At 46.7% G+C, this 142,262-nt stretch overlaps 4 protein-coding genes across 11 annotated transcripts in view; 2 read left to right on the top strand and 2 right to left on the bottom strand.

The window, feature by feature from the left end:
- LOC118076430 (somatomedin-B and thrombospondin type-1 domain-containing protein-like) overlaps positions 1-29,789 on the top strand; it is a 30,824-nt gene extending 1,035 nt beyond the window's left edge. The window contains exons 1-5 of the mRNA XM_060269405.1: positions 1-2,999; positions 15,187-15,372; positions 16,618-16,708; positions 25,873-26,031; positions 27,846-29,789. The exon at positions 1-2,999 is cut by the window's left edge and continues 1,035 nt beyond it. Of these exons, the coding sequence (XP_060125388.1) occupies positions 2,768-2,999; positions 15,187-15,372; positions 16,618-16,708; positions 25,873-26,031; positions 27,846-27,951 (774 nt within the window). The 5' untranslated portion in view covers positions 1-2,767 and the 3' untranslated portion in view covers positions 27,952-29,789. The remainder of the gene's footprint in view (positions 3,000-15,186; positions 15,373-16,617; positions 16,709-25,872; positions 26,032-27,845) is intronic.
- Positions 29,790-34,817: 5,028 nt separating this feature from the next.
- LOC118076431 (uncharacterized) lies at positions 34,818-42,694 on the bottom strand. Of its 2 annotated transcripts, none has more exons than XM_035099189.2 (3): positions 41,820-42,694; positions 37,821-38,768; positions 34,818-36,083 (listed from the first exon to the last, which is right to left on the bottom strand). In XM_035099189.2, the coding sequence occupies exons 2-3, from the start codon at positions 38,758-38,760 to the stop codon at positions 35,878-35,880; spliced, it is 1,146 nt and encodes a 381-aa protein (XP_034955080.2). In that variant the 5' UTR covers positions 38,761-38,768; positions 41,820-42,694; the 3' UTR covers positions 34,818-35,877. The 2 variants fall into 2 exon arrangements, with proteins under 2 accessions (XP_034955080.2, XP_034955081.2); XM_035099190.2 differs by having other exon boundaries at positions 41,566-42,694.
- A 1,983-nt stretch (positions 42,695-44,677) lies between these two features.
- Positions 44,678-108,716, bottom strand: LOC118075975 (tRNA (32-2'-O)-methyltransferase regulator THADA-like). Of its 7 annotated transcripts, XM_060269406.1 has the most exons (31): positions 108,505-108,716; positions 106,956-107,130; positions 105,464-105,553; positions 103,625-103,652; positions 102,571-102,719; positions 99,687-99,809; positions 96,310-96,481; positions 94,824-94,966; positions 93,280-93,355; positions 91,358-91,494; positions 91,032-91,229; positions 89,197-89,905; positions 87,622-87,774; positions 86,609-86,718; positions 85,921-86,081; positions 84,970-85,121; positions 83,755-83,940; positions 80,921-81,069; positions 79,680-79,817; positions 71,711-71,815; positions 69,317-69,517; positions 67,848-67,998; positions 66,011-66,260; positions 63,211-63,450; positions 61,987-62,212; positions 61,189-61,395; positions 59,797-60,038; positions 58,479-58,655; positions 57,896-58,174; positions 46,779-46,984; positions 44,679-46,108 (listed from the first exon to the last, which is right to left on the bottom strand). In XM_060269406.1, exons 1-31 carry the CDS (start codon positions 108,627-108,629, stop codon positions 45,855-45,857), a joined length of 5,712 nt encoding a protein of 1,903 aa, XP_060125389.1. In that variant the 5' UTR covers positions 108,630-108,716; the 3' UTR covers positions 44,679-45,854. The 7 variants fall into 7 exon arrangements, with proteins under 7 accessions (XP_060125390.1, XP_060125391.1, XP_060125393.1 ...); XM_060269407.1 differs by lacking the exon at positions 57,896-58,174 and having other exon boundaries at positions 44,678-46,108; XM_060269409.1 differs by lacking the exon at positions 108,505-108,716 and having other exon boundaries at positions 106,493-107,094.
- Positions 108,717-125,045: 16,329 nt separating this feature from the next.
- Positions 125,046-127,486, top strand: GSC2 (goosecoid homeobox 2). The gene is made up of 2 exons (XM_035097830.1): positions 125,046-125,273; positions 127,239-127,486. Exons 1-2 carry the CDS (start codon positions 125,046-125,048, stop codon positions 127,341-127,343), a joined length of 333 nt encoding a protein of 110 aa, XP_034953721.1. The 3' UTR covers positions 127,344-127,486.
- Positions 127,487-142,262: the final 14,776 nt, after the last annotated feature.

Here is a 142,262-nt window from a genome sequence, read left to right on the forward strand (position 1 = left end):
TAACTACTGTTTCTTGGCAGCTCTTAAGAGCGCTCTTGACTTTTGTTTGCTTCTGGGAGATGTGGGAATGTGTTGTGCTCCAGAGAGTACAGTGGTACCTTGGTTCTCGAACTCGATCCGTTCTGGAACTCCGTTCGAATTCCAAAACATTCGAAAGCCAATTGGCTGATTGACCCCGGAAACAAATGCAGACAGCCGAAACACATGTTCAGCTTCTAAAAAACGTTAGCAAACCGGAACACTTACACTTTGTGGCGTTCGGGAGCCGATTTGTTCGAAAACTAAGCCATTCAGGAACCAAGGTACCTCTGTATCTTCAGTCCAAAGCATAGCTGCCAAGTACCCCGTTTTGCCCGGGAAACCCCCGTATTTTCTTACCGTTTCCCGCTGGTCTCCCGAATGGATTTATCTCCTGTAAATCCCCCGGAAAGCAGCTCCTGCCGGCAGCCATGTTTCTGGTGCTGCTCTGCCCATTTCCAAAATGGCCGTGGCGCCCGAAGTCGCTTCAACGCATGTCCGGAAGTGTGTAGAAGTGACTTCCAGTGCCGCTCTACCCATTTCCATGTTGGAAATGGGCAGAGAGGTGCTGGAAGTCGCTTCTACGCATGTCCGGAAGTCGCGTAGAAGTGACTTCCCGTGCCGCACCGCTGCTGGTCCCGGATTTTTCAATCCGGAACTTGGCAGCTATGGTCCAAAGAGCCTCTCACCAAAATGCTCACCATTGAGGGCAGGGCTGCACAGTCCAACCAAGCCCATAGAATCAGTCTAGGCCTAAATTTGTTCCAGGGGGCAAGGTCAGTCAGTCACCCACAGTCGATCTCGCAAAGGGTTTAGCGAGCAAGGAGAGGACACCAAGACGTGCACGCTAAAGAAGAAGGAAGCGGAAGCCTCTTATGTTCCCAGCCACTGAAACACTCAATAGGGACAGCTCAGCCACATTCACACCATACCGCTTAAAAAGTCATGGCTTCCTCCAAATAAATCTGGGAGCTGTGGTTTATTGAGGGTGCTGAGAGTTGTTAAGAGACCTCCTTCTAGTCCCAGAGCTACAATTCCCAGAGTTCCCTGGGGAGAAGGATCAATTATTAAGCCACTCTGCATATAGTAGCTCTGTTGGGGAGTAGGGGGTCTCCTAACAACTCTCAGCACCTTCGCTAAACCACAGGTCCCAGAATTCTTTGTGGGAAGCCATGACAGTTTAGAGTGGTAGTATAATGCTTTAAATGTTGTTGTTTGTATGCCACCCATCTCCCAACCCATTCTGGGCGGCTCCCAACAGAGTGAAAATCACGATCAAACATCAAACAACAAAAACGTTCTGAAACAGGCCTGCCTTCAGATGTCTTGCTCAGGGGTCGCATAAATATGTGAATGAGACCAAAACAGATAGATAGATCCACCCATTCTAGAGAGTGCACACTTTTTTAAACACACACACACACAGAGAGAGAGAGAGAGAGAGAGAGAGAGAGAGGAGGCGCTACCATTCAATAAATTCCCAGGGAATGAAAGTCGCGTTAAGATTAGACTTTTGTGATATGGTGACGGGGAACTGAAAAGGATGGGATAATGCTAGCTTTGTTGCAGCGTAATTATTATTTCAATTTACTACAGTGGTACCTCGGTTTGCAACCACAATCCGTTCCATGGAGGCGTTCGCTTGCCGAGGCGTTCGCTCACCGATGGCACGATTCTGTGCGTGCACGAAGCGCTGATAGAGCGCTTCTGCGCATGTGCGAGCTGCACAGATCGCTTCTGCGCATCCGATGCCACGGAACCCGGATGTAAACACTTCCGGGTCCGCGGCATTCGCTTGCCAAAGCGTTCGTAAACGGAGGTAGTCGTAAACCAAGGTTCCACTGTAGTCGCTTTTTTCTTGCCACGGCAACTCACAGTGACTTCCAAAAAACACACAAAGCAAACAAGCAAAAACCCCACTTACATTAAAATCGAGACGATAATAACATAACAGCATCTAACCTCCCTGCAAACAAATTGGAAAGAATGCTGATTTGCCCAATGTCATCTAATCGCCCTGCAAAGAAGAAGCGTCAATAAGCAGGTTGTCTGGAATATGCATATATAAATCACCATGAGGGTCTTTTGCCTTTTTAAAAAAAATAATATTTCCAGATTCTTAGAGAATCTGGCTTTAAGACCCAGGAGAAACTTTTGCACATGGAACTGAAAGGAGGGGAATAACTTTTTTGAAGGGGGGGGGATGTCCAGCCAATCCCCTTGTGTGCATTGGGGAACAACACCCATCTGATGTTGTTTCTTGTATAAAAGGCCATCACCGGTTTGAAGCCCAGTTGAGCGGTGACAGCTTTTGCTGCCACCCGCCCATGAAAGGGGGAAAGGCAAAGAGGCTTCTCTTCAAGCAGCAAAAATCTCTCCAGCGACCCACATGCCAATGCTCAGTCACTGAGCACCGCTTGCCAACACCGCCGCATCTCTTAAATAAGAGGCGTCTTTCCTTCCTCTCGCACGCCGCCGGCCGGGTAGATGTTGAAGTTCGAGGCTTCCACCCAGTCGCTTCCGTTGTGGGACATAATGCCACTTTAATCCTTTGCCTGGGGAGCCCATTCCCTCTCTGGAGGGCCTGGCTTTGGAGAGGGAGAGAGTGTGAAAGAGAGAGAGAAACTGGGCAAAACCTCTGGAGAGCTGTTGAAGGCCGTCCAGTGTGACTTGTGGTGACGAAAGGTCATCCACACTCGGTGATTCCTAGCAGCCGGTTTTGTAGGGGAGGCAAGCCAAAGCTGCAGTCATGAGGGAACCGGGAACCGGTGTGGGATACCAGCTAGCCTTCTGCGTGTGGTTTCTGGTGCACGGCCTCGCCGAGGGTGGATGCGGCGACCGAGAGGCCCACAAATGCTGCCCGGGCCGGAATAACGATTGCTCCGATTTCTCTCCGAGGAGAACGCCGTGTTACTGTGATACCTACTGCGAGAAAACCGGGGATTGCTGTGAAGATTATCACTCCGTCTGCCAGATCTCGGGTGAGTTGGCACTTCTGGGTGAGAAGGGATGATGGCTGCAGAGGGATGTCTCTTGGTTGTGCAATGTACGCTTCAACCTTCAGGAAGCTGTGGGTGCTTCTCAGGCAGAACAGATTCCAGAAGGGGGAATCTCCAACATGTCCCCATGCTAGAGATGGGGGAGGCATTCAGTTCAGGACACATTTTAATACGAAGCGTCCAAATTCGCACTCCTGAAACGCAGCCTGAAAGAAATGACAGCTATCTGTCCGAATTCGCATTTGCTTGAATTTTGTAGTGCGGTTCCCCAACCAAACAACATATCCAGAAACATGTATGCTAGAGGAAAGTGTGTGTTGAATAGAATAGAATAGAATAGAATAGAATAGAATAGAATAGAATAGAATAGAAATTTATTCGCCCAAGTACTTGGAATTTGCTTTGGCTAATTTTACAATGTAAATATACTTTATACAAAATATCTGTGTGAGGATCGGAGTGTGCAGAACACTATTTCAAGCAAAGAGGAGCCACTCCGACTGCGCCTGGAGCTGCATCTCTTAGCGGAAACAGATGTATAAAAATGCATTTTGTTGTGGGAACTAGCTTGTAAAAAAAATGGGTTTATTGGGATGAATTCTCACTAAGGTGCTGATATGGAGTTGGGGGGGACTTAATTTATGAGAAACAGAAAACAAATTTGACATATTCATCCACCCCTGCCTGGTTCCCGTGTAGCCATGTGGTGTAGTGGTCACAGCGCCAGGACTAGGACCTTGGGAGACCAGGGTTCGAATCCCCACTTGGCCATGAAGCTCACCTTGGAGGACAGTCGCTGCATCTCAGCCTAGCCTACCTTGCTGGGTTGTAGTATTAAAGGAGGGGGCCTCATTTCATAAACAAACAAGCAAACAAATGATATTTTTAAAGCTCTTCACAGCTTGGGATCAAGGTATCTACTGGATGACTCACAGCTGGGAGCACTTAGATAATTTTAGAATCTGAACTCAATGGGCTGTGGAGATGTCCCTTTATAGACAGTAACACAGATGATTTCATTTACTTCAAAACCAAGTCAGCTAACTCTATCACATTTGGAATTCTCTGCTGACCATAGACATCATCATCATCATCATCATCATCATCATCATCATCATCATCATCTTGTTATTGTTATTATTTCTTTGCCTTCATCTGAGGCTCACAGATTGGTTTACATTATAAAAACACAAAAATACATACCATAGTAACAAAAACAATACCCCCCTCCAAAAAATTAAAAGGCCATGGATCGTTTAAGTTGCCAAAGACCTAAGAGAAGATTAAAACCACCCCTGCTGGGACAAAACATGTTAGTTAAGGCCCTACCGGTACCTACACTTAACACATTCAGAGCAATATCATACCATTTCAAACAGTTGTGGCTTCCCTCAAAGGATCTGGGGAGCTATCCTTTGTTAAGGGCTGTTCAGAAACTGCTATTCTCCTCACAGAACTACAATTCCCAAAGTTCCCCGGGGGGAGGGACTGATGGTTGAACTACTCCGGGAATTGCAGCTCTGTGAGGGGAATAGGGGGGTGGTCTCCTAACTACACTCAGCATTTTTTGTTTGTTTTGTTTTGTTTGTTTTAATTTTTTTTATTTTATTTTGACAAAGTAATAATCATAAATAAATAAGAATAAAAATGTGCACCCCACCACCGAGACCATTCCATTGTAACTACCCAACATAGCTGCCAAGTTTTCCTTTTTCTCGCGAGGAAGCCTATTCAGCATAAGGGGAAATCCCTTAAAAAAAAGGGATAACTTGGCAGCTATGCTACCCAACCTCCCAAAATTTCAACATCTCTGGCGATGGTTGGACCCCTTTACATTTTCACAGTACAAATTCTACAAACACCCTCCATATCTCCTCAAGATCTTTTCTCCTGTATATCCCACACCCCTTTATACCATTCTTCCATTTTATACTCTGCTTGCCCCTTCCACTTCCTAGCTACAATAATTCGTGCAGGTGTCGATAAATTTGCGAGCAAGTCAGCATTTTTAAGAAACTACAGTTCCCAAAATCCTTGGGGTTGGGGGGAAGCCACGGTTGTTTAAAGCGATATGATCTAGCTTCAAATGTGTACTGTGGGTGGGGCCTAAGTTGCACAGTAGACCCACTGAAATTGACAAACAGGGCTTAACTGAAGTCTATAAATTTCACTAAAGTCTTCTCTCTAAGTATATCTTCGTTGGATTCAGTGCTCCAAAGCTTTCAGCACAGAACTGTGGAACAGATGCAATCTGTTTGTAGCGCACCGTTCTCAGCCCAGCGATCGACTCGCCCTAAAACCCAAATCCTCTCCCTCCCATTTACCAGCCCCCTTCCCTGGCCAATCGGAAGCCTCTGGCCAAGCTTGTGAATGGTCCTGAATAGGACTGGCATCTCTGTTCTCACACATGGCTTCCCACATTGATGCGGAGAGTCCAGGTTTACTGTCAACAGAAAGGCAGCGAGGCCAGTTTTGAGCGCACACAGCCTTGCGACATGCGGCAGAAAGAGGATCTGATTGTGTGTGCATGTGTGGAGGTGCCCTACAAAATTTGCAGCGACATCCTTTTAAAATGGGTTGAGGAGAGGTGGATTGTTGGGTTCTTGCTTTTTGCTTTTTGTTTTTGAAATGTTCTTTATTTGGTTTTACAAGTATAAAATTTATAACAATACTCCATACACTTCCACAGTTACAGATTCCTCCGAATCCCTGGACTTCCCATACCCCCTCTATTGATCCTATATAGTGCTTTTTTCCTTGGGGGGGGTACGCAGGGGTACGCATACCCCTAAACATTTTGTGAATCCAAGTTTGGCCTCATTGAGGGGCAGTATTTCAATAGGACTAGCAAAATGAGAGTACCCCCCTAAGCATTTTTTTAAGGAAAGAAAAGACTGGTCCCACTATTGAACCTTTTCTACTGCATCTTTTCCCATAATCTATATTTTATATAATAATAATAATAATAATAATAATAATAATAATAATAATAATTTATTATTTATACCCCGCCCATCTGGCTGGGTTTCCCCAGCCACTCTGGGCGGCTTACAACAGAAAAATGAAATAAAACAATTAAACATTAAAAGCCTCCCTAAACAGGGCTGCCTTCAGATGTCTTCTAAAAATCTGGTAGCTGTTTTTCTCTTTGACATCTGATGGGAGGGCGTTCCACAGGGCAGGCGCCACCACCGAGAAGGCCCTCTGCCTGGTACCCTGCAACTTGGCTTCTCGCAACGAGGGAACTGTCAGAAGGCCCTCGGTACTGGACCTCAGTGTCCGGGCAGAACGATGGGGGTGGAGACGCTCCTTCAGGTATACTGGACCGAGGCCATTTAGGGCTTTAAAGGTCAGCACCAACACTTTGAACTGTGCTCGGAAACGTACTGAGAGCCAATGTAGATCTTTCATATCACTCCAATGTCCCCATAGTACTTGCTACATTACAAGTGTTATTGTAATCCTGCTAATGTTTTCATCTGCTTACAGTAGACTTCAAGATAAATTATAATCCCCCCCCCCCAAAAATTCTTTGTTAAAGTTCTGGTCTTCTTGGTTCCTGAGCTGTCTGGTCAACTTTGCCATTTTGGCATAGTCCAACAATTTGATTTGCCATTCTTATCTGGTAAGGACTTCTTTCCATCTCTGGGCTAATAGCATCCGGGCTGCTGTCGTCACATACATAAAAAGTCTTTTTTGCTCCCGTTCTTGTTTTTGTTTTTATTAGGCATTTTGTGATTTTATGTTGTGAACTGCTGTGAGATCTGCAGGTATAGGATGTTAGACAAATTTTCACAACAACAACAGCAACAATTTGCCTAAAGCAATGATAGCAGACAACATGGGGGCACATTGCTAACAACACAATGGCCTGCTTAAAAAAAATCATTTAGAAACATATCACAGTGTTAAACTATGGAGAGATAACAATGGTCACCAACTTGGATGGCTTTAAAAGAGGCTTAGATAAATTCATGGAATAATAATAATAATAATAATAATAATAATAATAATAATAATAATAATAATACAGTCATACCTCGGTTTAAGTACGCTTCGGTTTGAGTACTTTCAGTTTAAGTACCCCATGGACCCATCTGGAACGGATTAATCAACTTTCAATGGGAAAGTTCACTTCAGGTTAAGTACAGAGTTCCAGAACCAATTACACTCATATTTCGGGTTAAGTACGCTTCAGGTTGAGTACTCCATGGATGGACCGTCTGGAACGGATTAATCCACTTTCCATTTCTTTCAACTAAACTGCTTCTGGCACAATGGGACACCGTGACGGAAACCGGAGTACACAGATACGCCGTTTACCTTCCTGCCACAGTGGTACCTATTTATCTACTTGCACTGGTGTGCTTTTGAACTGCTAGGTGGGCAGGAGCTGGGACAAAGCAACAGGAGCTCACTCCGTCGCGGTGATTCGAACCGCCAACCTTCTGATCGGCGAGCCCAAGAGGCTCAGTGGTTTAGACCCTTTAATTAGGGTAGTAGTAATGACAATGATAATGATAGCAACCAGAACAACAATAACATAAAGCTTCAAGCACGACCCCCCTCAGATATTTATTAGGGGCCCGAAGGGACCTTAGCTCCTGGGAGTTGGCTCCTATTCGCCGCCCCTGCCTTTCGGAGAGTGTCTGTTGCAAAGAAATTTGTCTGCTGTTGATGTTCACACAGCACGGTTGGAATGAGGGATTTGGGGGAGGAGAGGGAACGGCATCCGTAAACCACCCCTGATCTCCAGGGAGATTAGTCCAGTCACAACTCAGCTCGATTACTGAGCAATGGTCTCTGCCAGTGAATAAAAGAGTCAGGAAGCTAGAAACCACGCTAGCAGCACCTTGTTGGTTTAGAAACAGATTCACTCCCGAGAGCATGGACAAACGCAGAGTGAGAGCGACTGAGATGACCGCTGCTTCCCTGTCCTCTTACCGATGACCCAGGGACCCCAGGCAAAAGACAGTTTGATGGGACCCCTAGTATCCTCCCCCTAGTGAGATAGAGTCATACCTCGGTTTAAGTACGCCTCGGTTTGAGTACTTTCAGTTTAAGTACTCCGTGGACCCGTCTGGAACGGATTAATCCACTTTCCATTACTTTCAATGGGAAAGTTCGCTTCAGGTTAAGTATGCTTCAGGTTAAGTACAGACTTCCGGAACTAATTGTGTTTGTAAACCGAGGTACCACTGTAATAATAATAATAATAATAATAATAATAATAATAATAATATTTATAACTTGCCCATCTGGCTGGGTTTCCCCAGCCACACTGAGCAGCTCCCAACAGAACATCAAAAACACGATGAAACATCAAACATTAAAAATGTCCCGAAACAGGGCTGCCTTCAGATGTCTTCTAAAAGTCAGGTAGTTGTTTATTTCCTTGACATCTGGTGGGAGGGCGTTCCACAGGGCGGGTGCCACTACCGAGAAGGCCCTCTGCCTGGTTCCCTGTAAATTGGCTTCTTGCAGTGAGGGAACTGCCAGAAGGCCCTTGGCGCTGGACCTCAGTGTCCGGGCAGAACGATGGGGGTGGAGACGCTCCTTCAGGTATTCTGGGCCGAGGCCATTTAGGGCTTTAAAGGTCAGCACCAACACTTTGAATTGTGCTCGGAAACGTACTGGGAGCCAATGTAGGTCTTTCAGGACCGGTGTTATGTGGTCTCGGCGGCCGCTCCCAGTCACTAGTCTAGCTGCCGCATTCTGGATTAGTTGTAGTTAAGGACACACTTAGATAATAATAACCCCCTCAAGGGAAATAAGGAGGAAATGAAACGGGAAAGAAAGAACTCTGATTGGATCGAAGATTTGGGCAGTTTCAGGAGCGGACAATAATAAGGAATTGACAGATCTTTCAATTTCAGTTTCTCATTCTTCCAATCTTAAATTCAGCATCAGTCTGTGAATGTTTTTTTTTAAGTCCTCATAAATGTTCATCAACATTTTAGTGCGACTTGCTCTAATATTTACGTATCTGTATGAAGTTTTTCCTAAAGCGTTTATGAGCAATTTCCCATAATACCATGCATTTGTATGTAATTTTAACCAATATATGCATTTTAAGGCACATTTCCCCCTGAACATAGGCATTTTATTTGGTTGGAGAACTGCACTGCAAAATTCAGAGAAGGGTGAATTTCAGTGGACAGCTGTGTTTCCGTCTGCATACAGTGGTACCTCAGGTTAAGAACTTAATTCGTTCTGGAGGTCTGTTCTTAATCTGAAATTGTTCTTAACCTGAGGTGCCACTTTAGCTAATGTGGCCTCCCACTGCTGCCGCGCCGCCGCCACACGATTTCTGTTCTCATCCTGAAGCAAAGTTCTTAACCCGAGGTACTATTTCTGGGTTAGTGGAGTCTGTAACCTGAAGTGTCTGTAACCCGAGGTACCGCTGTATTTGAAATGGAAGGGAAGAACTGGAGTCTGAAATCATGTAATACTGTAGGGGGGGCATTGTTTTTGTTTGCTATTACGGTATGTATGTTTGCGTTTTTACATTGTAAACTGCCTTGTGATCTTCGGATGAAGGGTGGTAATGATGATGATGATGATAATAAAAATAATTCGAGAAATGTGAATTGGGTTGTTGTTGTTTAGTTGTTTAGTCGTGTCCGACTCTTCGTGACCCCATGGACCAGAGCACGCCAGGCACTCCTGTCTTCCACTGCCTCCCGCAGTTTGGTCAAACTCATGTTCGTAGCTTCGAGAACACCGTCCAACCATCTCGTTCTCTGTCGTCCCCTTCTCCTTGTGCCTTCAATCTTTCCCAACATCAGGGTCTTTTCCAGGGAGTCTTCTCTTCTCATGAGGTGGCCAAAGTATTGGCGCCTCAGCTTCAGTGTTCCAAATGCATCCCTGTTTCCATCTGTGAACTATAGGAATCAGACTATGAAATTGTGTCCTCAGTTACCCCCCCTAAACAAAATATTTTTGGCAGGCTTCCAAGCTGAGCTCCGCAGTTGATAGGGTAAGGTGAGTATTGTTTAATCTCCTGGAAACTAGGAAGCCAGCAAAGACGTTTTACGTTGTAAACGCTTATTTCTTTTTTGCAAAACAGGGTGGCATTCTGTTTGGAACATAGAGTCTTCCCCCACCCCAAATCATTCAGCTAAATGGAATCGGATGCAGAGAACAGGGCGTTGCAGATTGTTTCTCGGCAAAGGAAAACCCACGTGTGAAACTCTTGGGAGAAGTTGTGGGTCTCTCTCTGGCCAGAGCAAATAAGTGCTGATGGCAGATGAACCACACATGAATGAATGACTGAACAGAGCTGTGGGAGAAAAAGAGAAGGGCGGAATCGTCTGGAGGTTGGGAGCATAGCTGCCAAGTTATCCCTTTTTAAAAGGGATTTTCCCTTATGCTGAATAGGCTTCCTCGCGAGAAAATGGAAAACTTGGCAGCTATGGTTGGGAGGGGAAAAGAATGGGTACCCTTCGTGTTTCGAGGCTTCGCCATGGGAAAGTTTCTGTTGTTAACTAGGGATGGGAAAACCTGTCCATTTCAGTTTCTCTGTGGTTAGTTACTAATGCCATTAAGTTGAGGGCATCAAGAAGGCGTCCAGGCGCAGGGATTGGGGGGGGATTTAGTTCGGTTTGCGCTTCCTGGAAAAAAGATACAAACCAAAATAATGCAAAATAATTCCTTTGGAATTTGCACTTCTCCAAATTTGGGGGTGTCGGTTCTCCAGTTCAAATATGACATTTGAGCTTCATTACACACCTTTAGGTGCCAGGCAGAAACATTCCTTTTAAACCAGGCATCCAACATGCTTTTCGAATGTGGCATTTTTGGGGGGTGTTATTGGGTTTGATTTTATATGTTGTGGTCTTGTGTGTGAACCATCCTGAACACACACACACACACACACACACACACACACAGAGGTATAGGGCGGTATATAAATTCAATAACTAAATAAAATAAATACGTGTGTGTGTGTGTGTGTGTGTGTGAAAATAGCATGCCAAAAATGCATTTCATTGAGGTAGAATAGCTTGGGTTAGGATAATTTAGGACATAGGAAATTATAGGTCCATCTAGCTCAGTACTGACTACACTGACTGGCAGTGACTGGGATTTCAGGTGGGTTTCATTTCCCTACCTGGAAATGACAGGACTCGAACCCGGGACCTTCTGCATGCACTACTGAATGCATTCTAAAGCTGCATTCAAAAGATTGGATAAGTGTCCTCTAAGATGTTGACAACTTTTTGTGACAGCTTCTTAAACAAGAAATCCGCAAACTGATGCAGAAATGTGGAGTAATGCAACTTAAGATGGAAGAACCGAGAAACCCAAACGGACAAATGCGCACTTCTTTGCTTTTGCCCTGCCCAACTCTCCTTAGTTTGCTTAATTTATTTATCCTTACGTTTAAACCCCACAGTTCCTCTGAGGAACTCAAGGCGTCATAAATGGCTCTCCTCGTCCCCATCTAATCCTCACACAGCAACCCTACGAGGTAGGTTGGGCTGAGAGACAGTGACTGGCGCAAAGTCACCTCGTGAGCTTCATGGCTCAGTGAGGATTTGAACCCGTGTCTCCCAGGTCATATAGTAGGACATTCTCACCACTTCACCCCTGTCATCACGATCTAATCCTTTGCGGTGGTTCTCCTTCAAAGGCATCTTTCCCATCTACGAGCCCTTGTGTCTCGAACAAATCCTTATCTGATTCCGTAACCACCACATTCCCTTGGTGTGGAGTCTTCAAGTGCTTAAAAAAGAAATAAATAAAAGTAGATCTCATTACATGGCCTTCAGGAAGGGACCGTTCTAGTGTCAGTGGCCTCAAAGGTTGATGAGGGGGCTGAGGGCAGCTTAATCCCCCTCAGCCCCTAAGAACCACGGCCTTGTATCCTTTGAACTGACCCAACATGGCAATCTTTGACAATTAACTGGCCCCTCTCTGCTTAATTCAGGACAATGGGGGGCCCCGTGCGATGGATAGACAACCTATTCTCAGCCTGGCAAAGGAGAAGCAGATGTCAGCACATCTGGAATTTCTCACGAACGAGGGATTAGGAAGTAGCATAATTTGGGGGTAGTGTTTTATGTTTAGATTGGGCGTGAAAACAGATAAAATATCAACTCAGATGACGGCATTCGGAGGAGAAGAGGGGAAGGAGGAAGAAATACTAAGTCAGGGGTCAGCAAACTTTTTCAGCAGGGGGCCGGTCTACTGTCCCTCAGACCTTGTGGGGGGCTGGACTATATTTTGAAAAAAAATATGAACGAATTCCTATGCCCCACAAATAACCCAGAGATGCATTTTAAATAAAAGGACACATTCTACTCATGTAAAAACATGCTGATTCCTGGGCCATCCGCGGGCCGGATTTAGAAGGCGACTGGGCTGCATCCGGCCCCCGGGCCTTAGTTTGGGGACCCCTGCACTAAGTGATTGATACCACACATACACACGGATCACCATTTTTTTTCTAAATAAACAAGGAACTTAATATATATGTAAGGTTGCAGGCTGAGTGCCAGTTTTAGAAGTCGTCCCCCCCCATCTGCACTCTACATTTAAAGCAGCGTCATCCCGCTTTCAACCCCGAAAGAGGACAATTTTAGCAAACTCGCACTACTAAAATTTTAAGGAGGCATCTCTCTCAGAGGCAAAAAGAGAGACGAGAGGGTGGTACAAAGCGAAGGAAGTGATAGAGGGACCAAGAAGTCACAACTGTCCATGGTAAACCAGTCAAAAATACAAGCAAGGGTGGGATCTTTTGCAAAGATGTGTCTTGCATCTCTGAATCTCTCTGCATCCAGCTCCATTCTTGTCAGCCTCTTGGATGACAGGGATCAAACACAGGACAGTCTGTCCTGGATTGTGAAGTGTCCTGAAAGTCTCTTTGCTTTCAGATGAGATCTCCATTTTGCCCGATGGAATGTTTTTTGAGAGGGAAAGGGGTGGAAGAGATTGTGAGCGTATCGGAGGATTGGTTATGGGGGCTGGGCTGCCAACGGTACCCTCCCCTGCGGGGCGTGGGATTTTGAAGCAAGCAGGCTAGACAGCCACGGGATGAGGCCTCAAGAAGACAACTGGATGCAGTGAGTCAGAAGGAAGGGCAAGCTAACATGTTTTGCCAGTGGAGACAGGGGGCTTATTGCTCGACGGGGATACCCGGGTCTGTTTGGCCTCGGCAAAATCCTCAGGATTCCAAGAGTTGTCTCTTTGAGCGATGCCCATTCGAGTCAGAAATGATGAGCTGAGCAGGGGGTGGGAGGGAGGAAAGGAAAGGTGGGGCTTTCTGTGGCTTCGTCACAGCTAGAGATCATAGCTGTCAACTTTCGGATTTTGAAAATAAGGGATCAGCAGCAGCCTCACCTGTCCCGGGGACAGTCTACGGTATATCTAACAATCCAGGATAGCAGCGGGAAACAGCGCTGGAATAAGGGAATTTCCAGCAAAAAAGGGAAGGCTGGCAGCTGTGGTTTGGAATAAGGGAGTTTCCCACAAAAAAGGGAGGGTTGACAGCTAAGCTAGAGATCTAGGCGAAATTCAACGTTGGTTGCACTTTAACGCTTCCTGATTCGCATTTCTCGAACCAGTATGCCACTATCCTTTGAATTGCCCTTGGAAAGTCACACATGTCTGACTTTCAAGCTGCAGTTTTCTAACCAAACACAATGTACAACAATGCATATGTACAAGGGAAATGTCCGTGCTTATGTCCATGACTGCACCATACCAAATAAATACAGTGGTACCTCGTAAGTCGGACGGAATCCATTCCGGAAGTCCGTTCGCCTTCCAGAACGTTTGGAAACCAAGGCGCGGCTTTCCGAATGGCGGCAGGAAGCTCCTGCAGCCAATCGGAAGCCGCGGAACCCACACCAGACATTTGGGTTCCAAAGAACGTTCGGAAACCGGAACACTCACTTCCGGGTTTGTGGCGTTCGGGAGCCAAAACATTTGACTCGCAAGGCGTTCGGGATCCAAGGTACGACTGTAAATAAAAACCATTGGGTATTAGAGGAAAAGAACCTTTTAATTAAAGAACCTTTTAATGAGGGTGAAAGAGGAGAGCGCAAAATATGGTCTGAAGCTCAACATCAAAAAACCAAGATCATGGCCACTGTTCCCATCACCTCCTGGCAAATAGAAGGGGAAGAAATGGAGGCAGTGAGAGATTTTACCTTCTTGGGCTCCTTGATCACTGCAGATGGTGACAGCAGTCACGAAATTAAAAGACGCCTGCTTCTTGGGAGAAAAGCAATGACAAACCTAGACAGCATCTTAAAAAGCAGAGACATCACCTTGCCGACAAAGGTCCGTATAGTTAAAGCTATGGTTTTCCCAGTAGTGATGTATGGAAGTGAGAGCTGGTCCATAAAGAAGGCTGATCGCCGAAGAATTGATGCTTTTGAATTATGGTGCTGGAGGAGACTCTTGAGCGTCCCATGGACTGCAAGAAGATCAAACCTATCCATTCTTAAGGAAATCAGCCCTGAGTGCTCCCTGGAAGGACAGATCGTGAAGCTGAGGCTCCAATACTTTGGCCACCTCATGAGAAGAGAAGAATCCTTGGAAAAGACCCTGATGTTGGGAAAGGAGAAGGGGACGACAGAGGACGAGATGGTTGGACAGTGTTCTCGAAGCTACGAACATGAGTTTGACCAAACTGCGGGAGGCAGTGGAAGACAGGAGTGCCTGGAGTGCTATGGTCCATGGGGTCACGAAGAGTCGGACACGACTAAACGACTAAACAACAACAACAATTAGAGGAAACCGTTTGCAAAAATGTGTTAGGATAAAGTTGCACTAAAATGTTGAGGAAGTTTGAGTAAGATTATTATTATTATTATTATTATTATTATTATTATTATTATTATTGCTGAGGACAGATAGAGAACTGAATAGAAGTCTGGTAAAATGAGGAACTGAGAAATGGAAATAGATTTGCCTGCCTCTAGTTACAGCTGAGAAATGTTCTGTGCCAACTTTGGTGAATCTACTGATCTGTTTCCCATCTTTCTCTCCCATCCCATCCCCATACTGCTCCTACCCTGATTCATTCTGCTCTTTATCAAACCTTCTCCTATTCCCCCCCCCCTTCTTACTTTGGGATCTCCCTTGGCTGCAACTGTCCTTACCGTCTCCCCCCCCCCCCGGTTTATCGTATTCCACCCCCTTCTTCCCTCATCTCTAGCAGCTGTGGACTGTGTGGTCGGTCCTTGGGGTCCCTGGAGCGAATGCAATGCTCTTTGCGGTACGGGCAGCAAAGACCGGACTCGCCAGGTCACCGTGCCACCTCGGAACGGAGGAACCCCCTGCCCAGACCTAAAGCAGAGGCGGGGGTGCCTTGGGGAGAGCTCGGCCTGCGATTCAGCAAAAGGTACAATCCTGACAGCAGTGACGAGATGCATTTACAATATAATGAAAACACATGTAATATACAACAGGTGCTTATCTAAATGCAATTAAAACAATTGCATAGACAGTGGTACCTCGGATTTTGAATGTCTGGGAAGTCGAACGTTTCTGTTTTCGAATGCTGAAATACCTGGAAGTAAAGGCTTCCGTTTTTGAACGCGCCTCAGAAGTCGAACGGCTTCCGCTGAGTGTTTCTCATTTTTCTCAATTAAATTTGCAGGCCGCCCTTTGAGCCTCGGTTTTCGAACGTTTTGGAAGTAGAATGGTCTTCCGGAACGGATTACGTTCAAAAACTGAGGTACCACTGTATAAAATCAATTTTATATATAGCGATTATTTACCTATTATTCATTTATGGAAGTTATATTCCTCCTTTATCTCCAAGGAGCTCAAGGTGGTGCAAGGGAAAACAGAAGATTGTTGTGCAACAGTCTTAAGATCCTGTTGCCAGACTCATTATCTGTACATGCAAGGAGTAATCACTGTCACCCTGTTATTCATTTCAGGCAGCAAAATTTCCCTGCCTGCATGAGCCTTGGGTTAGCCCGCTCCTCGTCCCGTCTCCTCCTCTTCTGTGAGCGAGAGCAAAATCTCCCAAGCTGACTTTGGAACAAGCCATGGTTTCACAGTATGTCCAAACCCAGGGAACTGTGGTTTGTTCTAAGCAGCATTTGTGAAAACTAACCAAGAATGTGCAGTCGTTTAATCACCTGGCCTGTTAAGTAACTTTGGGTGAGAAATGCACTGATGACATTTGTGTCTACACTGCCCTGCTCTCCTTCCCCAAATCCATTTGCTGTGAACAATTCTTGGGAAGATTTACATAGCGCTACGTTTTATAGCATCAAAGCGGTGCCATTAAGTCACGAATGGAGCATGCTTTGAGATTCGAAGATGGTTGTAATTACAAACAATTTTCAACGAATGGTTATAATTTGACCTGCTCAAATGTGAATGGATTGATTTTGAATAAAGTAAATGCTGGTTAATTTGCAGGTTTTGAAGTACTGAAAGGTCCCTGTATGTAAATTTATGGTGCTCCTCATGAGAATAAGAAATAACTTTGCCCTAGCTATGCTGCCAACATTGTGCCCCTTCGATTAATTTTCAGTTTGTTATTTCCTCTTAAATTCTCTGTGCTAGCCTGACATGATGAGTGCCTTTAATCAGATGATGTCTCCTTTTCTTTCCATGGCTGGTTTGACAGAGGTGGCTAAGATCCTGCCCGATTCTTTTAAAAGGGATTTTAAGGACCCCTGGAGAAGACCTCACATGTTAACGAGGGAGAAGCTGCCAAGGTAGGCATGGCTTGGCCAAGAAACCAAGCTGCGTTAGCCTCCTGGCAAAACGCGGTACATTGTGTTCTGCAGAGGACTGACACTTATGCATGCTAAAAAAAGAGGAGGGTTTAAGAGGACCCTTTATCCCCTTCCCAGAGCTACAATTCCCAAAGTCCCCTGGGTAGAGGGAATGACTGTTATACCACCCAAAATGTTGTATCCTTTTCTCTCGTTAGACCAACAGAGTCTCATCCGTTGCCATGGACAAATTGGCAAGCTGTTTTGGTTCCTTAGCAGATAGCATACCTGCCAAGTCCTGGACTGCAAAATCCGGGATTGGCAGCCGCGTGACACCGGAAGTTGCGTAGACGCAACTTCCAGTATCGCTTTGCCCATCTATGAGCACCGAAAATGGCAGGCGCCGGCAACAGAAGTCGCGTCTACGCATGTCCGGAAGTGCGTAGACGCAACTTCCAGTGTCGCTTTGCCCATCTATGGGCACCAAAAATGGCCGGTGTCAGTGCCGGAAGTTGCGTCTATGCACTTCTGGACATGCGTAGATGCGACTTCTGGCGCTAGCGCCGGCCATTTTCGGTGCCCATAGATGGGCAAAGCAGCAAAAAAAAAAAAAGGCCACCGGCAGGAGCAGAATAAGGGAGAATAACAGGAGAGGAACCAATAAGGGGGACTGCCGGGATATGGTACGAAAAAACAGGGGTTTCCCGGGGGAAACGGGGTACTTGGCAGCTATGGCAGATAGAGAAGGGCACTCAGAACACGAGTTGGTCTACATTGAACTTAATCGATCAAGGGAATGGAGCGGCTCCCCTACAATGAAATTTTGTTGCGTTTGGAGCTTTTTAGCTTAGAGGAAAAGCAAGTAAAAGGCAACATGCTAGAAGTTTACAAAATTAGGCATGGGATGAAGAAGGTGGATAGAGATAAGTTTCCCTCCCTCTCTCTCTCATAACTCAGAGACCCCCAAAGAAGCTGAATGTTAGAAGATTCAGGGACAGATAAAAGACTTGCTGGTATTTTTATTGACCATAGATTGGAAATTATTTGTTGTAATTGTTAAGCGCAAATTCCCGTTCAATTATTATTTGCTGATATTTACTTTTATTGTGTACTATTGCCTTCTAATATTAACTTATTTGATATAAGCTGTTTAAAGCTCAGATTTTTGTACTGGATCAGATTGTTGCAAGGTGTGCAGTCTTTGTTGTTTCTTCAGCTTGCAAATCGCCTTGTGTTATCGCAATGCATAAAGGGGAGGCACTCAGATTAAAAGCGAAGTGAAAGTCCTTCTCGCAGAGCATAGTTTAAACTCTGGAAGTTGCTCCTGCCGGAGGGTGAGATAGCCACCAACTTGGATGGCTTGGGAAGAGGATTCGACAAATTCAAGGAGGAGAGAGGGCTATCAGTGGCTGCTAGCCATGGTGACCATCCTCTGCCTCCACATTTGGAGGGCTTAATGCTTCTGAATCCCAGTTGCTGGAAACCACAGGTGGAGAGAGCGCTCTTGTGCTCGAGTCCTGTTTGCAGGTTGGCCGCTGCGAGAACAGGATTCTGGATTAGATGGCCACTGGCCTGATCCAGCAGGCTCTCCATTGATTGATTGATTGATTGAATGATTGAATTTATATACCACCCAGTGCCAGATTTACGTATAAGCTAAACAAGCTATAGCTTAGGGCCCCACTCTCTTGGGGACTCCCAAAAAAATTTAAAGGAAATAAAACTGGATGTACATTTCCAAAATATAAGATAAAAAATAAAACCTAAATACAGCAACAGTGTTTTGTGTTGTGTAGGCTCCTATGATGTATAAGTAATGGGCCCCGCCTGCTAGCTGCTCCCTAAAATATCACTGGTTTGCTCATTTCTATATATAGGGTGCCTACATTCTGCATGGACTGGATGCATGGAAACATGTGCAAATGGGCTTTAGATACCTATTAGGTCCATAAATTACCATATAGTATATATTCAACACAAAAAAACAGCGACAATTTGTTGTTGACAAAGGACAGCTGGAGATATAAAGGGTCCCATTACCTTCGGTAGCTTAGGGCCTCATCAAACCTAAATCCGGCCCTGACACCACCCTATACCCGGAGGTCTCAGGGTGGTTCACAGAAAATATCACAGTATATAAAATCAAAATAAAAACAACCCATTAACAGCCCCCCCCCCAGAGCCACATTTTAAAAGGGTATAGGATGTCAATCAGGTCAACCAAAGGCCTGGTTAAAAAGGAACGTTTTTGCCTGGCGCCTAAAGGTGTATAATGAAGGCGCCGGGCGTACTTCCCTGGGGAGAGCATTCCACAGGTGGGGAGCCACTGCAGAGAAGGCCCTGTTATCGTGTTGCCACCCTCCGGACCTCTCAAGGAGGAGGCACACAAAGGATCTCAGGGGCTGGGTAGATTCATATGGGAAGAAGCGGTCCTTGAGGTATTGCGGTCCTGAGGCGTTTAAGCTCTTGCATTCTTGTGAACGCCTCTCCTCCTTTCATCTTGAGATCTCCTGTGTGTTGCTCTCCTCCCCTTCTCCCCCTCCCCCTCCCCTCGTTCAGTGACCGGCTTTAGTAAATGCGAGGATGGAATTTCAAGCAGGATCATTAGCAGAATATTATTTGGGAGAGGCCTTTCCGAGTAAAAGCAAGGAAAGAAGAAAAAGTGTGGGGTGGCTGGGTCGCGTATTCTTCTTCGCTGTCTCCCGTGCATAACATGGAACATAGCCAGGTCTCGTTTCTGCGGGGAGGGGTTCCCGGGGGGCTTAGGGTAGCCTAGTTAACTAAGCAGCCAGCCCCAGAGTTCATTGTTTGGCTCCAGTTTGCATCATGTGCTAGGCCACATGTTCAGCATAGCTGGCCGGCTTTGCTAGTGAGGTGGGGCAGGGGGGGGGGGAAGGAGAAATAATTCCCTGCATGCCTTGAACCTCAAATAGAGGTCCTTTTAGTTCAGGATCAGCTAAAAAGAAGGAAGCCAGGAAAGCTGGGGGGCGGGGAGGCTGTGAGAAAGAAAGCATTTGACTCTTCTAGATCAATCAAATTGTGCCCCCCTCCCTAGTTAGGAATGGAAAAGGGATTAGAATCAGTTCACCTACCTAATCCACACTTTCTAAAAATGATAGGTAAGCTGCCCTTCAATATTATCATTTCTCTGATTTTTGCAATTCGGTTCTCCAGCCTAGTAAGTTGTACCAAAATGCATATACAGTACCTGGGTATATGTGAAAACAACGTACAAAAGTGCATTGCATCGAGGGAAACGGTTTTGCAAAAATGTGTGCACTTACGCATTTGTGGTGTAAACCACTTTGAGATTCTCCACACACACCCCTTAAAAATATAAAGTGGTATAGAAATGAAATTAAGAAGAAGAAGAAGAAAAGAAGGAAGTTGTGTCTTCCTTGAAGTTCCATTGTACGTAACAAGGCTTGCACATAATTCTTTTGAAAGTAAAGCACCTTGTGTTTTCCGTTTTCCTCGACACTTACGTTTGGAGGATACAGAACAACTCATCCTTGCTGTTCCGCACTACCTTCTCCAGAATGGCACTGGGAGCCAATCCTCAGCGGCTGACTCATCCCCTTTTACTCTGATTGGGTCCAATCAGCACAAAGTGGGAGAAGACCTCTTCTCAGTGGCTAAAAAGCGCCCCTTCCATGCTGATTGGTTGGTACTGGGATTCTGGTCTTTGACACCCACCCACCCACCCACAAGACCCTGGACCACTGCACCTCTGATCCAGACAGATTGGTGGGGGAGTGCCCCATTTGTCCTAGTGAACCAGTCTTTCATACCCTCCGAGTGTCCCTATTTTGCAAATTTGCAGAAGCTGTCCCAGTTTCTGATATGATCCCAGAATGTCCCGCTTTTCCTTAGGACGTCCCTCTTTTCATTGAGCCAAGGAGATAAGTAACTATACAACCTTCAGAAGACATCTGAAGGCAGCTCTGTATATGGAAGGTTTTTCTTTCAATGTTTAATATTTTATTATTACTTTTAGATCTGTTGGAAGCCACCCAGAGTGGTTGGGACAATCCAGTCAGATGGTAGCAAAAAATAAATGGTGCGTCTCTTTCTCTCTGTGCCGCAACACAGCCCACATTTGCCTGGACACAACTCAGTCTGCTTTGCAAAGTAAGGCTTGCTGTGGCACAGTGAAACCCGATGATATTTGCCAAGCTGGACTCCCCCAAGTTGATGGGCATTGCCAGGTTGTTGTGTTTTTTAAAGCAGGAACTTGGGGTACTTACCATTTTAAAATTGTGGGGGGGGGGAGCTGGAACACATTGCCTGAGCCCCAAATCCACCTGTATCCATAATCAATAAATTTGCAACCATTTCTAATCCAATAATAATAATAATAATAATAATAATAATAATAATAATAATAATAAAAAGATGGTAGGGTATAAATTATAAAATTATAATTATAATCAGGCAGAGGGCCTTCTCGGTAGTTGAGCCCGCCCTGTGGAACATCCTCCCATCAGATGTCAAGGAAATAAACAACTATCTGACTTTTAGAAGACATCTGAAGGCAACCTTGTTTAGGGAAGTTTTTAAGGTTTGATGATTTACAGTGGTCCCTCGGCTTACGAAGTACTCGACTTACGAAATTTCGAGTTACGAGTGGGGGGGGGAAATGGCCGCACGCTTACGTTTTTTCGACATCCGAAAGGAAAACCGTTGCGGTTTAGATGGCTTTTTTTCCAACTTACAAATTTTAGAAGCGGTTTACTCGACTTACGAATTTTTCCGTTTCCAATGCATTCCTATGGGAAACCGCTTTTATCGACTTACAAACTTTTCGACCTACGAATGTGCATTCGGAACGGATTAAATTCGTAAGTCAAGGGACCACTGTATCGTGTTTTTAATATTCTGCTGGGAGCCGCCCAGAGTGGCTGGGGAAACCCAGCCAGATGGGCGGAGTATAAATAATAAATTATTATTATTATTATTATTATTATTATTGAATAGGTAAAGGTAAAGGGACCCCTGACCATTAGGTCCAGTCGTGACCGACTCTGGGGTTGCGCTCTCATCTCGCATTATTGGCCGAGGGAGCTGGCGTATAGCTTCCAGGTCATGTGGCCAGCATGACAAAGCCGCTTCTGGCAAACCAGAGCAGCACATGGAAACGCCGTTTACCTTCCCGCTGTAGCGGTTCCTATTTATCTACTTGCATTTTGACGTGCTTTCGAACTGCTAGGTTGGCAGGAGCTGGGACCGAGCAACGGGAGCTCACCCCGTCACAGGGATTCGAACTGCCGACCTTCTGATCAGAAAGCCCTAGGCTCTGTGGTTTAACCACAGCGCCACCTGGGTCCCTATTATTGAATAGGATGTCCCTATTTTTCTTCGGAGAAATGTTGGGAGAGTATAGTGAAGTCTTTGCTGGATCAATCACACAAGCAGCATCTAATCCTGGCCTGGAGGACTGAGGGGAGAGGCCCCTCTGTTGCATAGTTACTTGGGAGAGCTACAATTCTTCCTGGTTCTCTTTTCCTTGGAACAGAACCAGAGCAGAGAGAGAGGAAAGCAGCCCAAGGCCAAGAAATTTCTGGATGATGTCGCCTTCCCCTCTGAAGTTCCATCGATTGTCTCCGCTCGCCGGATTCTTGCACCAGAGTGTCGTGCCAGCCAGAGATTCTGGCCTAATTAGGGAGACGCAATCAAAGGCCGCAGCTCCGAGAGGGAGAAGCTTTGGTGTCGCTGAGATACAGCAGATGGGTTTTGCGATGTCCGTGCATCGCTGCTGGAGCTGTCGTGTGACATCTGGTAAAATAGGCCTCCTTCGTACACGGCGCTCTCAAGAAACTAAATACCGTGGATGCAAAAAATTACGGAATGTGCAGAAATGGCAAAACTTACCGGAAGAATAAGAAATCAAGATAACATTTTTTTAAAAAATAAAAATAAAAGAATAGAAATGGTTTATTGAATATTTACAGATAAATTGTAAACAGATTAAAAAAAATCATTGGCAGGGTTATGTGATCACCTGCAGTTTCATAAGAGTATATATTTAAAGATGAATAAAGGAGCAAATTTAGGGGACCCAGGTGGCGCTGTGGTTAAACCACAGAGTTTAGGGTTTGCTGATCAGAAGGTCGGCGGTTCGAATCCCTGTGACGGGGTGAGCTCCCGTTGCTTGGTCCCAGCTCCTGCCAACCTAGCAGTTCGAAAGCACGTCAAAATGCAAGTAGATAAATAGGGGGGAGGTAAACGGCGTTTCCATGTGCTGCTCTGGTTTGCCAGAAGCGGCTTTGTCATGCTGGCCACATGACCTGGAAGCTATACGCCGGCTCCCTTGGCCAATAATGCGAGATGAGCGTGCAACCTTAGAGTCGGTCACCACTGGACCTAATGGTCAGGGGTCCCTTTACCCTTTACCTTTAAAGGAGCAAATTAAGTTCATTTGGATATGCAGAAGATATTAAAAATAAATTTAAGGAACCGTAGAAAGAAGAGGAAGGAAGTCAAGTTGTTTTTTTCCATTTGTGTGTGCAGAACTAAGTCACACCTTTATTTTTGTTGTCTCTTACATAAATATTTAGGTTGGATCCATCATTTCTCCTTGTTGCTCCTTTGAGTTAAGTTCTTCCAAAACGTGCTCTCCCAACAAGAACACACATGTACACAATCTGCTCCTTTGCAGATTGACACACCTTTGAAACGTCAAAATGATTGTAAAGTTAGTGAAACGTATAAACTTGAAAAGTATAAATATATTTAAAAAAACAAAAAACAAAAAGAAGAAACAAAAAACCCGAACCATCATAATAAACAGATAAACCCACCAGCGGCAAACTTTACAAAAGACTTGAACGATTTTAAATGCCAGCAATATTTATTTTTTAAAAGGACTTCTCCTGGGGTGTTATTCAAATAAGTAGTTGTGCCAGAGCAAGGATTAGTGTTAGTGTAATAAGACTCCCACTCAGGTGTCTTGTGCCATCTCCAAAACTACGCCAGAAGGCTGGGTGGGAAACCCAGCACAAATTCAGGGGGAGGAGAGTGTGAAAATAGTCAATTGTGTAAGGAATAATCCTTGTGCTGTTGGAAAAGCGTACTTATCGTTATAGTGAACCTTAGCGCTGATATAATCATAGCATAGAGCCAGGACTACGGTATCTTGAGAGGGCATTTCATAACAGGGGCCACCACCAAAAAGGCCCTGTCTCCATTAGCCACCCAACACACCTCATTTGGTGGGGGGCACAGAAATTTACTTAATACATTTGCAGCCCAATCCGATGGAGATATGCAGGGAAGGCAGAGGTGAAGTTGGCTGTGTGCCCTACCTCACAGAGAACAGTATCTGAAAGCATTCTGTGTTTGAAGGGCTCTCCAGGTCTGGTTCAACCATACTTTTAAAGCCCTCTGATACTACTTTAAACAGTCATGGCCTCCCCCCCCCCAAAGAATTATGGGAGCTGTAGTTTGTTAAGAGTTTTTTGTGTTTTTTTTAAAGGAGGCCCCTGTTCCCTTCACATAACTTTATTCTGGCCTGGACCACCACAGAACAGGATGGTCTGTTTTGCCTCCGGGAATGCTGTTTGGGAGCCAGGAATAAACAGGAAGTCGCAGAAGCAAATAAGAAGCTTTGGGTTATGAATCTCAAGAAAAATGCCTAAGTAGCATTCCTTGGTCATCCCTGCAGGTTATCCCTGCTTGATGCAGCCACCATATTATAAACAAAGAGAAAAAACAAACACATCTCTGACCAATCCTGTCTCCTTTATGCTAGCGCTGATCTTTGGTGTGTAAATTGTGTATTCATCTTTCTCCTAACCAACAAGCTGAGGATGAAGTTTGGATTCTTCTCCATCTCTTGGTGGAATCACTTAGTAACAGACTCTCCCTCCCTTCTTTCCCTCCCTCCCTCCCTCCCTCCCTCCCTCTCCATGCCATGCATTATTTTACATGTGTCAGGGACTGTGCTGAGGAGGGATGGTGGGAGCCTCCTCCTCCCCCTGTTCCTGATCTGGATCCTGAATCTTCCCAGGAGCAGGAGGACAGTATAGATTTGGAACAGTGGTTTGCAGAGGGGCATAGTTCAGAAGGCAGATGCTGGGAAATACTGGATGGGGAACACCTACGAGAAGAAGCCATGGAAGAGAGAGTGTTAACAGATTCACAATCTCTGGACAGCATTCACCCCCCTTCTCCAAAGTCCTGGAGAGCTCAGAAAGTGGCAGAACAGAAAGCACAGAGGGTACAAACTCAGATTACAAGACGTAGAAGTGACATAGATTAATAGGGACGGAAGGGGGGGTAAACCTTAATTGGGAGCACTGCCATTTCTAGGAGATGTGTTCTTTGTTCTCTTGCTGTGATTATGAAAGTTTCTAACTGGTAATAAGACTCCTTTTCCTTTGTTCTGCTTATCTTCTGCCATGGGGGGAAGAAGCCGATTTCCTGAAGGCTGACAATATGTTTCTATCATGTCACCTCTTACTCACATTTTCTTTAAACTAAAAAGTCCCAAATGCTGCGACCTTGCCTCCTAGCAGAGTTGCTCCATTACGTGGTCCCATCAGTAGCATCCTTCAGACTCCCGGGTACCTAGGCTGCTAGCCGTCTCCCCCCCCCCCAAGGCTCAACAGAGCCAGGGCAGAGAGCGTTGTCCTCGCTTGGGTGTGTGGCTTCGTGATAACTCAACATCATCACGACAGTGTCGTCATGAAGCCAGATCAGAGGGAGGGCAATGTGCCCTGCCCTCGCTCTGGAGTCTTCTGCCTAGAAAAGAAGCTGCTCTACTAAGTCCCAATAGCTATGACAATCTTTCCTTCCTGTGTTTCAGTTTGTATATTCTGTTGAAAATGGCAACTTAGGGCTCTTCAATACTTGTCCCATGATTTCTCAGAACGGGCCCCAACGGTATTTCTTTTCCCCAGGGAAAACACGCAGTTGGCCGCAGATTAGAACAAACATCCACTGGGTATTGTGCAGACTCACATTTGTTCCAATTCAGTAGTAAGCAGAGGGTTTTCCCGGGGGGGGGGGACTTCTTGGACCCGTACCTAGAAGAAATCATTGGACGAATGCAAGTGTGCATGAGCTCTTAAGTGGATTGTTCTCTGAACGGGAACTGTATTGAAGGCAATTTAACCAAGCATGGAGATCTAACCCTTTCCTTGCTCCCTCTCTGTGCTTTCCAGTTACTGCATCTACTTCCGCCTGACGCAGGTGAGCCCTGCTTGCCGCCTGCATTTCTGGAGCAGGCCGCTGGCGAGAGAGCGTCGTGTCTGCGTGGAATGCCAAGGGAATGCTGTGGGCAGCAAGAAACGGTGCCAAGGAGACGGTCTGCAGGGAGCCAGGTGTGTGATTGCAGATTCCTTCAATAAACAGACGCTGAATTATCCCCAACAGAAAGGACTCTGTTGTGTTTTTTTATTAATTATTTATTAAGGAAAGTACCTTTAGACCTCCCCCCCAAAAAATAATTATATATAATTTCCCAATATTCTTTTACCCTTTTACAAGTCCACCACACACGATAAAACATACCCTCAAACCTCGTTACATCTACAACACTTATCTGATTCGGACTTATGCATTTTTAGCAAGTCTACTCAGAGTTAAATACCACCTGTAAATCATTTTCTGGTAGTTTTCCTTCAATGAATAACATGCTGTGAACTTCAAATCGCTCTTCCAAAGTTTCCACCAGAGATTCAAATCTATGTTATGTCCTACATTGCCCAGTGTGTCATAGAAGCTTTAACAAGATCGTCTTTTGTTTCCTAATCTAACAACAGATTGCACATTTATCCTGCACAAATATTCTTAATACAATCCAATTATGCAGATTCCTTCTGACAATACCCTTTTGCGCTCTCTTTTACTGTTTTTAACGTCTCTTCACATTCAGGCTATCTATCAAAGCATGTGCAATCATTTCTGCTGTAGCTCTCTGAGGGGAATGGGGCGGGTTTTTTATTTCTTATACAATACTACCTGGCCCTGCACGCGTTGCTGTGCGTTAGTCTGTGAAATGGAGGGTAATAGCCCCCCCTTCAGATCCCCCTGAGCCTCAGAGTCCCCCTGAGTCGAGGCAAGATACTGTGGAGAGGGCAGGTTTCATCCCTGTGTCTCCCCCCCACCCTGTTCTGACCCATTACGTATCCCTGCTCCCTATTCGCCCCCCCCCCGCATCCCCTCCAGGCAGGCCCCTACCTCCACTTGGCAATGTTGGTTATTTGCTGGGGGCCTAGGGGTCTGATAATGGCCGCCTTGGTGGTTTCAGTTGCTTGGTTGATGATGTCATTTGGTTTGTGGGTGTGGCTTGGATTTCACAGGAAGGGAGGGGTGGAGGAGGGTATTATGCCACTTGAGGGCGCTGTTTGACTTGGTGGAAAACCAGGTCTATACCTGCCCAGGTGTGTGATTTGAGGGATTTTTGTCCCCAACAACGCTCGGGGAGTGGCCTGGATTGTTGTGTCAAAATTTCAGGACGATCGGTCAAGCGGTTACGGAGAAAAGTGGAAAACACAGTTTCACGATTTTTACATTTATATATATATATATATATTGAGGCACGCGGTCACTCAGTGCTATCAGTACATGCAAATGTCTGGCTCATTTAAGACTATATTTAAGTCTATCTTTATTCTCAACGATGGAACTCCCAGGTGGAGAAATACTTCGATTTTCATGAATATTTATTATTTGTAAAGGGAATTTTGGGGTAAAAAGGGGGGGAACGCTATAAGTAAGTCAGAAATTAAATCGTTATAACAAAAGATAATAAAAAAAACCTATGGAAAATCGCTTAGAAATGTATTTTTGCTTTCCTGCGCCATCTGCTATTGCATGTTTATAACACATTCAAATCGCTGGTTTTTTGTTTGTTTGTTTACTAGTGTAGCTGAGTCCTTTGTGTGAGTTACTGCTTTATTATCCCTTTGAAGCTGTGTCTTTGAACTTCTGTCCTTCCAGGCCGTGAAACATTATGATTTGATTTACAGTATTTTTTATTTTATTCGTTGTTTTCTTTCTTTTTGTTACCTTTGCACTTTATTTATTTATATTGCTGCTTTTTTTTTTGGTAACAAATCAATAAAAAAAAATTAAAAGAAGGAACTGGAAATTGTACCTCGTCCACTCAATCCTATTTTCTGCCTTTTTCTAGAACATTCTGGACTGCGGCGTCCATCGCTGGCTGCCAAGGATCCTGGGTGCAGGAATCTCTACAGGAGAAATGTTTGTGCCCTCAACTCTCCTTTATCTTCATATGACATCATGTCGAGCTGAGTGGCAATCTCAAGAAGACCGAACGCAGCTGTTTTGGGGTGTTTTGGTAAAGAAGAGAGCTGAAGGAATCAATGGCAATCCTCAAACTACATTTTTCCAATCATCATGCACCAACACTCATTGTTTCCACTTGTTTTATACTGGACACCCGACCGTGTATTGTTTCCAAGCACAAGAACGTCTGATTCAATCTCTCTTTGTTTAAAAAAGAAAAGAAGAACTGCATATATACCGATATATATATACATACATACATTATATACCTCTGAAAAAGGTATACTACCTCCACCATTGCAGCTAAAATGGAAGATGGCGTATTTTCTCTGCTTTCCACAGTGACTCCCAGCTTTATTTAAGACAGGGAACTCCCCCCCCCCAGAGCCCAAGAAACATATTCCCTTCTGGGCAATGTTCCAGGGGTCAAATCTCCATTGGGGGAGGAGCCAGAGTCAAAATCGGGCAGAGCAATGAATGTCAATTTTATATTTGCGCATTGTGGGAATGTTGTGGATACTAGGAGAGGATATAGTGATTTGATAATATCCTTCCTAACTCACGCTTGTGAGCCAGCAGCAGAGTGACATTCCCCAATACATAGCAGGAAGCTAGTTGGTAGATTCGTTTGAATCTCTTTACTTAAGCAATCCATTCTGGCTTTGCCCAGATTGGGTTCTGTTCCTGGCAAGTCCCCTTTTAACCCCCCTGAAAAGAATAAAGACACAACAATCTTCTATTAAAAGTAATAAGATGTTTACTCACTTTTAGTTCACAGTTGGATCCCTGAAGGCTGGCTTTAGCTTAGAGTTACATGCTATTGAGAAATGCACCCCATCGAGTTAAACAAGGCTTACTTTCAGGGAAGGGATGTCCGAGAATTCGGACAGCAATGAAAACGGGAGATTGCTACTGTTTGTCTCATATTTGCACTGTGTTTCCTCGGCACTGAAACGAATGGAGTGGTATCACGTAATAGCAATGTAAATTTACGTAATTAACTTCGCAAATTACACGAGGCGTGTGATTTTGCCACAGTGGACAGTGAGACAAATAACGTCGTTTTTTTGGCAGAAAGTGAACTGCAGCAAAACAAGAGCGCTGGGTTTGGTGAAAATGGTGGGCATGGGGTTGCAGCTAAAATTCTTTATGGAATAAGGGCTAGAATCAATGTTGAAGTTTTTCACCTAGCCTGTGGCAGTACTTGAATTTGCAAACACATTGAAAGAATGAAACATTGCCAAAGATGGTTATTTGAAGGATTAAGAATTTCCCCCAGTTTGGGGCACATTCCATTTTTGCATTGCTTCATAAACTTGCAAATCCCATTTGACCAGTGACTATCTTGGGACAAAATAATGAATATATGTAATCCTTGGGCAAATGGTAGATTCATCATAATACCCTCAAGTGTGAAAAGAGTCTTTATAAATTTCAGCATACCCTGCTGGATATTACCATTGAAGCCCTGAATAACTTGGACCTGGGATGCTGAAAGGGCTATTTTCTTCTACACATATATGCCTGGCGTCCCTTTAAAATATATATTTTAAACTAAATTCAAACTTCTAACCAATTCCCCCGCTGCCCCGCAAAGCAGAAACTACCGGTACTTGCAGAAACAGGGGCAAGACAAGGGAGGCAGAAATTTATCAAACATTGGAGCCCCTAGCAAAGAAAAGCACAAGTCTCTCTCTCTCGTGAGCAAGGCCTAATTTCTCTTCCCAAGGAGTCCAGGGATTTTCCTTTGGTGTCAACTAAAAAGACGAGGGCGATATTGCAAATTAATTTGACACCTCCAAAGTCAGCTCTGCACATCTGAATAGCTGCAGCCGTGCTTTGCAGGCAAATCCCTGAAGGCTGTGTGCAAATGTTTGGCACAGAGGAGGTGTAATTGGATGAGGGAATAAAAGGACGCGTTGGAGGGGGGGGGGGAGAGAGAGATTCAACAGCTAGAAGGCCAGAGAGAAATGAAATGAAAATAAATCCCAGCTAATTGATTATCGTTCTCATTATGATTTACTAAATGTATTAGTTGCTTCTTCTTTTTTTGCCATGGCCACTCAAGGAGACTTAAAATATTTTAAGCGAGAAGGAAACACACATTAAAACTAGCATCGCCGGGGGGGGGGGGGGGCACACACAAATCTGAGACAGTTCTGCATCAAAACATCCCACCCATTCAAAAAAATGGTTGTGCCTGATTAAAAAGGAACGTTTTTGCCTGGCACCTAAAGATATGTAATTATGGTGCTTTGGGGAGGGCATTCCACAAATCGGGAGCCACCACAGAAAAGGCCCATTCTTAGGTTGTAACTCTCCAGGCCACCTGCGGAGAGGGTACACAAAGAAGGGCCTCAGTTTGATGATTTCAGGGTCGGGGTCAGTTCATAAGTGGTCCTTGAGGTATTAGGGTCCTAAGCCTAACCAGCAGTTTGAATTGTAAATTATTTACCGTATATTCTGGCGTATAAGACAACTGGGCGTGTAAGACGACCCCCAACTTTTCTAGTTAAAATATAGAGTTTGGGATATACTCGCCGTATAAGAAATACGATCTGCTGTATAAGACGACCCCCGACTTTTGAGAAGATTTTCTTGGGTTAAAAAGTAGTCTTATACACAGGAATATATATATATATATATATATATATATATATATATATATATTCCGCTAAATACATGCAAACCTCAAGTCCTTAAATGCACTTCAGGGTAGTATACCAAGAAATTTTACAGGGACACAGGTGGCACTGTGGTCCAAACCACTGAGCCTCTTGGGCTTGCCAATCAGAAGGTCGGCGGTTCGAATCCGTGACGGGGTGAGCTCCCGTTGCTCGGTCCCAGCTCCTGCCAACCTAGCAGTTCGAAAGCACGCCAGTGCAAGTAGATAAATAGGAACCGCTACAGCGGGAAGGTAAATGGCGTTTCCGTGCGCTCTGGTTTCCGTCAAGGTGTTCCTTTGCACCAGAAGCGGTTTAGTCCTGCTGGCTATGACCCGGAAAGTTGCCTGCGGACAAACGCCGGCTCCCTCAGCCTGAAAGCGAGATGAGCGCCATAATTCCATAGTCGCCTTTGACTGGACTTAATCGTCCAGGGGTCCTTTACCTTTTAACCAATAAATTTAGACCACATGCACACACACACATGTATACATGACAACATATCTTGAAATGAAAGGTGGTTATAGTAGATGTTCTGATGAGGGTTGGTCCTATCCTAATAGTCCTGCTCAAAGCAGATCCATGGAAATGAATGAAACAAAAGTCAGCCATGCCTGTTCAACTCAGTAGGTTTACTCAGAGTAGGGTCACATTCACACTGTTAAGGACAGCTGAAAACTAAAAGGTGAAAAATGAAAGCGTAAAGCAGGTAGGTGGAATAAGCACAGTTACGTATGGGTTAAATAACTATACAGTGGTACCTCAGTTTAAGTACACAATTGGTTCCGGAAGTCTACTTAACCTGAAGCGAACTTTCCCATTGAAAGTAATGGAAAGTGGATTAATCCATTCCAGATGGTCCGCGAAGTACTTAAACTGAAGCGTACTTAACCTGAGGCGAACTTTCCCATTGAAAGTAATGGAAAGTGGATTAATTCTTTTCAGACGGTCCGCGGAGTACTTAAACTGAAGCGAACTTTTCCATTGAAAGTAATGGACAGTGGATTAATCTGTTCCAGACGGGTCCGCGGAGTACTTAAACTGAAAGTACTCAAACCGAAGCGTACTTAAACCGAGATATGACTAGTCCAAGTCATGAAAGAAAAGAATAAGAATTGTCTTTACACAAAGGGAGAATATTAGTTCCCTGATTGTCAAGTAGAGTTCCAAATTTGCTGGGCTTCTGAGTTGTCTTGGAAATGATGCTTCTGCTGTATATGTAATAAAGGAACACCGGTAATCTAAAAAGTCTCCAGAGGTTTTAGCCTCGTCCAAATATTCTGCTGCTGTAACTTGCCCTGAGACCATATGTTGAAGGCTGGATAAGAAACCCTATAAATAAATGAATAATACAAGGCCTCTTGCTATATTCGAGGAAAGAGATGCAGCTCACAAGATCCCAATTTCAATCCCTGCTGTTTTCTGGTAGGGCTGTGCAGGAACTAGGAAGCTGCTGCCAGTCAGTGCAGGAAATGTGGGGCTACTAGACAGACCAATCATACAGGAAAGGAAGCTACTTTGTCAGCTTGCATATTATCGCCCTCTGCTGGGCTCACATGCATATTAAACTTTGAAATTTTGTTTGCAATTTAGGCCCCATCTTCACTATGCTTTGAAAGCCGCATCATGCCACTTTAACCAGTCATGCCTTTCCCCAAAGAATCCTGGGAACTGTAGTTTACTGAGGGTGCTGAGTGTTGTTCCTCTGACAGAGCTGGTTTAATGCTCAACCCCTCTTCCCAGAGGATGTAAAATCCCCCTATTCTCTTCTTTTAGGAGAATAGGGGAACTGTAGTTCTCTGAGTGGAAAAGGGAGTCTCTGAACAACTCTCAGTGCCCTTAACAAACTGGATCCCTGAACGCATTTTATGTAGTCTTCTCTGTGCATTCTACTGAACTCCTGGTATCCATTAACTAAGTTTCTAGTCCATATGATCACAGAAACAAAAACCGCCAGATAATCAGAGGAAGAAGCTGCCTCTCTCCGCGTGAATCAGTCTGGACCCTGTGGTGTTCATCAGAGGCCCTTCTCCATGTGCTCCACCCCAAAGAAGGGGTGGAGGGCGGCCACCCCAGAACAGGCCTTTTTTCTGTGGTTGCCTCCCATCGATGGAATGCTCTCCCCAGGGAGACACGCCAGGTGCCATCCTTTTGGTCCCATGCAAAGGCCTCTCTCTTTTTTGGTTAATTAGTGGCCTTTGGTTAATTAGTGTTGCCACCTAGGCTGGTGCTTGCCTTTTAGTGGGATGTATGGGCAAAATATGGTCTGAAGCTCAACATCAAAAAAACCAAGATCATGGCCACTGGTCCCATCACCTCCTGGCAAATAGAAGGGGAAGAAATGGAGGCAGTGAGAGATTTTACTTTCTTGGGCTCCTTGATCACTGCAGATGGTGACTAAACAACTAAACAACAACAAATGGTCTTTTTGTTTTAATGTCAAGTGGCCTTCAGACTTTTTGTTGCATAAAGCGGCTGATAAATGCAAATAATAGTAAGGAGGGCAGGAGAAGTTCAATAAAAACGAAACATTCCTTGCATTTGTCCTCTCATTTATTAGGACTGTTGATCAGGAACTTTCAAGGGCAAGCCAGAGCTTTTAAAATAAGGTCAATATACATGGCAACAGTTCCTCATACTGAATGTCAACAAACTCTGGAAAACACTCTATGAATTGGAAGGTGGAGATGCTCTACGTACTTTGTTTGTTTGTTACACTAGAAAATCTTTAGTAAAAACGAATTTAAAAACAAAACGAATGTTATAGCCGCCCAGAGTGGCGGTGGAGACCCGGCCAGATGGGTGGGGTATAAATAATAAATTATTATTATTATTATTATTGGCCCAGAGATGGAAAGAAGATAAAGTCTCTCCCAGAGACTTTGCTGGAATGGCTAAAATCACCGGAAGAATCAGAAATCAGGAAGACCAACATTTTAATAAGGAATGGGGAAAATTTATAACTTACCTTAAAGACCATTGTAAACAGTTAAAATCATTAGTAGGATTGGAATTAACACTTGTAGCTGATATTGGACACAATTTTGGACACAATGGAGAGGTAAAAGATTTGGATTATCTTAAAAGATGAAGAAGGAAATGATTAACAATAGGATCCACAAAGGGGAGGAAGGAAGTCCTATAGATTCTTTGGAATATTGTTTTTATGTTGTACATTCAATATGTGAATGTAAAGTTTTAATCTGAAAAACCAAATGTAAAAAATGTAAAAAAAATAGCAATAAAAACAAACAAAATGAAACCAGGGACTATTCTCTACCCCGTCTTCTCACACGTTCCACAAGGGGCAAGCAGGACCATGTGCCCCCCAACACCCACACATTTAGCATGCATAGGCTTGTCCACACAGTGGGGAACCCTGATTAAGGTTCCTAAGCAGGTGGACAAGCCTATTGAACTATCTTGCCCATTTGTTGACCGGTAGCTCCTAGCATCAAAGCAAAGGTGGGGAACCTCACACAGGTGTTTTCCAGGCCTTCTAATGGTCCCATGAGACTCTCCCTGGGCCGCAAACCCACCCACAGGCTATGCCACTTGCTGACGTTGCTCCATGCCCTCCTTTCGTGTATTATATTTTTTTAAAATCCTGGCTGAAATTTGTCCGTGAACTGCAATAATGGCTCTTGCTTGCCTGGGTGGAGATCTGGGCATGGGTGTGCAGAAGACTTTTTGCGTAACCAGAACACAGCGCAAATGCAACGTGCAGAGCATGGGGTTGTTTATGCACAAGCGCAGTCTATGACTGCTTGGGGGAAACCCTGGAGAGGAGGGGGCTTAGGCAGCTGCGGGAAGACATGGGGAACTTCAGTCCTCACAACTGCCTCCTTGGGGCAAGACCTTCTGGGAATAGTTGCTGTGCTCACTAAGTCTGAGCTGTTTGTTTCTTTGAATACATAGTTCGCTTCACTGAGACGTGAGTTATTACCATAGCTGCCAAGTCTCCCGTTTCCCCCGGGAAAACCCCTTTTTTACTTACCTTTTCCCGGTGGTCCCCCATATCACTTTGTCTCCCGTTTTTCTCCATTATTTTCTCCTGCCGGCGGCCATTTTTTTTCTTTCCGATTTGCCCTTCTATGGGCACCAAAAATGGCCGCCGCCAGCTTCAAAAGTCGCATCTACGCATTTCCGGAAGTGCATAGACGTGACTTCCGGTGTTGGCGGCGGCCATTTTGGTGCCCATAGATGGGCGGAGCGACACCGGAAGTTACATCGACGCAACTTCCGGTGTCAAATGGCTGCCGATCCCGGATTCTGCAGTCCGGATCTTGGAAGGTAAGGTTATTACTGATCTGCCCCTGGCTCCTGTAATTATACAACAAGCATAACCGGCTGCTATAATCAATCACTAATTTATAAACTTATAACACAGAATCACCTCAATCACTAATTTATAAACATATAATGCAGAATAACTTAAATGACACAACCCACAACCATAAACGTCATATCACTCGTGATTCAATCCGACATCAGTTCAATATATTCAGTCATATACTGTAATTCATATTGGGCATCCATATGACAAATTTATATGTCATATGATTGATTCCTGTCCCTGCCATGCAAAGTGAGAGGAGCACCTGTTGCCCTGCCCACTTGCCTCTGGCCCCGCCCACCCCCACCGTGCGGTCCTCGGAAGGCTCCCCAGGAGGGAGGATGCAACACAAGGTGGAAGGAGAAGCTGTTGCTCCGCCCACTTTTGCCTCTGGCTCCGCCCACAATCACACGGTCCTCGGAAGGCCTCCCAGACGGGGAATGAGGCCCTCGGGGTTCCCCGGCCTTGTAAGAAAGGAGAATGTTGATGTTTGCCGACTTCAACAATTCAGCATTTACGTGAATGAAAAGGAAGGATGCTCTGAATCGGTAGAGCGTCTCCTTGACAAATGGCAGCGTCGGGAGATGTGTGGTTGTCTAGGTGCGGCTGGACTTCAACTCCCATCACCCCTTGCTGTTGGGAGTTGTGTTCCCTCAACATCTGGAGGGCCAAATGGGATATATGGAAAGGGCAAAGAGATTGGAGTCGCCCTTTTCCTAAGCCCAGAAGCCAATCGGTGATTTGTGGGCGCTTAGTGATGAGAAAGTGCATGCTCAAGGGCACAGTGATGGTGATGATGGTGACGATTTCACACCCACCCACACTGAGTCTGGCTCCGAGTCCTCCCTTCCCTCTGAGATGCATCAAGTTCCTGGTGGAAAGCTCAAATTCAGAGAACAACTTCTCAGACACTGTTCTCATGTGCCCAGCTCACGGCGGAGCTTGAGGATTTCCAGCAACAGTTTCTCTTTCTCCAGCAGGATCTTTTCCTTCTGCAGCTGGAGGGTCTCCTTCTGCAGTTCTAGAACCTCGGTTTGCAGCTGGCTCTGCCTCTCCAAAAGCTCTCTGGGTGGGCCTCCGGCTGGCGTGCTACAACCCTTCTGGCCGGGATGCAAATCTTCAGCTGCAAGTAAACAGAAGCCCAAGAAAAAGAGGGTTAAAGCAGAGAGCCAGGGCAACTTGTCTGAAATGCCAGCAAGGCGAAACTTAGGCGAAACAGTCAAAACTTCAACTAAGCCCATCTGTACTCCCATACTTACTCATATTTATAACTGCTTGCTTCACTTACAGATCATGGATCCCCCCCCCTCAAATGCAGGTGTCCTATCGCTCGTGATCACACTGCATCATGGGTTTCACAGTCTCAAGCCAGTACATGCACAAAGTTCACCAGGGCTGCACTCACACAGCAGTGTATTCAATCTCCTGACGGTAAATAGCATGTCCATTGCTCGTTTCCAGGTTATTTGATTCCAGAAAGAATCTGTGGGCAGTCTATTTCGCCAGGAAAATCACGGGGGTAAAGTGGCGAGACTTGGGGCAGTAAACTGGCACGCAATTCTTTCCTGCTGTTTTGACAGGGGAATCGCGGGGGGGGGGGAGGAAATAAATTTGAAAACGAGACAGGAGCACTAGTATTATAATCAGGAATACAAACACAATATTCCCTACGTTCGAATGCACGCTCAGTGGCCTTGGGCCAGGCATCATTTCCCAGCTGAACCTACCTCACAGGGCTGTTTGTGAAGATAAAATGAGGACGGGGAGAACCTTGTAGGTTACCTTTGGTTCGCTGAAGGAAAGGTGGACTATAAGTGCATTCATTAAAATAGCATGTCAAACCTCAGGCTCTCTAGCCTTATCTGTCTGTCCTTTGGAATTCTGCAGGGTTTGCAACATGGTCAATGTTTAATAATTCGCAGTTTGTGGTAAACAGGCCCAAGCCATTTGGCTAAAGCATTTGTCTCACATATTTACTTCAGATCTGGCAAAAGGGCACCCTGCATTCCTCTTTGTCAACATCCTTCCTACCATAAAAGATCCAAAGTGCCTTTGATGTAGATCTACTATCTTTCACAGGTTCCTGTGTGTGTTTTACTGCATTACAATTTCCTGCTTCTGCTTCTGCTCACACGCTTTGTAGTGTTAATCAGGGAAATGTGAGAAGAGAGTAGGATTTCAGGATAGTCTTTGTTAATTATTCACTGTACTAGAATCTTATTGGAGCATTTGAATCTTGGGTGCCACCTTAATTATAATAAAAATGGCCTGGAGAGGGAGGAGGAGATCTTCATTCTCTCTCTTTCTCCCTCATGGCTCTTTGCTGGTCAAAAGCTATCTTTCTTTGTCTTTATTTCCATGTGGTTCTGCCACACTTGCATTTAGCAGTTAGCTCAGTCACTTTGAGCATGGTGCTGATAATAATAAAAATCACAGAATCATAGGATTGCAGAGTTGGAAGGGACACTGAGGATCATCTGATCCAACTCCCTGCAATGCAGGAATTATGCAGCTGTCGCATACGGGGATCGAACCTGCAACCTTGGCATTATCTGCACCACGCTCCAACCAACTGCATTATCCAGGCATATCACGTCAAGGTTGCAGGTTCGGTCCCCATACAGGCCACCTGCATTGCAAGGGGTTGGACTAGCTGACCGTCGGGGTCCCTTTCCACTCTACAGTTCTATGATTCTACACTTGAACAGAAGATTGACAGGGGTCTGTGAGTGTGTGCAGAAATTAGAGGTCAATTTTACATGCATTCCTTTGCCCACTTCTGCACCGTGCGCTTGGCCTGGAAAGGGTTCCCTAGCCCTGTAATAAACAGGCAAGCATTTCAACCTGATTTGATCCTCACCGTGATTATTGAGGGCGGAGGGGGTGCCTTTGGCACCGGAATTCCCAATGCCTCTGCTTTGAATCAAGGGGCTGCAGGCTGCTCCCAGACAAGGACATTCCAGCTCGGGGCTGAGAGGGCACTCAAGCTTACATGGCAAAGGGAAGTCTGATGGGCAGGTACTAGGTTCTGGCATTCTGCAAACTCTGGACTGCCCAGATTCCCCCCTTTGGGGCAAAAGCATCCTGGGGATTTGTGCACAGTGCGGCTGGTCAGAGTGATGAACGTAGCTCAACGAGACCCCCTTGCAGGGCTCCACCAATGTCTCCTCCTCCTCTCTCTCTCGAGCCCCCTCTGCATGTTGTTCGAGCCCCTCCCCGGACTGCGAGAGGCTGGCAAAGTTCTGCCTCAGTAAATCTGCCTGTGGCGATCCTCCATTGGCTTTGGGGTTTGCGGAAGCCTCAATCCGGCAAGGCTGCCGGTAGTGGCTGTCGCTGCGGAGATACGACAGGCAAGGCGAGCCTGAGAGCACCTCGGCACGGATTGTCGGCGATGCGTCTCCTCTGGAGCTGCCCGGAGACTCAGCTCTCAAGTCAGGACCGTAAAGCAACGGTTCAGGGAGCGTGGTGTCCGTTTTATTGAGGAGAGCGATGATATCACGGAAGAGGCGTTCCCGGGGTTGCCTCTGCAGCAGAGGGTGCTTCTCCATTCTTAGACCCTTGCGGGCGTCCACCACCATGTTTTTCCACTTCTTGAGGATCTCTTGCGGCGTGCGCTGAATGAGAGGATTCAGAGAGTTGACAGCTGCGGCGATCTCCTCCCAGGCCCGTTGGCGGGCAGCGGTGTTGCTGTAGCGGCGGCTCTTTGGGATCAGGATGTCCTTGCGGAGAGCAAATCCTTCCAGGATCAGGAACTTCTCCTCGTCAGAAAACTTGATCCTCTTCACCTTGGCTGTTGCCATGTTGGCTCCTGCAGTTCAAACGACAAGCAGAATCTTGGTATATTGAAAATGGCCTGAGTGGAGAGTGTGTGTGGGGAGGTGCCAAGGAGGCAAAGGTTAAAAGGTAAAAGACCCCTGGGCGGTTAAGTCTAGTCAAAGGTGACTATGGGGTTGCGGCGCTCATCTCGCTTTCAGGCCGAGGGAGCCGGCGTTTGTCCGCAGAAAGCTTTCCAGGTCATGTGGCCAGCAGGACTAAACCACTTCTGGCGCAACGGGACACCGTGATGGAAGCCAGAGCGCACAGAAATGCTGTTTACCTTCTCACCACAGCGGTACCTATTTATCTACTTGCACTGGTGTGCTTTTGAACTGCTAGGTTGGCAGGAGCAGGGACCGAACAACGGGAGCTCACCCCCTCATGGGGATTCGAACCACCGACCTTCCGATCGGCAAGCCCAAGAGGCTCAGTGGTTTAAACCACAGCGCCACCTGCATCCCTAGGAGCCAAGGAATAAAGAGGTGGGCCCAGCATCCTAATAGGGACCCAGTACTTTATCCTATTGCAACAGGGCAGAGCTCAAATTAACCTGGGTGTTTTAACCGAACCTCAAGCCAAGTGTCTTCCCCAAGTAGAATTCGAAGGCAGATTATACAGTACTACCGTAGTGTCATTCAGCCCATTAAGTAAACGGGTGCTAGCCGGGCGGGAACAGAGGGGAAGCCCTGGGACACGAAGATCGGTGGGCGCTGCTTGCCGGGGCTTGTCAACCCCGGCAAACAGCGGCCACCGATCTTCGGCTCGGGGAAGCAGGCAGGGAGACGGCAACAGCCCGCAGCTTCCCGGGCTGTTGTCGTCTCCCTGCCTACTTCCCCAGGCCAAAGCGTGCGGGGGGACGGAGCCGAAGTGCAGCGCAGCGGGGGCTTTTCGCCGTTTGCCTCCCCCTTGGCTCCGGGAAGGCAAACGGCGAAAAGCCCCCGCCGCGCCGCACTTCGGCTCGGGGACTGGCTTGGCGGCGGCGGGAAGAAGGGGAGGAATTCCCCTTCTTCCCGCTGCCGCCGCTAATCCAAAGCCAGCTTCCCTCGGCGCCCGCTGCCGCTTCGGCTTCCTCGGCGAAGGCAAGCAGGCAGACAGCCCGCCTGCTTGCATTCGCCGAGGAAGCACCGTCCCATGCCGGCGGTGCGCGGCAAGGCGGCGGGGGGGAGGGGCGCTTCTCTCCCCCGCCGCCTCGCCGCACACCTCCAGCATGAGACGGGGCTTCGGAGACCGAAAGGTCAAAGTGGAGCAGCCGGGGTGGGGTGGGGGGAGAGAACGCACGTGTGTGCGCAACGCCCGCTGGCTGCTGGTCGCCGGGGGGAGCAGCCGGGAGCGGCGGTTGGCGGCCACAGGTAAACAGTAGGCAGAGGGGTGGGGAGTGTGTGTGTGTGTGTGTGCAGTCTCTGCGTCCAATCCCTGTGTCCGTGGGGCACATGCGCAGTAGCGCGGACACAGGGACTGGACACAGAGACACAGGGACTTTATTATATAGGATAGGCAGAGCACCCAAAGAGCCATAAAACATCAAAACAGTCTCACAACATAAAGCATCCGTCTTACGTGTATTTTTAAAAAAATGGTTACAGGTCATGGGATTAAAAAACATGTATGGCATCTTTCTGCTTTCAGCTTCCCCATCTTGAGGTGGCCAGAAATGCTCAGGCCATTTGCCCAATTTAGGTATCGGATGCCCATTACCATGGCAACTTAGCCCATGATCAGTCTTGATTGACATTTCTTCCATCTACCTTTCAGGAGAGCTAACTCTCGAGAGACTTAAGAACAACCTCTTTAAGACTCTTTGGGCCATCTGTTTATGCATTCCCAGGGATAGATAAAATCTCTTGTTTATGGGCTAGAGAGCAAAGGGTTGTAAAAATTGCAGGCCCACAAGATTCTTGCACGGAAAGAAAACCTTTTCTCAGATCATTCCATCTAAGAGGTTAAATGCAATTAAAACAACACATTTTAAAACATTCAAATCACAATATGCACCTGGGGTCTCTAATTCTTATATCAGTCTTTAGCTTAGGTTCAGTGCAATGCTCAATATTGCTTGATTTTCCATTATATGCCCCACTTCATTTGGTATGATTTTACGATACTTGCTCCTTCACCTGTTCTAAGTTGTTCCTTCCTTTACTGTTTTGTTGTGAATTTTTTTAGGGGAAATCATACAATAATGATTTTTTAAAAAATACCCCTGCTGTTTTAAAAAATTGCCCTTAAACTACAGTTCCCAGAATTCTTTTTTGGGGGGTGGGGGGGTGGGTCACATGCTTTAGATGTATTAGTAAGTTAACTAACAAAACAGGAAATGTTAGCATCGAATGCTTCTTTCACCCCACAATATCTGTTCCAATCTCGCCCTCACTCTGTCCGGAGTCCCAATGAACTTAACTACTCCCCGAAAAGCAAAATAGGGGGGAGCTAGAGCACATGGTTCTCCCCCTCATTTAACGCCCCACAACACCCTTTGAGATACATCAGGATAGCAAGTACCCCAAGATCACCCAAGTGGAGGATTTGAACCCTGATCTCCCAGGCCCTGGTCCAACACACTAACCACTGCACCACACTGCCTCTCCTTTATGAATCTAGTAATCTGCCTTCTACTGAAGGTTAATCTAACTCAGTATTGCCCACAATGACCGGCAGCAGCTCTCCAGCGACTCAGCATCTCCTGGATTGAACCTACCAACCGCAACTTCTGGAGCTAAAGGGAAGCGCCCCCTGAGCATGTGCAAAGTGCTGGTGCCTGGGACCTTCTGCGTGCAAATCAGATGCTCTACCTCTGAGCAATTCCTTCTTCTCTGGGACCCGTAACTTTTCACAAGCTAGTTTCACACGTATGTTCAGTTGCGTGGTTCTCCCCGCTGGCTGTTTTGCTGGCCTTTTACGCTCACTTCCCAGCACTGCGGTTTGCCCAACTGTGATTTTGTTACACTGATGTCTCGAGAGCGCCCTGATCGCTTTAAAAAAGAAATCGTTAAAAACGATTTTTTAAGCGAATTACATTAGCAAGGAAGAAAAGGCTGCAACTTACCGCCTCCCCTGCCCGCTGGGTTTTGGGGCTCTCACGTCTCCTTCGTCCTCATCACACGCGCCAAAGCGAGGAACAAGGGGCGTTGCGTGTCTTTGTGTTGTGTGTAGAGCCAAACACGCACATAAAAAAGCAACCCACCCGCTTCCTTTCTGACCACTTCCTACCAACCGCAACTTCTAGAGCTAAATGCAGCGCCCCCTGAGCATGTGCAAAGTGCTGATGCCACCACCGATGGCGAGGAGGGGGACCCCGTTCCGGTAGTTTTTGATAGCAAAAGCAATGATAGCAACAAACCATGCAAATAATAATACAGAGGGGGGAGAGGGAGGAGGGAGAGGAAATGGCTCCGGAGAAAGCCACGCGGTACTTCCCTTAGATTTTCTCGCTCTATGGTATTTCCTCTCTCCCACCTTTTTGGTCCGAGAAGGGCGAGGAGGCGGCGGAGGAGAGAGGCGGCTCCGAGCGCAGGAGCGCGCAAGGCTTCGCCCGTGCGCGATAGGAGCGCAGTGCGGACGCAGCGGCCAAGACCCGCCTTTGGGACTCCTTCTGCAAAGGGGGCAGGCAAATCCGGGTTAACCCTCCTCTGCTCAAGGCGCGGGATCTTCACCGCCTGGCCGACGTGGAACTGACCCCAGCCAGTTCGCTGGAGCCTTAATAAATAAAAGTGTCTAGCCTAGAGTAGACCCATCGGGGTGCATGCAACTGAGCTCTGTCCACAGTAGAACCAATGAAAGGAATGAATCTTTAGTTTGCTTGTTTATTTTGCATTTACGCCCCACTTTTTTTTTTTTACACCAAGGAGCCATTTAATCCCCACAACAACCCGGGAAAGTAGGCTCAGTGTGTTCATGCTTGCAAGGTTTGGTGTTCTTTTTTTTAAAGGCTATTTAATAATTTTTAAAAAACAAATATTTGCATATTTCTGTTCATAAAAATATCAGAGTGGTTTGCAACAGCCATATGGTTGTAAAACCAGTTAGCTGGTTATTAAATTTCTACGCTGCCCTTCGTCAGAGGATCACAGGGTGGTTTATGATATAAAGTCACAAAAATAGGTAACGTAGTAGGAAAAAATAATAAACCTCCCCCCCCCCAAACCGAGTTTAAAAGGCCATAGATGGTTTAGTTAGCTGAAGCCTGGAAGAAGAGGAATGCTTTTTCCTGGCACCTAAAGATATATAATGAAGGCTCCAGGTAAGCCTCCCTGGGGAGAGCATTCCACAAACGGGGAGCCACTGCATAAAAGGCCCTGTTCTTGTTTTGCTGCCCTTTGGAGGCACACAGAGAAGGGCCTCAGATTATGATCCCAGGGTCTGGGTAAAGTTTATATTGGGAGTGGCCATCCTTGAGGTATTGCAGCCCTCAGCTGTTTTATTTATTTATTTAATTTTTAAAATCCGAAGATCTCAGGGTGGATCACAACGTTAAGGCTTTCTAGGTCAAAACCAGCACTTTGAATGGGCCCTGGAAACTGATTGGTAGCCAGTCCAGTTGGGCCGGGATTGGTGTCAAACCGTCTTGCCCCAGTGAGCACCCTGGCTGCTTAATTCTGCACTAACTGGAGGTTGGACTAGATGCCCCTTGAGGTCCCTTCCGTCTTCTACAGTTCTATGGTAAGGCACTGCAGCAATTTAACCTAGAGGTTACCAAAGCATAGAGAGAAGTCAGGCTAACCTTGTCCAGATAGGGGGCGCAGTCGGGCCACCAGCTGAAACGGATGGAAGGCACTCCGGGCCACTGAGGGCACCTGAGCCTCAAGTGACAGCAAAGGATCCAGGAGCACTTGCAAGCTACGTGACCAATCAAGAGCAGGCAACCTCCTATCCATCTGGTCTAGGGAACCACCCACTAGCAGTGCTTCAGTCTTATCTGGATTGAGCTTCAGTTTGTTGGCTAAATAATCCAGTCCATTATCGAGGCAAGACACCGGTACAGCACTTCCACTGCCGTACCTGCAGATGTAAAGGAGAAGTGGAGCTCTGTGTGTCATCACCATATTGCTGACAACGTGCTCCAAAACTCCGGACAACCCCACTTTGCGGTTTTATGTATGTTGAACAGCATGGGGGATAAAATTGAACCTTAAGGAACCACACATTGAAGGTTCCATGGGGGCCGAAGAGCACTCCCCAATTATCGCCCTCTAGAAACGGCCATCCAAGTAGGACCTGAACCATTGTAAAGCACCCATCCAGTAATAAGTATAGGAAAATGGAAAACCAGCTGTTATGGAAAGGTGTGTTCCGAATTGCCTGCGGAAGCCTGACGGGTAGATTTTTTTTCTAGCAGGCATTTAAAAGTTGAAACAGAAGGCTCCTGCTGAATCTCCATTGGCAGAGCATTCCACAAGACGGACTCCATATGTTTGTGAATTTTTCACAGAATAATAATAATAATAATAATAATAATAATAATAATAATAATATATTTCTTATACCCCCCCCCCCATCTGGGCGGGTCTCCCCAGCCACTCTGGGTGGCTCCCAACAGGATATTAAAAACACAACAAAACATCAAACATTAAAAACTTCCCTAAACAGGGCTGCCTTTAGATGTCTTCTAGAAGTCAGAGAGTTGTTTATTTCCTTGACATCTGATGGGAGGGTGTTCCACAGGGAGGGTGCCATTACCAAAAAGGCCCTCTGCCTCGTTCCCTGTAACCTCACTTCTTGCAGTGAGGGAACCGCTAGAAGGCTCTCAGAGCTGGACCTCAGTGAGCAATGGGGGGTGGAGATGCTCCTTCAGGTATACTGGGCTGAGGCCGTTTAGGGCTTTAAAGCAGGAGTCAGCAAACTTTTTCAGCAGGGGGCCAGTCCACTGTCCCTCAGACCTTGTGGGGGGCCGGACTATTTTTTTTTTTTTGGGCGGGGGAATGAACGAATTCCTGTGCCCCACAAATAACTCAGAGATGCATTTTAAATAAAAGGACACATTCTACTCATGTAAAAACATGCTGATTCCCCGACTGTCCGCGGGCCGGATTTAGAAGGTGATTGGGCCGCATCCGGCCCCCGGGACTTAATTTGGAGACCCCTGCTTTAAAGGTCGGCACCAACACTTTGAATTGTGCTTGGAAACGGACTGGGAGCCAATAAGTTATGATGACCACGTCATGTCTCCATTCTTAACTGACTGAAAACCACACACACACACGCGAATCAATTCGCAGGAATTAACAACATTCATGTTCGTTCGTTCTTTCCTTCCTTTTAAAAAATCCCCCTCTATTAAAATGAGAAAATCTGGTACAAGCTCATTTTGTTCATATTCCGCTTGGCAAGTTTATTTTCCTCAGCCCTCTAGCGGGATCTTTAGCTCCTTAGAACAAGAGCAAAGAAGCGAGCCTTGAAAACGGATGCAGTAAAATGCAGCCAGCTGAGAGAGAAAAAACTGAGCTGGATTCACAGTAAAAATCTACCCCACAATAGTGCAGACTGTTAAGTTGCAGGCTGTCCTCCTTACCTTGGAAGCATGTTTGCCTGGGGGAAGTCAACACTCTTTAGGGCAGGGAAGGAGAAACTTTTGCCCACCCTCAGATGTTGCTGAACTACAACTCCCATCATGGCTGGCCATTGGTCATGCTTGCTGGGGCTGGAGTTGTAGTTCATCGATACATCTGGAGCACCAACAGTTCTCCCTGCCTCTAGCAGAGGATCGCTAGGCACTGGCGTGATTCCACCCACCAAGGCTACTGATTGGCCTCAACAGGAAGAGCCATAGAGACTTCCTGTCTGTTGCCTGGTCTTTCCTGGCTTGACTTCCCACCTCCTGCCCAATTGCTTCTTAGAGCTGAGCTCTGACATGCAAGCCTTTCATCTTGAGAAACCTCCAAAACATATTTAGGTGGAAGGAAAGCTATTCCATTTGGCCATTTGGAAGAGGCCTGCATCAATGGAAATTTGCATTTTGGGGCAGCAAGTCCCTCTGTTTTGGGTAAGAGGATGCAATGGTGATCTCCCAAGTAGCAGCCTCTTTCTCCTTTATGGATTTTTTATTATTTAAAAAAAGCCCTTAGTGAGTCACTAAAGAAATAAATCAGAATGACTCCTGCCCTGTCTCCAAGTTGATTGCAAGAGTCATTCCATGTTGAGTCAGCAGCTTCTGAGTAGACAAAGCCATACATCTCAGCTTCTGGGCGGTGAAGTCAATCCCTTCGACATTGGGGTGACTCGTCTTTTCCAGGACCTCCAGCATGTTTGCCACAAGGACAGCCTTGACCAGCAGTGCTGCGATGGCAACATGGACTTTTGGACAACCCAGAGCCTTCAGGCGCAGAGAAGCACTGTCGGCTGAAAGAAGCAGGAGATACGTTTGAGCGCTGAGGCCTGCCCTTCCCCAACCGAGTGCCCTCAAGACATTTTGGATGGCAATTCCCATGGTTGATGATGATGATTAATAATAATAATAATAATAATAATAATAATACCCCGCCTATTTGGCTGGGTTTCCCCAGCCACTCTGGGTGGCTCCCAGCAGAATATGATTAATAATAATAATAATAATAATAAAGCATCAAACATAAAAAGCTTCCCTAAAAAGGGCTGCCTTCAGGTGTCTTCTAAAAGTCAGATAGTTGTTTATTTCCTCGACATCTGATGGGAGTGCGTTCCATAGGTTAGGTGACACTACTGAGAAGGCCCTCTGCCTGGTTCCCTGTAACCTCACTTCTCGCAGTGAGGGAACCACCAGAAGGCCCTCAGAGGTAGACTGAACGATAGGGGTGGAGACGCTCCTTCAGGTATATATATTTTAGGTGGCAGGCAAAAATGTTCCCGGCTGATTAATATCCTATGGCTTTTTAAACGTGACTGGTTTGTAGTCTTTGTTTTAATTACTTACTTACTTCTGTTTTATCTTGTATTTTATTCTATGAACCGTCCCGAAATCTTGCGATGAAGGGTGGTACATAAATTGAAACAACAACAACAACAACAACTGCTCTGCAGGTTTCAAACCCACCTTGGCTCCACCACAGCCTGCAGCGATGGAGGCTGGAAAAGACTCCGGGCCCAGTGGCTTTTAGCCAGTGCTGCATCGGTACCCAAAGCTTCAGGGAGGTGGATGCTCTGCCAAGCAGCTGGAGCAGAAAAGGCAGCAGCGTTTGAGAAAGGATAACTGGTTCTGCGTAAACGTTGGGCTCGTCCTCTTTGTAAAGACTGACGACCCTGAAAAAGAGAGAGAGAGAGAGAGAGAGAGATGTGATTAAAAGCCACTGTATTTGATTTAGCGAGCTAAATAACTTGTTTCTTCTGCTCTTCCTATTTTTGTTGTTCTTTGAATACAGTGGTGCCTCGCTAGACGAATTTAATTCGTTCCACGGGTCTTTTCTTATAACGAAAAATTCGTCTAGCGAATCCCATAGGAATGCATTGAATTTTTTTTTGCCCATAGGAACGCATTAATTGAATTTCAATGCATTCCTATGGGAAACCGCGATTCACTAGACAAATTTTTCATAAAACGAATTCGTCTAGCGAGGCAACCTCCGCTCGAAAAATCCTTTTGTTAAGCGGAAATTTCGTTAAGCAGGGCATTCGTTAAGCGAGGCACCACTATACTTTATTTAACATTCAACAATAAGAAAAAATCCACAATAACTACATCAGTTCATTACAATTGACCATCTTCAACAATAGTTGAAAAATTACAGAGCATCACTTTAACTTACTCAAATTTTCATATGTAACTTTTATCTCGTTATCTCTTTCTTAGCAGATCAAAAAGAAAAAGGACCCCAAAAAAGAAAGTAGAGAGAAAGAGGGGGGGGGGAACGGGACGAGAAAGAATTAAAAGGGGAAAAAATAAACACATTTGACTTCTGATTAGACTCATTGTAATTATTATTTCTATTATTTTTTCACACCCAGTTCCAGATTACTGTATTACTTTTCATCAGATACAAAAAATATTATATTTCTTATTTTACAAGAATCATTCTAGTTCTGCCAGATGTTTATTACTACAATAGTTTCCCAAACAAAATAAAAAAATCCCTTCCAGTAGCACGTTAGAGACCAACTACTGTAAGTTTGTCATTGGTATGAGCTTTCGTGTGCAAGCACATGGTATCTGAAGAAGTGTGCATGCACACTGTTGTAAAAATTTTGCAGAGCTACACGGCCCTAGAATTAAGTGGATCCTCGACCCAGGAAGAGTCCAGGTATCCTGGCAAGCAGACAAAGTTTAAGCGTCTCCTGCCCACCAAATAACAGAGACCAAACCAGGACGTGCGAAGCAAGGCACTTTTATTTTTGCTGTTGCAACAGGGTCCTTCCTCTCACACAGGAGAACAAGGAAGGAACCTCAAACAAAGATGTCTTGTCCTTAAAAAGAGATTTGAAATTGGTTTCAGCCCACCCCCCAGAAGCATCATCCATATGTCACAGAAGGGGTGTAGCCCAAGACCCCCCCTCCCTAGATTCATCATAGGTACATCATGAAAGGGGAGGTCTGGTGGCAGTAATCTGAGCACCCTGGACCCTGCCCCCTGCCCCCAGAACCTAATCAACAAAATTGAGAGATATTTACATTTCCCTGTTTCCCAGCCAAGTTAATCACACCCTTTTGTCTGGCAGTCAGGTATCAGGATGCCAGGGATTATCACTTTAATTCCTGAGACAATGAGAAGGTTCCCCCCACCCCACTTCTTCCTTGCAGAGGAACACCTGGTCAGAGAGAGTCGAAATGGTGTCAGTCAGGCCTGTTTTCCTGTGCTGCTTCAGACATGTTTCTGTACATTCATGTACATGTTTTATGAACAATTATTATATATATATATGACCTCAAAATTCTTATAACAATATCCCCCATTTGGGGCTATAATTTTTCTTAAAAATTGTTGCCCCACAAAAGAATAACCAGATGTGTTGTTTTAGTACTTTGGGAGAAGCATTTCTCAAAAATGGTCTATGTATTACACTTAACAGGATGGTCCACCAATATTGACTGGAAAGTGCAGTTTGTTACTAAAATTACTTGTGACATTCTAGCACTTTGTGATAAGCATTTTCTCGGTAGTGGTTTATGCTTTAGAGTTATGAGGAAGGTTCAGCAAAGACTGAAAAATACATTCTGCTTTGTTTCTGTCTTTTTTGTGTGTGTCTCAGGTGTCAAAAGCTAGCTCTCCTCTGGTTGCACACCTCCATCGTGGCACAACAGCAACAATCCCTGGTGAATCCCCTTAGGGCTTTCATATTGACCATGTCGCCTGGCACCCCCCATAGCTGCCACAGGTTTGGACATGTCATGAGAGAGATGCCTTTGCCTTGGGCTTCCTATGGGCCTTTATTATTATAGGCTCTGGCCTTGCACTGTAGGGAGTTGCCCAGTTGCTCTTAAAGGAAGAAAGCTACTTGCACCTTGGATACACTTGCCCAATTAGAACTGACCCAATTAGAATTTATACAGCCCCATAAAACATGTCCAAATTAGTCAAATTTAACTCTAAAAGGGATCATTCCTGTTAAATCAAGACATAAATACCTTCATTTATCTGGTGTTTCATGGATCTTGGGGCTTATTCTTGGTAAAATGATTTAAAACAATCTAAAATTGTGTAAGAAGGCTGGCACACTGCAGAGTGCCAGGTGGGACAAGAAAACGTGGTCATAAGTTGATCTAATCTAAATACTGGACTATGCAATATCCTGATCCTTTAAAAGGCATACAATAATACAACAAAAATCATTGGGACACTATACATTAACATAAAAAAAACAATTAAACACAAAATTGGTTCACCCCCCCCTCCTTGTGGAAATAACATACTGTCAGACATAGTTCAATGTTTCTGTCGAATATCACACAACATAAAACATAATCATATATCAGTTGTATGTCTTGAGGCCATCATGATCTTGAGACAATTCCGGCTGCTTTTAAATCCTAGGGCACAGAGTCTTGAGGTCAAGGAGAGAGAATGTCCTTGCAATTCACTTTCCCCCTTTGTCCCAAAGTCATTTGACACATTTCAGTGTTCCTATATAACACATAATGCACAAAACCTTCAAATTATTAATTATACGCCACTTGTATATCTTGAGGCAATCAGGTGAACTTGGGATAATTCTTGCTGCTTTTGCATGTATCTCCAACAAGGGGGTTTTCTTGTCTGCCTTCGAGTCACTGGGAGGAAGTTAACAGTACTTCTATAACAGCACTTCTAAACCTTGCTGAAACGTTATAGCTTTCTAGGTCCTCCTTCTTAGGTTGTGATCAAAGAGATAAAATGTCAATTTGGTTTCCTGTAAAACATCCTTTTGAAAATAGGCCTGCAGGGGGTTGGGGTCTGAAGATATAATTAGTTAAAAAATAATAATGATAAATAGTATAATAATGATAAAGTCAAGAAAGGGGAGAATATTCTAGAAATTTCTTCTTGGGAAGCTGCAAAGAATATAAGATCATAGTTAAGCATTTTATTCATTTTAAATATTACTATTATCATTCATATTTAATTACTGCTGTTATTGTCCACTCAGTCAGTTTAATTTACTTCACCTAGTTTGGCTGTGGAGGAAACAAAGGACAAAAATTTTGTTAATTAGGACACAATCGATAAGTTATTAACATTTTCCTTATGTGGTTCTGAATTCTCTTTGAGGTTCACGTATCTTGTTTGAAAGGGATTAATATTATTATTATTTACAGGAAAGAATGACTTAGATGCTACATTTGTATGTACAGAAAGAAAAAGTAGAAATACCAAAAAAAAGATACAAAAATAAAACACTAAAATTTAGATTACCACTCACACAACAATTTTTCAAATGAAATTGGACTTGACACAAAGATATCAGATTTTTTTTTTAAAAAGAATTATCATTAAATAATACAAAGACATTATAAATTGGAGAGGAACCTTAAAGATCTGAAGGTGAAATATCCAATTAAGATGGAAAAATGGTAAAATAACGGAAAAAGCTTTGAAATTCATCATAATAAGAAATACTCAGGCAAGACTACCTGACAAAATACAGTCACAAAACAATACCTGGTTATTGTTAGAATAATTTCATAGACATAATGGAAAAACTGATTTAATAAATGGAAGCAGATTATTTATAAGCTAAAGAGAAGCGCCAAAGAGAAATGAAATTACTGTTTGTATCTCCTCACTCCTCACTTTTTCTTTTTTCTTTTTTGTGCTGTGGAAGAAAAAAAATTGGCAAAACACTCAATCATTGCTACATTAGAAAAGGGAGGGTTATATTAACATAGGGTAATGCCTCGGGGTGAAATGCAAATGAGAGATAAGTATCCATCCTGAGTACCTGCTAGGAAAGAAATGGAGCCTTTTGTTTGCATAGTCTGTCAACTGGTAGACAGCAATTTTCTATGAATTTCCAAGTGTGGAGGGGGCTTGTTTAGGTGGCGTCCCCCCCCTCCATTGGGAGATAATTTTGCATTAAGGTCCTGAAAGAATTTCTGCACCCTGAATCTCAGCATCCTGCTGGAAAGGGAAAATTATTTCATGTGAAAATCAGTCAGGAAATGTTCCTAAAATGTACAGAGTTTTGCATGTTGAACTGGAATTGGCAGCTTCTAAACAGTTGATGGTTCTCAATGGTTCTTTATCTATTTATTTTTACATGAGGAAATTTGAATTTAAGTTTCATGTGCAAAGCATAACCTTGAACCTCTTAATTAATTTATAAACTACTCAAGAGACAGACTTATAGTAGTACTCTGCTATTTATACCTGTGGAAAGAATCTGGCATGTTAAGATTTTGAAACTTGGCAACCATTTAACTTTGATGGACCAGTAACATACATGAGGTTGTTTTCCCTCAGTGGTTCAAAGCTTTACATTAAGAAATTTGAATAATATTTCATGAGCAGATTATAACTTTTTCGCCCCTTAGTTAAAACCTCCTTTTTCTCCTCTATTTTCCTCTTCAAGCTGACATAGCCTCTGTGCATGTACAGAGTTCATGATTCGGCAGTCTATTGTACCAATTTTTTTAAAGTGCTGCACCTCTTGACAAAATTACCATCTGAATAAAGGAAGGGAAGGGGAAAGAGTAGATTTTAAAATAGGGTTAGATTTTACACAGAAACCCAGCAATTTACACTTCCACCAAACCAGCAACAAAAGTGGTGAAATTAAATTCTTTGGTCAGTTTAAATCCATTTCTTTAGCTTTTGTGTCCTGAGATATTTCTGACACCTCTTATTTCCTGTTCCTTGCTGCTTAGGAAGCAGGCTTATAAATCTTAAACTTTAAATATATAAAACTTCAATATCCAGGCAACCCAATATTTTTACCAGAAAGCTGCAAGAAAAGTTTGGTCAAATTAAACTCCTTAATGAAGTCATGGCACTAATTAGCCATGTTTACTGTACTATATAAACATCTCATACCCCAGGCAAAATAAATCTTGATTTGCCCCCTTTATCTACAGGGTTCGGGGTGAATTCGTAATTGCAAATGTTTTCGTTTGTTTGTTTGTTTTTAATTAATTTATTACAGCCATGGCAGACTAAATTCTCTGCCCCCTTATCTATGGGTAATATGGTCATAGAGCCAGAATTCATAAAATCCTTTGCATTCTCATTGATTTTCAGCCTTACCAATTCCAGACAAAATTTTCTGGCCCTTTATTTACAGGGATGGTCAAGGCTCATTTTGCTTGATTATGAATTTGTATGTGCTTGAACTGTTGGCTGGAGTTTTGCAGTTAAAAAAAAAGCTGACAATATGGTGGAAAAAATAACACCAGACATTCATTTTCAATGCATGATATACCATCTCTACCTCTTTCTGAATGGCACCTCAAACTCTTCATGCCAAACTTTAAAAATCTATCTTTCCATCCTTCTCCACCAAAGAGTAATGCTTGACTGAATTCAGGTCATTTCACTAAGCCACCAGAGTTTAAACTCACTTTTCAGTGCTTGAGTAATCTAGTCCACCCCTTCTGAAATATGGGGATCTCAACACTATCACTGCCCTTAGGATACACATACATTTGAGTACAGACGCCTGACTGGGAAGGAAACACAGGCTATGCCCTATCACGGAAGCACACGTGTGTACTAAGGGAAAAATAAGGAAGGGGAAGATTAAAAGTACCAACGTTATATAGAAGTCTTTAGCAAACCTTAAGATTGGATAAACAGTTTAAGAGGGAATTTACTTCCTTACTAAAACCATTCTGTCCATTTGAATCAAGGTTAAAGTGACTCAGATAGACATTTGCTGGCTATGGAGCCTCTACTTTTAATAACATTTCCCTAGAAGGAACACCATATTCCATAGTCACATGGTGAAACATTACATACAGAGCACATGGCTCCCTTGTGACACAGACCTTAAATATTGTGAGTTCACAAACAGATTGGGAAATGTTGAAGACTTTCATATGTGCTTAAACTTTAAACCTTAATAGAGAAAGTGATAAAAACTTATATAATCACTCCATAAAAACAACAATTACACTCTTGTTCCAACTCTGAAAACCAATAATCTTTCCTTGCCAGAAAGCAGAGCTGGGCTGAATTTCAACCCATCACCACATCAGACACATTGCCTTTCACATAGCTCTAAAATGGGGGTTAGAAGGGACCCTGAGGTCATTTAGTCTAACCCTCTAAGATACAGGATTCACAAGATTTGAATGAAAATACCAACTTTATACAGAACCCTTTAGCAGATGAGTTTTTTCCTTAAGAGACTGATATTAGGAGCCCAACAATAACCCTTCTGTCCAACACAATTGAAGTTAAAACTAGACTCAGATAGACAATTCCTGGCTATGGAAGCTCTACCTTTGACAAACAAATCACCTTTATTGGAATAGCTGTTCAATTTTCCTTTAGTCAATATTCATCTAGTCACTTGGAGAAAGACTCCCCTTTGGAGCCTCTCTCAATAACAAACATTTGCACACCTCATTCTCATATTTATAATGTTTAAGATTGATCGGTTCAACATTGTTTCTATACTAGAAATTTAAACAAGTTGGCAGTTTTAACTATGCACACTTAAGAAGGCAGTCTATGGATGTTGTAGCCAATTTAAACACACCCCATAACATTCTAAACCTTGAGCACATCTCTTATCCACTTATAGCTGGAGTTTATGAAGTGAACATTTTCAAGTTTAAAATATTTTCAAGGCATTGAGCAAGCATTTATTTTCCTTCATCCTGCCCCCTCTTTTTACTTTTGGAAAGGAAAAAATGGCCTTCTACAGCCTCTTTAAAACAAACCTTTACACACTACCTCCACTCTTTTAAATATTTGCCATGTTTTTGGGTTGATCAAGCCCTTACATAAGATTATTTAAGCAAGCTTGCCTTAATTTTTATATTATTTTAAACTATGCATGCTTTAAAAAAGGCAGTCTGTGGGTGTCATGGCCAAATTTTAAACACAAACCCCTAATTTCTTAAACCTGGATTATATCTCTCATTTACTTTAAGGGGAACAATGAACTATAGCAGACACAAGGATCAGACGCACATACACTTAACAGACATCACACATACCCAGTAACAGACAACATGTAACGTGTAAACATTCTGAAGGGGGTACTGGTCTTCCAGGGTCAATTTTAAAGTGGAGATTCTCTGTATGTTAAAGGAACCTCCTGGTAGCCATTTCCCCTCATCTGGGTGGTCCATAGTAAATCGGACCCAATGTTTTTTTTCTTACAAAGTTTTTGCAATTGGTTCCCTTCAAGCTTGTCCGCCCCGGGGATTTCATGCCAATTTAAGAGAACGAATTGGAGTGGACTTTCATCCTCAAAGTCCTTACCGGAGCAAAGCCTCAGTTGTGCTTTGCCTCGGTTGGGAGTCTGGGAAAGGAATTCCTTAGAGTGGGTTGCACCCATTTTACTTCTGTCTTTTTATACTGCAGTTCTGGGTCCCCGACCCTGTTCCTGGACACTCTTAACTTCCCGAGTCTATGACTCACCCCCACGTCCTAGTGGTGTTCCTGCCTGCCGTTCGCGTGCACTAACTACTAGGCGGCCTGGTGCAGCTAAAACCCTATTGGAACCCTCCCACTGGTCATCAATTGCCTGAGGGTTCCACAGCAACTTCCCTGCCTCTTACACACTAGACTCAGATCCTACTGAACGCTTGCCTACGCAATGTCAGGTCGGAACTGAGGAATACAGAGTAGAAAGGAACAGGCGCACTTGCATTCCCTGGTCACGGGTCCTACCCAACAAGGGTCGCCGTGGCAGGGGGGCGTCTTCACCCGAAGATTAAGAGCAGAGGAATAGGAAACAGAGCTGGGATAGCCAGATTCCCAGATTGGTAGAAAAGCGACAGTTTGCTCAGACTTCTGCTCAGTTTGGCAGAAGGGAGCTGGGGCAGTCTTTCTGAGCTCTGCGTTTAACGTAAAGACTGTTGCCCTGGACCTCAGTTCTACCTTGTAACTGTGCCTGGCAGCCTTGCTGCAACTAAGGTCCAAAGAGGAGAGTAGAAAAGGATAGTCCAAGTGGAGAAATAGATTTTTAGTTGCTGTGGTTCTTAGCTCACCCAAGGTGTCCCCTTTTAATACTCACGACCGATCCTTTCAGTCGAATCCCGTTGTCTCCAGCTTCCAACTGGTTCCTAAAAAAAAAAACAGCCTTGTCCCTTTAAACGTTGCTTTGTCCTGGGGGTCCCGCTTGGACTCTCAATTACTACCAAGTGCCTCGGGTCCTGAGGTTGGTTTACCCCCCTGCAAAAGAGGCAAGGGCGCGCTGGGCTCCCCTTCCTCAGTGAACCCGGAGCTCAAGGCAAAACTGGGTCCCTTCGTGGTCGCCAAACTGTTGTAAAAATTTTGCAGAGCTACACGGCCCTAGAATTAAGTGGATCCTCGACCCAGGAAGAGTCCAGGTATCCTGGCAAGCAGACAAAGTTTAAGCGTCTCCTGCCCACCAAATAACAGAGACCAAACCAGGACGTGCGAAGCAAGGCACTTTTATTTTTGCTGTTGCAACAGGGTCCTTCCTCTCACACAGGAGAACAAGGAAGGAACCTCAAACAAAGATGTCTTGTCCTTAAAAAGAGATTTGAAATTGGTTTCAGCCCACCCCCCAGAAGCATCATCCATATGTCACAGAAGGGGTGTAGCCCAAGACCCCCCCCTCCCTAGATTCATCATAGGTACATCATGAAAGGGGAGGTCTGGTGGCAGTAATCTGAGCACCCTGGACCCTGCCCCCTGCCCCCAGAACCTAATCAACAAAATTGAGAGATATTTACATTTCCCTGTTTCCCAGCCAAGTTAATCACACCCTTTTGTCTGGCAGTCAGGTATCAGGATGCCAGGGATTATCACTTTAATTCCTGAGACAATGAGAAGGTTCCCCCCACCCCACTTCTTCCTTGCAGAGGAACACCTGGTCAGAGAGAGTCGAAATGGTGTCAGTCAGGCCTGTTTTCCTGTGCTGCTTCAGACATGTTTCTGTACATTCATGTACATGTTTTATGAACAATTATTATATATATATATGACCTCAAAATTCTTATAACAACACGAAAGCTCATACCAATGACAAACTCAGTTGGTCTCTAAGGTGCTTCTGGGAGGAATTTTTTTATTTCGTTTCGACTAAGTCAGACCGACACGGCAACCTACCTGTAAATAGTTTCCCAGCTATTCTTTAAAGATTTCCCATTCTTTCTGTACTTTCTGTTTTGGATAACCTCTGACTCTCCCTGCCATCATGGCCAGTTGCAGATATTCTATCATTTGGACCTGCCACTCATTTATCGGAGGTGTTTTATTACTTTTCCAGTTTCTTGCAATCAAGATCCTGGCTGCTACTGTCGTGTACATAAAAAGGGGTCTAATTTCATTTTTGATTTCTGGTGGCATTATACCTAGGAGGAAGGCTTCAGGTTTTTTTCTTAAATGAGAACTTAAATAAAGTTCTCATTTAAGATCTTCTGCTCTTCCTAGAGAGTCCGGGGAGTCTAACCTGAGATCTTTGGCATGCAAAGCGGGTGCTCTACAACTGAGCTATACAGCTTTCCTTAGCAAATCCCTAGCAAGATAACAAAGAAATTCACTGGGTGAGACTCCAGAGCAGCCTTCCCTAACTCAGTGCCTTCCAGATGTCGTTGGACTCCCATCAATCTCAGCAGTACAGCCAATGATCAGGGGTGATGAAAACTGTAGTCCAATAACATATGGAAGTCTTTGTGGTGGTGGTTTGATTATTAACTAACTGCCATTCACCAGAAGCGTTGTGGGGTCCCAGCACTTGCCCCAAACTCTGTAGAGCTGCTACCCACCAGGGTGGACAATATTGTGCTGAATGGACCAACTGGTCTAATTTAGAACAAAGCAACTTCTTCCTTGTAGCATCCCAGGGTATTTATTGAAATAAATCATAGATTTATGATCAGATGTGTGTGGTTGAGGATGATGATTTTGAATTAATAATTCACCATATCAGACTCCTTCCACCTGGGTCATAGAATATATCAGGCATCCCCAAACTTCGGCCCTCCAGATGTTTTGGACTACAATTCCCATAATCCCTGACTAGTGGTCCTGTTAGCTAGGAATCATGGGAGTTGTAGGCTAAAACATCTGGAGGGCCGCAGTTTGGGGATGCCTGGACTCTAAACCATTTGGTGCAGGCAGGAAAAGTACCACTTGCATTCCTTAAAACATCCTGCTTTCCGGAGGTAGTAAAACCTGGTTTTCTGCTGTCTTCCAGCCTAATCCCTTCAGGAATTTTTACTGCTCCTCTTTCCTGTTAACAAGTATGCATGCTCTTTTGTAGTGCTGATAGATATGTAGATAGGAGATCGTCCTTCTCCCAGCCTCATGAGAATTCTCTGCAGCTCCCCTTCCTGCCATGTGGGAACCTTTGGGAAGGGCTGGGGAAAGTTAGATGAATTGTAATTGGAGCGTTTAAATTCTGTGACGCGTTCTCCTATTGCAATAAAAATGAGCCGAGGAGTGGAGGCGGGAATGATTCGCACTGACTCCGGAGGGCTCTGCTGGTCAGTGCGAATCATGTCTTCATTTTATTCTTCCATCGCACGTGTGACACCCACGTTCCTTGTTTGCAACAAATTTCTCTATACCCCCTTCCAGCTCCGTGGCCCCTTCTGTTCCTCACCCTTTGGCTTCTAACTCTGTCAAGGCGTCTCCGAGGTCCGTGGAGGGAAGGTGACACACCAGAGTTGCAAAGGCTTCTGGGCAATCCCCAAACTTCTCCAGCAGGCACTGCAACAGGAGAACCAGGCCCTTGTTGCTCTGAAGCAAGATGCAGCCGCTTTGAGGGGGGAGCCCCGAGGCCACCTGCCGCCGTTGCGCCACAAGGCTGGCAAAGATGGAAGCCTCGTGCCTCACTTGCTGGTCTTCGTCCTGAAGCAGGCGAACGGCCACACCAACCAGGCTGTGAAATCAGGCAGTGAAATTCAAATCAGAACAAAATCGATTTTGCGGGGGCGGCAGGAAGGCGAGGTCTCAAAAGATCTCCGCCCTGTGCAATGAACAGAAAGCTGACCTGAGACGGCTTCTGATTCCCCACAGCGATACTGGGTCAGAGTTTTCATTGTGGGGGGAAACTAAATGGGTAGGAAGATCAATCCCCCTGGTGTCGCTTGGGGAATAAATGCAGGTGCTGGGAGAGGCAGGGCAGAGAGGTGTCGGCAGTGCCCTGGCAGCTTCCCAAGGATGCTGGCCCCATAGCTACGTACCGTACAGCCAGGGCACGAAGGGATGAGCTGGAGGATTCTTTGGCTCTCCAAAGCACATCGGCTCCAGACGTTCTCAGCGACTTTGCCACAGCCATTCTGAGCACCTCTGAAGACAGGGGGTCGCTGCACTGGTCGATGGCTGCACACCACTCTTCCAGTAATGGATAATCCTCAGTACTGTCCCAGGAGGAAAGAGCATTTGTAATAAGCGAGAGAGAAGGCCGACACTAATTAACTTCCAAGTGTCCGTCTCCAGCATATGGCCCTTACAATGCCAGGAGGTCATTTTTCCAGTAGTCGTACCTTGGATCTCAAACGCCTTGGGCTTGAACAAATCGGCTCCCGAGCGATTGAAACCCGGAAGCGAGTGTTCCGGTTTGCGAACTGTTTTTGAAAGCCGAATGTCCGACGGGGGGCTTCCGCGGTTTCCGATTGGCTGCAGGAGCTTCCTGCAGCCAATCGGAAGCCGCGCTTTGGTTTCCGGACATTTTGGAAGTCGGACAGACTTCCGGAATGGATTTCGTTCAACTTCCAAGGTACGACTGTATGTTATTTTCGGAAAACTGAAAGCAAACCACCCCTCAAGTTCGTTCCATGCCACCCTTGCCTTTGGGCACTTTTATGTTGGGAACAAGGAGAACCTGTATATTTTTGTGCCGAGAAACAGTGACACTCCAGGCATTGGTGGACTCAATCTCACATCAGCCCCAGTCAGTATGACTGACGGCTAGGGATGATGAAAGCTGTAGTGTAACGACATCTTTGAAAAATGAAAAATAAAACTTTAAAAAACTTTGATGGTCACCAAAACACATATCATACATTTAATATAAACTTCCCTTCCACCCCTTCCATGGTTTGTTTTGGTCACCCTTTCCCCCCCTGCACATTCTAATCAATCTGTGTGCTTTTCTTTTTCAATCTTATCTCAGTTAGCTATATACTGCTGAATTTATTCTAAACCTGCCAACGTCTTTGTTTACAATAGCTTTCCAGATATTCTACAAATCTTCCTTAAGTACTCTTTCTTCCTGATTCTATCAGTTACTTTAGCCATTTCTTCATTTCCCGTCCATTTCACCTGCCATTCCTGCAGTGCATCTGGGAGGCCAAAGTTCCCCACCCCAGACACAAAAGACAATAAGAACGAGCCCTGCCAACTTAGGCCAATGGCCCATCTAGTCCAGCATCCTGTTCTGAAAGTGGCTGGCCAGATATTTGCAGAAAGCCTGTAAACTGGACAGGAGCACAACTGCAGCCTGCCCACCTGAGATCCGCAGGTATTCAGAAGAATAGTTCCTCTGGCAATTAATCTTACCTTGGAGTCAGGAGCAAAGGGATAAGACACAGTGCATGTCCCAGAAGCTCTGGACTGAGATCATCGTTCCCCACCATGGAGAGCAGGCCTCTCTTGATCTCTGCGAGCACAGCTCCCTGCAGCTCGTGAGAAGAAGCCGGGCTCCGAAAGCTCAGCTTGCTACAGAGATGCACACAAGCTTCTAGGTATAACTTCAGAAGCACGTTGGTGGCCCCTCCTTTCAGCATCTGACCTAGTTTCTCCTAATTCAACAGAAGGGAAACATATTTCACATTGGGAGCGGGTGGCGCTGTGGTCTAAACCTCTTGGGCTTGCCGATCGGAAGGTCGGCGGTTCGAATCCCCGGGATGAAGTGAGCTCCCGTTGCTCTGTCCCTGCTCCTGCCAACCTAGCAGTTCCAAAGCACGCCACTGCAAGTAGATAAGTAGGTACCGCTGTGGCGGGAAGGTAAACGGTGTATCTGTGCACTCTGGTTTCCATCACGGTGTCCCAGTGTGCCAGAAGCGGTTTAGTCCTGCTGGCCACATGACCCGGAAAGTTGTCTGTGGACAAACGCCGGCTCCCTCGGCCTGAAAGCGAGATGAGCGCCGCAACCCCATAGTCACATTTGACTGGACTTAACCGCCCGGGGTCCTTTACCTTTACCTAATAAGGTTTATAACCTAGAACATGATGGGGAAGAACCTGTGGCCTTCCAGATGTTGCTGAACTACAACTCCCATCAGCCCCAACCAGTATGGCCAACATTTGGGGCGATGGGAATTGTAGCATGGCAAACTTGGGAGGACCACAGGTTAGCCCCCCAATACAGAGAACCAACCCACATGACTCTGCAGCCCCAAAATTAAGAAACAAATTTGTTCAACAACAGCTCGGTTGGCAGAGCATGAGACCTGGCGGGGGAAAGTGATCTGCAAATTTAATAAATAGTACTACTAATAGTACCATTAATCCTTTAACGGCTCAGGATCGCAATACCTGAAAGGACCGCCTCTTTCCATATAAACCATCCCAGACTCTGCGTTCATTACCTGATGCCCTTCTTCGTGTGCATCCTCCACATAAGGTCCAGAGGGTGGTAACACAAAAACGGGGCCTTTTTTGCAGTGGCTCCCTGTCTGTGGAATGCTCTCCCCAGGGAAGTTCGCCTGGCACCTTCACTATATATTTTTCAGCACCGGGCAAGAACTTCAACCTCTGGCTGATTAATATCCTATGTCCTTTAAATGTGTCTGTGGGAAGTGGGGGGGGGGGGTTATTGTTTCGCTGTTTTGTTTTACTTATTTACTTGTTTTTATCCTGTATTTTATTCTGTGAACCGCCCTGAGATCTTGTGGTGAAGGGCAGCATATACCGTAAAGCCAATAAATAAAAAAATAAGCCAAGGCTCACCAATAACACTATTTGCAACTCCTTGCTAGAATCCAGACAGTTTTCCTCCTCCTTTTCAATCACCCAGGTCAGAATGGCTACTTGCACATCGATGTTCCCCCTTTGCAGGAGCAAGCAAACTTCGCCAATTCTCTCCGGAGCTCCTGATCTCGCGGCCTCATGACAAAGGAAGCAGGCCGCCTGCTGGCAGAATGTGGCAGAACCGATCTGGCAGAGAACCAAGAAAAGCAGGGTTTGGGTATATTCAGACAGCCCTGTTTGGTGTAGCAGTTAGTGCGGGACTAGGACTGCAGGGACCCAGGTTCAAATCCCCACTCAGACACGAAGCTCCCTGCACTGGCCCTAGGTCTACCTCACAGGGTTGTTGTGAAATTGAGGGTGAGAGTATCATGCACACTGCCCCAAAGCTCCTTGGAAGGACGGTGAATTTATAAAGAAATATTTCTGTAAAAAAATAAAAGCAGGAGGCAGGGATACCCCCCTCTAAAATCCACACAATGCACTGTTATGCATCTTTTCCCTGCTCTTTTGGATGCGGCCAGGGCAACCATTTTATGTTAGGTCCCATGGCAGCCATTTTGTGACAGGCGCCCCCAGCCCATCCCCGTGCCCTGACCCCAGCAAAAACAACCCAAAATGTGGCTACACTGACCCCCCCCCCCAAAGTTGTCAACCACCATCTTATATCCTGCCAAATTTTATGGAGTGTTTCCAGCTGGACTCCTGTCTTCCACCCGCTGCTATTTGTCAGTTCTGTCGGCCCCGAATGACCACCGCCTTGGCAGATGTAAAATATACCTGAACCTGAGATGCACCAGGCTTCACTAAGGTCTCGGAGTTGGCCAGGTTGCTGCTCACCACCTCTCGAACTCGCTGCTCAAAATCTTGAGAACAGCTTCCAGTCAGGAGAGAAACGGCTTGGAGGTAGGCCGTGCGAACGAGGGGACATGGCTGTGTGGGGGTGAGCAACCAGAGGCGGTCTTCCAACTGGCCAGCGATGGAGAGCAGCACGTCGGGGGGAAGACTGAAAGCAAGCCAAGACCACCGTATTAGTGTTAAGCGCAGCCATTTAATTCACTAAATGCTTGCATGCATTGTGATGTGTTTAGGTTGGACTAGCTGGTAATGGAAATCTAGAGTTCTCTAGTAGTTCTTGTGTGACTGGCTAACGTTGGTCACAGGGGAGGTATCTAGCGAGGGAGACTCCATTATTTATTTATTTTATTTTATTTTATTTTGGCAAGGTAATAATCGTAAATAAACAAGAATAAAAATGTGCACCCCACCCCCAAGACCATTCCATTCTAACTATCCAACCTCCCAAAATTTGGCCCCTGGTCTCACCACCCTGAAACCCAGCTACAGACAGGTGGGGTCCGAATGAGAAAAAAAATGCACGTATACACCATACATTTAAAGCACCTGACTACCCATCAAATAGGGGACGCGGGTCTAAACCACAGAGCCTAGGGCTTGCCGATCAGAAGGTCGGCGGTTTGAATCCCCGCAACGGGGTGAGCTCCCGTTCCTCTGTCCCAGCTCCTGCCAACCTAGCAGTTCGAAAGTACCTCAAAGTGCAAGTAGATAAATAGGTACCACTCTGGCGGGAAGCTAAACGGCGTTTCGGTGCGCTGCTCTGGTTCGCCAGAAGCGGCTTAGTCATGCTGGCCACATGACCCGGAAGCTGTACGCCGGCTCCCTCGGCAAATAAAGTGAGATGAGCGCCGCAACCCCAGAGTCGTCCGCGACTGGACCTAATGGTCAGGGGTTTGCCTTTACCTTACCCCCCAAATAATCCTGGGAACTGTAGTTTGTTAAGGGTGCTGGGAACTGTAGCTCTGCGAGCTGTAAACCACACTTCCTTGGGGGAAGGCCTGTCCTTCAAAAGGTATGGTTATGTACGCAGAATTAGGCTGCTATTCCACAGACGCTTACCCAGGAGTAAGCTTCCCTTGAACCCGGCGTGACTTACCTCTGAAAAGAGGTAAGTATCAGGGGTGGCACTACCAGAGCCACTCTTACCAGTTTGCATTTAGCGCCTGAGCCAGCAAGCCCTGGAGCTGCAGCAGTCTGCCATGCAGGGCGTTGTGGCAAAGCTCATCACCCGGCAGCGGCAAACCCGAGGCCAGTCGGAAGAGAACACCTCCGTATTCCGTTGCAGGAACTAACGGGACCAAGGCCTTGGCTGCCATCATCCTCACAGCATGTATGGGGTTTCCGGAAAGCTGGACAAGGGGCTCCAGGAAGCAGGCGTTGGTATCACTGTAGAACAAGGAACAGGCGAAAGGCAGAGTTTTCAGAATGCGGTTCCCAGTGCCCTTAACAAACTACAATTCCCAGGATTCTTCAGGGCAAGCCATGTGCTTTAAATTTTGGGTATGAATGAAAGTTTGAATGTATGATTTTGCTAGTCGTTAGTCTTCTTTATGATTTTCTATATGCTTATGTTTATAATAATAATAATTATTTACATTATATTATGTTATATTATTAATATTTATTTAGGGTTATATTATTATTATTATTTATGTACGATTTTGAAAGTTTTGATTATGATTTTGTATGTTATTATTTCTATCTTATTGTTTTGTTCTGTGTGTTATTATTTCTTTAGTGTGTTTGTGAGTGTATTTTTAATTTGAAATCTAATAAAGTCTTTAAAAAAAAAAGCCATGTGCTTTAAATGCACAGGGCCATATATTTAAAGCACATTTCTTACTACCTCCAACAGAAAAGAATACTGGGAAGTACAGTATAGTTTGCCCCTCGCAGAGGTGCAATTCTGAGCACCCTTTACAAAATACAGCTCCCAGGATTCTTTTGGAGAAAGTCATGTGCTTTATACCTCTAATGTACAGGCCATAAATTGAAAGCATATTTCCTACCCCCCCCCCCAAAAAAAAGAATACAGTGGTACCTCGACTTATGAACGACTCGACAACCAAATTTTTCGAATGGGGCAAATGGCTGCACGCTTACGAATTTCTTGACTTCCGAACGGAAACCGCAGCGGTTTTAGATAAGGTTTTTTTCGACTTACGAATTTTTACATGGGGTTGCTTCGACTTACGAATTTTTTCGTTTCCTGTGGGAAAATCACGTTTCCAATGGCGCTTTCTGACTTACGAATTTTTCGACCTACGGAGGTGCCTTCGGAACGGATTAAATTCGTAAGTCGAGGCACCGCTGTACTGGGAATTATAGTTTACCCCTTGCAGAGCTACAATTTTCAGCACCCTTAACAAACTACAGGCCTCAGGCTCCTTGCCCCTGACGTGTATCTATCTAGCTAGCTTTCAGTGTGCGAGTCCTACTATGTCTTTCAGGTCACTCTCAGTATGGCCAAGTACTTTGCTGCAGCAAGCAAAACTCACCAGGTCTAGAGTTTGTGACGTGACACTTACTTTTCAAGTGTTCATGATAATCTTATTTCACTCTAGGCTACTTACACCTATGGATAACACATTTCTCATTTTGTTTCTTTAACGATGGTCACCTGTTTAGGGAGGCTTTTAATGTTTAATAGATTATTTCATTTCATTTTCTGTTGGAAGCCGCCCAGAGTGGCTGGGGAAACCCAGCCAGATGGACAGGGTATAAATAATAAATTATTATTATTATTATTATTATTATTATTATTATTATTATTATTATTATATTTGATCTGATACCACAGAATCTCAGAATCAAAGGGACCATGAGGGTGATTGAATCTAACCCTCTGCAATGGAGGAATATTATTATTTGCCTAACTTGGGGCTTGACCCACAACCCTGAGCTGAGCTCCATCGATGTGCCTTTGTGTGAAAGCAAAAATACCCACACAAAACCCGACTGCGACTGTCCGATGACCTTTGCTCAGGGCCGGATTTAGGTTTGATGAGGCCCTAAGCTACTGAAGGTAATGGGGTCCTTTATAGGTCCAGCTGTCCTTTGTCAACAACAAATTATCGCTGTTTTTTGTGTGTTGAATATACAGGTGAAACTCGGAAAATTAGAATATCGTCGAAAAGTGCATTTATTTCAGTAATGCAACTTAAAAGGTGAAACCAATATATGAGACAGATGCATGGCATGCAAAGCAAGATATGTCAAGCCTTTATTTGTTGTAACTGTAATTATTTGTTGTTAGGCGGGTCAATTATAAATGGAATGTAATTAATGAAATGTAATAGCGATGTTTATTTTTGTATTATTGTAACAATTTGTTTTATTACTGTGGAATTTCCAAAATAAAGCATTTGTAAAAATAAAAATTAAAATAAAAAATAAAAAGTTGCATTACTGAAATAAATGCACTTTTCGGCGATATTCTGATTTTCCGAGTTTCACCTGTATGCTATATGGTAATTTATGGTCCCAATAGGTATCTAAAGCCATATAGAAATGAGCAAGCCAGTGATATTTTAGGGAGCAGGCTACCAGGCGGGGCCCATGACTTACATCATAGAAGCCTACACAACACAAAACACTGTTGCTGTGTGTAGCTTTTATTTTATTTGTTTTTTTATGTTATATTTTGGAAATGTACATCCAGGGTTTTTTTCCTTTAAATTTTTTGGGGACCCCCCAAGAGAGTGGGGCCCTAAGCTATAGCTCAGGCATCCCCAAACTTCGGCCCTCCAGATGTTTTGGACTACAATTCCCATCATCCCTGACCACTGGTCCTGTTAGCTAGGGATCATGGGAGTTGTAGGCCAAAACATCTGGAGGGCTGCAGTTTGGGGGTGCCTGCTATAGCTTGTTTAGCTTCTATGTAAATCCAACACTGCCTTTGGTGCCTCCTTCCTGCCATGGGTGAGATTCTGCCTGAGTTGCCTACCTATTCCACGTATCTGTGCCACCAGGCTGGAGTTTTGCCAGGAAGGTGAGGATGGCGTAGAGGGACGGGCAGAGTCGAAACCTCCCCTTTTGGGGGCCTGTGGATTCCTCTGCAGCCGTGGCTAACTCCTTGAGCAGGATGCTGTTCAGCTGAGGGTAGCGGCTGAAAAGGGCCTCAGGGCTCACCCCGTCCTGATCGCAGCCATCGTCCCAGCTCTGCGTCCGACCGAGCAGACGGACAGACAGGGCACCTGGGGAAAAAACAACAGCAGGGTGAAAAAAACAGAGCCATGTTATATTCAGTGGTGGCACCAGGAATCTTGTCTTTTATCTGTACCTAAATAGATATGTCTCCAGGGGGTTGGAACTGGTAGGGCAGGAAACAGGCAGCCCAAACAGTCGGTGGCCAATAAAAGAATGAAGGCAAGAAATTCTAGTTTTTTTCCTCTCACCCTCCTCCCTGCTGAATTCGACGGAGGCAACTCTGAGACTAAAGAGGACAAAGGAGCCAGGAAGGGCAACCCCTCTGGACTGGTTGGAAGAAAGAAGATAGGTGGGCTTGGAAGAATCAAGACAGGTAACATGTAAAATGAGTTTTAAAAATTGGATAAAAAATACATACTGTACATTGATACAGCAGATTTTATAGGTTAATATTCAGCTGAAGCCAGAACTCTCTCTCTCTCTCTTTTTTTAGGGCAGACAACTGGAAAAGGATTATGGAAGATTAGTTCACTATATGATTACAGAGGTGAGATTGCTATATGCACAAAGATGGAAAAACAGAGCCCACTATAGAGGCTGATAAAAGTATTGGGCTTGGCTGAGGTTTAATCAGAGGCAAATCATTACTGATTATTTGTTAAGGATTGGGAAGTTCTTACCGACTTTTTGCCTGAAGGAGAAAACGAACTTGTAATACTCGGATTTGGAGATTGAAAAAAATAATGGTTTTTAGAAGATGGAATGGTAAGATCTTAAGGAACGAATATCATAGGGCAGAGAGCTAGAAGTCAAGAAAGAAGATTCCACCTAAACATTAGGAAGAACTTCCTGACAGTAAGAGCTGTTCGGCAGTGGAATTTGCTACCAAGGAGTGTGGTGGAGTCTCCTTCTTTGGAGGTATTGAAGCAGAGGCTTGACAGGCATATGTCAAGAATGCTTTGATGGTGTTTCCTGCTTGGCAGGGGGTTGGATTGGATGGCCCTTGTGGTCTCTTCCAACTCTATGATTCTATGATTCTAAGTCCTTTTATTTTCTTCTCCTTTATCCTTCTTTAGTTTTTCTTTCTTTTCCTTTTCTCTTACTTCCTTTAGATTTCTCCTCTCCTTCCCTTGTCTTCTGACTTTGTTCTCTTTTAGACTAAGTAGCTATTTAATCTCAGTATATTATTAAAAAAAACTTTGTAATGGGTATATATTTTTGCATATCTTTGAATAAGTATCAATAATAATATTTTCTTTTTTTAAAAGGCAGGTGTCCCATTTGCCCCAATGGAAAAGCCTGCAGCCTGTCTGCCTATCCTCTCTCTGGCTATGAGTATGTGCAGAAGAAACGCAGTCCTGACGCATTTCTCTCTCTTTTTTTATTGCTTTTACACTCCCTCTTTCTTTCAAGGAGCTCGAGGTGGTGTACGTGGCTCCCCCCTCCCCCCTCCGTATTTAATTCAAGCAACAACCCTGCGAGGTAGATCGGGCTGGGAGACAACGGGCTGGCCCAAGGTCGTCACCCAGCGAGCTTCACAGCCGAGTGGGGATATGGGCCTTAGGAGGCTGACAGCACAGCCACTACAGCACAGAGGCTCTCACCCCTGGGGTAACGGGAAGGGAACTGCCTACCAAATAGCTGGATGGCTGCGTTTCTCATGGCCCAACTGGGGGAGCGGAGCGCCTCGAGAAATAACACCACCATGGGCGTAATGTACTGGTTCAGGGCTGTGCCAAGACCGGAGCCACGGACCAGAGTCTGCAGCACGTGGAGAGCCGAAACCTGCGCAGGAAAAAGGAAGAGAGATTGTTTCGTAGCTTAACATCCAGGGAAGCTGAAGTTGTGCCATGTTAAGAGTGCTGTTCTGTTCCATTACACCAGCAGCTACTAACACCCTTCCTAACTGAATCAGGCCCAGGACCCCTTCTGGGGCTGCAAAAGAAACACAACATTTTAAAATCACCGCATTTTTCACTCCGTAAGACGCACCTGACCATAAGACACACCTAGTTTTTTAGAGGAGGAAAGGGGGAAAGCCCTGTTTTTGCGGGGATCAGCTCAAAGTTGTGCAGCTACTTTTGCAAAGGGAAAAAAATCCTCTTTTTATTGGGTTCAATTCACAGTTCTGCAGCTTCTTTAGGAAAGGAAAGGCAGCCATTTCTACAGTTTCCAGACAGATAATCTAATCAGCCAGTCACAAGTCGCTGGGGAAACAAACAGCCTCCGTCTGCAGAACATTCAGCAATGGCAGCCTGGGCGGGGGGGGGGGGAGGGAGCCAGCAATCGACCACACATTCACTCCATAAGACGCACAGACATTTCCCCTTACTTTTAGGAGGAAAAAAGTGTGTCTTATGGAGCAAAAAATACAGTATTTTTGGGGGGGGAGGTGTTCTGTTCCCTCACCTTAAAAACTAAACCGGTGCGAGTTTTATTATGCGCTCAGCATCTATGCGTATAATCTCCTGCCCTTCATTGTGTTTTTTAATGTTCCAAGACCGAAAGCAATGTCAATTAGGGTATAAATATATAGAGAGACACAAATTACTTCCCTCCCATCTGTGAACAGCACCTCAGGACTCGGATTATTTAAAACACAATATATTTTACAAATCTTCTGTTCAACATAGTACAAATGCCAAAAACCCGGAAGTGAATGCTTCTGTTGTCGAACATGCCTTGGAAGTTTAAACGGCTTCTGAGGCGCGTTTCTCCATTTCCTCAACGGATTTTGCCAACTGCCCACTGCGCCTCGGTTGTCGAAAGTTTCAAAAGTCGAATGGTCTTCCGGAACATATTACATTCGACAACCGAGGTACCACTGTATTCAATCTACTAATTTTTCTTTTAGGGTGTACTTTGTGACCTATAAATCAAAACGAATTACTCCACTACTGGGACCCACATTTCAATCTTTCTTACTCCATCTAACCCCTCTTTGACTGATGCTATTTTCTCTTTAAAAAGGCCAAACCATTTTCTGTTTACTTGGAACTGACCCTTCCAGGTTCCTGGCTAGTGATGAAATCAATGAACAGATTCTGCCCTGCCAAAAACTTGCCCACCTTTCTTTGACCTTCCGTTACCTGTTCTCTATTACCTGAGGCAAGTCCACTGTCTGGTCCCAATCTCCGGGGAGAGGCTCGCCGGCTAAAGCCAGCAGCCTCTGAATGCATTTCGCCAGGAGAGGACGCGTCTTGGAGGGGTCTTCCCCGACCACGATGCACAGGAAGAGCATGGGGAAGCCGGCTGCCCTGCGGGTGATGGAGCAGTTCCTGGGGCTGCTTAACAAAGCCAAACCCTGGAAAGAAAAAGAAGCCCCCCCAACTCAGTTGACAAGTGGTTAAATGACCCCCAAAACGGGCCCCCGATGTGCCTGATGTTGTCTGGGAAGCCCAGAAGACCTGAGCACCACAGCACTGTCCTCTCCTGTGATTCCCAGCAAACTGGTATTCAGCAGCACTGCTCCCTCTGAATGTGGAAGTAGTTCAGGGATAGAATCATAGAACTGTAGAGTTGGAAGGGACCCCAAGGGTCCTCTAGTCCAACCCCCCGCAATGCAGGTCATGTCAGGCTAAGCATCCATGACAGATGGCCATCCAACCTCTACTTAGAAGCCTCCAAGGAATCATAGAATCATAGAGTTGGAAGAGACCACAAGGGCCATCCAGTCCAACCCCCTGCCAAGCAGGAAACACCATCAAAGCATTCTTGACATATGGCTGTCAAGCCTCTGCTTAAAGACCTCCAAAGAAGGAGACTCCACCACACTCCTTGGCAGCAAATTCCACTGTCGAACAGCTCTTACTGTCAGGAAGTTCTTCCTAATGTTTAGGTGGAAGCTTCTTTCTTGTAGTTTGAATCCACCACCTCCCGAGGGAGACCGTTCCACTGTCGGAACTACTCTTATCCTAAGAAAGTCCCCCCCCTCCGGTGTTTAGTTGGAATCTCCTTTCTTGTAGCTTAAAGCCTCTTTTCCGGGGTAGCCAGGGTGGTTTCAGACTACAAATCCCATCAGCCAGAGCTAGCATGGCCAATGGTCAGGGATTATGGGAGTCAAAAACATCCCGGGGGGGGGGGCACATTTAATCATGCTTTGTCCTGGTTAAGAAGTGAGGTTAGAGGCAAAGAAAGGAAGAGCTGGGACATAGGCAATGTATAGGTTGGCCAACCTGTGTCTTCCAAGGCAAAGAGACACAGCTCAGTGGCGGACCATCTGCTCTGCAGGCAGAAAGTCCCAGGTTCAATTCCCGGCATCTCCTGGTAGGGCTGGGAAAAACTCTGTCTGGAGAGTCACTGCCAGTTAAATGTAGACAGTAAGGAATGGACCAATGCCTGACTCCATATAAGGCAGCCTCTCCCGTTTCTACTTAATGCAGCATTTTAATATGAACCATGAGGACTAGAATCTTACTCTCGCTCTTCTTTGAAAAAGGGGAAGGGGCATAGCTCGGTGGAGGAGCATCCGCTTTGCATGCTTTCTGTCTGAAACCTTGGAGTGTACATTTCTGAGCACAATTCAAAGTGTTGGTGATGACCTTTAAAGCCCTAAACAGCTTCGGCCCTGTATACCTGAAGAAGTGTCTCCACCCCCATCATTCAGCCCAGACACTACTGAGGTCCAGCTCCGAGGGCCTTTTGGCGGTTCCCTCCCTGCGAGAAGCGAGGTTACAGGGAACTCGGCGGAGGACCTTTTTGGTAATGGCACCCTCCCTGTGGAATACCCTCCCATCAGATGTCAAGGAAATTAATAATAATAATAATAATAATAATAATAATAATAATAATAATATAGTATTTATTTAATTTTTTAAAGATTTTTTATTAAAGATTTCTTGAATTACAGAGGTGTCACTCATATTTTAACATGTATCATTTTTGCAAATCAGTTTCTATACCCCGCCCACCTGGCTGGGTTTCCCCAGCCACTCTGGGCGGCTTCCAACAAAACATTAAAATACAATAATCTATTAAACATTAAACGCTTCCCTAAACAGGGCTGCCTTCACATGTCTCCTAAAAGTCTGGTAGTTGTTTTTCTCTTTGACATCTGGTGGGAGGGCGTTCCACAGGGCGGGTGCCACCACCGAGAAGGCCCTCTGCCTGGTTCCCTGTAACTTGGCTTCTCGCAGCGAGGGAACCGCCAGAAGGCCCTCGGCGCTGGACTTCAGTGTCCGGGCAGAACAATGCGGGTGGAGACACTCTGATTCCTGACTATCTGACTTTTAGAAGACATCTGAAGGCAGCCCTGTTTAGGGAAGTTTTTTAATGTTTGATGTTTTCTTGTGTTTTTAATATTCTGCTGGGGGCCACCCAGAGCGGCCAGATGGGCGGGGTATAAGAAATAAATTACTATTACTATTATTATTATTATGGAGCTACTGCCAGTCAGTGCATACAATACTGCACAAGGTGGACCAGTGGTCTGAATCAGTATAAAGCAGCTTCCTATGTTTTAACCTAGATGGGACGGGATGTTTAACCGCCAAGGTACCTGCTCTAGCGCTTTCCTTGGTATATCTTGGAGCTCTGGGTCCGGGTGGCTTAGCAAAGTGGCACAGAATTTCGTGAATCCCAGGCTGCAGCCTTCCACCGCTCCCTAGAGAAAAGAAAACGAATGAGTCAGCTCCTTTGCTGGTCAGTAGAAGGCTGCCAAAGGACAACCTTAAAAACCCAGGCAATACCGATAAAGAAACTTGAGACATGTGGAAAACAAGAGGATTAAAAGATGGGAAGGAAGGGGGACGAAATAAGGCCACATCTACTGTGAGGAGTAACAAGTAACCAAAGAGTTAACTGTGTACTGTCCACCTGACCACTGAGGAAGATATCATGTTACAGAATGTACTGGAAGTGTTTCTTTGTGTATCAGTTGGTTTCGTTTTTGCCTGGGAGACGGTCGCAAGATGTCTGCGAGCTCACCAGGTCGTTTGTTGTTTTCTCTCTAAAATAAACTTCAGTAGTTATTAGAACACCTTGGACTCTGTGTGTTCTTAAGAGGCTTTTTATCCAACGGCTATACAAGTTTCCGCTGTGTGTGAGAAGAAGAAGAAGGCTCTGCTGTATGTTTTACTGCCAGCCCGGGTCTACGGAGCAGAGGCGCTAGAGAAAGCGTGCCGGGCGGTAATTAGTGGCTCCTAATTGAGTCATAAATAACTCAAAGGAGTCCTATATTCGTCACAGGTTATGGATGACAGGTTCTGGGAGATAAGAGGTCCTGAACCTAATCAATCACCAAAGCAATAAAAGGTGATTGCAGCTGTAAACGCCTTGGAGAAAGCCGGTGTAAAGAGCTAGCTGGGAGAAACCTGTTATGTTGCAGTCGGCAATTAACAGATGCACTCGCTAGCAGAAAGACCCTGGACTGGAGGCTGGGATCCGCAGTCTACCCGGAGGAGCAACGTCAGCTATTCTGAGTGAGTACAGTACAGTGCTGGACACGGAGCCCGGGGGTAGACAAGATGGCGGAGCAGCTCCAGGAGTCATTTGTCGTGCCGTTCCAGAGGTTGAATGGCGACAACTATGCAGAGTGGAGAGAAAGGGCAAGAATGTGGTTGCTAGGAAAGGATTTGTGGACTTGTGTGTCAAATCCCCCACCCCCTGCCGCTGATAATTCAGCAGCTGAAGCGCAGAGGTTTGCGGCAGAAACCTGGAAAGACAATAAGGCTCTATGTGCCATTGCCATGAGCTGTGATACTACGCAACTGCCCTATGTGCAAAATGCTGAAAATGCTAAGCAAGCCTGGGACAGTTTGGAAAGGGTCCATCAGAGAAAAACAGCTGGAGCTAAGCTGCATGCTATGAGGCATCTCTTTGAGTTGAGACTGAGACCAGGGCAACCCATTAAGGAGCACATTGGCAATGTGATTGATGCATTCCATAAGCTGCAGCGGCATGAGCTTGTGTTCAAAGAGAAGGAAAAAGTTTATATCTTGCTGTCTAGTCTGGGAAACGTCTATGAGCATTTGTGCCTAACGTTTGAGGCAATGCCTGAAGATGAGCTTACGCTTGCTTACGTTTCTGGTCGTTTGGCGGATGAGGAACTGCGACGCCAGAAAGAATCGGCTGAGAAGGGGGGCCGTGGGCGCAGAGAAGCCAGTGGGGGTGCAGTAAAAAGCACTGAGGAATCCACTGTGAGTGCGTGCGCAACAAGGCTTTGTTTTCGGTGCCAGCAGCCTGGGCACGTAGCGAGATTCTGCCCAGCTCCGGAAGCAGCCAAGGTCACTCAGCCAGGTGCCAGGCAACCCAGCGGACGTGGTCGTGGGACCAGCCAGCAGCGCCGAAGCAGAGGGCGTGGGAAGACTACAGATAAGCCTGCCAGCCAACATCTTTCTGCTGCCATAGCAACGGTTAGAAACAAAGGACAGGACAGTTTCACTTTTATTATCGACTCAGGCAGCAGCCATCATCTTGTGCCGCCTTCAGGACAGATCCTGAACTGCAGGCCACTTGAAGAAGAAAAAAGCCTGAATCTTGCTGATGGTTCTTGTGGAACAATTAAAAGCAAGGGTGTTTTTTATATGCAATGCTTAGACACTAACCTTGATGTTTATGTTGTACCAGGCATGGAGAATGGTCTCTTAAGTGTGTCTTGCTTATTACGTGAGGGCTTTGAAATAAGTTTTGCCAATGGTGTTTGCAAAATTGCCAGAGATGGGGCTGAGCTGGTAAGTGTTACTGTTGGGTCTGATGGTCTGTTTGTCCTAGATGGGAGGGGGCAAGCAGGTGGAAGTAACACTGGTGATGCTCAGGCTAAAAGTGCCAATACCCCAAAGGGCACAGAGGGCGCTATCCATAAGGATTGTATTCATGCTTGGCACAGAAGATATTGTCACATGTCTTTTCCTTATGTGAAAAAAGCCCCTGATTTTGTCAAAGGTTGCAGGTTCAAGCCGTGCGATAAATACCTGCAGTGCCGCGCATGTGAGAAAGCGAAGACGAAGAGATGCTCTTATCCTAGGTCTGAAAGGAAGAGCACAAAACCATTTCAGTTAGTGCACATGGATATTTCTGGGCCTATGTCTACGTCAAGTTTAGGTGGTTCAAAATATGTTTTGTGTCTTCTGGATGGTTTCAGCCATTTTTCTTGGGTCATAACACTGAAAGAGAAGGGGGAGGCTGCCAGAGTGATACAAGAGTGGGTAGCCGAAGTAGAACTACAGTTCTCCCTCACTGTCCAGTGTTTCCAGAGTGACGGGGGGGGAGTTTTTGAGTGCAGAACTACAAGGGTTCTTCTGCAGCAAGGGAATTAGGCACAGGAAGACCGCCCCTTTTAGTCCACAAGAGAATGGTTTAGCTGAAAGAAAATTTAGAACGCTGTCTGAACTGGTAGAGGCAACGTTGTTTGATGCAGGATTACCCCAGAAGTTTTGGGGGGAATGCTATAAATTTGTGAATTATTGTTCAAACCGCGTTTTTAATTCAGTTGTGGAAAACACACCCTACTACATGTTGTATGGCAAAGTTCCGAAGGTGCACTATTTCAGAACTTTTGGGTGTGAGGCTTGGGTTCTAATTCCAAAGCAGAAGCGCAGAAAGGGAGGATCAAGATCCAGGAAAATGATCTTCTGTGGTTACGAACCAAACTCAAAGGCTTGGAGGTTTGTACCAGCAGAGGGGGACCAAACCCGCATTCACATTAGCAGGAGTGCTACGTTCTGTGAACAAGAGGGCTGGAGACGCATTCATGCTAACCCCGAAGTTCTTCTTGACTGGTCTTCAGGTTTTGACCAGGAAGAGGAAACTCAGGTGGCTGATGCTGGAGTTCCAGGTGCTGCAGGACCAGATCCAGGTCAGGCAGCTGGTCCAAGTGGTGTAGCTCCTAGGGAAGTGAAGCAAGTAGTCAGAAGCGCACCGACTTCACCCCAGGCCAAGCCTGGGAAGTACAGCAAACGTGGTAGGTCACCCACTTCACCCAAAGCAAGCCCAGAGGAGGCTGCAAAGCGTAGTAAGTCTCTTGACAGTGCTGCTAGTCCGAGAGAGCCACAGTCAGAGACAAGCAGTTCGGATTTAGAGGGGGAAGATGTGGGACCAAGGCGTTCAAAACGCACCACGAAAGGTAAACCACCTGAAAGGTTTTCAGCTGTCAGTGTATGGGCGAACCTAGCAGTGTGTGAGCCTGAAAGCTTTGAAGAGGTGCAACAGTTGTCAGTAGAGGAAGCTAGTAAGTGGAAAGTTGCAATGGAGAAAGAGTTGAACTCCATGCAATCTCTTGGTGTGTATAGTCTTACACAGTTGCCAGAAGGTAAGAAAGCAGTCAGTTGTCGGTGGGTCTACAGGCTGAAACCCACAATGACTGGAGAGCCTCAGTACAAGGCTAGATTAGTGGCTAGAGGTTTTACTCAGAAGAAAGGAATCCACTACACAGATGTCTTTAGTCCCACTTCGAGGTGTGAATCTTTCAGGATGCTTTTAGCGACTGTAACGCAGAGAGGCCTAGTGGTCAACCACTTTGATGTGGACACCGCTTATTTGAACTCTGACCTCCAGGAGGAGTTGTACATGTTGCCTCCTCCAGGGTTTGAGAGTGACGTGCCAGGTCAGGTGTGGAAGCTGCACAAGTCGATCTACGGTCTGAAGCAATCCGCTAAAAATTGGAATTCATGTCTTGATTCTGTTTTGAAGAGCCTAGGTTTCAGGAAGAGTCTAGCTGACAGTTGTCTGTATCTCAGAGGTGAAGGAGAACAGCAAGAACTGTTGCTTGTCTATGTAGATGACCTGATCTGCTTAGCAAAGAGCCAGATGCAAGTGCAGAAGTTTGCAAAGGAGCTAGGCAAGAGGTTCAAACTCAAGAATCTAGGTACAGTGAATGTTTATCTAGGTGTGCAGATAGACAGAACTGAGGATGGAAGTTTTTTGCTCAGTCAGAAAGGGAAGATTGAACATTTGCTTGAGAAGTTCAGAATGTCTGACTGTAAAGGGGTCAGAACACCCATGGAGACAAATGTGAAAGAGTCACAAGTGAAGGACAAAGTAGCGTTTGAGAGTCCTGAAGTGTTTCAGTCAGCGCTAGGAAGTCTGTTGTATTTGTCACAATGGAGCAGACCAGATATTGCTTTTGCAGTCAATTTGCTCAGTAGAGAAGCATCGAAACCTAGCGTGCATGCTTGGAATGGCATTAAGAGAGTGCTTAGGTATTTGCAGGAGACCAAAGAGTATTGTTTGTACATGTCAGCGCAAGGTGAGCCACAACTCACTTGTTTTGCAGATGCTGATTGGGCCAATCAGGAGGACAGGAAGTCAGTGACTGGTTTGTTAGTCAAGTTTGGAAATGCCCTGATTGGTTGGCGGTCGCGCAGGCAAAGCCTAATAGCCATGTCATCCACGGAAGCCGAATTCTGTGCGTTGTCTGCGACATGCACTGAGTTGGAGTACTACAGATGTTTGGTCCAGGAAGTCTGGGGTGATTGTAGCCAGCCCATCACTGTTTGGGGAGACAATCAACCATCTTTGAGACTGGCAGAGTCTGGACAGTTCAAGGCCAGAACCAAACACTTAGACATCCGTTTCCGAAACGTATGTCAGAGCATACAGGCAGGCTTGGTAAAGTTGAGGTATTGTCCAAGCCAAGAGAACCTAGCAGATGGGTTCACAAAACCCTTGAGTTTCCAACGGCATGGGGAATTCTGTGAAGGGTTGGTTTTGGGGTAAGTTTGGATACCCGCTATCCCCAGTGTTCAGGTGAGAGGGGGTGTGAGGAGTAACAAGTAACCAAAGAGTTAACTGTGTACTGTCCACCTGACCACTGAGGAAGATATCATGTTACAGAATGTACTGGAAGTGTTTCTTTGTGTATCAGTTGGTTTCGTTTTTGCCTGGGAGACGGTCGCAAGATGTCTGCGAGCTCACCTGGTCGTTTGTTGTTTTCTCTCTAAAATAAACTTCAGTAGTTATTAGAACACCTTGGACTCTGTGTGTTCTTAAGAGGCTTTTTATCCAACGGCTATACAAGTTTCCGCTGTGTGTGAGAAGAAGAAGAAGGCTCTGCTGTATGTTTTACTGCCAGCCCGGGTCTACGGAGCAGAGGCGCTAGAGAAAGCGTGCCGGGCGGTAATTAGTGGCTCCTAATTGAGTCATAAATAACTCAAAGGAGTCCTATATTCATCACATCTACCTCATATATTAAAGCACTTTAAACAGTCACGGCTTCCGCCGAAGAATCCCGGGAGTTGTAGTTTGTTAAGGGTGCTGAGAGTTGTTAGGAGGTTCCTATCCCCCTATCAGAACTATACTTCCCAGAGTGGTTTAACAATCCATTCTTCTTCACAGGGAACTCTGGGAATTGTGGCTCTCTTAGGGATCTCCTAACACAGGGGGCAGCAAACTTTTTCAGCAGGGGGCCGGTCCACTGTCCCTCAGACCTTGTGAGGGGCCGGACTATACAGGTGAAACTCGGAAAATTAGAATATTCAACGTGTCCGAGAAAGTCTGGAGGAGATCTGGGAAGGGCAGAGGAGCCGGGTGCTGGCAGACCAGTCTAGACTTCTTGAGAGACCGACCCAGTTCCTCTAGAACAATGCAGAGAGCCCGGTAATGGTACCTTTTTCATTTAACCTGGACCTTCTTGTATCCTGTCAAAGCTGCACCCGCGGAGGAGGCTTAATGTTAGTTTTTAAGAAACCCAAATGCCTGTATTCCACGAAAACAGCCTCGTGCAGCAGCAAGAGCGAAGCAGACTGAAAGTTAAGGGTACCAGAGGGTACAGGTGAAAATTAGAATAGCGTCGAAAAGTGCATTGATTTCAGTAATGCAACTTATAGGTCCAGCTGTCCTTTGTCAACAACAAATTATCACTGGTTTTTTGGGGGGTTGAATATACTGGTGAAACTCGGAAAATTAGAATATCATCGAAAAGTGCATTGATTTCAGTAATGCAACTTAAAAGGTGAAACCAATATATGAGATAGATGCATGACATGCAAAGCAAGATATGTCAAGCCTTTATTTGTTGTAACTGTAATTATTTGTCGTTAGGCGGGTCAATTATAAATGGAATGTCATTAATGAAATGTCACAGCGATGTTGATTTTTGTATGATTGTAAAGATTTGTTTTATTACTGATGAATTTCCAAAAGAAAGCATTTGTAAAAATAAAAATAAAAAAGCTGCATTACTGAAATCAACACACTTTTCGGCGATATTCTAATTTTCCGAGTTTCACCTGTATCCAGAGATGCATTTTAAATAAAAGCACACATTCTACTCATGTAAGAACACCAGGCAGGCACCACAAATAACCCAGGGATGCATTTTAAATAAAAGGGCACATTCAACTCATGTAAAAACACGCTGATTCCCGGCCCATCTGCGGGCCTGATTTAGAAGGCGATTGGGCCGGATCTGGCCCCCGGGCCTTAGTTTGCCTACCCATGTGACCTAACAACTCTCAGCCCATGTGACCTAACAACTCTCGGATCTGGCCCCCGGGCCTTAGTTTGCCTACCCATGTGACCTAACAACTCTCAGCCCATGTGACCTAACAACTCTCGGATCTGGCCCCCGGGCCTTAGTTTCCCTACCCATGTGACCTAACAACTCTCAGCATCCTTAACAAACTACAACTCCCAGCAATGAGTATGCTACAATTGAACTCTTGGAGTACTAAAGTGATTTGTTTTTTTGTGTGCAAGGATATAACAGACCTCCTGAAATGCTGGCTGCTTCCAGCAGAAGCCAGAGCAGGCATGAACAGCAGTTCTTAGCGACCACCATTTTGCTTTCCCCCCAATGCCCCAAACCAGACTTGTTAATTAAGGGTCATGGTATACATCATATATTTAACGCAACTGGTTTCCTCCAAAGACTCATGGGAAGTGTGTTGCTCGCCCTTTGCAGAGCTACGCCCCCCCCCCCAAGAACCCTTAACAAAGTTCCCAGAATTCTTTGGGGGAAGCCATGTGTATTAATAAAGGATGTGACCAGCGAGTATATTGAGGGACACAATGGCAGACAGCACAAAAAGCATGGCAGCCCCTATTTTTGGCAGTAACCACCTCTCCACACACACACCCAAAAAAACCCCCAGAATGACACCAAATTGAGGCATTCTGGGGTGAAACAAAATGGCAGCTAACAGCAACTGGTGCTGTGTGCTCTGCTGCTGCTATAAGACACTGCTATGAGAGCCAGTGTGGTGTAGTGGTTGAGAGCGGTAGACTCGTAATCTGGGGAACCGGGTTCGAGTCTCCGCTCCTTCACATGCAGCTGCTGGGTGACCCTGGGCTAGTCACACTTCTTTGAAGTCTCTCAGCCCCACTCACCTCACAGAGTGTTTGTTGTGGGAGAGGAAGGGAAAGGAGAATGTTAGCTGCTTTGAGACTCCTTCGGGTAGTGATAAAGCGGGATATCAAATTCAAACTCTTCTTCTTCTACTACTACTTGTAAACGTACAAAACACAAATCAAAGCAAGGCTTTGAAGAGCCCGTTTTGACTTCAGCTGTACCAGCAGGAAGACGGCCTTACCCAGTGGCGGCACGTTAGCAAGATTTCCTGGAACACCTCAGTAGCCATCTTTACAACCGGAAGCGGCAGGAGACAGCCTGCCGGGGGCGCCAGGGGCAGAATCTTCTCCGCTAGGCCTCCCAAAAGCAACCCGATTTCCTTGGTAGTTAAAAGGAACAGAGTTTGTGAGATTGTGAGGGGAGAAGTCTGATGAATAAAGTAGCCCTCTCTTCTCTTGTGTTGGGGATGGGTACATTGCATCTAATTCCCCAGAGAGCACCATGATACCTTCATAATTTGGGTGGCACTGTTAAGCTTTATGGTCCTATATGGCTCTTTTCAGCTGGTCCCTTGCTTTGTCCTACTTTTTACAGCCCTCTGGTGAGCCTCCCTAATACTCCTTTCTCCCACCCCTATAGGAAACACCCCATCTAAAGTGCTGTGAAGTTCCTTCAAAGCCTAGTTTCCTTTTTTATTTTGCCATATAATTTTTTAATTAATTTTTCAACAATACAATGATAATATCCATCACATTATTTTCCCTATTTTTTAACATTTTGGCTTCTTAAGGCCACGACTTCCTTCAAACCCTCCTTATGATATTCTAATATTCATTAGTGATATTTATACTTCACAAATCAATCACTGCTGTAAATTATTACACTTAATCTTATCACTAAAATTCCATACTACAATGGCTTTCCTTTTTTTAATCTCACGAAGCTTCTCGCAGTCCTACCAAAGTATTCAATTGAGTGCAATTGTCTTTCAAATATTCTGCAAATTTTGTCCAATCTTTGATGAACTTATGGTCCTGCTGTTCTCAGATTCTTCCCGCAAAGCCTAGTTTCCATTAGCCTCACTATGCTAGAGTTTCACTCCTCTCTGTCCTATTCCTTAGGCCTTATCCATCAATCTCTTTCTTTAGATTACGTTTCTGAGTCAGTTTGCTACTCTCCACGGTGCTATCGGCTCTCCCGCCTCTTGGCTCCTTGTTGCTTAACTTCGCAACGTACTGGGATCTCTCCCCAGCTCGTTTCTCTCTGTGGCTTCGACCCCAGCCAAATTGACCATGTCCCTTTCCCTCACAGAAACCGGCCTGCAAATGGCAGTTCCCTGAGAAGCAGAACATTTCCATCTGTCAAGCCAGTTCAGTCAACTGATGTTGGAGGTGCCCACCATCAGCTACGAATTTAACCCAACTCCCCTCCCCGCAGCCCCTACCATGTTTAAAAACCTGAAACACTCTCAAAACTGCTCACTTTCACTGAGACCCAGCAACAGGTCAGGATCAGACTGTGTTCCTCCGAGAGTAGAACTGAATCGTCCTCATTAGGGAGCCCAGGATCCTTCCCCACATGGATAAGGAAACTGATCGCATTCCCCATGTCTGCAAATGAAGGAGCTGCAGCTGCAATTAAACCAAGAAGGGGTTAGGAAGTTGTGCTAAGAATACGGAGAAACAGCAGTCAAGTTATATGTTTAAAACACAGTAGAAACCCGTCCTATTTACCGTATTTATTTTTGACAAAGCAATAATCATAAATAAATAAGAATAAAAATGTGCACCTCACCACCGAGACCATTCCATTGTAACTACCCAACCTCCCAAAATTTCAACACCTCTTGCGGTGGTTTGACCCCTTTCCATTTTAACAGTACAAATTCTACAAACACCCTCCATATCTCCTTGAAATCATTTCTCCTGCATATCCTCTGTCTTACCTTAATGGCACATGTTAATTTATCATTAACAGCTATATCCCACACCTCTTTATACCATTCTTCCATTTTATATTCTTCTTGGCCCTTCCACTTCCTGGTTATAATAATTCGTGCAGCTGTCAATAAATTTGGGAGCAAGTCCTCCTTTTAAAAATTTAACACATCCATTGGTGCAGGAGAGCTGAACCGGATAAGGATCATGGTTCCGGGGGTGTACATTAAGGGGGTTTAACTGAGCTGCTTATCTCATCAAATCACCTCCCCTGGCCAGGCTCTTACTAGCCACAGTCATGCCGCCATCTGGTATTGTCTTTTAAATTGATTCATCCTGAAGGGTCCTGAATGAGGTAACTGTGCCCCTGAAGGACCAGGTGCGCAGCCTGGGAGTCATTTTGGACTCACAGCTGTCCATGGAGGCACAGGTTAATTCTATATCCAAGGCAGCTGTATATCAGCTCCATCTGGTACACAGACTGAGACCCTACCTGCCTGCAGACTGCCTCGCCAGAGTGGTGCATGCTCTAGTTATCTCTTGCTTGGACTACTGCAATGCGCTCTATGTGGGGCTACCTTTGAAGGTGACCCGGAAACTACAACTAATCCAGAATGCAGCAGCTAGACTGGTGACTGGGAGCAGCCGCCGAGACCACATAACATTGAAAGACCTGCATTGGCTCCCAGTACGTTTCCGAGCACAATTCAAAGTGTTGGTGCTGACCTTTAAAGCCCCAAACGGCATTGGTCCAGTATACCTGAAGGAGCGTCTCCACCTCCATCGCTCTGCCCGGACACTGAGGTCCAGTGCCGAGGGCCTTCTGGTGGTTCCCTCGCTGCGAGAAGCCAAGTTACAGGCAACCAGGCAGAGGGCCTTCTTGGTAGTGGCACCCGTCCTGTGGAACGCCCTCCCACCAGATGTCAAAAAGAAAAATAACTACCAGGCTTTTAGAGGACATCTGAAGGCAGCCCTGTTTAGGGAAGCTTTTAATCTTTAAGAAATTAGTGTATTCTAATATTTCTGTTGGAAGCTGCCCAGAGTGCCCAGAATTATTATTATTATTCATCCATTATCTTTATATCTCGCCTCTCCCTAAAGAGTTCTGAATGGAACACACAGTTCTCCTTCTTCCGTTTCATCTTCACTACAACCTTGCGAGGTAGGGGCTAGGCTGGGAGAAAGAGCACAACCAGTGAGCTTCGTGTATGAATGGGATTTGTACCAACTAACTCCTACTCATAGGAGACCCGATGCAATTAATGGGCCGCTTGTTATCCTTTATATAATACCTTTTTCTCCAATGAGCTCAAGGTGGTTCTCCCCTCTCCTTGTTTAATCCCCACAACGACCCTGTGAAGTAGGTTAGGCTGAAAGGTGAGCTACATGGCCAAGTGGAGATTTGAACCCTAGTCTCCCAGGTCCTAATCTAGATTCTGGTAGGTAGCAACCAGACTTAACATGGACACTGGTACCAGAGCCTGCAATAAATCCAGATGCCAACTTTGCTGCCACGTACACCCAGACAACACCATCGCTGGACCCAACATCATCAAACATACCATCTCAGGACTATTTAATTGCTCGTCTTCTAACACTGCGTATGCCATCAAATGCCAACAGTGCCCTTCAGCTCTCTATATTGGACAAACAGGCCAATCCCTACGCCAAAGGATAAATGGACATAAATCTGACATCAGGAATCACAGGGCAGAGAAGCCAGTAGGAGAACACTTCAATCTTCCAGGACATTCAATACAGGATCTCAAAGCAGCTGTCTTGTTACAAAAGAATTTCAGAAATAGACTCGAAAGAAAAGTTGCTGAATTACAACTTATTACTAAACTGAAAACTATGGAGAGACCTCGTCTGAATAGAGATATTGGATTCTTGTCTCATTACATATGCTAAAGCTTTTTGGTCATCTGCATACTATCCCTTGCTTTTTCCTGTAGGACTAATTGCAGTCGTTAACAGTCGTCAACAGGTTTACCATACCCATTCAGCCAATCACCCATTCCCACTACCCTTCTGATACACTACCCTACTATATATAAGGGTCTGGTGACTTCCGTTTCAGTGTATCTGAAGAAGTGTGTATGCACACGAAAGCTCATACCAAGGACAAACTTAGTTGGTCTCTAAGGTGCTACTGGATAATTTTTTAATTTAGGTCCTACTCTGACACTCTAACCACTACACCACACTGGCACCAAGGAAGGAAGCGAAGGGAACAGGGGATTAAAAAAGGGATGGGCCCTCCAGATGGAGGGAGAGCTTAAAGATCACTGCACACTGTTTTGAAGACCTGCATAGAAAGGCTGGCGGTCGAATGGGCTGGCGGTTGTTTAGCATCTTTCTATCCCAGCCTGGTCTCACCTTGCTGGTCTAAGCTCAAGGGCCGCTTGCTCTGCAACACTCCCAAAAGCAAATTGCTGACGTCTCGCACGGTGCTCACCAAACCGCTAAGGAAAAGCTGCCAGCTCTCCGCCTGCTCTGGCTTCAACATTGAGGCTGACACCTCTGGGACCTCCAGCAGGCATTGCCTCAGAGCAGAAATCACCCCTGCTGGGACAAAGCACGCTGGTTAAGGCAACGTCCGCACATACAAAATCCTGCTATGGCTTATTTTATGACTACGTCTTAAAATAGGGGAAACAGGGTATATTTAATGCAGTATGATACCACTTTCAACAGTCATGGCTTCTTCTCCCCCCCCCCCCCCGAGAATCCTGTAAAGAGTGGCTTAATAGATCTGTCTCCTTCCCCAGGGGACTCTGGGAACTGTAGTTCTGTGAAGGGAAGAGGGGACTCCGAAGAACTCTCAGCAGTCTAAACAAACCACACTTCCCAGGATCCTTTGCAAGAAGCCATGACTGTTGAACGTGGTACAACACCGCTTTGAATGTCTAGTGCAAATGGAGTCAAAGAGCCCCCCACAACCGTCAGTTAATATTCCATGCCCCTCATGAGTTCTGGGAGGGGGGGGGTCTGTTCTCCACAGGGGTCTTTCCCCTTAAGTTTTTTTCTTTTGTACGCAGAAGTTTTCCCACAGTATTTTCACATCAGGCCTGTGAGGTATAGCCTATGAGAGATGACTAGCCCAAGGTTTTTCAGTGATCTTCGTGGCCCAGTGAGGAAATTGTTATTACTGGTAGTAACAGTAATGCATAAAAAGCAATGAAAATGATGTTTGTTTGTTTTTAAAATTTTAAAAGCAAGCCAAATATTAGGACAACTTCTCATTCCAACATTGCCAGAAACAATGGGTTGCATCCAACAATAGCCTTACTCAAAGTAGACTCATTGAAATGAACGTGGATAACTTAGGTCCATTAATTACTCTGAGTAAAATTTACATGGCTGCAACCGAGTATGTTTCAGCCACCCAATGCCTGGGTGAAAAGGAATGTTTTAAGAAATCCCTTCCAAAGGATAATAAGGAGAGGGATCAAGCACAGCTCGCTGGTGAGATCATTCCATAAACAGGGAACCACCACAGAGAAGGCCCTGTTGCAACCCCTCCCTCCCTCCCTCTGTTCCCAAGCAATCCTACCCTGTTTCAAGCAAACCCCCAGCCCCCAAGGCGCTGACCATGTATTGGTGAGGTGTGGGCTGCTAGTAACAAGTTGTGGACAGCCCTGGCGAAATGTGTCTGCAGCACACCAAGGAGATGCTTGAGGAAGGCCTGGTAGAGATCTTCCTTTGCCCCCGGCAACATTCGTTTCAACGCAAGACTGTCTGTTCTGGTGGAGGAAAAACAGTGAAGGTAGTTAGAAGAGGAAAAGGAGCAGCTGTTCCTTCAAAAACTAAAGTACAGCCGTACCTTGGTTTTCAACCGCCTTGGGAGCCGAACTCTTTGGCTCCCAAATGATCGGAAACCAGAAGTGATTGTTTTCGAACGTTCTTTTGGAAGCCGGCCGGCCGGCAGGGCTTCCGCAGCTTCTGACTGGCTGCAGGATCTTCCTACAGCCAATCAGAAGCCACACCTTGGTTTCCTAATGTTTTGGAAGTCGAGCAGACTTCTGGAACAGATTCCGTTTGACTTCCAAGGTACGTCTGTATTCTAGACAAGGAGAGGCTGAGTAACAAACAAAAGTATAACTCCAAACAGGGATGGGGCAGCCATAGACTGGGAAACAAACTTACAGGCCTCTCTGGCCTTCAGACCACACTAGGGCTGGGCGGTATCTGGTTTTGAACACTGCATGCTAAACATTGTGAGATACCAATATATCACAATGTCTGAAATAAGGATGGAGCTATGGAGTTATGCATTGGCTGGTTCATATTGTGATTTTTGCATAGCGCGCGCACACACACATCATGATTCAAGATATATTGCCGGCTCAAAAATTACAAAACCGATATCACGAAACCGATATGGATTTCAGTTTGGGACGATATTATGGATATATCGCCCAACCCTTGTCCAACACATCCTCCTGAGGCAGACTCCTTCATAGCTCTCCCAAACGGACGTTAAATTCTGTAAAAGGCTCAGATGGTCATAAACAAAAAGGGTTCAGAGAACAAATATTCTACTTCTGGAGGACGGCTTTCATCAGCACCGCTCCTGCTTCCGCCTCTGGGACTCTAGGGCTGCACATGGCTTCCTGCGCCAGTTCGAAGAGAGCCACAGCAATGGATTCTGGGAAAGCAGGTGGGAAGTAGCGGACGAGCAGCTCAGATGCCAGCTCACGGATCTGCAGTGGAAGAGGGGGGAGAGAGTAAAAGGAGGACAATGGGCAATGTTCAGAACACCGCTTGGCCTATGCACAAAGAAAGATGCTAGGTTCAAAATTCCTACTGTGCCAAAGGAAAATCACCAGACTCTGAAGCTGAGTGTATATCTTCTTCTTTTTTTTAGGATGGGGGGCACATCTGGATTTTTTAGCAAGTGCCACAGACCACCCCCTCTGGCCACTTATCAGTAAAGTCAGATCCAATAGCACTAATCTGAGCCTTGAAAAGCACATAGAGTTGGAAAAAGAAGCAGGACAGAGCATCACTTTCTCAACTTCCTCCTCCAGCTCTATGTGTTTTCCGTGCAAGAGAAGGTACCACTCTCACCACCCCATGATCAAGGGGCCAGTGAGCGGGTATGGGTGTTCAAGGCAAGACCTTGGTGGTGCCAGTGTGCCCCCAAGTGCTACTCTGGTGACTCCCCCCCACCCCCACCTGTAAATTCTTGCCATTCACAGTGTCATGGGAGGATGGGTGGACGACGCACCTCGTTCGTACTGTCCTGCAAGCAGCTCAGCAGTGCCAATGTGTTGTTTCTCGAGAAAAAGTCCCAGCAGCCCTTGCTTCTTGCCCAGCTCAGTAGCGCAGCCATATTGCCTGCAGAGTAGTACAGTGCGGGGGGCGTGTGTGTGTGGAGAAAGTAAGGTGAAGGGGGGGGGGGGAGAAACCACATGGACTATAACAGGAACAAAGCATTTTCCTCTTCCCTCTTTGCATGTTGGAGCCATTTACAAAGGGCTAAAGATCTGGTGCAAGACTAGACTGTTTGGGGTTGCTTTCTTGGGGTTCAGAAGCATTACTGCCTCTGGTAGTGGAGGTAAAGCACAGCCATCATGATCACGGATAGCTTTCCCCTCCACGAATTATCATAGAATAATAGAACTGTAGAGTTGGAAAGGGACCACAAGGGACATCTAGTCCATCCCCCTGCAACACAGAAATCTTTTGCTGAACGTGAGGCTCCAACCCACAATCCTGAGATTTGGAGTCTCGTGTTCTACCGACTGAGCTATCCCAGGAATTTGCCCAATTCTTTTTTTTCAGCTTTGCAGCCATCACCGCCTCTTTTGGGAGTGGATGCCACAGTTTTAACTGTACTGCATGAGTAAGTACTTTTTTCTTTATCTGCACGGAATAATTTTTATGAAATTAAATTAGATAACCAGGCTAGAGAAAGCTTTAAGAAACTCAAGTTCTCCAGAAAGGGGACAGAGGAGTGGGAGCAAATGCTCGAAATGGCTCTGTTTGGTTTCCGGCTCGCTTGGAGCTCTCCGTGGTCCTGAAACTTCTGCCAGGCATTGTTTCCCTGCCCCATGGAATGCCTGGACAGGGCTGGGCAGGTAGGAGAGCATAAAATAGAGAGGGAGAACCTGAGGTCCTCTAACCTGTTGTTGGACTCCAGCTCACATCACCCCTGACTATTTGGCCCTTCTGGTTGGGTCTGATGGGAACTGGAGCCCAAGAAACGTCCACAAGCCCATAGGCTCCCCATCAACATACGAGGAGGCTGCCCCTTCTTTCTCTCTGGGCTCCAGGTGTCCGTGCAGGTCTCCATGATGGCCGCCAGGAGAAGAAGGGCGGTTTTCCTCCTCTGGAAGTTGGAGCCCGACGTCAGGGAGGAGATGCAAAGCTGCAGCAGCCACTCGACGAAATCTAGGACGGGAGATAGATTTTTAATGAGGCGGTGTCAGGATGCTGTCAGCAGCTCCCGGCTGGTTGCAGGTAAAGTATAAAGACAAGGAAAAGTTTCTTACTGTCCTTTTTTATTTCAGTCTTTACAGAGAGAGGCTATAGAACCCAACCTCTTGGATAATGGCATTGTCCCGAGTGAATCGCCACCCCTGCCTCTCCCACTTCCTTGTGTCCTTTGTCTTTGAGCTCTTTGCTCTCCTACTTTTAAGGCTCACCTGATTCTGGGAGATGGTGGGTCTGGAATGCTTTCTATTGACGTGTCAGCCGGGTGTTGTTCCGGCTCTCCCATTATTTCCCAACCTTTCCCCTCATCTGCCTCTGAGCTGCGACCTCCCTCAAACCCCTGTTGTAAAGCTATACTGTCTTCCTTTTCCTCCTCCCCGGAAGGGTCAGGATGGGGAGGTGGTTTCCACCATTCCTCCTCCTCTGTCCAGCCCAACAGGCAGGGACACAGGAGTGCTCGGAAGGCATCAGGAGAAGGAAGCAAAGGAGAAAAGCACCACATCACAAACACTGGTGTCCCTTCTCGGGCAGAGGGCAGCCTAAGAAAAGAGGGTGGCAATTATTTTACAGGCAACTCCTCACTTACGTGGGGGTTACATTCCAGCCCGCCACACGCAGGAGCGAAATGAGCTTCAAGTGAGGAGCACCCTCTAAACGCCCGCTTTTTACCTGCTCTTGTTGTAGAAAAAATTGGGCTTTGCTTTTGCAGCCCAACTCCCCAAGAGACTCTTGAGTCCCCTAAGTCCATAATTGGTCAGAGAAGAATGGATGGAAGCTGGAGCCAGTAGAAGGCAAGCAAAGGAAGATCTTCATTTTCCTGTTTCAACAGAGTTCTCCCCCACTTCGCAAGGAGGTGAGGATTCAGAACAAAGGCGTTCAAGAACTTTATAAAACTTTAGAAATTGCCCGGCCCCTTAGCCAAAGACCACCTTTATAACACCCTCCATTCTCTTTTTCTTTTCTATAGTACCTTTGCCTCCAGATTGCCAGAAAGAGCAGGGAACAGCACATTCGAGCCAGTTGCAATTCAGCCTCCTGCCCAACAGCTGTGGAGCGGGGTAGCGCAGCAGCAGCAGCAGCAGCAAGAGCTCCCATATGCCATTTTGGAGCCCATACGGTGTTAGTTTGTTTTTTTAAGCCCTTTAAGCCTTTATTTCTGGACTCTTTGGGCTCCAGGGAGGGTCTCCTCACAAACCACAGGGACTTTTCAGCTTTATCCCGCCACTTCTGGGATGGAACTGAATTATTTACTGATTTCACGGCACCAATCGCACGCAAATTGGGAGTTGCCTGTATTTAAAAACTTGAGAAGAGCAGGGGGCCCATTCGGTCTGGCACCCAGTTCTTACAATAGGTGTGTGGAGGAATGGGTCAACTCACCCACGGCTTGCCCCAAAGCCGTTTCCGGATCCTTCCCGCCGCAGCGTTCCTTCTTGTCCGATTCCTGCTTCCGTAGCAGGGCAAGAGAGCTGTCCCTCAGCCTGACCAGGGCCTTCTTAACCATGGTTTGGAGGTGCTGCCGGAAGGACGAGGAATCGCAGTTCAAGCTCAGCGGCAAAGCTTCTTTCAGGAGCTGGGCCTCCGTCTCGGACAAGGCCTGGTTGGTCCTGGGGGCAGAGCAGAGGAGACTCAGCGCCGCCATGCGGACGTTCTCCTCCTTGGAGAAGAGGCAGGAGGGGAGCCTTTCGAGGGTCTCTGCGTTGGAGGGGAAGGCCCCTGAGATCGTCCTCTGGGCGTTCAGCAAGGCGACCCAGGCCCGCAGCTGAGAGGGCTCCCTGCTCCTAAAACTCTCGTCCAACAAAGAGTAAGAGGCGGGGAAAATTTGCAAGGTCCAGCCCAGGAGGTAGTTGGAGGCGTTGCTCTGGAGCGAAGGGGAGGGAGAGGTCAAGGCCCTGGAGAGAACCCCAAGCCAGCAGCGGCCCCACTCCCGAGCCAGCTCTTCCTCTGGGACCTGCTCCCGCCTCCCGGCCCAAACTCTGCGCTGCAGGCGGAGGATGGTTTTGTACAAATCGGAGGCGACAGGGCACAAGTGGTTGGTCGACAGGCAGTTCAAGAGATGCTGCGGGAGATCTTTGTAAGCATCCAGAACCTGAGCAGAGCGGAAGGGAAAATGCAGGAGATGTCAGGGGTCTTTACACAAACACAAGAGAAGGTCACCCAACTGCACGAAACGCAGGAAGCTGCCTTGTACTGAGCCAGGCCCTTGCTTAGTGCTGGCAAAAGAGAGAGTAAGATTCTAGTCCTCGTGATTCACAAGAAAGGGCTGGATTAAGGAGAAACAGGAGAAGCTGCTTTATACCGTCAGATCCTCGGTCCATCTGGCTTAATATTGTCTACTCTGACCAGCAGCAGCAGCTCTCCAGGGTTTCAGGCAAGGAATCTCTCCCAAGTCTACCTGGAGATGCTGAGGATTGAAGCTGGGACCTTCTGCATTCAAAGCAGGTGTTCTACCATAGCTGCCAAGTTATCCCTTTTTTAAAGGGAAATTCCCTTATGATGAATAGGCTTCCTCGTGAGAAAAGGGAAAACTTGGCAGCTATGGTTCTACCACTGAGCTACGCCCCACTGCTAAAGTCAATGGGACCTGTAAACACTGAAAGTGGTTATTGATTTAACTCAAATGTTTCCCAAACTTGGGTCTCCAGCCGTTTCTAAACTACAATTCTCATCGTTCCTGACCACGAGTCCTGCCAGCTAGGGATGATGGGAATTGTGGTCGAAAAACAGCTGGAGGACCCATGTTTGGCAAACATGGTTGCAACAATACAGTGGTACCTCAGAAGTCAAATGGAATCTGTTCCGGAAGTCCGTTTAGCTTCCAAAACGTTTGGAAACCAAGGCTCAGCTTCCAATTGGCTGCAGGAAGCCCCTGCAGCCAATCGGAAGCCGTGGAAGTCATTCGAAAACCGGAACAATCACTTCTGGTTTTTGATCGTTCGGGAGCCGAAACGTTCGACTCCCAAGGTGTTTGAAAACCAAGGTATGACCATACAATCTGTTACAGCACTGGTGCATAGAAACACACAGGTGAAATAGTCTCGTATTTTGGCACATATGAAAAAAAGGGGGGAAAAGAAAGGTTTTGATGGGTTTTGTTTTTACGAAATTAACAAAGAGGGCAATTTCCATCTCTTGCTACCTGACCCTTTTGTTTTCAGAGTATTATGGGCTGAGCTCCACACTCACACACCAATGTCCCGTCCCGTCCCCCTTACCTTTTCAGGACCCAGGTAGGGCAGAACCGAAATGAGAGGAAAATACCGGGCTCTGGCCTGCCAGGGCATAAGGATGACTCTCTGGAGGAACTGCCCATAGAGGGGTCTCTCCGGGTCCACAAAGCGATCACACTCTAAGCTGTAGATCTCTAGGAGGAGCTGGAAGGAGCTGTGGATGAAATCAGACACCCCTTCCACCTGAACAGTGTGGGCAGAGGAGGGGTGGGAAAGTAACATTATTACATATGTACAAATCATAGAATCACAGGGTTGGAAGGCACCGCGAGGGTCATCTAGTCCAGGTTAAATGAAAAAGGTACCATTACCGGGCTCTCTGCATTGTTCCAGAGGAACTGGGTCAGTCTCTCGAGAAGTCTAGACTGGTCTGCCAGCACCCGGCTCCTCTGCCCTTCCCAGATCTCCTCCAGACTTTCTCGGACACGTCGAAGCCACAGAGAAAACACTGCAAACAGAGGCCCAGGCTAATCACACCAATGACTACCAATCCCTCGTTCTGCATTCACAATGCTTTAAAAGCAGGAGTGGCGCTCTGGATGTTGCTGCGACTCCAGCTCCCATCAGACACAGTGGGCCTAGCCAGTGGGGGATGGGAGTTCAGAAAACTCTGGCGGGTCACAGGTTCTCCAATGGCCTCAGCCCAGTAGACCTGAAGGAGCGTCTCCCACCCCACTGTTCAGCCCGGACATTGAGGTCCAGTTCTGAGGACCTTCTGGCAGCTCCCTCCCTGCAAGAAGTGAAGTTACAGGGAACCAGGCAGAGGGCCTTCTCGGTAGTGGTGCCCGCCCTGTGGAACGCCCTCCCATCAGATGTCATGGAAATTAACAACTCTCTGACTTTTAGAAGACATCTGAAGGCAGCCGTGTTTAGGGAAGGTTGTGATAAATTGTAGTGTTGCAGCACATGGAAACGCCGGTAGGGCTGTGCAGGAACTAGGAAGCTGCTGCCAGTCAGTGCAGGAAATGTGGGTCTAGACAGACCAACCATACAGGAAAGGAAGCTACTTTGTCAGCTTGCATATTATCGCCCTCTGCTGGGCTCATATGCATATTACACTTTGAAATTTTGTTTGCAATTTAGGCCCCATCTTCACTATGCTTTGAAAGCCGCATCATGCCACTTTAACCAGTCATGCCTTTCCCCAAAGAATCCTGGGAACTGTAGTTTACTGAGGGTGCTGAGAGTTGTTAGGAGACCCCCTGTTCCTCTGACAGAGCTGGTTTAACGCTCAACCGCTCTTCCTAGAGGATGTAAAAAGGTAAAGGGACCCCTGACCATTAGGTCCAGTCGTGACCGACTCTGGGGTTGCGGTGCTCATCTCGCTTTATTGGCCGAGGGAGCCGGCGTACAGCTTCCAGGTCATGTGGCCAGCATGACAAAGCAGCTTCTGGCAAACCAGAGCAGCGCACAGAAACACAGTTTACCTTCCCGCTGTAGCGGTTCCTATTTATCTACTTGCATTTTGATGTGCTTTCGAACTGCTAGGTTGGCAGGAGCTGGGACCAAGCAACGGGAGCTCACCCCGTCACAGGGATTCGAACCGCCGACCTTCTGATCAGCAAGCCCTAGGCTCAGTGGTTTAACCACAGTGCCACCTGGGTCCCTTAAAGTGGGCCATAAATCCTTAGACCCCTGCAGCCAATCTTCAATGGCTGCCCAGCAGGCTCCCCAGCTCGCTCTGCAAAGCTTCTTCTTGTTCGGACCCAGCAGAGTTTCAGCGCAGCTGGAACGATGGCAGTCTGTGTCTTCAATAAAACAAACTCAACTCCGTTGCTTCTAGTCTAACTCACCTTTATTACAGAAGCATAAAAGAAACAGCAAAACCAACACAAGCTAGCTGCATGTTTGCAGCTCTTATCTCTAGCACTCTCTCCTACAGAAACTCATACTCGGGACTCTCAGACTCAAAACCGAAACTGAACTCTGAAACAAAGGAAACTGCACAGATCACTTGTGGGCAGACACCCAGAGAATCAGAACACCTCCAGAGTGTTTTAACTCTGTGTTCACCAGAATCCCAGCTTTTAATGTTTGATGTTTTAGCGTGTTTTTAATACTGTGTTGGGAGCCACCCAGAGTGGCTGGGGAAATCCAGCCAGATGGGCGGGGTATAAATAATAAAGTTTTTTATTATTATTATTATTAGACTCAGATGGTTCTTTCCTGGTTGAGGACTCCTTTGGCTGCGACCACCTGAATTGGATAGATGACTTCAGGGCAAACCACCTACCTTGGAAGCAGTAGTAATCTGGCTCTTCCATTAGGACCAAAAGAGCTGGGAACAGGACATCCAGCAACAGACAAGCCTGCGGAAGAGGGTATTAGGGCTGTGATTTAGCTGCATTGCAGGCGGTTGGATGAGATGGGCCCCTTCCCAACTCTACACTCCTATGATTCTATAGGGGGGAAATGGTGTGTAGGGCGGGAGGAAGCAACCACAGTATATTTTTTCAGGACCAGTATTACAAAATGCCAAGAAAAACCATGCATCTCTCTCAGGGAAGGAGGCAGAAAAAAGCCTCGAAATGAGAAAAAACACAGGGCATTTTAAGAACAAGATGGTCTTTTTTTTATTTATCTTAATTATTATTACATTTACACCCCACACCGTTCCTGCAAAGTGGCATCCACACAGTTCTCCCTCCCTTTATTTCATCCTGGCAACAACCCTGAGAGGTAGGCTAGGCCAGTGTTTCCCAACCTTGTGCCTCCAGATGTTTTCAGACTACAATTCCCATCATTCCTGACCACTGGTCTTGCTAGCTAGGGATGATGGGAGTTGTAGTCCAAAAACATCTGGAGGCACAAGGTTGGGAAACACTGGGCTAGGCTAAGAGGCAGTGAAAGAGCCCTCTTCTTCCCAAGCTGAGAGGGAAAATGGTGAAAACAGGTTCTTTATGGACAGAATGATTTTTGCAGCTGTTGTTAAAGTGGCAAAACAGTGAAGCACAGGGTGGAGGGATCTGAAATAACAATTGGATATCAGCTCTACCCAAGGCATGAAGGAGAAGTAAAAGATAGACATAATATTTTACAAGGACAGGAAGAAACACCATGGACAGGATAACTGCCACACACAGGTAGAGCAAGGATATAGTTTGAGTGCCTCACTTGTAGTTTTAGAAATCATTTAATGTGTCAACACAAATAGAAGTTGTTAATATTGCAGTTGTTGTATAAGGGATCGTTATTTTTACACAGAATGTAAATGAAGTTAATAAGATTTTGGAACGCAGAAATAAAAGAAAACCATCAAACCACCAATTCTAGCATGTGGGGTGGGGGGGCGCCAAAATTATACAATTCGGTATTTGAATGATTGGTATTAGTAATTCTAATATAATTTGGTATTGTTATAATGAGGCTATTATTGGACTGTAATTGAAAAATTAATAAAAATTATTATCAAAAAGATACAACAAAATGATAGCATAGTTAAGATACAACAGAATCACTCTATGGTGTTTGGGGCTGGTTAAAACTAGCCCCATTGTCTTGCATGGAGTAGACACAGTAACGCTGCTATTAATATCTGCAGGATTTAAATAAGCAACATGACTTTTTTTCATTATACACCATTAGAATCCATGATATACCCAGCCAATGTATATGGTATATAACGCTGGCCTCCCTGCCCTAGACTCTTCCTTGCCACTGCAGAGGTTGCTGGCCTTAACTCTCCCAAGACGGACCACCCTTGCCCTGAGCGCCTGACACTTACCAAATTTTGCCTCTGGGTTTATGGAAGAGCAGAAGTTCTTTCCTCAAGCCTACCTCTTGCGTGGTATCATCCAGCCGGCAGCTCAGGACCTCCTTCTTGCAACAGGCTAACAAGCCCCGGGTGAGTACCACCCTTTCCAGTCCGTCTGGGCTCCAAGGAGTTCGGGGAACACGGAGCGTGCCAAACCAGCATTCTCCTGGTCACGGAAAGAAATTTCTCCAGTCAGTCAAAGGAATGTGTCCTCACGTCGGCTCAGATCCACAGAACGGCATTTCCATCTCGTTTAACTTTTAATTTGCACGCCGCCTTTCTGTATACACAAGGCGTTCTACAAGCTGAAGGAACCGAAAAAGGTCACGCGACTCAGAACGATCTGACCCACGACAAAAACGTCGTAATAAAACGCATAACTTTAAAATAAATGACATATCAAATAAAGTAATATTCAATAATCCACTACGGTAGAATGTAACAGTATACAATAAAATCAAATATCAGCAAATTAAAGAGAAACGCACGTCGCAGCGCATGAAATAACACAATACAAGCTGAGAAGCAAAATAATATAAGATTATTTAAAAAAAAAATATCCCTGAACTCCTCTCTTCCCAGCTGCTTCTGCTGTTTCTAGAGTCATGGTCTGGGAAAGGCTCTTCGGGCTGGGGCAAGAAAGGTGGGAAAAGCCATTGCCTGGTGTCCAGCACAAAGTCTCTCTCCCCAGCATTATCTGTGCTGGGTTCCTGCGCCATTAACAAGGTGATTTGACCAAGGCTATATTCACAAGGCAGGCTGTTCTGTTCCCCTGACATCCCCCTAACTAACCGATGTGAAAGCCACTTCCGGAAACAGAGCATCAGGAGGCTGTCAGCAGCTCCCGGCTGGTTGCCCAGGAAAAGTATGGTTTCTTACCATCCTTTTTTATTTCAATATTACAGAGAGAGGCTAGAGAACCCAGCCTCTTGGATAATAGCGTTGTCCCGAGTCTCTACCCCCGTCTTTCCCACTTCCTCATTCATCTCCTCTACGGGTGCTGCTATGTGCCCTGTCTTTGAGCTCTTTGCTCTCCTACTTTTAAGGCTCACCGGGTTCTGAGAGATGGTGGGTCTAGAATGCTTTCTAGTGACGACGTGTCAGCCGGGTGTTGTTCCAACTCTCCCATGATTTCCCAGCTTTTCCCCTCATCTGCCTGAGCTGTGACCTTCCTTACACCCCTGTTGTCCACCTATACTGTCTTCCTCTTCCCCCTCCCTGGAATGGTCAGGATGGGGAGGCGGTCTCCACCATTCCTCCTCCTCTGCCTGGACCCTGACACTTAGTGGAATATGACGCACATTTACTGCTCCTTTCTGCATTCATTGCAAACATTAACATTTCTTTTTTTTCTGGAAGCAAATACAGAAACAAGCGCTAAACACATTTGATTTACAGAAGACACTTGGGAGATTCATTTGCAGTCAAACAGATTGAGACCAGCTAGCAGGAGCACAAGCCGAAACGCAGAGCAATTTGTGCAGCAAGGAAAGCGACATCTGAACGCACCTTGATGGCCGGCTGCTTTAGCATCTTGTCTCTGCGCAACAGAGCAACCACCGAGGTCCAGAAGTTGATAGAGACCCAGGACAGCCATGGCTCCTCTCTGGGGCTCTGGCGCTGTGTTGACCAACATGCTCACAGCAGTAGCAGCCAGCAGCCGAGTGTCCTTGCAGGTTTCCTATGGAGAAGGTAAACCCCGTGAACAAGAATGGTTTCTCGGACCAAAGCTCACAATTTGAAAAAGATCTTATACAAAATAAAGAAAAACCTTTTTTTATCTAAAATGTGCAATCTGTTATTAGACTGGGAAACGAAAGATGCAGGATTTTTATCCTGGGTTTATTTTTAGATCTCGTACTGAACAGCTTTGATTTATTTTATGTCGAGAAAGTTGATGAATGATGAATTTCTATATATAGGATATTTTAGGATATATATTCATTGAAATATGGGGAAGCAGTATTGTAATATAGCACTTGATGAACCTGAGAGAGAGATGAGTGGAAGTCAAATAGGAGGGGAGGAGATAAAGGGAAACAATTAAAGGGGATTAGAGGTGGAGAGTACTTAGAGTACCATGTTTATAATAATTTTGGGTTTGAATGACTAAAGGATTTTTGTCTGTATTTTCTTTTTCATTTTTTTTCTTTTCTTTTTCTCTTTTTCTTTTGTTCTGTTTTTACTCGTAATTCTTTTAGGGTTACGGGTATCACAATTTAAGTTGGATTTAAGTTGAATGTATGAATTTAACTTTATATCCTTATTGTCAGTATGGTTATTATTTGATTCTTTTTTATTATATATGATTTTGTATGTTGTTATTATTATTATTTCAAGTGTGTGTATGTGTTTATGTGTGTGTTTATTTTAATTTGAATTTCAATAAAGTTTTTTTTTTTTATTTTTAAAAAGGGAAACGAAAGACGAGCTTGTCAAAGCCACTGGGCAATAGATATAGGACATAATATAGTTTTTAGTCTCTGGGGGGGAAAACTTTGGATGAGCGATCTGAAGTACAGCATGTTACTCCTTGAAGGAGAACTGAACTACTTGAAAATGATTTGCAGATGGTATTTAACTCCGAGTAGGCTTGCTAAGATGTATAAGACTGAATCAGATTAGTGCTGGAGATGCAATGCAGTTGAGAGTACAGTGGTACCTCTACTTACGAATTTAATGCGTTCCGAACGCACATTTGTAAGTCAAAAAAAATGGTAAGTCGAATCCCATAGGAATGCATTGGGAGAAAAAATTCGTAAGTAGAAGCAACCCTATCTAAAAATTTGTTATCTAAACCGGATCCAAGATGGCGGACAGAGCTCCGTTCGTAAGTAGAAACATTCGTAAGTAGAGTTATTCGTAAGTAGAGGTGCCACTGTATGTTCTTTCATATGTGGTGGACCTGTAAAAGGGTAAAGGAGTATTGGGAAATAATTTATAATGAGTATTGGGAAATAATTTATAATGAATTGAAAAAAATGTTTAAAAGCACTTTTCCAAAAAACAAACAAACAGAGTCCTTTTTGTTGGGGATAATTCAGACAGAAATTCCCAGGTGTCAACAAAGGTTATTTATGTATGGCACCACTGCGGCCCGTGCTTTGTTAGCCCCAAAATGGAAAGCGAGCGAGGTCCCAACTAAAGAAGAATGGCAACTTAAACTGGTGGAATATGCGAAGCTTGCGGACCTAACATACAGAATAAGAGAACAAGAAGAACATACGCTTAAAGAAGATTGGAAAATGTTTATTGAATGTATGGGAGGATTTTAGTTTATTTATTTATTGAATTTATATACCGCCCTATACCCAGGGGTCTCTGGGTGGTTCACAGAATAACCATTGAAAACGTTGGCAGCAGTAAGATAAATTCAACAGTGTAAATAAGTTTTGACGGATGCAATAATGGAATACTAAATGGTTTAGTTTATGTAAAATATGCAGGGATTTATGTTATGCAAAATGAACCATGGAAAGAGAAGAAGGGAAGTCACTGATATTTTAAGGTTGTTTAAATGAATATTCTAAATTGTAAAACATAAAGTTTAATAAAAATTAGATACAGTGGTACCTCGGTTCGACCGTCACAGAAGTTTTGGTTTTCAAACGCCGAAAATCCGGAAGTAAATGCTTCCGTTTTCAAATGCGCCTCGGAAGTCGAACAGCTTCCTCTGCATGGATTACGTTCGAAAACCGAGGTACCACTGTATATAAAACGAGAATTTCTTGTCTACTCCTTCTTTTACAGATATAGCCAAACAACTTTTAGAATTGCAGACTTGAGGGAGGGGATTTTTAAATGCTCCCTAATCCTGCACTTACTTGATGCAGAGGTAAAGGGGTTGTAGCCAACTAAATCCCACTCAGAGTAGACCCAATGCCATTAACGGACATAAGTATGCATTTACTACATTTATATCTCACCTTTCCCTCCAAGGTGCTCAAGGCGGCATACATAATTCTCTCCCTCCTTGTTTAACCCCCACAACAACCCTGTGAAGTAAGTTAAAAAGGCTGTGACTGGCCCCAAGGTCACCCAATGAACTTTTTCATGGCCAAGCGGGGATTTGAACCCTTTAGGGGTTAGGACTTTAAACCTAAGACGCTGGCAAATTAGCAAGGTCATGTGATTTGAGTTGTTGAGTCGTTAAGTTGTTAAGATGCTCAGTATATATAGAGCGTTTGTTTTGTTTGCCTGTGGGGTGTGAAGCAGTCATGTCTGAAAGCTCTGGAGGTGTTTCTGTTATTTTTCTGCAATAAAACTGTCTTCGAAAGTTGGGCTTCCGTGAGTAGTCACTGCAAAGCTACAAGGCTTTTGCTACCACAACAAGAATCCAGCTGCTGTGCTTAATGCTCTGCAAATAGAACTGTTCCTGGTCTGTACAGCGCAGTGCAAGCGTTTTACTGGACCAGAGCAGCAAACCTCTTAGTCTCCCAGATCTTAATCTAAACTCTAACCACTGCACCATGCAGGTAGTGTGTATTGACTGATGTTTTCCATTATACTGCCTTGTAACGCTCCCTGATTTTATTTATTTTTATGTACATGGATTATTGTTGAAGTATTTTATTGTATGAATCATGTGACACGGTTCTATTGAAGGGTGTGTGTAAAGCACACCTTGATTGACAAGGGAGAATAAGTGGGCGTACCTCTTTACCCTGGCCTGTCGACAACCAAGATCTAGGTTGGCATGACAGGTCTCTGTTCCCATGATTGCAGTTTTCCCTTTTTTTAATACCAAATTTTTAAATTCAGTATTAAACCCACCCTGAGACCTGCGTGTGAAAGGCAGGTAACAACGACGTTTTATTTCGGTTTGGTTTTTTTTAAAAAAGGAGACCGCACAGGACTAAAAGCCAGACCGGTTCATAAACAGGCACCTTTCCCACAATGCTTTGCAGCAGAGAGCTCAAAATCCTTTGAAGGGTTTTGCTGTTCTCGGTTCCTTCCCACGCAAGGGGCAAAATCTCAAGGGGCATCCACTTGAAAAGCTGCAGGCACACCTAGAGAGGGAACAGAGAGCATAAAGCGTATCAGGATGGCTCGTTTGCTTCTGCTCAATCCAATCCATACTGAACTCTGAAGTCAACCCTGCTGTGCTCAATGGGGCTTGGAACCCAGGTAACGGGATGCAGAAGATCACAGGCTAGGTTTCTCATTAGCAGGGCCCTAATTTGGCACGGGAGGCTGCTTCTCCACCAACACCTCAACCACCTACCCAACACATGACGTCATAAGTGACTGCCATGGCAGAACCGGGAGCCTTGAAAGCGTGTTCCTAAATATTCATTGGCAAGCAGGGCTTGCTGTCACTGCTGAAAGCGACATCAAGCCCTGCTTGGATCGACCTCAATCTTCCTTCGCAACGTGGCAGGACAGGTTTGCAGGGGAACTTGGCTGGAAAAAGTTCTCCGTGCCCTTGAATCAGATTCGCCGAGTTTTAATTTTTTCGTTTTTCTGCCCCTGCCATGTGTCACTTGGTTTGCTTGCCCGAGTCAACTAGAGCTGTCGTCTGTCATATGAACGCTTTATGCTCTGAAAGGGACGTACTGCGTCGATGGAGGAGGGTGGGAGGTCTGGTGCTTCAAGGCCCTGGATGAGTGCTCAGGGCTGTAAGAATTCCAACCACGGTACCTTTTCCCATCATATCAACACACTGAATTAGCAGCAGGTGCCACAGCGAGCAGAATTAGGCCTCGTATGCACTATACATTTAAAGCAGCGTCATGCCACTTTCAACAGCCATGGCTTCCCCCAAAGGATCCTGGCAACTGGGGTTTGTTCAGGGTGCTGAGAGTTTGTTAGAAAGCCCCTATTACCCCGCAGAGAGTGGAAATTCCCAGAGTTCCCTGGGAAGAGGGGCTGATTGCTAAACCTTTGCTGATCAAGGCTATAGTTCTCTAACTGATCCGTGGCTGTGGCTCAATGGCAGAGCACCTGCTTTGCATGCAGAAGGTCCTAGGTTCTATCCCCAGAATCTCCAGCTTGGGCTGGGAGGGTATGAAAAGCTGGAGAGGAGCTGCCAGAGAGTGTAGACTGACATTTTTTTCAGCCTGGGGTCCCCAGATGTTGTTGGGCTACCCTGTCCATTGGGCCAAGCTAGGTAGGGATTATGGAAGTTGTCGTCCACAGTATCTGAGGGCCCAAGGTATAGACAGCTACATCCAGGCGCGGTGCTAGGGCTTTTTGCGCCCTAAGCAAAACACTTTCTGGCGCCCCCCGGGCGCATGCGTCATGACGCATGCACGCCCCAGCGCGCCTGCGGAGCTTTGCGTGGGGAGTGGGAGGCTGAGGCCGCCTCAACTGAACAGCTGAGAGGTGCAGCGAGGTGGCCTCAGGCTCACGCTCCCCCTGCGCGCCTCCGGAGCTTCGCGCCCAGAGCGCGAGCTTGGGGCCGCCTCGCCGCGCCTCTCAGCTGTTCAGTTGAGGCAGACCTAGGCTGCCGCTCCCTGCACGAAGCTACGGAGGCACGCAGGGATCGCTGGGAGCGCGAGCCTGGGGGCGGGGCTGCGTCCTCCCGCCCTTCTGCCGCTGCCACTTCTCTGCCGCTCCCCGAGCACCTCCGGAACTTCTTGCCGGGAGCGCGAGCCTGGGGCCGCCTCACCCGCCTTTCAGCTGTTCAGAGGAGGCGGCCCCAGGCCCATGCTCCCCGCACGCCTCCAGATAGCGGCCTGAGGCAGCACCGGCGGGCGGCCTGGTCAGCACCCCCTCCATTTTGGTGCCCTAGGCCGTGGCCTAGTTCGCCTTAATGAAAGCACCGGGGCTGGCTACATCGGTCTTGGTGCAGATGACACTGAGTCCAATGGACCAATGATCTTGCCTGATATAAGGCAGTTCCCTACGTTCCTAGCCCCATATTCCACTGAACCCACGGCTACTTCCTTTTGAGTAAACGTATGGCCCTCACTCCTGCTTCCTTTTGAGCAAATGTGTGCCAGATTGCACCGGAGGTCAATTAACTGGCGAATCCTAGACACATCTGCTCAGAAGGAAGTCCCATTGAGTTCCTTAACTCCTGTGTTAAGCGCATATAGCAGAGTTTTCCTGTCATGGAATTCTACTCAATACTGATCCAGAGTAGATTCCAATGTAAAGTTAGCAGAGCAACAACTTAAACACGTTGCAGGATTCCCCAAACAATAGACCAGAGGCAATCATATTTCATCCAGTAGAGCTTTACTGCTACCGAAGGCAAATGAGCATAATGGTCACAAATCCAACACATTCAGGATTGGCCCTGTCCATAAGAAATCCAGTTGCAGCAGACTTAACTTAAGCTTACGATAACTTAAAATAAGTCTAAACCTCAACACTAAGCATACAATGTACCAGAAGGAAAAAGAGATGGAAAAGCATGAAACCCAAGCTCCTTTTGGCCTTACTTTTATAGCCAGCATGACCTTGACAGAAGAGATAACAGGACCAGTTTAAGCCAGCTGTACTCAGCTTCTCTGAAGGAATAACCCAAACATCACAAACCTTCTGCTTGTTTCTTTCACACAGGGGAGCTTCCAGAACCCTCTTGAATTAACTAGAATAGGAAAGATCTCTACTCATCAGATCAATACTTTCTGCACTGAGAAAGGCAAACTTGGTTCTCCAGCTGTTGTCGGACTACAACTCCCATCATCCCTGACTAGCAGGACCAGCTGTCAGGGATGATGGGATTTGTAGTCCAACAACAGCGAGAGAAACCCTGGGGTTGGGAAACCCTGACATACAGGACGACAGCTTAAAGCGCTGGAGAGAAGCCCTTTTCCTCACCTTCACCGTGATGTAACGCCACTCCTCATTCCCGGCTACCTGGTCCTGCATGATCACATCAAACGTGGCAGCGATGCATCTCAGGAGTGTCTCCAGGTTGTTTTTCCAGTAGCATCGTCCCGACACACTCCCCTCGACAAACATGCACACTGCGGAGTAAGGAACCATTGCTATCGCTTGGTTGGATTTAAAATGTGCGCCCCTGAAATAAAGCAATTTCATACCTGCCCAAGATACGCCGGGATGAAAGAGTTTGGGTTTGGCAGATCTTGGGCTTTCTCAGCTGAGCTGGGGCTCAGCTGGGGATACACGTAGGCAAGTCCCTCGCCCCAGTTCAGGCGGGGCTCAACCAGCAGAAGTTAATGGGGTGGAAATTAAACCCGGCGAAATTAATCCAGAGCAAGTCTACAAAAAGGAGTGCGCTGGGGGTATAGACTTAACAACTGCCTAAGAAATATTGGCCTAAATTATGCCGCTTCCTGTGGTTACGATTGCTCTAGGAGTCTCCAGGTACAGTGGTTCTTTGGTTCTCAAACTTAATCCGTTCCGGAAGTCCGTTCCAAAAGCAAAGCGTTCCAAAATCAAGGTGTGCTTTCCCATAGAAAGTAATGCAAAACGGATTGTTCCCTTCCAGACTTTTAAGAACAACCCCTAAAACAGCAATTTAACATGACTTGATGAGACCATTGATCCATAAAACGGAAGAAATAAACAATGTACTGCAGTCAATCAATCAGTAGCTGAACTGGGTTCCACACAGTCACAAAAGCAAATTAACCGAGAAAGCCTCAAAAGCAGAAACGCAAAATAAAAAGCAAAAACAAAAGCTCCAAACTTAATCCGTTCCGGAAGTCTGTTTGACTTCCAAAATGTTTGAAAACCAAGGCGCAGCTTCTGATTGGTGCAGGTGCCCCAGAAACAATAGCCGACAGCCGCGTTGGACATTCGGCTTTCGAAAAACGTTCGAAAACTGGAACACTTACTTCCGGGTTTTTGGTGTTTGAGAACTAAGGTACTGCTGTGAGCACAGGGTGGGTGGAGTTTGGAAACTAACCTGTCTGAAGCGATCTAGGAGGCATTGCCTGAAAGAAAGAAACAAGCATGTTACACAAAAACACAGGAAGCTGCCTTACACCAAGTCAGAACACTGGTCCACCTAGCTTTATATTGTCTAAAAAAATTTACACATCACTTGGGAAGACAGGCAAACTAATGCCAACATACTTGGAAGAAGCAAAGATCACCAGTGTCGAAGCAACGATTCTTCAACATCAGCTTCGTTGGACTGGTCATGTCGTGTGGATGCCTGATGATCGTCTTCCAAAGCAGCTACTCTATTCCAAACTTAACAATGGAAAGCGTAATTCTGGAGGTCAACAAAAGAGGCTTAAAGACTCTCTAAGGCAAATCTAAAAAATATGTAGTATAAACACCGATAACTGGGAAACACTGGCCTGCGAGCGCTTTAGTTGGAGAACAGCCTTTACCAAAGGAGTCATGGGCTTTGGGGACACTCAAACTCAGGATGCAAGGGAGAAACGTGCTAAGAGGAAGGCACGCTTGGCAAACCCTCACCATGATCAACTCCTGCCCGGAAACCAATGTCCTCACTGTAGAAGGACGTGTGGATCCAGAATTGGCCTCCACAGTCACTTACGGACTCACTGTTAAGACTGTGTTCATGGAAGACAATCTTACTTGGCTATGAGTGATAGAAGAAAAAGAAGAAATTGTCTATGCTGTTGGGAAGCAGCTCTCCGGGATTCTAACCCAGCCTTTACCTGGAGATGCCAGGGATCAAAACTTGGACCAACTGCATGCAAAGCAGACATCCTGCTTGGGAAAAATGGCCCTGCCCAAACAACCAATGGGAGAACATCATCCTGGACCACTGGTCATGCTAGCTGGGCCTGATGGATGCTGCAGTCTTGCAACATCTTGAGGGCACCAGGCTGGGGAAGCCTGTAGTTGGAGACAGGCTGATCTTCCCTTGTTGGTATTCTTTCTTGAATGGCATGTGGTGGCTCAAGTCCCTTTGGCTGACCAGAGCAACCAGAGAGTCACATACCTGCTTTTTCTCCATGTGACCTTAATTGAGTGAAGTATGTGCATGCTCTGGTTATCTCCCGCTTGGACCACGGCAATGCACTCTACGTAGGGCTACCTTTGAAGGTGACCCGGAAACTACAACTAGTCCGGAATGTGGCAGCTAGACTGGTGACTGGGAGCGGCTGCCGAGACGATATAGCACCGGTCCTGAGAGACCTGCATTGGCTCCCAGTACATTTCCGAGCACAATTCTGGTGCTGACCTTTAAAGCCCTAAATCAGGCACCCCCAAACTTCAGCCCTCCAGATGTTTTGGACTACAATTCCCATCTTCCCCGACCACTGGTCCTGTTAGTTAGAGATCATGGGAGTTGTAGGCCAAAACATCTGGAGGGCCGCAGTTTGGGGGTGCCTGCCCTAAATGGCCTCGGTCCAGTATACCTGAAGTAGCGTCTCCAACCCCATCGTTCAGTCCGGACACTGAGGTTCAGCACCAAGGGCCTTCTGGCGGTTCCCTCTCTGCGAGAAGTGAGACTACAGGGAACCAGGCAGAGGGCCTTCTTGGTAGTGGCACCCGCCCTGTGGAACGCACCCCATCAGTTGTCAAGGAAATAAAAAACGATCTGACTTTTAGAAGACATCTGAAGGCAGCCCTGTTTAGGGAAGTTTTTAATGTTTCATGTTTTATTGTGTTTTTAATTTCCTGTTGGAAGCTGCCCAGAGTGGCTGGGGAAACCCAGCCAGATGGGCGGGGTATAAATAATAAATGATGATGATGATGATGAAGTAAACAATGCCTGAAGAAGGCGATATTTTCAAGAGGGTGAAACCAATTTTTCTCTCACCTCCTCGTCTTCAGCCAGGCTGGCCATGCACCTATTCAGCTGCTCCGTGACCAAGGATCCGTTGTTCCCTTCCGACAGTTTTGCAACAATCTAAGGCAGAAGAGGGAATCAGTCCTGGGCAAACTATGGCCACATTCACACCCACTACAATACCACTTTAAACAGCCATGAGAAGAATTAGGGGAGCTGTAGTTTGTTCTGAGTGCACGGAGTTGTTCTGAGTGCACGGAGTTCCCTTCACAGAACTACAATTCCCAGAGTTCCCTGGGAAGAGGAATTGTAGCTCTGGGAAGAGAATGTCTTGGACTTTTTTGCTTCTTTGAAGTCAAGGGTCGTTATCTCTTCCTCTCTCCCCCTCCATCAACTAGGGTTGCCAGGTTCCTAGACGCTTCACTGGCCATTTTAAGAGAACAGGGCAAGAGGCACAGCTGGGTCCGCTGCCCAAGGCTGGTTGAAAGCAAGAAAGGGACCTAGATATTTGATGATAACCGCCTAAGAGCACAAGAGTACCGATAGATCAAATCAAAAGCCTATCTCAAGGGTAGTCAATGCAAGAGACTACAACACCCAACATCCTTGATGGCGCTGGCTGAGGCTGATGGGAGCCCAACATCTGGCAAGCTCCCTACTGGCTACCCTTGGTCGATCTATTCCAGGATCCCATTTCCCAAAGTGGCCAAACCGGTGCCTATGGGAAGCCCAGAAGTGGAACATCAATACCACAGGGATCTCCTACTATTGAACATCAATATCTGGTACCCAGAGGCTTATTGCCAATATTCCTGGAGCATACAGCATATATAGCCACTGCGACTACCGGGGTATTAGCCCTTCTCGGCCATTTCCTCCATGGTTCCCCCACCACAATTCCTTTTCATTAAGTGGGCTTTTCAGTTTTGGGGGAACTTTTCAGTTTCGAGAAAACGCAAGTAAGAGGTGACATGATAGAACTTTATAAAAATTATGCCCGGCATGGAGAAAGCGTACAGAAGAAAAGTATTTCTCCTTCTTTCAAGACATCCAATGCACCTGAATGCTGGAAGTTTCAGGACAGATAAAATAAATGATTTTTTCATGCAGCGTATAGTTAAACTGTGGAACTCCCTCCCACTGGAAGTAGCGACAGACACCAACAAGGATGGCTTTAAAAAGGACTGGGCAAATTCCTGGAGGAGAGGACTATCAGTGGCTACTAGGCTCTGGGCAAGATAAAGAGACTAAAATAATCATAATCCCAGTTGCTGGAAACCACGGGACGGAAGAGGGCTCTTGTGCTCAGGTCCTGCTTGCATGTTTCCACAGGCATCTGCTTGGCTACTGTTGAGAACAGGATGCTGGACTAGATAGGCCATTGGCCTGATCCAGCCGGCTCTTCTCGTGTTCGTTTTAAAGCTGTTCAACGTGGAGTCCATCGCAACTTCTCACGGCAGGGAGTCCCGCAATTCATCCACGCGTTGTGCTGCCAATGAATTCAATCTGCACATGAGCACACCTTCTCAAGTCGATGGAAAGTGCTGGAGCCCGCCGTCTCCATTTGACAAGCGAGGACGCAGCGGAGCAGAGGCAGAAAATCCTCACAGCTCAGTTCCCACACTCCTTTGCTCGCTAGCACCAACTGCTGAAAAGCCTCCTCCAGGTTTTTTTCTCTACATCTCTTCACAGAACCTCTGAAAAATATCAAAGACCAGCACGATTAGCAGCTGTGTGTGTGTGTGTCTGTGTCTGCAAGCTTTATAAATGTCATCCATTTTACACAAGTGCGTTTTGTGTGATGTGTTCTTATGATGACACATTTTATACCTGTGTAAAAAGGTAAAGGGACCCCTGACCATTAGGTCCAGTCGTGACCGACTCTGGGGTTGCGCGCTCATCTCGCATTATTGGCCGAGGGAGCCGGCATATAGCTTCCAGGTCATGTGGCCAGCATGACAAAACCACTTCTGGCGAACCAGAGCAGCACACGGAAATGCCGTTTACCTTCCCGCCAGAGCGGTACCTATTTATCTACTTGCACTTTGACGTGCTTTCAAACTGCTAGGTTGGCAGGAGCTGGGACCGAGCAACGGGAGCTCACCCCGTCACAGGGATTCAAACCGCCGACTTTCTGATTGGCAAGTCCAAGAGGCTCAGACCACCGCGCCACCCGCGTCCCAGAATTCATGTATACAATCCCAGCCAGGCAAAACTTCTGATCGGCAAGCCCTAGGCTCTGTGGTTTAACCCACAGTGCCACCCGCGTCCCATTCTACCTGTGTACAGTATATGCTTTCAAATATGTTGCAAGTCAGTTGGGGACCTTTTCATTTAACAAGCAACTAAAAAGTTCAAATCAATAATAATATAATCATTATTACTGGTCATTCTCCGATTTGGCGAAAGCTCATTGAGCAGCCACAAGCTGAACTTCCAGTGTTGTCAACCCAGTCTTGTGGAACTCCCTGCCAATTGATTCAGCAAGCACCTTCTGCTCTCAGATGCCTGCTGAAAACTGCAGGCAACTAAAGAATGCATCTTTCCATAGCACTTAACCAATTTCCGATTTAAATTTCCTTTAAAGTTCCTTTAGAAACTTGCCATAAACCTACACTTTTGCTGTACGTAGGTTTTATTTTATTTGTTTTTTATCTTAAATTTTGGAAATATACACCCAGGTGTTTTTTTAGGGTTGCCAGACTCAATAGAGGGCAGGACTTCTGTGCCTTTAATTGCCCTGCTCTTTTTTTGAGTCTGGAAACCTTAAAGAGAAACCAGCAGACCCTTTGTTTAATTTCCAAGCAAAGGGTCTGCTGGTTTCTCTTTAAGGTTTCCAGACTCAAAAGAGAGCAGGGCAATTAAAGGCACAGACGTCCTGTCCTCTATTGAGTCTGGCAACCCTAGTTTTTTTTTTCCTTTACATTTTTTGGGGTGCCCAAAGAGAGTGGGGCCCTAAGCTATAGCTTGTTTAGCTTATACGTAAAGCTTATACGTTGCACACACACTGCACACACACAAATACTCTGCAAAAAGCCACGTGGATCCTCAACCAACCAAGCCTTACTTACCCTGCAAACTGCTTGAGTTTCTCCAGGACCAAGAGCAAAACCTGGCAGGTGCTCCCGGCGCCTTCCTCCTGCCCCAGAGCCTTATAATGTCTCATGCAGCTCTCCAGCTCCTGCTCTGCGCTCATGGTCCTCGCAGGACCGGGAAAAGCCAAGGCTGATCCCGGGAATCCTCAGGCACGTCCGCAAAAACTCCAGCATGGAGCAAGGAGGAAGAGGCTTCTGCCATAGAGCGCGCAGCACGGAGCGGAGCCACTTCGGGGGCACTCCAGCGCCATCTAGCGCTCGCACGGCTGCTCTGCTCCTGGCCGCTCTTCCTACCGTAGGAGGATGCCTTGCCGTCAGACGAATGGTCCGCCTAGCTCAGTGTTGCCTGCACTGGTTGGCAGCAGCAGTAGCAGCAGCTCCCCCAGGGTTTCAGGCGGAGAATAATATATTGGGGAGGCCAGGCCCGGACCTGGGATCCTTCTGCATGCAAAGCAGAATTTACACCCTTCTCAATTTTCAAATTAAGCCTTTCCTTTATTACTGATGGAGTGGCACTGTGGGCAGGGAAGCTCAGGCCTGAGGGCCACATTTGGCCCTCCAAGTATTTATATCTGGCCCTTGGAACTTTCCCCAGACACATCTGCCCTCCGCAGGCCACATCTCCCTCCAGCGCTGCTTTCCACCTTACTTCAGAGTTTTGCCTGGCTGGGATTGTATACATGAATTCTGGGACGCGGGTGGCGCTGTGGTCTGAGCCTCTTGGGCTTGCCAATCAGAAAGTTGGCAGTTTGAATCCCCACGACGGGGTGAGCTCCCGTTGCTCTGTCCCAATTCCTGCCAACCTAGCAGTTCAAAAGCACGCCACTGCAAGTAGATAAATAGGTACTGCTGCGGTGGGAAGGTAAATGGTGTTTCTGTACGCTCTGGTTTCCATCACAGTGTTCTGTTGTGCCAGAAGCAGTTTAGTCGCGCTGGCCACAGGTGGACAAACGCCAGCTCCCTCGGCCTGAAAGCAAGATGAGCGCCGCACCCCATAGACGCCTGTGATTAGACTTAACCGTCCAGGGGTCCTTTTTACCTTTCCATTATTATTGTCGTTTGTTTATAAGTGCTGTCATTTCTTCTGAGCGTACATACAAAGCCCAAAGCATGTTGCATGTTGCCCAAAGCATGTTGCATGAAAATATTATATTTGGCTAAATTAGTCAAGTCTTATTATTTTATTTGTTATGCTTTCTCCAAGGAGATTGAGGTAGCGCACCATGGTTCTCCCTCTCCTCGTTTAATCCTCACAACAACCCTGTGAGGTAGATTAGTCTGAGAGGCAGTGACTTGCCTAAGGCCAGTCAGTGAGCTTCATGGCCAAGTGGGGATTTGAACCCTGGTTTCCCAGGTCCTTGTCTGACAGTGCAATCACTGCACCTCACAAGCTTTCTTATTAATAGGAGTTATCCTATAATATCCTGCCACAGAAGTCCATGGATAGATGGAAGATCATGCTCCTTCTGTGCAACATAAATGATAAAACTGAATCATGCTGTCAGGGAACAGCCTTTTAGTTGTTGTTTCCCTTCTTTCATTTGCAGAGATAATTTTTCTGTTAAAGTAATGGACCATATTTGCTGATACTATTCATTCATTAGATTGTCCTCTTAAGTTTTCCCCATCATTTGGTTATTGTTGTTCCGGGTCATGTGGCCAGCATAACTAAGCCGCTTCTGGTGAATCACAGCAGCGCACGTAAACACCGTTTACCTTCCCGCCGGACTGGTACCTATTTATCTACTTGCACTTTGATGTGCTTTCGAACTGCTAGGTGGGCAGGAGCAGGGACCGAGCAACAGGAGCTTACCCTGTCGTGGGGATTCGAACTGCCGACCTTCTGATCGGCAAGCCCTAGGCTCCTGTTGCTCGGTCCCTGCTCCTGCGCACCTAGCAGTTCGAAAGCACATCAAAGTGCAAGTAGATAAATAGGTACCACTCCGGCGGGAAGGTAAACGGTGTTTACGTGCGCTGCTGTGATTCACCAGAAGCGGCTTAGTTATGCTGGCCACATGACCCGGAAGCTGTACACCGGCTCCCTCGGCCAGTAAAGCGAGATGAGCGCCACAACCCCAGAGTCGTTTGCGACTGGACCTAACGGTCAGGGCTCCCTTTACCTTTTTACCACTTTAAACAGCCATGACTTCCCCCAAAGAATACTGGGGACCGTAGTTTCTTCACGTTACTGAGAGTTGTTAAGAGGCCCCTCTTCCTCTCACAGAGCTACAATTCCCAGAGTTCCCTGGGAAAAGGGGGTTGATGGTTACATCGCTCTGAAGTCATGACCATTTTTTAAAGCAGGTGCTGGAAAAGAGTTATGGCAAAGGTGCCTGCCCAACGCCAAATGCTGAAATATTTCTTTCTTTCAAGCGTGGGGTGAGGATCATGTAGCACCTGCAATAGTGCCAGTTCAGCAGATCGAAGCAGGCAAGTGAACATTTAAGGTGAACATGTAAGGGCTTTATACACGAACAGGAACGCCTTTTGCCTGGCCCAGTAGTCATACTTCTGCAAAGAGGAGAATAATAATGCTTTATTATTTATACCCCGCCCATCTGGCTGGGTTTCCCCAGCCATTCTGGGTGGCTCCCAACAGAATATTAAAAACATGATAAAGCATCAAACATTAAAAACTTCCTTAAACAGGGTTGCCTTCAGGTGTCTTCTAAAGGTCAGGATTCCTTCATGAAACTCTCCTGTGCATGGATGCCGTACCCTCCAACATTTCTCTGAGGGAAATAGGGACATTGTCACAGTGGCCGGAGTGGACTACTTCAGAGTAACGACGCTACGCAGCTCTGCATTTTATTCTTTTATTGGTGCTGCGTATTTACAGTGCTCAAGTCATTGCTATTTACACGGAGCGATGTTGTCAGTCGGTTTCAGAACCTCCTAATGGCTTTTGGCGCGTCTTTCTCCAACACAAAAGCTTTGGCAGACCCATCCTCTTGCCCCTCCTCTTCCTGCGTAATTCTGGAGTTGGAGGGATGGGTCTTCCCCCCTTGCTTGCCCCTTCCTGTCCCACCTGGGACCCTGGCTCCTCTACCTTGCCTGAGCCTCGGACACGACTTCCTGCTTCCCCACTGGAATCGGAACTCTCCCTGCTTTCCCCTTTGCTCGGGGACGGGCTTGAACTCAGGAGGGGAGGGACTTCGCGATATCCCCTGTCCCTCACATCCACCCCCCTCCCAAGCTCTCCTTCACCCCTCCCCAGGCCCCCCCCATGTGTCGGTGACGACTGGAAGCCTAAGAACTCAGTGCTCTCCGAGCCCGTTGGTGTGAATACCTCCCCCCAGTCCTGCGAGCCCCCCCCTTCCGCCTGGGCTGACGGGAATCCCAAAAAGTCCGTGGCGTCAGAGCTGGTGGGGGTAAAAACGTTCTGCCAATCTGCTCCTTCCTCTGACTGGGTGGATCTCGGTGACACCCATACCTCATCCTCTGGTTCCTCAAACTCCGCTTCCCAGCGCCATGGTGAGCTGCTCTCCCGTGCCTCCTCCTCCTCCCCCTCCCTTTCCATGTGCCAGGGCTTGGGTCTGTGGGGAAAGAGGGCGTGAAATTCTTCCACCAAGAATTCCTCCTGTATCTGAGTGGCTGGGACCCATTCATTCTGGGACGGTGGAGCATCCTCCCATGCCATGAGGTACTCCAGTCCCCCCACCCCCCACCTTGAATCCAGGATGGCCGTGGCCTCATTGAGTTGCTCCCTGCCTTCCCTCTCCCCCCCTCCCTCGGGGGTTTGTTCGCTGTCTCGGAGCCTGCTGCTTTCCCTGTACGGCGACAGCAGCGATCTATGAAACACTGGATGCACCCTCATGTCCTCTGGCAGTGCCAGCCTGTATGCCACCGGGTTTACCTGTTGCGTGACCGTGAAGGGGCCCAGCCTTTTGGGTGCCAGCTTTTTGCACCTCCCTCTGGTGGGAAGGCCCTCCGAGGACAACCACACCTTGTCCCCCACCCTGATGACCTCCCCTTGTCGCCTGTGGCGATCTGCCCCCTTTTTGTACGCTTCCTTGGCCCTCTCCAAGTGTTCTCTGAGCTGCTGGTGCACCGTCTCCAGTTCCTCTGCCCAATCCTCAGCCTGTGGGCCCTCCTCCTCCTCCTCCTCCCTCTCCCTCTCTGGGAAAGATCTGAGGTCGCGCCCGTAATTGGCCTTAAAGGGCGACACCCCTGTGGAGACGTGCACTGCATTGTTGTAGGCAAATTCTGCTAGTGGCAAGCGATCCACCCAGTCCGTTTGCCGCTGGCTGACGTAGCATCTCAGGTACTGCTGCAGAATGGCGTTGACCCTCTCCGCTTGTCCGTTGGTCTGCGGGTGTCTAGCCGTCGACAAGCTGACCTCCACCTGCAGGAGGTTCATGAGCCGCCGCCAGAACCTGGAAACAAATTGGCGGCCACGATCCGAAATAACCCTCAAAGGTAATCCATGCAGTCTGAAAATGTGATCAACAAACAGTTTGGCTGTCTCTTCTGCCGAGACTGCCCTGGCACACGGTATAAAGTGACACATTTTGGACATAAGGTCCACCACCACCAACACTGCAGTCTTACCCCTGGACGAAGGCAGATCTGTGATGAAGTCCATGGACACCACTTCCCACGGCCTGTGTGGTGTGGCTAAGGGCTCCAGCAACCCTGGTGGCGCTGCTCTGACCACCTTCGCCCGCTGGCAGGTGGTACAGCCCCTTACATAGTCTCGAACATCTTCCCGCACCCCTGGCCACCAGAAGTGTCTCATGACTAGGTGAGCGGTTTTGTCCCTTCCAAAATGCCCCGCTGTAGGGTTGTCGTGCATCTGCTTGAGGACCGTACGTCGAAGCTGGGTGGTGGGTAGGTACAGCGCACCCTTGTAGAAAAGCAGCCCTCTGCGTTCTGCAAAGTCTTTTGCCTGCTCCCTCCCCCCTCTCAGTTCTCTGAAGATGCGGTTGGCAAATTCATCCGCTGCCGTCAGTGCTGTGAGTTCTGCCTCGCTCACCACAGCTGCTCCGCAGGACCATGCCGACGGGGGGAAAATGTGCCTTGGGGCTGGTGGCGCCTCCTCCTCCATGTACTCTGGCTTGCGGGAGAGGGCATCCGCCCTGACATTCTGCTCCCCCGGGATGTAGTGGATGGAGAAGTTGAAGTTCGAGAAGAACTCTGCCCACCGTATCTGCCGCTGGTTGAGCACCCTGGCAGTTCTCCAGAACTCCAGGTTCTTGTGGTCTGTGCACACCTGGATGGGGTGCTTCGCGCCCACCAGGAAGTGTCGCCAGTGCTGGAACGCAGCGTAGATCGCAAGAAGTTCCCTATCAAACACTGTGTAGTTGCGTTCAGGCTGTGTCAGCTTCCTGGAGAAGAAGGCACAGGGTCTCCACTCCCTGTTGGCGTCCAGTTGCAACAAAATTGCGCCCACAGCTTTTTCAGAAGCATCTGTCTCAATGCGTAGGGGCGCGTCCTGCACCACATGGAACAGGTTTTGGTCTGAGGCGAACACTCTCTTGAGGCTTTCGAACGCTGCTTGCGCCTCTGGTGTCCACTTGAACTTCTGCTTGCCTCTCAGGCAGTCCGTGATGGGAGCCGTAACGCGAGAGAAGTTCTTGATGAACTTCCTGTAGAAGTTAGCGAAGCCTAGTAGGCGTTGGGCATCTTTGCGCGTCCTGGGGCTGTGCCAGTCCAGGATGGCCTGCACCTTGTCCTTGTCCATCGCCAGCCCCTTGTCTGACAGCTTGTAGCCCAGGAAGTCCACCTCCTTGGTGTGAAACTTGCACTTCTCCAGCTTCACATACAGGTGGTTCTCCTTCAGGCGTTGTAACACCTCTCTGACATCTTTCACATGCTGCACTGGGTCATTCGAGTAGATAAGGATGTCATCTAGGAAGACCAAGCATTTCCTGAAGAGGAGGGACCCCAGGACGTGGTGCATGAAGGCCTGGAAGCATGCTGAGCCCCCTTGCAAACCGAAGGGCATCACCAGATATTCAAAAGAGCCCAGAGGCGTGAACATCGTGGTTTTCCATTCATCTCCTTCCCGGATCCTGATCAAGTTGTACGCCCCCCTTAGGTCCAGCTTGGTGAAAATCTTGCCCCTGCGTGCCGCTGTCAGGAGATCATCCACTCTGGGCATGGGGAAAGCCACGGGCTCTGTCACCGAATTCAGCCGTCTAAAGTCCACCACAAGACGGCGCTGTTGCGTGTCTTTCTTGTCCACCCAGAAGACCGGGCTGCCCCCTGCTGCCTTGCTTTCCCTTATGAACCCCCGCTTGAGGTTCTTGTCGATGAAAGCGCGCAGATCCTCCAGCTCCTGGTCTGACATGGCGTACAGCTTGGCTGGGGGTATAGTTGCCCCTGGCACCAGGTTGATCTGGCAGTCAAAAGACCTGTGTGGGGGTAGGTGGTCGGACTCCGCTTCGCTGAAGACCTCCTGCAGGTCCCAGTACGGCTTGGGTATCGCCTCACCCCCTTTGACGTGCATGGTGGCCACCGTGGCTATCGGAGGCCCCTCCCCTGGTTGGTGCTGCATGCAATGTTCCAGGCAAAAGTCCGATCCAAAAGTGATGCATCTCTGATGCCAACTTATGGAGGGGTCGTGGCGCGCCAGCCAGCTCATGCCCAAGACGATGGGGGGGTCTGAGATGGTGGTGACGTTGAACGCCAGTGTCTCTGAGTGCCTTCCCACCGTCATTCTCATGGGGGGGGTTTGATGTGTGATGGCCCCTCCCAGCAGCTCCCTGCCGTCAATGGTTGCTACGTGCAGAGGAAAATCCAACTGCAAAAGCTGGATTTGGTGCTCTTCTGCAAAGCTTCTCGAGAAGAAGTTGGCGGACGCCCCACTGTCAATTAAGGCGAGGACCGTCAGGGGATAGCCATTTGGGAGCGTTAGCGTCACTTCTAGAACCACTCCTGCTCTGGGAGGGGTGGGCTGGCTCTGCACCTCTCTGTGCGGGTGGGCGGGCTGGGGCTGTTGTCTGCTGACTGTGCCTGGCTGCTGCCCCTTGTCTCCTGCAGCCAGGCTTTCCCGTTTCCCTGCTGTGGTGCTGCGTCAGTGGGGGAGGGCACCACCGTTCCCGCCTTTCCTTGCCACTCCCTGCGATGTGGGCAGTCTCTGACGAGATGCTGGGGTGAGTTGCAGAGAAAGCAATTCCCGCCCCTTCCCTCCTTGCGTCTTGGCGCCGCTGGGGTTTGAAAAGCCCGCGCGCGCGCGCTATCAATCTGCATGGGCTCCTGGTCCTGGCTGGCTCCAGGCGTGGCCTGAAAGGGTTGTTGAGGGAGTGGCTTCTCCTGCGACCGTGGGAACCAAGCCCGCTTTGCGCGCGTCGCTTGCTTGTCGTTCCACCGGGATTCCTGCCTCACCCCCACCGCCAGAGCTGCTTTGCTCAGCTGATCCATAGTACTGGGCTTTGGACCTCTCGAGAGTTCATCCTTCACCTCCTCGCTCAAACCCAAGTAAAACGCAGCTTGCATGGGAGGCGAATCCAAAACCCACCCCAGTCTGTGCACCAGCATGGTGAATTTCGCCCAATATGCGCGAACTGTCATATTTCCTTGGCGTAAATTATGCAGTTCCTCCTTAGTCTGGTCCAAATGACTATCGGACGAATACATCGTCCTCAAACCTTCTAGAAATTGTTGGACATTTTTCATGCAAGGATTCTTGGTTGCGATTAATGGTCTTAGCCACTCCCTGGCTGCTCCGGTGAGATGTTCCACAATAAACGCTACTCTGTGCTCATCATCGGGGAACTCATTCTGGTGCAGCTCAAGAGCATACACGATCTCAGTCTCAAAGCCCTGAAACTCCTTCGGGTCTCCATTGAACTTGCTTACAAGGGTCCCTGCTCTCCTTCCTGGCAGCACTTGGACTTGGGGAGCCCCTCCCGCCTTGTTTTTCTCTGCATCCAGCTTGTTTTGGAGGTCTACCGCCACCGCCCTTAAATGCTGCTCTTTTTCCTGGAGCTCTCTCACCTGTTCCGCAAGTTGTAGCCGGTCGTCCTGGACCTTCTTAGTCTCCTCTTTAGCTGCCCTCAATTCTCCCTGCGCCTGCAGCGACAGCTGTTGCAGTTCTAGCTGGGCTTGCTCAGCGATCTGCCGCCACTTCTCCGCCTCGGACACGCTCATCCCGGCAACTCCGAAGTAGCCCAAAAATGATTAGGAGGTTGCTGTCACAGTGGCCGGAGTGGACTACTTCAGAGTAACGACGCTACGCAGCTCTGCATTTTATTCTTTTATTGGTGCTGCGTATTTACAGTGCTCAAGTCATTGCTATTTACACGGAGCGATGTTGTCAGTCGGTTTCAGAACCTCCTAATGGCTTTTGGCGCGTCTTTCTCCAACACAAAAGCTTTGGCAGACCCATCCTCTTGCCCCTCCTCTTCCTGCGTAATTCTGGAGTTGGAGGGATGGGTCTTCCCCCCTTGCTTGCCCCTTCCTGTCCCACCTGGGACCCTGGCTCCTCTACCTTGCCTGAGCCTCGGACACGACTTCCTGCTTCCCCACTGGAATCGGAACTCTCCCTGCTTTCCCCTTTGCTCGGGGACGGGCTTGAACTCAGGAGGGGAGGGACTTCGCGATATCCCCTGTCCCTCACAGACATCATATTCAATAATAATAATAATACTCTGTCCATCTAAGTGGCTTTCCGCAGCCACTCTGTGTGGACCCTGGAAAATTATCTAAAAGGGAGTGTAGCCCTCAGGCTGGAAAATGTTCCCCAACCCTGGGTTAGGTGAATCCTCTTCCAATTATTATTTAAGGGTCAAGGCTCTGCTTTATTCTGAATTGACTCCTCTGGAGAAAACACACATACACTGGTCTTTTTCTTTTCCTCAGGCTCATAGGACCCTGTTGCTGAAGAATGGAGTTTTTTGGGGGGTGGGGGAAGAGAGGCAACTCAAGCTTCATCACAGGAAGGATTTTCCAACCCTGTGAATTCACTTTTGACAAACGAACAGCTAAAGCAGATTAACTTTTTTTTTATGTTTGCTAATCCTTATAATGGTTTTAGAATCTCTTTTCCCCAATACGAAAACAATAAAGGCCCCTCTTTTCTATTCTCTTTATCCATATCTCTACATTGTCTCCGGCTTGTCTGCATTTCTCCTTCTCTCCCCCCCCCCCCGCCTCTTGTTTTATTTCCCCCTCTCTTTCTCTCTCTTTCTAATATAGAATAACCCGGGAGATCTTATCTCGGTAAACACAACATCAATATAAATCCCCCTCTTACTTATTTGCCCTTTTCCAGGGACCAGGGGTTGCAGAGACGCGCCTGGCGATTGGGTTTTGATTACCGGCTGCTATCAAAAGTCCTCTTTGTGAAATCTGGGTCTTAAATCCCATAATTCTTTGATAAAAGAAGCATTACCAGTCTATTTTGCCCAAAGTGAAAGGTATGGGGAGAATGAAAGAAAGCAATCAGCAGAAGGACTAATAGGCTAAGTGTATAGGACCTTGTATGGTTAGGGAGGTGGGGAGGGCAAACTAGTGGTTGGGGGGCGGGCGGGCGGGAGAAAATCTTTGTTGCAGGCGATGTGCGCATGCGCAGGGGTGCAGAGGGGAGAATCAATCTGCTTCAGGTTGTATGACGGCGGCTGCTACAGCCCCTGCCAACTGGGCCGGCTCCCCCCCCCCGGCCCAAAAAAATTCCTGCTTCATACTTGTAGGGCAGGCATCCCCAAACTGCGGCCCTCCAGATGTTTTGGCCTACAACTCCCATGATCCCTAGCTAACAGGACCAGTGGTCAGGGAAGATGGGAATTGTAGTCCAAAACATCTGGAGGGCCGAAGTTTGAGGATGCCTGTTGTAGGGTGATAAGGCTGCTTTTCAACAAAGTGTCCTTTCTACCGCTCCATCCCCATTCATTCAATTCATCGTGGCCTCTCCAGAATGGCGTTTCTTGCAGGCATATTCTGAAGCCCAACAAAGAACTACAGAAGAGCCTGCTGGATCAGGGGGCAATGGCCCATCTAGTCCAGCATCCTGTTTCCACGGTGGCCAGCCGGATGCCTGTGGGAAACCCGCAAGCAGGACCCGAGCATAAGAGCACTCTTCCCTTTTGCAGCTCCCAGGAACTGCCCCCCTCTCCCGGAAGCACTACTGTGTTCGACCATGGAGGCAGAGCATAGCCATGGTGGCTAATAACCATCCATAGCCTTCGCCTCCATGAATTTTCCCCATCCTCTTTTAAGGCCCTCCCATCAGATGTCAAGGAGAGAAATGGCAAACCAGTTGGATTCCAACTCCTGTCAGCCTGACCTTGATGATCAATGGCCAGGGATTATGGGAGTTGTAGTCCAGCAATACTTGGAGAGCTGTAGTCCCTCCACACTGGTTTATTGTTTAATATCAAGCTTTTCTGGTAGCCTTTAGGCAAACCTATCTCATCTGTTGCCCCTTATCCCCACTGTCCTGTTCTGGTCCCACAGAGAAAGCAGCAAGGATGGGAGGGCAAGACTGGATAGACGTTTCAGGACTACGGACAGCTCCAAACAAGCAAGTTGCTCTGGCAGAGGTGAGGCGCAGACTGAGACCTTTTAAGCCTCTGTCTTCCAACTACCTCTTCTAGGACTTCAAAGCCTTAAAGGGCCAGCTCTCTGGTCTGAAGACGGGCACTTCTCCATCCCATAACCCAGGGCCAGGCCAAGATGTTTTGCAGCTTTGCCATTCTTCCCTGCCACCATCTCTCTCCTCCTTGTGTGGTGCTTGCTGCCACCTCTCTCCTCTGTGTCTGGCGCCATCGTGGCCTCCTCCACCTCACCTGTCACAGAAGGGCACTTCCTTCACACACACCCAGATGCAGGAATGGGGGTGGCAGCAGTGGGCAGATGTAGAGGAGGTGGGTATGGAGGAGACCGGATTTGCCACTTGAGGTGACTACCTTACCTCACTTCATGGGAGTTGCTTGGTTCCTCAAGGGAAGGTGACCAAGAGGGTCTGGGCTCTGGTCACAGAAGCCCCAGTGGTCCTGAAGGTTCTCCTGGTCCTCATACCCAACAGCCTCGGTGGCCTGCAGATCTTCGCCTGTCAGCTCAGAGCCCTACACTACCCTCATGATTATCAGCGATTGCTCTCCCATTCATTCATTTAGGACACAAAAATAGTTCAAAGGGAATGTTTGTTGTCTGGGGGCGTAGTTTCCAACAATTGCCATTGTTGAATTGTTCACTCCCCCAGTTTTGTGCTTATTCCCCCTGCAACAGACATCTCTGGGTAAGGCATGATGAAAAGAGCTCAGCAAACATTTAAAAAGACATGAAGATGTATGCACATGGCAGCCAACATGCCACTATTTGTTGATTATTTCAATTTTTCCAATATATACCCTACCCTTCCTCCCAGTGGGAGCCCAGTGTGACAAATCCACAAATGGAATTTTTTAAAAAACAGCTTAAAAGTGATTACAGGAATAAGCATAGCTCTACATTTCACACAATGTTAAGATGATGATGATGATGATGATGATGATGATGATGATGATGTATTATTTATACCCCACCCATCTGGCTGGATTTCCCCAGCCACTCTGGGTGGCTCCTGATAGAATATTAAAAGCACAATAAAACATCAAACATGAAAGACTTCCCTAAACAGGGCTGCCTTCAGATGTCTTCTAAAAGTCAGATAGTTGTTTATTTCCTTGACATCTGATGGGAGGGCGTTCCACAGAGAAGGCCCTCTGCCTGGTTCCCTGTAACCCCACTTCTCGCATGGAGTGAACCGCCAGCTTATGAAGGATGCAAAGTATTTTTAAAGCCCCAGGTATCCCAAGGATGTCAGGAAAAGTTGTGACGCTTTGATACGGCCCCCCCAAAACCACAGGTGGTCCCGGCTAGATGTGACGACTGTCGAAATCTGTCCGGGACTGCCTGGATATTTATGTATTAAAAGGACAACCTGTATCATTTTGGGAAAACATCCCACAACTCGACAACTTTTCTAGTTATCGGGATGGGGAAATAAATTGGCTTTCGGGAAAAGACCTTGGCTTGCAAAGTGTTTTGGCTGCCGGTGCCGATTTTCTATCTATCGTCGAGCTAAACTCTCCCTGTGTTCTGCCACTCGCTTCCAATCCCGCTCCATATTGTGTGATATGACAGTTCCCTTTTGATGGGAAAGCTTTCATTTGGCCAAAGAAAAGGATAATTTGCTTCTCTCTCTCTTTTTTTAAAAAAAGGACTTAATCCTTCTGGGCCATTTCTGGGCCTGAGAAACAGCTTTTCTCTCTCCCTGACTTGAACGGGAGGATTCCGACACAATGGACCTCATAACCACCTCAAATCTACACTTGAGATAGAGAAATCAGATTTCCTTCCAGAGTCATTTCTGTAGGATTAGCTAAATCTTAGATCCACACTAACCCTTCACAAAGCTGTCAAGATTAGTTAGAATTTATTTTATTCCAGCAGGGGGTTTATGGTTTCCTTTCCAAGAAGGATTATATAGATATATACGTATATATTTAGGGTGCCATTGGTTATCAAGCAGCTCGCTTAGGTGGGCAGACAGGGGGCTGGTTCTGGGATATATATGCATGTGATCTTGTTAGTCTGCGAGCATATATAATAAAAAATGGCCCAGGAGGTTGGATAAGAAGCTGAGCTCCCCCCAGAGACACAGGCACACACCCACGTCCAAGAAGCCAAAACATTAGTTCTGCTCCATGTTTTCCCTTTGTCGTCGTTTTGAAAACTAGTTCCCCAGTTCCATTCCCGAAAAGTCAGGTCTCTCTCTTGCAGGACGGCGTGGCTGAGGTCCCTTGAGCAGGATGTCTGCCGAAGCTCCTTCAGGCATAGTAGACCTGGGGAAGAGGACCCTCAAGAAACCCTGCTCCTTCACCATTGAGAACATCCTTTCCGGCTCGGCCGAGCGAAGACCCCCTGTCCTCCTCCCGTTCTGCTTCCGAGGGATCTTGGACTGTGAGCCCAAGGGGCTGTGCTCTCTGGGGGGCATGGCTGCTGGCCCCCTGCAGCAGGAGGAGGACGAGGTGGAAGAGGCAGAGGTGGATGCTGTGCCTTGCGGCTGCTGCTGCTGTGTTCACAGCGGTCCCTACTCCTGGCAGGAGGCTGCAAACTGGCTCAGTGAGTATCCCTGTTTGCTTGTTATCAAAGCCTGAAGCTGGCTGCTGCTGGGAGCTGTCAGCCGAACTTTGGTCTTCGTTGAGCTTCGCAGCTGCACGGGATACATTTGCCCTACTCTGTATAGTGTAAAGGGGAGGGGGAGAGAAGGTTGGGAGAGGGGTCATAGGGTCAGCTAAGGATGTGGGAGAAATTCCATTCAGTTTGCGTTTGAACTCGCGCCTCCCCAATGTGCAGCTTCCGAAACGATACCCAAACAGGGACGCAGCGGCCCTTCGAAATTTGCACTTGGCAGGGGAACTGCCTTGTAAAATGGAGAGAAGTGTGTTTATTTATATAACAGCTCCCAGAGTCCCTGGGAAAGGGGATTGACCATTAAACCACGTTGGGAATTGTAGCTCTATAAGGGGGAATAGGGACCCAGGTGGCGCTGTGGGTTAAACCACAGAGTCTAGGGCTTGCTGATCAGAAGGTCGGCGGTTCGAATCCCTGCAACGGGGTGAGCTCCTGTTGCTCGGTCCCAGCTCCTGCCCACCTAGCAGTTCGAAAGCACATCAAAGTGCAAGTAGATAAATAGGGACCGCTCTGGGGGGAAGGTAAACGGCGTTTCCGTGAGCTGCTCTGGTTCGCCAGAAGCAGCTTTGTCATGCTGGCCACATGACCCGGAAGCTGTCTGCGGACAAACGCCGGCTCCCACAGCCTATAGAGCAAGATGAGCGCCGCAACCCCTGAGTCGGACATGACTGGACCTGATGGTCAGGGGCCCCTTTACCTAAGGGGGAATAGGGGGCCTGTTGATGACTCCCAGCACCCTTCACAAACGACAGCTCCCAGGATCCTTTGGGGGAAGACATCACGCAAGGGTGCTTCAATGTACAGTGCAGATGGGACCTTTGAGTCATGGGTAAAGGGAGAGACAAAGGTAAGATGGCTTATCCATCACACACATGGGGTGTAAATGGCCTGTGCATTTCAGAGCTCTTTGTCACTCAAGACCCCTCCTCTAATTCAGTTAATGCTCTTTCCTGCAATTCACAACTTTTCTTTTCCCCTACTTTAAATGTTATCATGGATCCGCTGCAGGCTGACATACAGGGGATATTGCAATCCGGTAAAATCATTCTAGCCTTTCCCTCTTCTCTCCAGGAAAACGGACAAGGCTGGAAACCTCTCACAAATAACTGATTTGTCAGTCTCACTGGAGGGCAGAGGAAGGGTGGTTGTGAAACTGACAATACTTTATAACCCACCAGGGAGAAGCTGTTTTGTTTTGTTTTGAATGGGCAAAAGTCAGTCCAAAATGTGTAGATTTTACTGGGAGAGGGGAAAGTTGGGTGGAAAATGCTCTCCTGGTACAAGGTGCCTTTGACCTGTTTGCTGTGCATTCGTCCCAATTTGTTAGCAGGGAGACTAGATGATGTTGCCTGTTTAGTAAGCATTCATTCTGATTTGTTTACAGAGAGGTTAGATGTTGTGTTGTTATCCCACACTTTCCAGTGCATTTCTCCCTCACTTTCCGTGTCACAAATATTCTGATCTCTTGGGGAAAGTAGGTTTGTTGTGCAAGACCTCACAATTGACTATAAATAAGCAACCTACATATCTCCCACCTGAAAACAGGAACAGCCTGGAGGCACCCAGTATCTGTTAATGAAGAGAAACTGCAGTTAAGTTTTGAGGCAATAGCTACCAAGTAGAATCCTATATAATAATGTCCATGTTGTCCCTGCGTCCAGTTGTCCCGTGTGTCCCTGGGTCACTGCGCATGTGCCCCAGGGATACAGGGATTGGACGGACGGACAACGGACAACCGCCGCTCCGCCAACCGCCGCTCCGAAGCCCAGTCTCATGCTGGAGGTGCGTGGCGAGGCGGCGGGGGAAAGAAGCGCTCCCCCCGGCAGCCTTGCCGCGCACCTCCGGCATGGGACGGCGCTTCCTCGGCCGAAGCGGCAGCGGGCGCCGAGGGAAGCCGGCTTTGGCTTGGCGGCGGCGGGAAGAAGAGGAGGAATTCTACCAAGTAGAATATAGATATAAAAGGGGTGCAATATGGTCCCATAGATACAAAAATATTGCTGTACGCAGATATTGTAGTACTGACAATATCTTCCACTGAAAAATCTTATAGAGAAGTTACAAAGGTGTGTAGCAAGATATCAGGCTATAAAATAATTGATGATAAATCAGAATGGCTCAGGGTAAATATCACAAATGATTTTTTTTTAAAAAAAAATCTCATGGAAGCAAGGGAAACCACATGCATAAATGAGCAAAATGGAAAATATTTAGGAATATGGATTGTAAACCACTTAGATGAAATAATAAGGTTGTCAAAATCTGTATATAGAAGTGGGAAAGGAACTGGGATCTTTACATACGTCACGGTACAGGTGAATATAAACCTTGAAGATGGAAGTATTGCTGAGAAACTGCAGTTAAGCCGCATGGGGAGATACATCAAACAGAATTTGGGTTCTGTAAACGTTTTAGGGTGCTGGCTAACTCCAGCAGGGATGGGGTACTGGTTGTCCTCCAGATATTGATGAATATCAGGTGAATATCAGTTCACATCTGCCCCAGCCAGCATGACCAGGAGCCAGAGATGATGGGAGATGCGGGCCAAAAACATTTGGAAAGTCAAAGGTTCCCAAGCGCCACCCTAGAGATCTGAAATGTGGGTGGTGGGCTCCACCTCTCTTTGGGGGAGTGTTTAAGCCGTGCATCTCCACCTTTGCTTGACTTGCCTATTTGCAACAGTTACAAAATGCCAATAAACCACCCCAGGCAGCTCTTTCCAAAGGGAATCAAGGCCAGGTAAGCACAGGACCTCTGCCCTGTTTGGCATAACACGATGGACCAGGTCATTAAAAAAAATCATGTTTTGCTTTTTGCATGAACGGCAGAGGCGTAGGAAGGGGGGTGCGGTGGAGGTGGACTGCCCCGGCTGTCATTGCTGAGGGGGGTGATATTTGGCGTGCCTACCCCAAGCCACCGGAGGAAGGGGGAAGCTGCCCTTTCCCCCTGCCCCGTTCATTTTGACAGCTCAGGGGAGGCTTGGGAGTTGCGGGCGGGCGGCGGGCCATTGCCCCGCATTCCCGGGCTGCTAGAGGAGGCTGGCAGGCAGGCAGGGAGAGGAAGGGAAGGAGGCAGGCGAGCAAACAAGCAGAGGGGGAAGGGGAGAAGCAAAAGCTCCTTTAACTCAGGACCCAAACCCAGGAGGAGACGTGGGCTGTGAGAACAAAGTTTGGGGGGGAGGGTTAAGTGCTTATGCTCACAATGTTAAGTAAATAAACAAGAAAAACAACACTTGCAAGTATCTTATTTTTCCTTCTTTTAATAATTCCAATGGGGGGGGTTTGACAAAAAAAAAATTCCGCACCGGGTACCACCTGGCCTTGCTACGCCTCTGAAAAAAAGGCAAACCCTCTGAATCCCAAACTTTCCCTTTAGCAGACGCAAGGTTTCCCTGGCCCATGCGGGTTTTCCATCCCGTTGGCAGGCCGTGCAAGAATCCTCGCGGGAGCCAGAGTGAGCTGCAAGCTTTCCACCAGATTCAGCGCCGGACTCGCCGCCACCGCACCATTTTCACGGATGACCAACTGCAGGCCCTGGAAGCCCTCTTCCACCAGAACCAGTACCCAGATGTCATTACCAGAGAGCACCTGGCTAACCGGATTCACCTGAAGGAAGAGAGAGTGGAGGTAAGTACAGTGGTACCTTGGTTTACGAACTTAATCCGTTCCGGAAGTCCATTCTTAAACCAAAGCGTTCTTAAACCAAGGCGTGCTTTCCCATAGCAGCGGGGGACTCAATTTACAAATGGAACACACCCAACATGTTCTGCTTCCAAGGCAAAGTTCACAAACTGAAACACCTACTTCCGGGTTTGCAGCGTTCTTAATCCAAGTTGTTCATAAACTAAGCTGTTCTTAAACCAAGGTACCACTGTAGTGGAAACTGGTCCATTCGTGAAAACAGCCCCGCTAAACTCAGCCTGCTCATCCATCAGTGGCCACATTTGCCCCGTACTTTTATGTCCCCTCCAATATTTCTCTGATTAAAACAGGGATGCCCTATTCCGTAATAATAATACAGTGGTACCTTGGTACTCGAACGTCTTGGCTCCTGAACAAATTTGATCCCGAACGCCGCAAACCTGAAAGTAAGTGTTAAATTGGGGATAATTTTTTAAGAACGCAAGAACCTCGCTGCATCAGAAAGCAAAAGTCTGTTCAGTTTAGCATTCTGTTCCCACGGTGGACAACCAGATGGCTTTGCGAAGCCCAAATGCTGGACATGGAAGCAATAAATCTGCCCAACTATTGGTCCCAGTGACTGGAAGTTCATTGTGCCTCTCATTCTGCTGGATCCATCAGAAGTCCCCAATAGGCTAAGTAATGCTGACCCCCTGTTTTTCAAAAGCCAAGCCAAACTTTTGAAAAATTTGGTACCGGTACCTCCTTGGGAGTTTTTGTTATGTGAATGGTGCCGTAGATCCCCCTGGGTGGATTACGCAGACCCCCTGGGGTTTGCAGACCACCAATTGGGAGCCAGTGATTCTCCAAAAATAAGACGTAGCCATAAAATAAGACGTAGCAGGATTTTTAAGCATTCAAGGAATATAAGCCATACCCCGAAAATAAGACATAGTGATAAGCGCAGCAGCAATGCCGGCCGCAGCAGGAGGAGGAGGGGGGAAAATAGGACATCCCCTGAAAATAAGCCATAGTGTGTTTTTTTAAGGAAAAATAAATATAAGACGGTGTCTTATTTTCGGAAAAACACGGTAGCCTTCATTACTGATAGCCATTACTGGCTTCGTATTGTACGTATTTCATATTATTTGGTATATTCTCATGTCATAATAATAATAATAATAATAATAATAATAATAATAATTTATTATTTATACCCTGCCCACCTGGCTGGGTTTCCCCAACCACCACCAACAGAATATTAAAAACATGCTAAAACATCAGACATTAAAAACTTCCCTAAAGAGGGCTGCCTTCAGATGTCCTCTAAAAGTCAGATGGTTGTTTATTTCCTTGACATCTGATCCGAGGGCATTTTCAACTTGCATTTTGGGGTCAAATAGGGTTGTATCCAGCTACTCTGAGTAATATTGGGTTGCATCCGATGCAAGGCCTGCCCAGAGTAGGCCTCACATCCATTAATTTCAATGCGTCTACTCTGGGTAAGGCTAGCCTTAGAGACAGCCCATTGAAATAAATGAACCTAAGCTAGTCGTGACTTTTAATTTCAGTGGGTTTACTCTGAGCAGGGCTAACATTGCGTACGGCCCTTTGAAATTAATGGGCACAACTAATGTATTTTTAATCTTTTGTTGGAAGCTGCCCAGAGTGGCTGGGGAAACCCAGCCAGCTGGGCGGGGTAGAAATAATTTGTATTATTATTTATTATTATTATTATTAATATTATTATTATTATTATTATACAACCTAGGTTCATCAATTTCAGGGAGTCTGAGCAGTGCCAACATTTGCTATGGCCCATTGAAATTAATGAACCTAGGTTAGTTGTGCCCGTTTACTCTAACACTGGATAAATCCCACAGCATCTTTTCAAGAGGAAAATCATGTGTCGGATTGTGGACCAATTTTCCCCTCTCTTTGTTGTGGGGGCACTTTTTTTGAAACGCACAGGTTTGGTTTAAGAATCGGCGAGCCAAGTGGCGGCATCAAAAGAGAGCTTCGGCTTCGGCGCTCGTCCTTCAAAGTGCCAAGAAGTCTTCTGAGGGAAACTGCTGATGTCTGGGAGTGATGGCTGCATTTGACAAGTGCTGAAGGTCCCATTGGCTTCTGTGCATCTCGGCAGGAGGAAGTGAGGAGAAACGGAACGGCGATGCGAAACGGGGAGGAATCCTCACAATTTATTAAGAAGAGATGGTATATTTTCAAGGGGGCACGGAATATAATGTGCTCAACCCACTGTAACAAAAAAATTAATAAAGTAAATGATCCCTAAGACATGTTTGATCTTTGAAAGCATAAAGTAAGGGTGCGGATTAGAGCACCTGCTTTGGATGCAGAAGTCGGAAGACACCCTGTCTGAAATCCTGGAGAGCAGCAGCTGCCAGCCAGTGTAGTCAATGCTGAGCTGAATGGGCCAATATCTGACTCCATATAAAGCAACCTCTCTTGTTTCTATTTAATTCAGCCCTTTGTTTTAAGCCAAAAGGTTCGATCCCATGCATCTCCAGGTAGGGTTGCAAGTGACCAAACAGAACTGGGCAGCCGTACCGACCCGCCATTTTATTTTCCCACAATGCCCCAGGAGTGAAGCTACATCGGGGACAAACCAAAAGGGCAGCTCGTTGCAAAAATCTGGTACTGCTAGGGTCCAGTGTCAGAAGAGGGGCCTATGAGAAAGTGCCTGGCCCAGTCCACCTAATGCCAGATATCAAACTTGGGGACCTTCTGTGTGCAAATTGTGTGCTTTGCCACCAAGCCATGACCCCTCCCCACCTTTTAAAGTACAGTGGTACCTTGGTTCTCAGACTTAATCCATTCCAGAAGTCGGTTCCAAAACCAAAGCATTCCAAAACCAAGGTGTGCTTTCCCATAGAAAGTAAAGCAAAAAGGCTTTCAGCTGCAGAGTGCGGTGGAGACTCAAGCCCTGTCCCTTCCCCCCAAAACAAAGCAAACGTGAGGAGATCAGGGGGGGGGGAGTTCCACGCTCCACTGGACCCCTGGGGTCCCCACTCACCTGTGGGGGTTTTTTCCTCAGGCCTCTGGTAGCCTGCGGGAGCTCATGGAACATCCCATCCTCATCACCAATGTTAAATCATAGAATCAGAGTTGGAAGAGACCACAAGGTCCATCCAGTCCACCATCAAAGCATTCTTGACATATGCCTGTCAAGCCTCTGCTTAAAGACCTCCAAAGAAGGAGACTCCACCACACTCCTTGGTAGCAAATTCCACTGCCGAACAGCTCTTACTGTCAGGAAGTTCTTCCTAATGTTTAGGTAGAGTCTTCTTTCTTGTAGTTTGAATCCATTGCTCCGTGTCCGCTTCTCTGGAGCAGCAGAAAACAAACTTTCTCCCTCCTCTATATGACATCCTTTTATATATTTTAACATGGCTATCATATCACCCCTTAACCTTCTCTTCTCCAGGCTAAACATGCCCAGCTCCCTAAGCCGTTCCTCATAAGGCATCATTTCCAGGCCTTTGACCATTTTGGTTGCCCTCTTCTGTTTAAAAAAAGGGTCAGAAGCCCAAGATAGTTGTTATGTACTGAGCTGAATCCTAGAACAATAGGATTCAGAATCAGCGGGAGCTACCCAATCCAACTCCAGGTGGAAGTGAATCCACAACCTGATTGGCCTGCTGGAGCAGCCAATCAGGCGGCTGGCAGAAGTGAATCTGCTACCTGATTGGCTTGTAGGAGCAGCCAATCAGGCTGCAGGCAGAAGTCAATCCACAATATAATTGGCCCACAGGTGTAGCCCTGAAGTAGCCAATCACGCAAGGCCCATTGTGTAAATAATGTATATAAGCAGATGGTTTTGGGAAAAGAGCCATTCGTCTTCTCTTCTTCTCCTTGATGAATATGAGCTGAATAAAGAGCATGAAATTCACTCTCGACTCCGAGTATATTTCAATAGTATAAGTTCCTCAACTACATTTATTCAACATTTGTCCATGGCAACAGCTCACTTATAGAAAAATAAGAACAGAACTCACAAGACGCACACACTAAAAACCCCAGCAAAGAAGTGCCAGTTGACAGTTGACAGAGCCTGACCTATGCTCACTTGCAATTAGAACGTTCGCCTAGCAATGCTTATACGATTGGTTAGAACTCACCTGGCAACATAAACTGTGTTAAACCCAATACACAACATCTGGCCAGGGCATAGAAGGCCTGGCCAGGGTGAAGAAGAATCGCAGGCCAGGGCAAAGAATTGTGAAGTATGAAAGATAGACTTCCCTGCCTGGGTGGGATGAGGCCAGTGACAATCACATGTGCTTGCTTTGCTTTGTTCAAGCCAAGGAGGAGGGAAAGAAGAAAGAGACTTGGGAGAGCTTGCTTGCCTGGTCTATCTGCCCCAGCCGGCCCCCCACTTGCACTCTCCCACTGATTAAACTGCAGCAGTAGTAGTACCACTACTGAGCTGACCCTTGGCCTGACCCTCACCCCTGCGGTTCTTTGCAGTTAGCAGAAGAAGGAAGTTCCAGCCAAATACTGAGCAAAATAGACCACCATCTTTATTGTTGCACAACAGGGCTCCCCACGCAGAGTAGGAACCGCAAACATGGGTTACAAGCTCTTTGAAGACCTCCCCTCCCTACCAGAACCATCATTGATACATCACTGATGCATCATCGCCATGTCACAAGGAGCCGTGAGGTTACACAAGTTCAACAACTTGCCCTATGTCATAAATGGCAGGGAAGGTTTAAAGCCAGCTCCCAGTGAAGGAAGCAGTGAGGAAGAGAGAGGATCTTGCCAGGGCACAGAAGGCCTGGCCAGGGTGAAGGATCCCTGGTCAGCGCAAAGAAGGCCTGGCCCACGGCCGTCTTTAACCAGCAGCGCAAGTGGCTCGTTGCGCCACGGCGCAAAGCTCCAGAGGGCACCTGGTTGGAAGTCTGTGCTGAGTTGGAGTCGTCCGGGGAAGAGCTGAGAGCCGAACTGAGCACAGCTCTTCTGCTGCGGGAGGCTCCTTCATTTCAGGAGCGAGTGAGGCACAGGCGCCCTGGAGGTCCCGCAGAGCTTTCTGCCCCAGCTGGCCCCAACCCTGGGCACAGGAAATGTGCACGGTCCCTGGCCTCTGATCGCTTCCTCCTTCCTACCCTTGAGACTCCACCTTCCTGATTCTTGTGGCGTTCTTGGAAGGTTTGCCAGCGTCCTGAGTGAGTAGCTGGAGGGAAGCGGGAGCCACAACTCGACACAGGGATTTCCCCCCTTGTCCCTGTCCCTTTGAGCCACTGGGAGCCAGCTAGGACAGAGCAAGTGAGTGAGTGAGCGAGAGATGCTCCTAGCTTTCTCCCAGCTGGGGGGGGGGAAGAGATGGATGGGTGGTCCTAGCTGGTTCCTAGCTAGGGGGATGGGGAGAGAGGGTGGGTGGGGGTGCTTCTAGCTGGCTCCCAGCTTGGGGGGGGATGGGTGCTCCTAGCTGACTCAAAGCTTGGAGGGGGGAAGAGAGAGATGGGTGCTCCTAGCTGGGGAGGGGGGCAGGGGCGTACCCAGGATCAAAACTAGGAGGGGAGCCATGGTCGTTCAGGGGCGGGGCGAAGGCATGGGAGGGGAGGGGCCACGAAGTGGGAACGTAGGCGGGGTTACAGGGCCAGCGGGCCCGACGACATTGCGGCGGCGGCGGTGGCCACCTCGTGGCGGGAGGACGGGAGGGTCGGACAGACGAGAGGGGGTGGCAGGGCAGGCGAGGGCGAGGCAAGGCACGGCCGCAGTCACGGCGGCTCCGAGGCGTTGCTGCATATCAGCATAATATTTCAACCATGTCGTGGGTTCAAGCCCCACCTTAGGAAAAAATTCCTGCATTGCAGGGGGTTGGACTAGATGACCCTTGTGGTCCCTTCCAGCTACAATTCTATGATTCTATTGATATATTACCATAGCATATGCATCATTCTGCTTTCTTGAATTGTCCTACTCCTAGGCATAGCAGCCAACTCCTAGAGGCCTAGGTGCCTCCCCCCCCCAAATTACTGGTAAATACCGTATTTGAGTCATCCCCCCCCCATGTTGATAGGCTTTCTATGTGGGGCCTATCTCTCCCCCCCCCCCGTATTTTATTAAGGATGGAAGAGGGAGGGAAGGAAGGAAGAAATAGAGAGAGGGATAACTCATATTTGTGGGTGCCTCTAGGTGGAACTCTGCAGCAAGAGGACGGGAGGGTCGGGCAGGCGAGAGGGGTTGACAGGGCGGGCAAGGGCGAGGCAAGGCACGGCCGCAGTCACGACAGCTCCGAGGCGTTGGGGGGAGAAAGATGTGTGCTCCTAGCAGGATCCCAACTGGGGGGGGGAGAGAGATGGTACTCCTTGGTGACTCACAGCTTTGAGGAGTGGGGGGGGGAAGAGAGAGAGAACCATTGATACATCACTGATACATCATCCCCATGTCACAAGGAGGGAGGGGAGTCGTGAGGTTACACAAGTAGAGAGAGAAAGAGAGCACGTAGTATTTTATCATAGACTAGTGGTTTTCAGCCCGTTCAATAACGGGCGCTAGAATCCTGGGGTTCGGAGAAGCGCTTGCGCAGCGCTTCTCCGAACCCTGGGACCTGTCCTTGCTGTCGGCGGCAGGGGGACAGGAACGGAGGAGGAGAAAGCGCTGCTTTTTCCTTCTCCGTTCCTCTCCCGCAGCCGCCGACAGGAAGCAGATATCCCAGGGTTCGGAGAAGCGCTTGCGCAGCGCTTCTCCGAACCCTGGGACCCGTCCTTGCTGTCGGCGGCAGGGGGACAGGAACGGAGGAGGAGAAAGCGCTGCTTTCTCCTTCTCCGTTCCTCTCCCGCAGCCGCCGACAGGAAGCAGACATCCCAGGGTTCGGAGAAGCGCTTGCGCAGCGCTTCTCCGAACCCTGGGACCCGTCCTTGCTGTCGGCGGCAGGGGGACAGGAACGGAGGAGGAGAAAGCGCTGCTTTCTCCTTCTCCGTTCCTCTCCCGCAGCCGCCGACAGGAAGCAGACATTCCAGGGTTCGGAGAAGCGCTTGCGCAGCGCTTCTCCGAACCCTGGGACCCGTCCTTGCTGTCGGCGGCAGGGGGGCAGGAACGGAGGAGGAGAAAGCGCTGCTTTCTCCTTCTCCGTTCCTCTCCCGCAGCCGCCGACAGGAAGCAGACATCCCAGGGTTCGGAGAAGCGCTTGCGCAGCGCTTCTCCGAACCCTGGGACCTGTCATTGCTGTCGGCGGCAGGGGGACAGGAACGGAGGAGGAGAAAGCGCTGCTTTCTCCTTCTCCGTTCCTCTCCCGCAGCCGCCGACAGGAAGCAGACATCCCAGGGTTCGGAGAAGCGCTTGCGCAGCGCTTCTCCGAACCCTGGGACCCGTCCTTGCTGTCGGCGGCAGGGGGACAGGAACGGAGGAGGAGAAAGCGGCGCTTTCTCCTCCTTCCTTCCTCTCCCCCAGCCGCCGACAGGAAGGACGCGCGCACTCTCCCCCCCCCGCCTCCTCCAACCGCCGCTCCTCACGGCCAGGGAGGGTTGTGAGGAGGCCTTCGCCGGCCTCCACCCCGGCGGGAGCGGCGGTTGGAGGAGGCAGAGTGGGGGGAGAGTGCGCGCGCGCAGTCTCTGCTGTCCAATCCCTGTATCCCTGGGGCACATGCGCAGTGACCCAGGGACACACGGGACATCTGGACGCAGGGACAACATGGACATTATTATATAGGATGCCTATTGTTTTAACTATATAATTGTTAACTGGATTTGAGTAAATGTTACTCAGCCGCATAAGTAGGAATTTGTTCCTTTGTTTTTATTTGATATAATATGCTTCACCCAAAGAGCGCTTTAAAAAAAGAAGAAGAAGAAGAAAGAATACAAAATCGTTTCACAGAACTTTGCACTCATATATAGGGTAAAGAGTGGTACTTCTTGATAGTACGGTTCTGAAGGTCAGCTGCTGGAAATTGCAGGAGGGGAGCTTGGCCACTGTGAGAACAGGATGCTGGACTAGGTAGATCACTGACTTGGTGCAACAGGGTGTTTTTTTTAAAAAAAGTTATTTTGTATATGGTGCAACTCAGGAATAGGTGAAGTTCCATTGATTCTTGGAGGAGTAAGGCAGGACTGGGCCTTCTTAGAATGTGATATTAAATAGGGTTGCCAGACTCAATAGAGGACAGAACTTCTGTGCCTTTAATTGCCCTGCTCTCTTTTGAGCCTGGAAACCTTAAAGAGAAACCAGCAGACCCTTTGCTTGGAAATTAAACAAAGGGTCTGCTGGTTTCTCTTTAAGGTTTCCAAACTCAAAAGAGAGAAGGGCAATCAAAGGCACAGAAGTCCTGTCCTCTATTGAGTCTGGCAACCCTAATATTAAAAGATGATGTATTACATTCTTACCAAGTAATTGTTTCTAAAAAAAATAAATAAACTCAAAATAATCAGCTTAATCAAAATAATCCGTTGAGAGCCTGTTTGGCAGAAAACTATGGTGAGAATGAAAAGAATCTGTCAGTAGTTTGTTGTTTAACTCTTGAAGAAGCAAAAGAATAAACTACCTCCCGGCTCCCCACTCCACCCCATACCAAACAACAGCCATAGGTATCAGGGATGAAATAAGTGCTGGGAATCATGATGACCTCTGAACTTGAAAATTTTGCTCTCCTTTCCTCCTGATTACTAGTGTTAGTGACCAAAAAAAATATGCACATACCTAAAGCAATTTCTACTATTTCACGTTGTTGTTGTTGTTGTTGTTGTTGTTGTTGTTTGTTTGTTGTTGTTGTTTAGTTGTTTAGTCGTGTCCGACTCTTCGTGACCCCATGGACCATAGCACGCCAGGCACTCCTGTCTTGCACTGCCTCCCACAGTTTGGTCAAACTCATGTTCGTAGCTTCGAGAACACTGTCCAACCATCTCGTCCTCTGTCGTCCCCTTCTCCTAGTGCCCTCCATCTTTCCCAACATCAGGGTCTTTTCCAAGGATTCTTCTCTTCTCATGAGGTGGCCAAAGTATTGGAGCCTCAGCTTGTTGTTATACTCATCATCATTAATTACATACCCTTTACCAACATGTCCCAGATTGGGTTACAATTCAAAATTTAACTAGTTAAAACAGTTAACAATCAAAGGAATAGAGTGGGCCCTGAAAACACACATCTCAAAGGTGGAGAGGTTCATCTTCATCTTTTGCCAAAAGCTGAACAGTGAAGAAGCCAAACACATAACTGTGACGAGGGAATTCCACAATTTAGGGGGTTCCATAGAGAATACAATCTTCTGCCCTCCCCCAAATTCCCAGGGCTGTGAAACTCCCAAGAGCTTCCCCTCTGCTGATCTTAACACCTGTGAGGTTCTGCACCTGTGAGGTCTTTCAGCTATGTGAGGCCTAAGTTATTTAGGGGTTAAAACACTAAAGTGAGTAGGGGAAAGTGGGGCACGTTGAGCCATGGGGCTCATTTATCCTTTCCATTTTAAAACCGTACTTTAGCTTTTATACAAAGTTTGTGGCAACACTACAACAACAACAGTGATACTACATACTGTCATTGGGTTTGGGTTTTCAAAGAAGTTTAAACAAAAATCCAGATTTGTTAAATTAGGTAAGCTTTAGGGGGAAAAAATTATATGTATTGTCAACCATGTAGCTCTAAAAGTTGTAAAGGTAGCTGAAATATCTTTTTATTTATGTGATCATAGTTAATATAGCTGTAGTATGTTCTAAAATATTTGTTACGGCTGCCAGCCTGTTTTGCTTAAAATAGATTTATGTCTTAAAATGGTGATGTGGGGCACATTGATCCAATTGGAAATGGGGTACATTGAGCGTGGATCAATGTACCCCATGGAAAATATGGAAAGGCTGTGTCAAAAATTATGAAAGAAAAGTTGAATGCGAACCAGCTGTTTGAAAGTGCTGATTTTGAAAGTGCTGATTTCGACTGATTTTGAAACATTTTCTAAAGATGAACTAGACTAGAGAAAGAGGAAATTATAGAATTCAACAAGGCTGATGTGAAAGAGGGAAACTCTGTTATCGTGAAGATTTTAGGAAAAACCACAATTTCCCATTATGTTGCTGAAGTTACCGGAACTGATTAATATGGGGGCTTCATTGTAAAATTTCTAAAACGTGTTCTGTCCAAAGTGAATGAGCGGCCCAAGTTCACTCCCTCTTCTGAACCAGAAGCTTTGATTCCTTTTGAGGATACAGTGGTACCTATACTTACGAATAACTCTACTTACAAATGTTTCTACTTACGACCGGAGTTCCATCCGCCATCTTGGATGCGGTTTAGATAGGATTTATTCTACTTACGAATTTTTAGATAGGGGTGCTTCGACATTGGGAATTTTTTCTCCCAATGCATTCCTATGGGATTTAACTTACGATTTTTTTTCGACTTACGAATGTGCGTTCGGAACGCATTAAATTCGTAAGTAGAGTTACAACTGTATTGTAAAATTGTTGCCTAAACCATTCTGCTTCGGAGGAACTGCTCATGCTTCTAAGATGGTAACATTTCCATATTTATTTAATGAGTACTAGTTGAAGTGATGCTGACTCTTAAGAACTTTGAAATATTTTTGGAAATCTTTTGGAAGTTTATACTGTGTAGTAAAAATGCCTTCTTTGCTCTTAAATTGGAATGGCTCAATGTGCCCCAAATGAAGGATCAATGTGCCCCACTACTGGGGCACATTGATCCATTATTTTGGAAAAATTAAATGTGATTTTTTATCATTTTATTCCATCAAATGTGAAACATTAACCCTTTGATTTTGTTTAGAATCGCACCTAATAAATGTTAAATTTAAAAGTTTTCTTTTATGTGCATTATTTTGAGGTGTGTAGAGCTTAAAGTTAAAAATGGCTCAACGTGCCCCACTTTCCCCTACTATAAAGTGAGTAATATAAAATGCATCTCTTAGAACAGGACCTATATGAAGGCCTGGGGGGGAAACAACGGGAAAATCGGAGGAAAAACAGGTTTTTCTCCATTTCCCCCCAAAGCAGTTTTTTTTAGAAATCCATGAGAAAAATGACAAAAAGGAAGAGGAAGAGAAAATGGAAAATTATAGTAGTAGTTCAGAAAATGAGAAATGCATGTATATATTTTGTCTTCTGTTTCTTTTCTCTCTCTGTTAGTGCTAAAGGGCAAATCTTTTTTTTTTAATGTTGATGGTTTCTTGCTTTTTGCTCTCCTGGGCAGCCCCCTGTTGCCACTGCGGAGCGCTCCTTCGGCTCACCAGGTCTCGCCTGGTGAATGGGGCTTGGGCTACAGGGTGGTTTGACAGGGCACATACCAAACTTTCTGTGGGATGGCCGCCCCTGGAGACCTTTCCAGTGACTGCCGCAGAGAAGCCTGTTTATTTATTTCTTGGAGTATTTTAATCATAGGATCACAGAACTAGACGGCAGGAAGCATCTCTCACAAAACAAGTTTGCTCCATCTTCCCTGTGAACAGCCCTTCAGATACAACAGAATAACAGAACCATTCACAGAGTTGGAAGGGAACCACCAGGGTCATCTAGTCCAACCCCCTGCAATGCAGGAATCTTATTCCCAACATGGGGCTTGAAACCACACCTGAGATTAAGAGTCTCATGGTTTACTGACCAGGTTAAACTATGCCATTTTGCTTGGACAATTTAACACCAGGAGTGACTTGTCAGATTTTGGCTGCCTCACATGCATCTGAGACCACAGAACATGGCCCATAGGCTTTCTTGAACCCCATATACTGGTATATATTCCCATGTAATGGTAGAGTTGCTGCTTTGCATGCAGTAGATCGATCCCAGGATCAATCTTCAATATCGTCAGGTAGAGCTGGGAATGCCCCCCTGTCTGAAACCCTCACCACTGCCAGTCACGGTAGACAATAAGCTCAGCTTCCTGTGTTCCATGAGCCACGACTAGTATATCTTATCAGGTGCTTTAACAGAGAACTATATAATATAATTTATGTAAGGTTATCCTTTTTTTTCTGTGTTTATTTTCCTTTAATCTCATGTGGAATGAAAGCACCTCTGAACAATAATATGTTTTCCCTCGGATATGTTCCAGCTAGTTCTGCAATCTGATACTGAGTGTGTACTTAAGAATTATTGTGGGTAAAAGGAACACAAGCAAAATAGGCTGGGATCACAGGGGCCACTGCAACAAAAGCTCAGCTAGTGCATAGAATGAAAAATCACACTGATCTGTCCTCTTTCTGCCAGGGCCAAGAAGAAGCATCCCTGGCCAGGGTGAAGGAGAAGAATGCCTGGCCAGGGCCAAAGAGAAGAATCCCTGGCCAGGGGCCAAGGAGAAGCATCCCTGGCCGGGGCCTAGCAGAAGAATCCCTGGCCAGGGCCAAAAAGAAGAATCCCTGGCCAGGGCCCAGGAGGAGCATCCCTGGGCAGGGCCAAGAAGAAGCATCCGTGGCCAGGGTCAAAGAGAAGAATCCGTGGCCAGGGCCAAGGAAAAGCATCCCTGGCCTGGAATAAAGTAAAGCATCCCTGGCTGGGGACAAGGAGAAGCATCCCTGGCCAGAACAAGAAGAAGCATCCCTGGCAAGGGTCAAAGAGAAGAATCCACGGCCGGGGGCCAAGTAGAAGCAAAAGAATCCCCAGCTGGGGCCAAGGAGAAGCAAAAGAATCCCCAGCTGGGGCCAAGGAGAAGCAAAAGAATCCCCAGCCGGGGTCAAGGAGAAGTAAGAGAATCCCCGGCCGGGGCCAAGGAGAAGCAGAAGAATCCCCGGCCGGGGCCAAGGAGAAGGAAAAGAATCCCCGGCTGGGGACAAGGACAAGCAAAAGAAGCCCCAGCCGGGGCCAAGGAGAAGAAGAAAAATCCCCGGCTGGGGCCAAGGAGAAGCAAAAGAATGCCCAGCCGGGGCCAAGGAGAAGAAGAAAAATCCCCGGCTGGGGCCAAGGAAAAGTAAGAGAATCCCCGGCTGGGGCCAAGGAGAAGCAAGAGAATCCCCGGCTGGGGCCAAGGAGAAGGAGAAGCATCCCCGGCCGGGGCCAAGGAGAAGCAAAAGAATCCCCGGCCGGGGCTTTTTATATTCCACTTCTCGGCAATACTCAAAAAAAATTCTGTAGAAGCAGAGGCTCTGGTAAGTCCCAATTTTAAAATTCAAGCGTTAGCCTCACTCTGGGTTGCCTTCATCGTGCTGAAGCAGCTGCTGCTAAGTTGCGCCCTGTCTTGAGGCATCAAATAGTGAAGTGGGCAATTCCAAAGCGCTAGAGCTAGGCTTTCTCTTTTCTTTGTATGTTTTTTCCAGCCCTATATTTGTGCCGCTTTCCCCCTTTACTCTGAAATTGTCCTTCGTGAGTTTTGGGTTTTCGTTGCCTTCAATACCCGCTTACTCCTTCGATTATTGAATCAGCCTGTGTCGCCCTGAGTCTCCACCTTGGTGATTCACGACTTTGCTCCAACAGTGGCCAACCCCAAAGTCCCTTCTTTTTCTTGGCCCCGGACGGGAATGCTTTTTCTTCTCCATGGCCCCAGCCGAAGATGCTTCTGCTTCTCCTTGGCCTCAGCCGGGGATGCTTCTCCTTCTCCTTGGCCCCAGCCAGGGAAACTTCTGTTTCTCCTGCCCCCCCCCCCGGGATTCTTTTGCTTCTCCTTGGCCCCGCCCGTGGATTCTTTTGCTTCTCCTTGGCCCCGGCCGGGGATTCTCTTGCTTCTCCTTGGCCCTGGTCGGGGATTCTTTTGCTTCTCCTTGGCCCCAGCTGGGGATTCTTTTGCTTCTCCTTGGCCCCAGCTGGGGATTCTTTTGCTTCTCCTTGGCCCTGGTCGGGGATTCTTTTGCTTCTCCTTGGCCCCGCCCGGGGATTCTCTTGCTTCTCCTTGGCCCCAGCTGGGGATTCTCTTGCTTCTCCTTGGCCCTGGTCGGGGATTCTTTTGCTTCTCCTTGGCCCCGCCCAGGGATTCTTTTGCTTCTCCTTGGCCCCGGCCGGGGATTCTCTTGCTTCTCCTTGGCCCTGGTCGGGGATTCTTTTGCTTCTCCTTGGCCCCGGCCGTGGATTCTTTTGCTTCTCCTTGGCCCCAGCTGGGGATTCTCTTGCTTCTCCTTGGCCCTGGTCGGGGATTCTTTTGCTTCTCCTTGGCCCCGGCCGTGGATTCTTTTGCTTCTCCTTGGCCCCAGCTGGGGATTCTCTTGCTTCTCCTTGGCCCTGGTCGGGGATTCTTTTGCTTCTCCTTGGCCCCGCCCGGGGATTCTCTTGCTTCTCCTTGGCCCCAGCTGGGGATTCTCTTGCTTCTCCTTGGCCCTGGTCGGGGATTCTTTTGCTTCTCCTTGGCCCCGCCCAGGGATTCTTTTGCTTCTCCTTGGCCCCGGCCGGGGATTCTCTTGCTTCTCCTTGGCCCCGCCCAGGGATTCTTTTGCTTCTCCTTGGCCCCGGCCGGGGATTCTCTTGCTTCTCCTTGGCCCTGGTCGGGGATTCTTTTGCTTCTCCTTGGCCCCAGCTGGGGATTCTTTTGCTTCTCCTTGGCCCTGGTTGGGGATTCTCTTGCTTCTCCTTGGCCCTGGTCGGGGATTCTTTTGCTTCTCCTTGGCCCTGGTTGGGGATTCTCTTGCTTCTCCTTGGCCCTGGTCGGGGATTCTTTTGCTTCTCCTTGGCCCCGCCCGGGGATTCTTTTGCACAAATATAGGGCTGGAAAAAACATACAAAGAAAAGAGAAAGCAGAGCTCTAGCACTTTGGAATTGCCCACTTCACTATTTGATGCCTCAAGACGGGGTGCAACTTAGCAGCAGCTGCTTCAGCACGATGAAGGCAACCCAGAGTGAGGCTAACGCTTGAATTTTAAAATTGGGACTTACCAGAGCCTCTGCTTCTACAGATTTTTTTTTGAGTATTACCGAGAAGTGGAATATAAAAAGGATATTGCCAGTCACCTCGGAGGATGTGTGAACTCCTGAAAAGAACAGTACGGAGAAGGAAAAAAGCCTTGGAGATCCAAGAACGGGAAGGACCGACCCCCCCCCACTTGCCTGGTCTGGACGTACCCATACTCTTTTTTGGGGAAAGGACGAGGCAGAGAACGTGTGTGATACATGCAGCGGAGAAACGAGGTGGAGTGAGTAAAAAACGGGGGGAGGGGGGTGTCCCTTACCAGTACAGACTGAATAAATAAAGGCATAAAGAAGCAGAGTGAAGAACGGGGTGCGAAAGTAAGTTTGGAGTTTTATGTGAGACAAAGAAACAAAGAGAGCGGGGCAGAGAAACGGGCGGAGAAGAAACAGTAAAAAGTACGGGCTGTTAGATAGAAAGACTTAAAAGATAGAAAGAAAAGGCAGGCGGTGAAAAGGAAGGCATCCGAAAGACGAACCAAGTTGGAAAAGAGGCGGGAGTAAAGGACAATAGATTGATTGGTGGGAAAGCGGAGAAAACAGCTGGGAAAGAAAGAAAATTGCCTCAGGAAATATCGGATAATGGCAGCAAGGATTTGCTGGCTCATTTTATACCAGAAAGCCAGTGGTACAAGAAACGGGAAGGAGGGGGGAAAGAGAAGCTGGAAAAAGGAAGGCCAAGTGGGGAAAGGAAAAGAAGAAACAACGACATCTAGTGGCCTTTTAAATAAGATATAGGATAATGCAGCACAAAAGGAATCAAAGACTGAAAATAGAGGACAATGAAGTTGTCATCATGAGAGAAGTTCCTCCAATACTCTTGAGTAAGAGATCCAAATATAAATTTCTGACAGAGGCGCTGAAGAGAAACAACATCTACTACCTATAAACAGAGCAGGAAAAGACTAACCACAGATCTAGAGATAGAAAAGTTCTGAAGGAAATATGAAAAAACATGGGGGGGGGGGCGGAAGCACCGGATAAGAAAGGGGATAAAGGAAATTCAGAAAGTGAGGAAGATTAAAAAGAAAATAAGAGCGCCTGTCAATTCATTTGCTCTCTGCCAAATATAATACATGTGGTTTTAGATAAGTGTATGATTATTAAAATTTTGTATTGACATTTGTTTTTGTTTTTGTTTTTGCATGTGTTGTAATAAAATCTCCTTTTTTCTTTCAAGAGGAAAATAAAGGAAATTCTAAAAAAAGATTAAAAGAAAATGGATTTAAGAATTATCGCTTGGAATGTAAATGGATTAAATAACAATGTTAAAAGGAACAAGGTGGAACGTCGATTGTCTAAGACAGGCATCCCCAAACTGCGGCCCTCCAGATGTTTTGGTCTACAACTCCCATGATCCCTAGCTAACAGGACCAGTGGTCGGGGAAGATGGGAATTGTAGTCCAAAACATCTGGAGGGCCGAAGTTTGGGGATGCCTGGTCTAAGAAAAAACAGATATAATTTGCTTACAAGACACACCCATATTACAAGGTACCACCGCAGACTGCTAGTGAATAAAAAATTAGGGGAAGAATTAATCTCTTCAGATGTGATCAAAAAAAGAGGAGTAGTGTTGTATGTTAACCCCAAGTTAAAACTAGAGCAGATTTTCAAAGATAATGAAGGTAGAATTATAGTTTTGAGAATCCAAGAGAAATTAGAAAAAATTATAGTTGGGATATATGCACCCAACGAAAATAAGGCAGAATTCTACCAGAAATTAGAAAATATTTTATTGGATTTCTGTGATCAAAAAATTATTTTATTGGGAGTTTTAAATGAGGTGGTCTCATTAGAGTTAGATAAATCTTTTTTAAAAATATTTTTATTAGTGTTTTCAAAAAAATAACAGCAATACATAAAAAAAGAAAAAGTAAACACATAGAGTAAAAAAGAAAAAGAAAAACATATATAATAACAATTCTCATATCATCTCACATGATTTATGGGACCTCCTCGGGCTTCCCTCCCTGTGGTTCTTTAACACATTTATAGTTAGCAACTTCTAAATCATTTTTATCACCTTACCTAACCTTTTTAACTTTCACATCACATATTCCTAAATTACACAGTTTATTTACATCTTAATTTCTGATCTAATATGTTACTTTAGCATTAGAGTTAGAATTAGATAAATCAAGTAAAGAGAAGGAAAATAGAGATGGAAGGCTCCCAAAATCATTTTTTCAATTAATATATAAATTA

The sequence above is a fragment of the Zootoca vivipara genome, chromosome 17 (assembly GCF_963506605.1).
Source record: "Zootoca vivipara chromosome 17, rZooViv1.1, whole genome shotgun sequence".
NCBI classification, from domain to species: domain Eukaryota; kingdom Metazoa; phylum Chordata; class Lepidosauria; order Squamata; family Lacertidae; genus Zootoca; species Zootoca vivipara.

What these genes read in the sequence shown, in the direction of transcription:
- LOC118075975 (XM_060269406.1), bottom strand. Translation starts at nt 108,629, where the DNA reads ATGAGCGCAGAGCAGGAGCTGGAGAGCTGCATGAGACATTATAAGGCT. An exon ending in TGGATGATACCACGCAAGAG is followed by an intron (nt 93,356 to 94,823) that starts GTAGGCTTGAGG and finishes CCTCTTCCGCAG; the next exon opens with GCTTGTCTGTTGCTGGATGT. An exon ending in GGCACAGATACGTGGAATAG is followed by an intron (nt 63,451 to 66,010) that starts GTAGGCAACTCA and finishes CTTGTTCTACAG; the next exon opens with TGATACCAACGCCTGCTTCC.
- GSC2 (XM_035097830.1), top strand. Translation starts at nt 125,046, where the DNA reads ATGCGGGTTTTCCATCCCGTTGGCAGGCCGTGCAAGAATCCTCGCGGG. An exon ending in TGAAGGAAGAGAGAGTGGAG is followed by an intron (nt 125,274 to 127,238) that starts GTAAGTACAGTG and finishes TGAAACGCACAG; the next exon opens with GTTTGGTTTAAGAATCGGCG.
- LOC118076431 (XM_035099189.2), bottom strand. Translation starts at nt 38,760, where the DNA reads ATGGCAACAGCCAAGGTGAAGAGGATCAAGTTTTCTGACGAGGAGAAG. An exon ending in CTCCGCCCTCAATAATCACG is followed by an intron (nt 36,084 to 37,820) that starts GTGAGGATCAAA and finishes GTTTACTTGCAG; the next exon opens with CTGAAGATTTGCATCCCGGC.